Source organism: Humulus lupulus, chromosome 2 (assembly GCF_963169125.1).
Source record: "Humulus lupulus chromosome 2, drHumLupu1.1, whole genome shotgun sequence".
Lineage (NCBI taxonomy): Eukaryota > Viridiplantae > Streptophyta > Magnoliopsida > Rosales > Cannabaceae > Humulus > Humulus lupulus.
Window position 1 is genome coordinate 65,649,721 of NC_084794.1, and position 144,179 is coordinate 65,793,899.

The following is a 144,179-nucleotide window of genomic DNA, read 5'->3' on the forward strand; positions in this document are numbered from 1 at the left end:
AAAACAAGTTAACCTCGGTACTTGCAAGACGCTTTGTTGTGCCCTTTACCACCACACTTGCTACAACATCGTTGTATCACAACCTTGTCTCCATTAGAAGGATATCGATTTTTCCTAATTCGTCCGACCTTTTGCTTCTTCGGTCGGCCTACAGGTTTCTTCTCAATCGGTACTCCAACTTGGATGTTCTTAATGTCTTCAGGCAATTCCCAATCATCCTCATCACCAACTGGCATAATTGTCCCCTCATATGTGCTCTTCCAACTCTCTCTTGTGTAATATTGAGAGCACAATGCGTACATGCTAATATTTCGTTCTTGAGCAGCAGCACATGCATGTGGACAAGGAATCTTCATGATTTGGAATAGGCCGCAACTGCATTGTCGTGCCTCCAAATCAACTATACCACCGCTCTGAACTGTTCCTCCGGGGTGGACATTAAATGTATAAGGTCCAGCTCTGTCGACGCTTAAGAACCGAGATTTCTCAAATTGACATGACAAGTCCCCCTCCATAACTGGTGATAGAGTCGTGCTACACTTTTCAGCGTTTTCCTTTCGAGTAGCAAACCATGTTTGAATAGTAAACCTGATGAATTCAACAAAAGCAGTGATCGGGAAGGCTCTTGCGTCCTTAGTTTTGCTGTTGAAACTTTCAGCCCAATTACTTGTCATTACATTGTAACGGTCCCCTGGAAAGTACGCACGAACCCATCTTTCAAATCCAATGCCCTCAAGATATAGTGCAACTCGAACATCCATTGCTTTTATCTTTTCAAATTCTCTTTCAAAATCTGTCTTCTTATACGAGTATGCACAACTGTAAATATGATCCGTGAAGCAATCAGTCTTGAACTTGCTAGCCACGTTCATAATAATGTGGTGGTAGCATGCGCCATGGGGTGCATCAGGGAAGACAAGTTCCAAAGCATGAACAATGCTTTGATGCCTATCCGATACGAATGCTAAGTTCTCAACATCACCAATCGCTTGTTTCAACTTCCTCATGAAATAGGTCCAAGAGTCGTGGTTCTCACTGTCAACCATTGCGAAAGCAATCGGAAATATGTGGCTGTCTGAATCCAATGCCACGGCACACAACATTTGGCCACCATACCTAGTTTTCAAGAAGGACCCATCAATACATATAACAGGTCGACAAAACTTGAATCCCCGCCTACAAGCACCCAGAGAAAAAAAGCAATACTTGAAGCGACCCTCGTCTACCTTGAAATCAGTATTGGAATCGGGATTGTTCAACCGCAGCATGTGCAAGTACCCAGGTAACTTCGAATATGAAGCTTCAGGCGTACCCCTAACTATGTGGAGTGCTTTCTCTCTGCATCTCCAAGCCTTCTCATAACTCATTTCGATCCCGAAAGAATTCTTCATATCTTCTCTTATTTTGGAGGCTAAATAATCTGAACCGTTAACTGAGAATTTATCCTTGATCAGTTCGGCAACTACCAAAGGTGATGCTTGACGGTTATCTTTTTTTCGAACATCGAGGGAACATGTGTGTACATTTTCAAATGCTGTCACCTCGAACATGTTAGAAAGTTGCTTCTTCTTCCCTCTTAACCTCCACCCACAATCAGGATCCTTGCATGTAATATACCAAACATCAGTACCAGACTTCTTAACTATAAAGTCGAATCCCTTCTTCATTGCAAACAAGCCAGCAACCTTTTTTAAATGTTCCTTGTCTCTGAAAAACTTTCCTAAATGAATCTCCCCGCCCGATGTGCCACCCATAGATATATAGTGACTATTATCCTCAATGTCTTCTCTTGTAAACATCTGAGCTTTGAATTTACTATAATATGTCGAAGAAGAGAGTGGATCACTAAATTCTCTAGCATCATTTGTTCCGTCTGGACGACTACTACTAGTACCAGGTGTTTGGCGATCTTCTCTACGGGGTCTACTTCTACATGTTGTTTGCCTCGGTATTTGGTACGACAGTGGACTCAGGCTCAAAGCTTGAGAACGGACCTCTGTTTCTTGGTCGTCATTGCCCTCAAAATCATTTTCAGGGTCAGGACAATCAGGAAAATCATCATGAAATGGCATCTGTGCTACATGGTCAACTGTTGGTATGAAAGGGTTTGATTCAGGTACAGCAGTGGCTACCAGCACCTCCGGATTTGTTTCTGGAACATAAGTCCCAACCTCACTACGAGTATCCTTAACAGTACTTGGTGGAGGATTACGATAAACAATGATATTCTTCTCCACCAAAGTCACAAAAAGGGGAACAAATTCATCTGGCTTCTTCAAAAGCATTGACAAATATAAGCTTACACCCTTGTCATTCCTTATAAGTTCAGGCCGATACATTAACCCTTTCATGTACTTATAATTCACTTCTAATTTCAGGTCATACTGCACTTTGTCAACCTCCAGCTCTGAGTACAGAAGTTCAACAAGTTGTGAGTAAGTTATGTCCTTCTCCAACTCGAACGTTAAATTTTCGGCTCCATTAAAAACCCAATCTCTACCTTCACGCTCCCAAACACCATTATACATTAAGTACGCGAACAAAGTTGACCCTATCATGTACAAAGAAAAAAAATCAGTAAATGGCAACAAAATGTCGAAATTTAGTTCAAATGTTTGGGAATCGTACCAGTATCGGGCCATATCGGGCGGTATCGGGCAAAGTTTTATTTATGTTTTTTGATCACTTAAAACACTAATATCGGGCAAGTATCGGGTAACATCGAGTACCATCGTACTATTAGGTCAGCAGTAACTTAATAATAACTATCGGGCATATATCGGACTACTATCGATCTATTATCGTACTTAAAAGGATGTGTAGATTTAAAATAATAATCGGGGCAACCATCGGGTAGCCATCGTACCCTTATAACCATCGGGTAACCAAACTATCGGGCAACCATCGGGTTGCCATCGGACCTTCATCCCTAACCTTGAAACTCAACAAATATCGTGCCTGTATCGGGTCTCTATCGGACACTATCGGGCATTTAGAAAAAAACTCAGGGAACCCAAGAAAACGCAGATTTTCATATGACACGATTTTCACCCAAAAAAACAGCAAAAAATACCAACAAACTATAGATCCAACATATAAACAGCATTATGAATCATAAAAGCAACCAACAACAACAAGAATCAAAGAAAATCACTTACCCATTTAATATCTTCACTATGAGCAAAAATAACACAAAGCTTGGTGTTTCTCCTCAAACAATCCACAATGTCCGAATGTGTATCTTTCTTGCAAGATTTTAGTATAAAAATTTTGTGTGTAAAACGTATGGTGAAGAGAGAGTGAGAGAGAATGTATGGTGAAGAGAGGTATGGTGAAGAGAGGTAGAGAGGAAGAGGGAGAATAGAGAGGAAAGGTGTTATGAGAGGGGTATTTTTGGTATTAAATGAAAGATAAGCATTTGTATCATAGGGTGGTTAACTTTGGTTCAAATTTTAATTATTAAGCTAATGTAAGCATGATTTATCAAATTTCCCTATATTATCATCCTAAGAGACAAATGGTTAAGAAACTTTAAAACAATAAATATTTATATATATATAATATACATATATTGTTCATGACTATCAAAATCTTTTAAGAAGAAGATTGAAAATGTTAATTTAAATATGATTTGTGTGTTTATAGTTTAAAGGTAACATATTTGTTATATTATTAATTAGAAGATTTAAATTTTCAAATCTAAAATGTGCTTCTCTCGATTCAGGTGTAAGGGTGTTTTGATGGTCCACAAAACAATCCTAAATTATCATAATAATTTACTAATTATATATTATAGTATATGCTTCATTAATAATTTCTCTTTCTTTTCTTTTCCATGTCAATTAATTGTTAATTAATTTAGTAGAACGACACTTACAAGAGCCTATTTGTTAATTGTTAATTAGTTCATGGCATGCTAAAGAGGTATAATGTTTGATCTCAAAAGAGGGTGTTTTAATATTTAAACTCGCAAGTGCACGAATCGTTTCGGAATATAATGTTCATGTAAGTACGAGGTCGAACTCATGGGAGTTGACTAACATCAAAAGAAACTATTTCAAACAAAGCAATAATATTCTAACCTAGTTCCAAATATTTGATGAGATTTTATTTTAGAAAAATAAAAGACAAGTAATAAAAATATTTAAGATTAAATAGAAAAATGGTTTTCAAATGAGATATGTAAAATAAGATTATTAAGATATTAGAATCCACAAAATGCAAGTTCAATAGTATTTATAAGTATATTGATTCCCAAGTTTAGATATAGTTGAAATAAATCACACTATATTTTTTTCCAAAATACATTTTCTATTCAAGCACAAGTTACTTTAAAAAGGGTAGGATTTTTCTTCACTTATATAAGATATAATTTCTAAGCATTAGTTGTGTTACAACCTAATGAAACTACAAAAAATCAAAGATATTATGTTTAGGCAAAATATGATACTTATGCTCTAAGAATTAGATGTGAACAATTTAATGAAAAACATTTAATCAAATAATATCATATTTTTGCATAATGAAGAACTAAGTGTAATATGCTTTAACAATCAATAATAGATGAAAAATGCATATCTTTGATAGAAAAATCCATAAACAATGTTGTACAAATGAGAAATCAACATAGAAAAAAAAATACTATCTAGTTACATTTTACTTCATCATCATCTTAATAACCTTTGAAAAAGATTAGAAGCTCATAACTAGATTGAAATAAAAATTACAAAATAACATACTTGACATGCTCTTCAAAAGATGAAAATGGTAGAGAAAATAGTGAAAAGAAGAGAGAAAAATATGAAGTGTGGAAGAGGTTGAAAAGATGAAGAAGAGCTTCCCAAATGGTCTTACAAGACTCTATTTATAGGCAAAATATGAAGATTAAATTAATCAAATTAAAATAAATAAATTGATTAATTTAATTGTGTTGGGAAGTGGTAGGATAAATAGAGTAAGTGTAAGAGTATTGGAAAGATGAAATGTTTGGTTAGGTAAAAGATTAGTGAAAAGCTAGGGTAAAAAAATGGATTAGGAATGTTTATTTAGGTAAGAAAAATGGGGAAGAGTGAATTGATATTTGAGTGAAAAGAAAAAAAAAACATTGGGAAGAAAAATGTGGTTTTTTTGGATCTTTTTGTGGCTGTGTTGGCAGCTTGCTCTAGGCAAGGGTTTTGGGCCGAATTGGGCTATGGGGCTGGGTTGAATGCTGGCGGGCCCAGGAAGTGATGAGAGGCAGGTTGTAGGCTGGCCCGTGGAGACCTGGGTGAGCCGTGGGGCTGGATTGGGCCTGGGCTCGTGTGGAGCGTTGGGCAGGAGAATTGAGCAGCATGCATTTGGCGTGAGGTGGCAGCTGAGAGATTTATGTTGATGCAGCTAGGAGACAAGGAGGCACGGCTGGGTGAATTGCTGCTGGAGAGTTGGGACAGGTGGCGGCTGGAGATAGCTGGAGCTGAGGAAGGCAGACTGGTTTTGGGCCTGGCCTGGTGTGGTTTCGTGGGCTTCGGTTGGGCAGGCCTCCTTAGGCCTAAGAAAAATGCCATTTTTTCTTGTTATTTTCTTTCAAAACTACTACTTTTTTTTTCTTTTCTATTCTTTTCAAGAGCAAAAATGCCATAAATTCTCTACAAAATAAATATAAAATAAATCATAATACAATATTTTCAACTATAAAATAAATCAATTTAATTATTTGAAAATATTAATTATAACTTAATTTATATTTTACATTTAAGTTCAATAATACAACATTTTTTTACCACTAACTTAACAATAATAATTCAAATAATTAACTACAACATTTTACAACAAAATAACTATAAAAACACACAAAAATCTATAAAATTAAAATAAAGCTAATAAATTCAAAAAGTAATTAAAACTTAATAATTTAATTAAAAACTTAAGAACTAAATCATTTTTAGCTTAAAAAATGTGGTAAAATAACTCTAATTTCTAGAGTTATCATATAAATAAAAAAAAACAAACCTAAATAAAATAGTTTTATTAAAAAATATTCCATCATCAATAAAATATAATTTGCATTAATCATGTAAAATTATTCAATTTTATTTGTGTGGAAACATCACCAATATATTTAAATTGTTGCAAAGAAATTATCAACAAAAAAAATAGACAATTAAGTTGTATGCAGATCGAGAAAAAATTAAGCAAGTCACTATTCTCTCTAGTGAGACAACTCAGGATGAGAAGCAGGCAACGTCTTCATTCTAAATTACAAACAAAAATTAAGAAATTTCTTCTAAAATTATAAACAATGTTCTAGTTTAAATTTATTTTTAATTTCATTTTTTTCCTTATCTGTTAATGGCATACATTATATAACAAATATTCTTTAATAATTTATAACATTTTTATGATAATTAAAAAACATAATAAAAATATTACAAAAAATAACTAAGTAAACGTTCATTGCACGTTCTTTTCGCCTAGTATATATATATATGTGTGTATGTCTTTCAAACTTTCTCTCTGTTTCGTCAATCGAATAAGTACGATGTCGTCGAGGTATCATTTTCATCTTAGTTGCAAGCCATAACAACAAAGTACCTGCACGTGATGAAGCTTTGTGAATTTTGTTGTCCCACCATGTCTACACCACATATCCAGCCACATTTGACGTACATCACAATAGGAATTGCAGTGGCAGTAGGGAAAGTGTTTGATGAAGACGGTACTCAGCAAAACATGAAACTTAAGGTCATTGCTAGCTTAATTAATTAAATTATATGTTTACATTGGGGGAGATAATGTGCATGTCCTTTGTCAATAGTATGATGTTAATTTTGAAAAATGAACCAATATTTGAATTTATAACTTTTGGGTGCTCTAATCTTTGTTTAGTTCAACAAGTGACAGATATGCATCCAAATACAATTATTCTTCAATGTACCCTGCATGTGATCCAAGTGACACATATCCATGCCAAATAAATTTTTATGAGTTGAGTCATTAAATTATGTGTTTTTTTTTGTGTGTGTATTAATTTTTAGTGTATTTTTTGTAGCTGTGTTTATTTAAGTGTATTTTGGTAAATATAAATTTTTTATTTTTTTATTGTTGGTGTGTGAGTTGATTTTGGGTATGCATTTAGTTTTCCTTAAGTATATTTTAGGTTGATGTCTAATTGATTTTTAATTGAGTAAATTTTTAGTTTTTCTTGACACATTTTACAATGCAATAATAGGTTTTTACATGTTGTTTTTTAGTTTATTTTGGGTATATGTTTACTTGTTTTGAGATATATTTTGAGTTTATTTTTGTCACATTTAAAAATACAAGGAAAAATATTTTGAGGTTGCTTTTTTGTTGTGTTTTAGTTTATTTTGAGTTAATGCAATGAGTGGACTGTAAAGTTGTCGTCTAAGTGATTTTAAGTTGCTTTTTCAACATTGCATTGCTGTGGGGTTGATGTCTAGTTGAGATCGTATTTTTGTAATTTTGAAATTTTAAAATCGTATTTTTGAAAACCTGAGTTAGCAAAATTAAAAAAAAATTAGGGGTCGTAAAAATGTAAAAAAAAAAAAACCATTTTGGCCCCTGTGTTTTTTTTCGAATACGCGATTTGGCTTTGTGTTTTGTTAAATGACAATTCAGATCATGTGTTTTACAAAACGGATCAAAATAGTACCCTAGACCCCATTTTGGTCAAAATATTTTCAATTTTAAGATCAATTCTCGGGTCGTTAGTGATGCATTGGGTTCAGAGAAGTGAAGAAAGTGGTCGATGAGCTAATAATGAAAGATTATATTTGGATTTTTTTAGCGAAATTAGGTATAATGTACTATTTTGATGCATTTTGTAAAACACAGGGTCCAAATTTTCATTTAACAAAACACAATGATCGATCGCACATTTGGAAAAAACACAGGCCAAACTTATATTTTCCTTAAAAAATGTGTATTTATGAAAAAACCCATTTTTTAAAATATCTTATAAATAATTTCTCAATAGTATAGGGAAATTTCATGTGTTTATGCATGATGACTTAGTGAAAATTTTTAATATGCCAACATATGTTATTATTCCAAATATATGACAATTTTAATTTTTTGGACAAAAATACCCCTAACATTCAAATACCCTGTTTCTCTCTCAGTCCGAACTCTCCCTCTCTCTAACGTCTCTCATTCTCTCTCTCTCTCTCTCTCATCCTAATCATGTGGAGCTTGAAAAAATACATAAATTAAAAAAAAAAAATCATCTGAAACAGACATTTGAGTGAAAAATATGAACCTTCAAAGTTTTTATCAAATTTTAATGCAGAGCATCGAAATTGCATTAAAAAAATATCGTTTTGGTCAAAAATCAAGTTTTCATGATTGCATCACAAAAACATCGATTTTGCATCGAAAAAGCACTGATTTGGACAAAAATAGGTTTTCATGATTGCATCGCAAAAGCATCGAAACACTATCGATTTTACATTGAAACACCATCCATTTTGCATCGAAAATATAATCGTTTTGGCCAAAAAAATCAAGTTTTCATGATTCCATCGCAAGAGCATTGAAACACCATCAATTTTGCATCAATGGTGATGCAATCATAAAACTTGACTTTTGGCCAAAACGATGATTTTTCGATGCAAAATCGATGGTGTTTCGATGTTTTTGCGATGTAATTATGAGAACTTATTTTTTGGGCAAAAACGATGATTTTTCGATGCAAAATCGATGCTTTTCGATGATGTTTCGATACTTTTGCGATGCAATCAAGAAAACTTGATTTTTGACCAAAATGATGATTTTTCGATGCTCTGTAGTGAAATTTGACAAAAATTTTGGAGGTTGATATTTTTTCACTTAAATGTTCATTTCAGATGATTTTTTTTTTTAATTTTTTGTATTTTTTCGAGATCTACAAGATTAGAATGAGAGAGAGCGAGTGATAGAGTGAAAGAATAAGAGACGTTAGAGAAAGAAAATTCGGACTGAGAGAGAAAATAAGTGTTTAAATGTTAGTGGTATTTTTATAAAAAAAAATTGAAATTGTCATATATTTAGAATTGTGAAAATATTTGGGATAATTTAATATGGTGTCATATTAATTTTTTTTACCAAAAATATAACATATTTCCCTTCGTATATACACTAACCAACTTAAAATCTTTGCCTTTTGCTTTGTCACTTTATAAAACAAACTCGGCCTTAGTAAGTAGCCTCTCCCGCGTCCATGAGATGGCCAATCAACTCTGCTTTCTCTTCACTATCTGTTCATCGCCTACGTCTTCTTATTCGAACATGCGCTCGCCACTCCTCTCTCGACGTCGGCAAGAAACTCCACGCCGTTCTCATCACCACCGGCGTGCTCACCTTGCCGGACTCTTTTCTCGGCAATGCCCTCCTTCACCTTTACGCTGCGCGTGGCAGTATCTCGTATGCGCGCCAAGTGTTCGGTGAAATTCCCAATTCACACAAAGATACTGCGGATTGGACTACCCTGATGGGTTGCTTTGCTCGTTATGGGATTCCCGAAAATGGGCTTCGTCTATTTGCTGAGATGAGAAGAGAAGGCGTGAGAGTGGATGGTGTGGCCTTGGTTTGCGTTTTCAATACTTGTGCTCGGTTGGGCAATGCTGAGGTTGGTCGTGGAACCCATGGGTTTTTAGAGAAGACGGGTTTGAGTTCTAGTGTTAAAGTTTGTAATGCAGTTATGGATGTGTATGTTAAGTGCAGGCTGTTGAGCGAGGCGAGACGGGTGTTTGAAAATATGGATGAACGGAGTGTTGTATCCTGGACTGTAATTTTGGATGGTGAGGTTAACTTGGCAAGTGTTGGAAGTGGGAGAATGGTGTTTGATGAGATGCCAGAAAAGAATGAGGTTGCTTGGACTATCATGGTCGTTGGCTACATTGCTAATGGATTTACCTGTGATGGGTTTTCGCTTCTTGGCAAAATGGTTTTTGGTTGTGGTTTGAAACTGAATTATGTTACGCTTAGTTCAACATTGTCTGCATGTGCATTATCAGGTGATCTAATGGTGGGCAGGTGGGTTCATGTTTATGCACTCAAAACAATGGAGAAGATAGATATAATGGTGGAGACGGCGTTGCTTGATATGTATGCAAAATGTGGTAGAGTAGACACTGCAAGGAGAGTTTTTGAGCACATGCCAATAAGGAATGTTGTGGCTTGGAATGCTATGCTTAGTGGGTTAGCCATGCATGGAAGGGGTAAATCTGTCTTGGACTTGTTTCTCCAGATGGTTAAAGAAGCCAAGCCAGATGATTTAACCTTCACTTCCTTGTTGAGTGCTTGCAGCCACTCAGGCCTTGTTAAAGAGGGTCACCATTACTTCCATAATCTTGAATCACTATATGGCATAACGCCTAAGATAGAACATTATGCTTGTATGGTGGATCTCTTGGGCAGGGCAGGTCATTTAGTAGAGGCTGAGGTTTTAATTCGAAAAATGCCAATGCCTCCAAATGAAGTTGTACTGGGTTCTCTTCTTGGATCCTGCAGTATCTATGGAAAGCTACAGCTAGGTGAACGTGTCCTAAAAGATCTGGTTCAATTGGATCCGCAGAACACAGAGTATCATATCTTGCTTTCCAACATGTATGCTTTAGATGGAAAGCGAGACCAGGCAAATTCCCTTCGGCATGTTCTCAAGTATAGGGGCATCAGAAAGGCTCCAGGAATAAGTTCAATTTATGTTAATGGCCAAGTTCATCAGTTCTGTGCTGGAGATAAGTTTCATCCACAAATCACAGAGGTTTATACTATGTTGGATGAGATGATTCGAAGATTGAGATTGGCTGGTTATGTTCCCAATACCGCTTCCCAAGTTTTTCATGGTTGTGATACTACTAGGAAGAATGACACTGATGAGGTAGAGGAGATAGAGCAGGCTTTGTTCTCTCACAGTGAGAAGCTGGCTGTGTGTTTTGGGCTCTTGACCACAAGAAGTAATTCACCACTTTACATCTTCAAGAATCTACGCATATGCTTAGACTGTCATTCAGCAATGAAGATGGTTTCCACTGTATACAATAGAGAAATTGTTGTCAGAGATCGAAACCGTTTCCATTGTTTCAAGCAAGGTTCCTGTTCTTGTTCTGATCATTGGTAACTTTATATACTAGTGTAAAGTATGGCTGTGTTGATTAATCCATGGTAACTACATTATTTCCACTTTTTAGTTCGAGTTTGGCGAATTCACACTTCCATTTGTAATTCAAATTAATGATGTTGAATGAAGAACATTCATCAACCAATGAATCAAAAAGTCAAAGAAATTGTATAATTGAAGAGAGGCAATTTAGAGTGGGCTAATGTGTTTATCATGTGGGACTTTTTATCTCTAATAGACCTCTCATTATTTGGGGGAAGAAAATACTAAAATAATTAGAAATAAAAACCAGAAATCTTGCTTGTAATTTATACAGGGCATAAGTGCATAACATATTCTATTACTATTATATGAAATGATCGGCGGACTTGATCAGCAGATCAAAGAAATCAAGGAGGTATTTCATGTGCATTCTTAATTTTTTAATTCCCTATTTTTTCCACATTAAGGTATGTCTTGACTACTGTATTGGTTTATTTGATTGATTATTAATCCTTGAATTGTAATTTCGATCTCAGGTCATTGAGGTTCCAATCAAACATCCTGAATTGTTTGACAGCCTTGGAATAGCTTAACCAAAGGTAATTCTGGATTTCATTTATAAAATTTGATTAGTAATAACCTTGAGTGGCATTGACGGTTATTTTTATTCTTTTATGATAGGATGCCCTTCTGTATGGGCCATCTGGTACGGGGAAAACACTTTTGGCTTGGGCTGTGGCTCATCATACTGATTGTACCTTCATCTGGGTATCCGGTTCTGAATTAGTTCAGAAATACATTGGAGAAGGCTTTAGAATGGTTGGAGAACTTTTTGTCATGGCGAGGTTTGTTTTGATCTTGTTCTTTGACCCTTATGTAAATGTATATTTTTATCTTTTGTGTTAATGAACTATGTTAGCCATTTTATTTGTGTCAATTTGTTATGCCGTTGTTGGAAGGCTCATGTATTATCAGGTTCTTTTGGAAATATTTGATTGCGGCTAGAAAATTATTGACAGTATAATTTAAGCAATGGTATGAAATGAGTCTTGCAAATCAATGTTTGCTCTTATATTATGAGGTTTTTTTTTTGGAACATATTTGAACTTCTGATGTTTGCTCTTTTGCTGGTTAATTGCGGGCTTTGCTATTATGATTCCATTACCATCAAATACATGTTTTGTTTGTTTCAGGGAGCATGCTCCTTCTATTGTTTTTATGGATTGATAGTATTGGTCTGCTCGAATGGAATCTGGAAGTAGCAATGAGACAGTGAGGTGCAGCAGACTATGTTGGAGCTTCTCAACCAGCTGGATGGATTTGAAGCATCAAACAAGATCAAGTATTATATGGATTCAGGCTATATATCCACTCAAAAGACGTGTGATTAACACAATTAGTGACAAAAACATTTCTCTAATATGCACCTCTGACTGGTTTTGATGGCAACAAGTCGTATTGATATACCGGATCAAGCACTCCTTAGGCCCGGGAGAATTGACAGAAAGACTGAGTTTCCCAATCCTAATGGGGAGGTGAGTCCTGTACTTCTAGTGGGATAGGCGCTGAATGCTTTTAATCTGGCTTTAGCATCCTTAAAAGAATTCAATTTATCAATCAGTAGACTTCCTGCATTGCATTAATAAAGAGTGTTACTGGTTATTTCCATCATGCTTGTTCTAAAAAATAAAATAAACTCTTCTCATGTTTTTTCAAAATTCAAATGCATACATATGTGCTGGCTTATGTTTTGGGTGTCTAATTGAAACTAAATCCATTACTCATTTGTGATTAAAAAACTGCAGTCTCCTTTTGCCTGATAATTATGCAAAGATTAACAATCCATACAACTCGAAAAGAGATAGCAAAAAATGGAGAGAGAAAAAGGACTAGGGTATATTGCAAAAATGAGAGTCAAATGTTCCATTACAACAAAAGAAACAAAAGAAAAGTTGCAGCATGAATACTTATGTAGTTTATTTTATTACACTTAAATGCATGTGTAAAAAATTTAGCGGCAAAAATACCTACGGTCATTCTTTTGGTGCGTACGTTGATCCTTGGGCCGTTAAGTGTGTCAAGCGGTAAATGTGGCAATAGTGGCAACGCCCATTGGTGGTAACATTCGCTTTTGGCATAAATATATGTAGATCGTTTTGTTACACTTTAATACCTAAGTAAAAAAATTATTGGCAAAAATTAAATAAAAATTTATTTACATAAAAAAATTACAAAAATTTAATCAATAAATTATTGAAATATTAATTAAAACAAAACAATTAAAAATTCATCTTAAAAAAACTAAGAATTTGATTAGAGTATGCATGTAGCTCCAATGAAGAGGTGGAGGGAAACAAAAGGTTTTAAAAGATAGTACCTCGAAGATACCTCAAAATGCGAAGAATAGCTACCCAGTGAATAGTAGTAGGAGAGGCAACAAATTAACTAACAATGTGAACAACATATGCAATGTCGGGGCGAGAGATAGTGATATAAACCAAACTCCCAACAATAGTGCGATGCAAAATAGGATTTTGCAAAGAAGTGCCATCAAAAGGAGAATATTGAACATTGAGTAGGAGTGACAACTATTTTTGTATCCGTAAGATGAGCACACTCAATGATGTCAGTAGTGTATTTTTGACTGAGAAAGAAGATAACTTGTAGGAGAAAAGGCAACTTCAATACCTAGAAAACTTCGAAGAGGACTCAAATCCTTCATCTCAAACTGAGAAGCTTATTCAAACTTTAACACTACAATTCCATCGAAATCATCACCAGTAAGGATCACATCATCAACATATAAATAAAGGAGAATACGACATGTATCTGCACACTTAACAAATGGTGTTGAATCATGATCACTAGAAAGAAACCAAAGAGAAGCAATAACATTGAAGAACTTCTTAAACCATGCTCGAGGAGCTTGTTTGAGACCATAAAGTGCTTTCTTAAGCTTGCAAAATTCTTTGTGATTGTGAAGGACACCAGAGGAGGAACATGTAGACCTTTTCATGTAAAGCAATATTCAAGAAAGCATTCTTAACATCCATTTGTTGGTTTTTAATCATGTGATTGACAGTGCAGCAGAAGCACGAGATAACATTTAAATGCGATAATAACAATTATTAAAGCATAAGAACAAATCACTCTAGGAACCATAACTAGAACGAGATATTTCTCATGCGCATGAATCTGAATAAAATAGAAACTTACAAATACTTTTTCTAGATATAGAACACGTGTAGATCAAATAACATCTTAGCATCCTAACCCACCATTTTCCATACTATGACTCACACAAAGAGAAAGAGACACGTGGCTGTCTATGTTATTTGGTAAGATACACAATAACACACTTTTGAATCTCAACACATGAAAGAGTGTTCTTTTCACAATTCAAAGATAACAAAGTTATTTATTTTTCTCTCATGGAAAATTACGTTAACTGCATTTGATGTCTCTCCTTAATTTTTCTTGATGTTATACTCTATTAATATAACAATAGAAATATGACCTAGCCCTAATCTCATTGGGCCTCTACGTGGGCCACAGTCCATTTGGATTGTGGTTGGCGCCAAGTACAGGGCTTTGAGCGCTGTGATATTTTATCTCTATAAAATTCTATTTGTTGGGCCTTTATCATTTTATTTTATGTAGTATACAATTATACCGCGAAATTTAATATGATTATAAAAATTAATTTGTTGTGAGATTAAAAGTAATACTTTATTTAATTATTTCTTTTTAATACCAAAATCCTACCTTTGTGTTATCGAGCTAGTACGGGGACAGTATGGACCCATAGTTCTAAGCTCCAATAATTTAATTAATTTCACTAACTCTTAGTTCCATTAATTAATTTATTAACTATGAATTATTCCACTAGAAATTCATAGTTGAACTCTCAAAAATATAGTCTTATATTATTAAAAGATATAACTATAAATCGTCCATTGATTTAGTCATTGCATGAGTTATGACCCTCTGCTAGTTCATAATTAAAGCTAGGTCTTAATATCTGTTAACCTCTCTAATTATATTTTTATCAATTAGTTCCATTGATACTCTAATGAACATTATTCAATAAATTTAATTATAGAATGAAAATTTTGTTCTCTAACAGAAATTGAGCGCTCTATGTTCAAGCCCCGAATCAACACTAAAAGGAACAACTAAACTGCTTTCATTTAAGTAAGAAGCAGATTCCATATCTGTGAATTATGTTCCCAGCCACTTGTAGTTCTATGACTCCAAGATATTAGGAATTCGGTCGTAGGAATATTGAACCTTACCTAATAAGTCAAAAGTCATAAAAGCACAAATAGGAGTTCATTACTCACTTCAAGATTGATGTCAAGTCTCAAATGACCATCGATTGATGAATGTTTAACTTCTATATTTTCAGGGAGATTATTAGAAGTTCTTTCTTTCATCATGTCCCAGTCCAATACAATCTATATTGTATACGGCACCTCTATCTTTTTGTGTCACTGCACTTAACAGTCTGAATAAATTGTTCTGTCTTAAATAGAAGATAGACCATACTCATAATCTTTATTAAATAAAGCTCCCACTTTATTTAGCGACTACGGACAATTTTTATATTATTATATTGAATTAAATCAACTTGTATACATATCATTATACATATACTTAATTCAAGAACACATCAATAATATTGGATCTTCATGATAAATGGCATGTATTATTAAATACAAATATGAATGCAAAAATATTAACTTTATTTAATTAACAGTAATTGTTCATACAGAAATACGCTTTAATGGCACAAATCCGAACAATCTCCCACTTGCCCTAAAGCAGATGAGACATGTCGCGTAATTCTAAATCTAAGAAATGACTATCGAAACTCGAAGCAGGCATCCTCTTCGTAAATGGATCAACATGATTGTTTGTTGATTCAATCTTATGAACGATTACATCCCCTCTTTGTGCTATCTCTCTTATGAGGTGGTACTTACACTCTATATGCTTGGCTCTCTTGTGGCTTCTCTGTTCTCTTGAGTTGGCAATCGCTCCACTGTTATCACAGTAGAGTACAATTGGTTTATCCATGTCTGGAACAATTTCCAAGTCACCCGAAAACTTCCTAAGCCATGAGGGCACTGAGGATAAACAAAGTATGGTAGTTTACTTATGAGGGCACTGAGGATAACGAGGATGATTCACAATATTAGGAGGATCTTGAACAACTATAGGCAGAGGTGTATCAGAAATGTCAGGCTGCGAAGTACCAGTATCAATAGCTCAAGACATGCGAGAGTTATGAAGAGGAAAAAGGATTATATGAGTAGTAGAAGATTCAAATTCTACAATTGGAGGAACTTGAGGAGTATAGGTACTTGTATGCTCAGAAAAAGGATCAGTCTTATCTGGTCAAGTTGTGAGTAGTGCCAAGAGTAGAAAAGAAAGGTATATGCTCAAGAAAAACAAACATGATGAGATAAGTTGGATCAAAACAACGATATCCTTTTTTACTGTCACCATATCCAAGAAACACACAAAGTGTATAGCATGACAATAGTTTTGTATACTCTACACTAGGACGAAGGACAAAACACGTGATACCAAAGACTCTCAAAGAAGATTAGTAAGGAATATGTCCATATAGTTTTTCAAAATGAGACAAACTTGAAGTGATAGAAGAAGAAATATTATTAATTAGGTTGGTTGCAGTAAGAAATTGCGTCCCCCCAAAACTGACTAGGAACAGAAGATGACAATTAAAAATAATGAGCATTTTCAATAATGTGTCTATGCTTTCTTTCAACAACACCGTTTTTTTTCAGGGGTATTTGTTGTTGTGTCCCAAAAACTCCTAATGAGGTTTAGTACCTTAATTAGCGTCGGGAGGGCACGAGGGGAATTTTATGTGAATTATATTATTATACAATTGGGTATGCATGATTATGTGTATTAAATGTGCTTAAAGACCTACTTTTGTTAAAAGGGGGGCGTTTTCGTGAATTTGACCCGTTGATTGTATATTTGTGATTATATGCTATGTGCAATGTGATCACATTATTATGTTGGAATATGTGATTTGCGGCAATAGTAGATTCATTCAAGCGGTAATAGCGGAATGTCACAATAAGAGATATACGACTTCGGTCGACTTTTGTGGTATTATTGGGACTCTTGATGTTTAATGAGTATTGTGGAAATAGTTGGGGATTTATGGTATAATTGCAAATGATGGTAGAATTACTAGGTTACCCTCGATGATAGATGTAACGTCCAAATTAAATAAGGCTTAGTGCCTTGATTAGGGGGCCAGGAGGGTAATAATTGAATTATTATGTGATTATATGCATGATTATATGAATCATGTGAATTATATTATAATGTGACTATGTTTGGATGTTTAGGTGTATTAAGCATACATGGGGACCCATTTCTTATTAGAATGACATTTTAGTAATTTTGGCTTGTTGATAGCATATTTGTATATATATATATATGTGCATATTGATTGAGACCACATTATTATGTGGATATATTTGGGTTGTTCGGCATGAGGCGATCCTAGTGAGCAAAGTAGTGGTTTAGTCGCAACAGGGCAAAATACCTGGCTCGGGGTAAGCCTATGGGTTTTTTGGTAAATTAGTACATTACCAGAATTTATCGGGTAATGAGAATTTATTTGGTGATTATTTTGGGATATTAGAATTTATTGGGAAATTATGAGGTAATTGAAGATTAGTGGGAAATGGTGGCAGAAGAGCAAAATGCCCTTGGTTTGGTTGAAGGGGCATTGGCTTGGGTAAGGGAAAAATGGTCTTTGGGCTATTAGATTGAGTTAAGAGAGGCAGGAGCTGAACACTCTAGGACATTACACATTTTTCTCCTTTCTCTCTGTTTTGGAATTTCCTTGAACCTTAGAAGCAAGCCAAGGCTTGGAAGTTTGGAAGCTAAGATCAAGCTCTTATACTCAGATTTGGAGACTTGGAAGGGAGAGCAAAAGGTTGGGGAAGTGGAGATTGCAGCTGGTTTTGCCATTTTCTTCCTTGGATTTTCGAATTTGGGTAGTTGAGGTAAGAATTTCTCAACCTCCTCTTGAGTTCTTGTGTGTTCTTGGTGTTCTTAAGAGTAAATGGAATTTTGATTTTCCGAATTCGTACTGGTGCTTTTGGTGCTGTTTAGAGATTTATTTGAGGTTATGAATTGGTTTATAAACTAATTTAAAGGCTCGGGGTAGTTTGAATCATGAATTGGAGCTCTTGATTACTGGTTTTGGTTAGAGAATGAGTTTTAGAACTCTAAGTGTGATTCTTGGCATTTCTGGTTTTTTGAGAGCTTTGAGGTTGTTTGTGAGCTCATGGGCACGTGGATAACCATCTTGGGGGTCAACGTTTTGTTAGAATTGAGTTAGGAGCTTGGTTTGATGACTCTTGGGGGTCTTGGGTCAGAGTTTTTTAAGCTTAGGTCGGAGGAACTGCAGAAAACGGAACCCAGAATTCTGGGTTCGCGTTGTAGCGCCCCTGCTCTGGGTTTGGGCGCCCCTGCACTAAGCAAGGGAGGGCTTGGGAGATCTTTGTTTGGCTTGGGTACCCCTGCCCTTGTGTTGGGCGCCCCTACGCTATGCAGGGGGAGTTCTGGGGGGCACTCTGTTTTGCTTGGGCCCCCCACCCTATCTTTGGGCACTCCTTCCCTATGCCAACTTTAGCAAGCCCTAATTTTAGAGCTTGGGAAGAACTTGGGGGCTTGAGGGATGGTTCCACCACCCCGTTGGGTGGGATTGGAAGTCCCAAGAGCACGGGATTGGTCCCAGAGTTTGTTTTTGGGATTGAATCTTAATGAGGATATTATTTATGATTATGACTAAGTTAGCGCTAGGGCTACGGGCAGGAACGTGCTCGAGGGTCATTTTATCTATCCTGTGCTTGGACCAGAGGTAAGAAAACTGCACTCAATACGTGATATATGTGATTAGGGCTTGTCCCAGTTGTTAAATATAGATATGATTAGGGCTCGGACCCCTATGAATGAGCATGATTATGATTATGCCTGTGATTGATTGATTAAGCATGCTTGAATGTTCTGTATCTGGATAATTATTAAATGATGTATGCTTATTTGCATTATCTGATTGAAAAACATTGACTTATAAGTCAAGAGCGACAGTAGCGCGCTGAGTGCTGGTCGAAAGCATTGACTTATAAGTCAAGGGTGGCAATAACGCGTTGACTGCTGGTTGATATGATTAGGCCTAATCAAGAGTGTGGTATATGCTTGACCGACCCTATGGTCGTTTGGAAAATAAAGCGTCAGGTACGTTGGGCTGACTCTAGGGTTGGTTATACAGAGGATAGGGCCCCGGGGTGACTCTATAGTCCCATATCCTAGGGCAATGGGCCTTGGTGTGACTCTATGGTCATGTATCTATGGAAACGGACCCCGGTGTGACATTGTAGTCACTTACCAGAATAGAATGCATGCATGAGCAGGGTTATTACTGCTAGGCATGCTATTTATGATTCTGTAATATATTGTTAACTACTTATGAGTATGTTTAAGTTTTCTTTCTGAGCCATTGGCTCACGGGTGCTATGTGGTGCAGGTAAGGGGAAAGGAGAGCAGCACTAGCCATAAGTTGGAGAGCTTCGGTGGCAGCATGTGCATATGCGATGGCTCGACCATCACGACCGAAGTTCTTAGAGGAACTAGGTTTGAACCCTATTTTGCCGCTTAGGCCGGCTTATGTTGTAATTGCCCTTTTGAAACTGTAATGACTTTGTAAATTTTTATTTTGGGATCCCATGTACGAACTTAATGTTTTAATGCAATGACTATTCCTTTCATCCAAATTTTTTAACCCTAAGCAATTAATTAATTGGTAAAATATGCACGCAAGTGTACGTGGTCGTGTCAAGTAATAAATTTCGTAAGAACGAATATCGTCCCACAGAGACTATCCACGAATTACAAATAATCGCTTTTCATTGTCTGTTTGATGATTAAAATTAAAATGAATAATTATGAACTACGAACACAATTTAAATAAATGTAAACAGAGCAGTAAATCAAAAGATAAAATCAATAACAAAAAGCCTAGGGAATTAATTTCATCAACTTTTCATTCTATTAATTTTAGTGATCAATTCTAAATCTCTTCTTCCTATTCTAATAGCAGGTTAACAAAAATTGATTTATATTCTTTTTCAAGATATAAGATCTCAACCTATATGTAAGTTTTCTACATCTCTGTGATAAACTTAAACACATAGCAGGTATTAAGAATGGTAACCTAATTGCTACACAAGTCATACAAGTACTTTCGTCCAATATGTAACCTATGTCTATATAATGATATCATATTCCATTCACATCTTTCGAGTTTTGAATCAAAATCATAACTCAAGCAAATATTGATCAAGTATTTACTAGTATTAGGCAAACATCATATGGATTAGAATAAAGAAGAAGTATCAATAGAACATCATAATAAAATTAAATTGAAATTCAAGCGACTACATTAACCCTTATAACTATGTGTTTAGTTCATATCAGTCATGAATAAAACAAAAGAATAATTATTCACACTCATAAAATTTAAAAGCTTGAAGAAGAAATAAAATATGAAACTGCAGAAAAAAACTAATGTCTAAGACTTAAAACTGTTCTCCAATTCGTAATTAAAAAGTCTAACCTAAAATCCGTTAAAACCTCATGTCCGAACTTATATAAAAAAAACTAATTCCTCTTTGTTGGCAAGGCGGGCCATGACTTGGCCTTTCTTAAGTCGCGACCCGTGTCTTTTCTAAGGCCTTTCAGCATTTGTTTGGGTCTTCAGGCGTCGTGATCCTCTTTACCCAGGTCGTGGTCTGCGTCGTGTCAAGTTGTAGGAGGCCTTAGAAGACGCGAGCCTTTCAGGATCTGGAATTGTCACTGTTTCCTCTAGCGTTGCGACCCTCTTCACCAAGTCACGACCCTAAAACTCTCAGCATACTAGGCTGCCTCTGACTTTGCTGAGTCGCGACCCTAATTCTGTGTATGCTCAATTTTCACTTTTCAGCTCTTTTCTCCACCTCAAATCGTCTCGACTTCTCTCGGACGATAAGAACTAATGTCAAATGACTACAAATATCATAAAGTTTCCCATTTTTGTCGGCCAAATCCGCTTCTTTCCATTCCATCCCGTGATTCATAGCAAAATCTAAAAACAAAACAAAACAAAAGCGTAATTTTGCACAAAACACACAAATAGACTCAAAACCACTATAAAAACTTACTCTAAAATGACCCTAAAATGAACTTATCAAACTCCCCCAAACTTAATCTTTGCTCACCCTCGAGCAAATGATACAAACTCACAAAACATAACTAAACACAACACACATTTTTAACGTGAACCCAATGAACGAAAAAAAAAATTATATGCCTCCAAGTCATGAATGTAGATCACATAACTCTCAGAAAATTACTAAACATGAATTACAACCCAAAATTCCAGTCGAACTACTCCTCTAAAACACTTTAACCTATCAACATCCATGACAACCTACTCGTACTCAATAAATAATACACTCAACTCGTTCATGCACATCGAATTTCCATCCAACAAACCAACTTTCCAATTGTTCCATAAGCTCACTTACTTGCCATTCTCCACTAATATAAATCAAAACATGCTCAAAAATCAATTAAGATTGTAAGCTTATAATGTTAGGGTTAGGTATAGGTGGATAAGAAGATAATTTTTAAGCTAAAAAATACCATAAGCACATGATCAATCTAATTACAACCAAACCCCAAATATGTGTTCCCAGCGATTCCCTTTATTTTTTTCTTGAATTTCCAGAGAGATATTATACTAAACTCCCCCAAAGTTATTTTTTTCGTTATTTAAGGAAGGAGCGTAGTTTTAATAAGTTTTTTTTTTCATATCTCCCTCTTTTACTTTTCGAAATTCCACAACTACAACAAAATTAAACCCCCATTACAACTCATCCCCTCATTCACAATTCACATGCTCATGATATAGTAACGGGATGGACAAATAATCAAGGTTTTACTTTTGGGCTCAAATAGTGGCAAAAGAACAAAAAGTAACAATATTAAGCTCAACAAGGGTAATCAAATGATAACTAAATTCAAGGTTGGCTAGAAAGGCTCAAACGATTTAATTGATGGCCTAAATCATTTTTCTGTTCAAGCATGATATATTATTTTGCCTCAAACAACAAGCAAGCAAGTTCTAGAATTTATAATTTTCTACCAAAACAATCTGCAAGCCCATTCAATATGCATAAACAACTCAAGTGTGTTGGGATTTTATGCCCTAATTGAAACCAAATTTCTTTGTAATCTCATTTTATCATCAATAAAAGAATAGAAATCAATTTTTGACTTGGTTAATCACTTTGCTCACATGTTTTATTTTCATGATTATTTATTTAATATAAACTTCTATTAAATCCCGAGCATATAACTAATCATATTTATAGTGACGTAATCACAGTGGAATATAAATATGATTATATGTTCAAAATAAGATAGTCCCAAGATTAGTCAGTGCACATGATTTACACTGACTTGCCAATCTACGATATGATCTACTTACACATCGCAGTGTTATGTTCTTTCCAGAACATTAGCAAAGTAGATAAGATCGGATGTATTTGTTACATCGAACTGGACCGATATTGACAGTAGATAGGTTAAGTAAACATACCGTTATGATCTATTCTAGTCATATCATATAGTTTACCATAGGTCAATTCAATCTCAATTCTGAGTGGTTAGTATTCTACCTGATTGTATTATTTGAGTTCTTTGACTTGTTCATTACCAGCTTACCCAACGGATTAGCCCATACTTACATCTTGGGAACTTGGTAGTATAATTGAGTGTGAGTGTTAATCATAGATATGAACATCTATAGCTTCTAATGAAGAAGTGAAACGATGGTTTCCTTTTAGTTTGGTTCAAGGTGCTAAATGATAGAGATCTCATTTCAGTAATTAATATTAGTTTACTAAAATATCATTTATAAGAAACTAAGTGTTTTAAGGATAAAATACAATGAGGGATAAAACGGTATTTTAGTCTCATCTCATTGTAGACCGTCTATAGAGGATTGAGTGAGAATTATAGTTGTAACAATGGATAATTAATAACGTATCTATATTTGTTATAAAACATTCTATAAATTCAAGAGTGTAATTCTAAGTCTTTAGAGGAGTCACAAGGAATTAATAAGTTAGTAAATTTATTTGTTAAATTTATGATAACTTATTGGAGCTTGATTTCATAGACCCATGGTCCCCACTGTACCTTATATAAAATCATTTAAATAGTTTCAATTAATTGATTTAATTATCAATTAGAATTATCAAAGTTGACCATGTCAATTTTGGATAGTTTCACAGAGTTATACAATTTAGAGAAGAAAATATATATTTATGGTAGATTTATTAATTAAGACAAATTGATGTCTATATTAATAAATAAGTTTAAATCAAGGTTCAAATTATAAATAATTAATTTGATAAAGGATTTAAATAATTATTTAATCAATTAATCAATAGAAAATAATACATGTCTTGATTTTAAGTCTAATGAGCTTATAATTAAATGAAAAAATTTATGGGCCTAAAGCCAATGAGAATTTTGACCTAGGGCTGATAATTGACTATTATTTTATTGATTTTTTAATTAAAATAAATGACCTTATTGAGCCTATAAAGGGAATGCTAAGTGGGAGTTGAAATCATATTTTTGAATCACTGGTTTTTGAGAAGATTAGAAGATCTAGTCTTGATGCTCTAGGTTTTAGATTCTCTCTACAGCATAAGTCCTTTTCTAAGCCTTAATTTTTCTCTTCTATTCTTCTTCTTATTGTATCTATCTCATGTATTGAGAATTTCCCACTTTAGTCTAGGTGATTCTAAAGATACTTTGGAAGGTTGTGAAGAAAATTGAAGAACGGTTCAGTTTCTTGGTGATACCCTGAGACAGAAATGATACAAGGGTTAGAGAAACTGAAGGAATGACTCAGTCATTCCGCTGCACAATAATGTAAGTGTTCTTATCATTATCTACATATTAATTCAATTTTAGAAACATGTTCTAGATTATCTCATATTAATTTGTTTAGTATAAGATTTCCATGAAAATAAACAAGATCTTGTATAAGTTTTCCCAACAACTGGCTTCAGAGCCTTTGGTAATCTTTCTTTTCACGCATGAACATGGTAAAATTGAATCATTTGATGTGTTGAGTAATTGGATGGATTTCATGAATTTTATGATGCATATTGAATTTTATGTGATTATTAGCATATTTGGGTTGTTTTGTTGTGTTTTCTTTGCACATAATTTTTATATAAATGTTTTATTTGATGTAAAATATGGTAAAAATTATTTAGAAAATGTTTTTGGGTTGAAAAATTACACAAATTTTATTAATTTTTTTTTTCTTTTGGGCAATGGCCGTAGGCACCAGTTTTCATTAGCCGTGGCCTGGGTAACAGGGGCAAGTGGCCGCGACCACTATTAACCCTTGGTCGCGGCTAGGGCATGAAAAATGCCCAGAATCGTCCCGTGGCTGCGACCTGCGATAATTTTTTTTAAAAAAATTTGATTTTTGAATGTATTTTTTAATAGGTTAATACAAAAATATAAAAAAAATTCTATTATTTAAAAATATATATTTTTTGAAATATAATATTTTTGTTGTTTGATCTTTTAAAAAATAGATATTTTCTACAAAGATTCAAATTCAAATTTAAAAATAAATTAACTTATTAATTTTAAATATTTAATATATTAATATTAGAATTAGGTTATCAGATATTACATATATTTTTTGAAATCTTTTATTTGAAAATAATAATATCTGATTATTCTATAGATTTTAATATTTAAATAATTTGAAATTTGAAAATTTGTTGCCTAGATATTTTTATAGATATTTGAATTTTTTAAATATTTAAGATATTTTTTCAAAAATAGCTGATGATATTTTTTAAAAAAAATTTATAACTGGTTAAATTTTTAAAAAATATCACGTTTTTCAAACCAATTAATAAAATATTTTTAATAAATGAGATTTAAATTAACTTTGGTTAATTGTTGATAAATCCTATTTAAATTAAATTAATATTTTCAAAATTATCTAAACTAAGTTGATTGTTGATAAATGAAATTTAAATAAACTTTTATTAATTGTTGATAAATTTCATTTAAATTGACTTGTTTATTTTTGCAAAAATTTAATTAATTGGAATTTTTGGATAAATTCTAGAAAATTAATTGTGGTATTTTTACAAATGAAATAAATTGTGGTATTTTTACATAAATTCATAGACTTGCTCATATGGTAACATGATTAGGCCCATCCAATTATAATATGTCTGTTTGCACTATATGTGATATTTTTGCAATTGGGCTTAGATGCATATAATGACCTATATGTTTGCTTAATATATGGATTTTTTGCCAAATAAAATATTCATAAAATGATAGGTTTTATTTGGGCCCATTAGAAAATGTAAAGTTCAAATTTCTCTATTGTGGATGATTCCACTTGTGAATGCCCATTTGCTTTACATGACTATAGTGAGTCTAATCAATTAATAACAATTAGTAACATCGAATGTTTAAATTCCTGTCATTTGGACCTTGTGTGGAAGTTTGGGGCCCTTAGTAGTGGAAACGATATACTGGACCCAGCCCTCCTCCATACAAGCCTAATTGTTAAGGCACATTTGCTTGAGTTGGACTTAATTGTATATGTTCATTATATTAGTTAAACCTAAATATTGATTAGCAACAAATCAATTCTAATTTAATTGAATTTGTTTTAATGTGACACTTTAGAATTAATAGAAGATTATAGGACTTTGGTTTTAAAAATTTAATCTTATAATTTTTTGGAGAACCATAGTCATTAATTTTTCGAAAATTAATAATAAAAATACTATTTTTATAATGAGCTTATTTTAAGAATTATATTCGATCTCTACCGTTGGTTTAACAAGGTCAATAACTTAATGGGGCCTCGAGACGCTTTGATTTGTACCCCTACGGAAGGTGTTCATTAGTTATTCTGACAAGGTTAAATTTTGAAAGATGGATAATTATAGGTCAAATTCTACTAGATTCACCCCTACGGTGACTGCTAGAACTAAATCCATTGATTATCGAAATCGTGGGTCTAGCTCATAAAATATGAGATTTTGTTTTCTTATTATGATCGAATAGTAGGTTGTTAATGGTGGTGTCCATTATTAAATGAGTTTTCAACTCTATTTAACTAATGGTATTTTTTGACTCTCACCACCGGGACAACGATATCATAGAATAGTTAAAAACCTAAAGAAATAGAGATATGATTGTTTTTGATATTTTTTTCCCAGATCTTACATATTTTTGGTATATGTTGTGCTATTTCTTGAAATTAGAGTGAATTGAAATTTTATTGAGCAAATGTGATTGATTTCTATTTTATTGATAATTGTTAGTTTTAAGTATGGCTGTGTCTACTCCCATGATTTCTCAACTTTTGATGGAGAAACTCACTGGAGAAAACTTCCTTAAATGGAAGCAAAACATCAACATTGTGTTGATTGGTGACAACTCCAAGTTCGTCATGACTGAGGAATCCCCGGAAGTTCCGACTGAAGGAGCTACCAAGTTTGTGAGGGATAAGTATGAGCATTGGCAGGCGGCTAACAACTAGGCGCGGTACTACATGCTGACTAGTATGGTCGACCCTCTCAAGACAAAGATGGAGAATGTCGAGATGACCTACAAAATCATGGACCAGCTCTAAGATATGTTTGGTGCCAAGTTAGCGCAGACTTGTTTTGAGGCCACCAAGAAATATGCCAATGCTCGAATGGCACCATCTCAACATGTTCGCGATCATCTGATAAAAATGATAAATTACTTTCAGGAAGTTGAACTGCATGGAGCAACAATAGATGAGGAAACTCAAGTTGGCTTAATCCTCAACAGTCTCTCTCCAGCTTTCCTGTCGTTCACCACCAATTATGTGTTGAATAAACTCAACTATGGTCTGATGCAGCTCATGAACGAGCTTTAGAATTTTGAGTCTATCATGGGTGTACTGAGTAAGGGAGGAGAAAATATGACTACTGCTACTGCTGCTGATCCAGCTAAGGCTGAAGCAAACCAAGCTTCATCTTTGAAAGCTGGAAACAGGATGAAAGATGGATAAAACAACAACCCCAAGCTTGCAAAGGCTACAAAGATGAGTGCATAACCAAATGCACAGAAGCCTAAGGGGAAGAACAAGAAAAACAAGAAAGGTAAAGGTAAGTGCTTTCACTGCAAAGAGAAGGGGCATTGGAAACAAGATTGCCCCAAGTTTCTAGTAGCAAAAAACAAAGGTAATGATTATAGTTCATTTATCTTAGAAACATGTGTTTTAGAGAATGATAAATTCGTTTGGATTATTGATTCTGGATCTACCAACCATGTTTGCAACTCTTTACAACTTCTTGAATCGTGGGAGGAAGAGGACGAAGGTGACTTAAAGCTTAGAGTTGGGAATGGAGCGTTCGTTGCGGTTCAAGATAGAGGAAGAGCTCACCTGAAGTTCAGAAATAAATATTTAATCTTGAAATATGTATTTTTTTATTCCAGATTTTAGTAGAAATTTAATTTCAGTTTCCATGTTGCAATCTGAACAATTTGTTATGACTTTCACAAGTTCTAATATACTATTTCTTGCATGTTTGCCAAATAAAATATTCATAAATGATAGGTTTTATTTGGGCCCATTAGAAAATGTAAAGTTTAAATTCTTTTCTTGTGGGTGATTCCACTTGTGAAGACCTATTTGCTTTAGATGACTATAGTGGGCCTCATCAATTAATAACAATTAATAAAACGAGAGGAATTCTAAAGAAAAAAAATTGGGTTTGATAAGGAAAATATTCGGAATGGGGTTTGTGTTTTAAGAGAAAGTGGATTTATACATGTTTTTCTCCCCCTGATGGAGGCACGCCGCGACTAAGCGATAGCAAGTCACGGCTCACCTCTTTTTTTCTTTATTTTTTTTATGTTCAGGCGTCGCAACTCAGTTGTAGCAAGTCGCGACCCGCCTCTTCCATCCAAAATGTATGCTCTCTGACTTCCTAGCGTGCCGCGACTTATAAGAGCAAGTCGCGGCCCGCCTCTAGACCTTTATTTTCCGTGCTCTCTGACTTTGCCTAGGGCCGCGACTTATAAGGGCAAGTCACGGCCCTAATTACCCCAGAAACCAAAAAAAAAAAATTCTTAAGTTTCTACACTTTCAGAAGCCGCGACTTAGCTAAAGAAAGTCGCAACTTGACCTCCAAACAAATTTTAAAGCCATCTTTTCATGAATTGCATAGTTCCTAAATACAACCTACTCTAAAACTAAAATAAAAATGAATCTTTACAACTCCAAAATGAAATTAAATAAAATTGTTCAACTAATTAAGAATTAAAAAAAACAAAAATAAATTATAGGAATGCCTCCTACAGCGTTGTCGTTAACGTCATTTAGCCGGACTTTGAACACCCAATTCAGAGGGGTTCCAAGATCACCACAGACTGATAACTCTAGAAATTAGAGTTATTTTACCATATTTTTTAAGCTAAAAATGATTTAGTTCTTAAGTTTTTAATTAAATTATTAAGTTTTAATTACTTTTTGAATTTATTAGCTTCATTTTAATTTTTATAGATTTTTATGTATTTTTATAATTATTTTGTTGTAAAATTTTATATATATATATTTTTTATATAAATGAATAAATAGGTATTGTTGAACTTAAATGTTAAATTAAGTTATAATTAATATTTTCAAAGAATTTATATGAATTATTTATCATTGAAAATATTTTATCATGACTTAATTTATATTTATTTTGTAGGAAATGATTTTATTTTTGGTTCTTGAAGAGCCAAGAAAGAGTGAAGAAAAGAAAAAAAATGGCAATTTTGAGACCAAAGCACTTCCAGCCACACGGGCCCAGGCCCGATCCAGCTTCATTCCCAGCAAGCTGCCAATTTCCTCCTGGCTTGACTCCACGCCAGCTCTTCTCTCGGCCAGCAGCCAACTTCAGCATATAGCATCATCAGCCAGCACCTTGTCGCACGCTCCTGCCTCCTGAAGACGTCCCAGCCGTACGGGCCTGTTCCACTCCTTTGGCCCAAGCCAGCAAATCACCCAACTTCACCCACGGCCCAGCAGCTCCAGCACCCAACCGTGCCTCATTCCAACGCCTAGGCCTCTTCAGGCTGCTCCCACCGAAGCCCAGCCCAGGCCAATTTTCCGCCTACACCAACTGCCCCATTTCAGCCCGCCTGGCCCAATTCGGCATGATGTCCCCAAGTCAACCCTGCCACAGCCGCAAAAATAAAACCAAAAAAATCATGTTTTTATTCCCAATATTTTTCACTCAAATATCAATTCACTCTTCCCTATTTTTCTTACCTAAATAAACATTCCTAATTTATTTTTTTACCCTAGCTTTTCACTAATCTTTTACCCAACCAAACATTTCATCTTTCCAATACTCTTACACTTACTCTATTTATCCTACCACTTCCCAACACAATTAAATTAATCAATTTATTTATTTTAATTTGATTAATTTAATCTCCATATTTTGCCTATAAATAGAGTCTTGTAAGACCATTTGGGGAGCTCTTCTTCATCTTTTTAACCTCTTCTACACTTCATATTGTTCTCTCTTCTTTTCACTATTTTCTCTACCATTTTCATCTTTTGAAGAGCATGTCAAGTATGTTATTTTGTAATTTTTATTTCAATCTAGTTATGAGCTTCTAATCTTTTTCAAAGATTATTAAGATGATGATGAAGCAAAATGTAACTAGATAGTATTTTTTGTTGTATGTTGATTTCCCATTTGTACAACATTGTTTATGGATTTTTCTATCAAAGATATGCATTTTTCATCTAGTGTTGATTGTTAAAGCATATTACACTTAGTTCTTCATTATGCAAAAATATGATATTCTTTGATTAAATGTTTTTCATTAAATTGTTCACATATAATTCTTAGAGCATAAGTATCATATTTTGCCTAAACATAATCTCTTTGATTTTTTGTAGTTTCATTAGGTTGTAACACAACTAATTCTTAGAAATTATATCTTATATAAGTGAAGAAAAATCCTACCTTTTTTAAAGTAACTTGTGCTTGAATAGAAAATGTATTTTGAAAAAAATATAGTGTGATTTATTTCAACTATATCTAAACTTGGGAATCAATATACTTATAAATACTATTGAACTTGCATTTTGTGGATTCTAATATCTTAATAATCTTATTTTACATATCTCATTTGAAAACCATTTTTCTATTTAATCTTAAATATTTTCATTACTTGTCTTTTATTTTTCTAAAACAAAATCTCATCAAATATTTGGAACTAGGTTAGAATATTCTTGCTTTGTTTGAAATAGTTTCTTTTGATGTTAGTCAACTCCCATGGGTTCGATCTCGTACTTACATGAACATTATATTCCGAAATGATTCGTGCACTTGCAAGTTTAAATATTAAAACACCCTCTTTTGGGATCAACACAGACTTACATTTTTCCACCGGGCCTTCCAAATAGTGCTTCAATCTCTGACCATGCACCGCTCCATAAGGCAATGAGACAACAACTGTGTATGGTCTCGACCATCTCGACTTCAATTGAATTAAATAACAACACTTTGTCTCTCGGTTGGAAATCCTTCCTAAGTATCCTCTTATCATGAAAGGCCTTGGACTTTTCTTTATAAATCCTTGCATTCTCATAGGCTTCATTTCGAAATTCATCGAGCTCATTCAAATCCATAAGCCTATTCTGTCCCGCCATAAAGAGATCAACGTTCAGCTTTTTCACAGCCCAGTAAGCTCTATGCTCCAGTTTCACCGGTAAATGACAGGTCTTACCAAACACCAATCAATACGATGACATACCGATCAGAGTCTTGAAGGCTATGAGATATGCCCAAAGTGAATCATCAAACATTTTCAACTAGTCCTTCCTTGACGTATTTACAGTCTTTTACAAGATACTTTTAATCTCTCGATTTGAAACTTCTGCTTGACCATTTGCAAGTGGATGGTAAAACAAAGTCTTTCAATGATGAACTTTGTAACAAGCACATAAAGCAATGAATGACTTGTTGCAGAAGTGACTTCCTCTGTCACTAATAATTTCTCTTGGAGTACCGAACCGGGTAAAATTATATTTGTGAAGGAATGTAAGTACCTATTTACCATCACAAGTAGGAGTTGCTGCAGCTTCCAACCATTTAGAGAAATAGTCCACCACAATCAGAATGTACTTGTTATTATAAGATGACGGGAAAGGTCCCATAAAGTCTATTCCCCACTCATCGAACAACTCAGCTTCTAGAATTCCAGTCATCGACATTTGATCTCTTCTCGATATGTTACCGGTCCTTTGGCAATGATCGCAACTCTTGACAAAGGAACTATCATCTTTCAATAACGTAGGCCAATAAAACCCATATTGTAGAACTTTTGTTGCTGTCCTTGTTCCTCCAAAGTGACCGCCACAATGAAGTTTATGACAATGAGTAAGAATGGAAATCATCTCCTCTTCCGGGACACATATTCTAATTATTTGATTAGCACAATGACAAAAGAGAATGGGCTCATCCTAATAATAATGTTTGACTTTTGAATAAAACTTTTTAAGTTGCTGCCTTGACATGTTCGGAGGCACAACTTTAGCTACCAAATAATTGACATAATCAGCGAACCATAGTAGCTTTTCTTCACTTTCAATAGAAAATAACTGTTCATCCAGGAAGTTTTCATCAATTTGTACCTCTTTCTCATTAGGTTCTTCTTCTTTTTCCAATGTAGATAAATGATCTGCAACTAGATTTTCTGTCTCCTTTTTGTCATGAATTTCCATATCAAACTCTTGTAATAATAGGACCCATCGAATCAAGTGGGGTTTGGAATCCTTCTTGGTCGTAAGGTACTTAATAGCAGAATGGTCTGTGTAGACAATCACCTTATTACCAATTAAATATGGCATGAACTTATCGAACGCAAAGACAATTGCAAGTAATTCCTTCTCAGTAGTTGCATAATTTAATTGAGCATCATTCAAGGTCCGACTAGCATAATAAATTGTTCGGAATACCTTGGCAATTCGCTGCCCTAGAACCGCTCCCACTGCATAATCACTCGCATCGCACATCAATTCAAATGGGAGTTCCCAATTCGGTGGTACCACGATCGGTACTGTGATCAATTTCTCTTTCAAAGTATTGAAGGCATGTTGAAAATCATCATCAAAATTAAATTGTACTCCATTCATAAATAGTGCAGATATGGGTTTAGAAGTCTTGGAGAAATCTTTAATAAATCTCCTATAAAATCCAGCATTTCCAAGAAAACATGGAACACCCTTTACTGAAATTGGAGGAGGCAAGTTCTCAATAGTTGATATCTTTGCACGATCTACCTCTATGCCTTTGCTTGAAATCTTATGGCCCAAAACAATTCCTTCACTCACCATGAAGTGACATCTTTCCCAATTCAGGACCCAATTAGATTCTTCGCATCATTTTAACACATTCTCCAAATTCTTTAAACACATATCAAATGAGGAGCTAAAGAACGAGAAATCATCCATAAATATTTCAATGCTCTTTTCCACCATATTAGAAAATAGTGACATCATGCATTGTTGAAAAGTAGCAGGAGCATTGCATAATCTAAATGACATTCTACGAAAAGCAAATGTACCACAAGGACAAGTGAAAGTCGTTTTCTCTTAGTCTTCAGGAGCAATAGGTATTTGATGATAACCGGAGTACCCATCTAGGAAGCAATCGAAATGATGGCCCGACGGTCTATAGAACATTTGATCAACAAAAGGCAATGGGAAGTGGTATTTCCTTGTTGCCTTGTTTAATTTTTGGTAATCAATACAAATTCTCCACCCTGTCACTGTGCGAGTTGGAATTAACTCATTGTTTTCATTTTTGATTCGGAACCACTTGTACTGGGCTTACCCAGGAACTATCCGAGATTGGATAAATAACACCAGCATCTAACCACTTCAAAATTTCTTTCCGAACCACCTCTTTCATAGTGGGATTTAACCTCCTTTGAGCGTCAATGCTAGGCTTGTTGTCCTCTTCCATTAGAATATGGTGCATAACAGTAGAGGGACTAATACCTTTTATATCAGCTAATGTCCAACCAATGGCCAATTTATGAGCTCGAAGCACTCTTAATAACTTTTCCTCTTCAATAGTAGATAATGAAGTTGAAATAATAACCAGGTTAGTGTCATTCTTACCCAAATAAACATACTTAAGATGTTCCAGTAAAGTCTTCAACTCAACTACCGGTGACTTCTCAATAGATGGTAGTGGTCTCTTGGGCCCTTGTCCAAGTTCCTCATATTTCTTCTTATAAATAGGTCCAACAGAATTTAACCAATTTACATATTCAATGACCTAAGTGCCATCACAGTCTTCCATACTTGGCGAAATAAGACTCATCTCAAGTGGATCTTCGATGAGTTGTCCCTTTGACAAACTTTCCTCAATTACATTCACACTAAAGCAACTATCGCTTGCTCTAGGATACTTCAAAGCCTTGAACACATTAAATACCACCTCATTGCCTTGCACTGTTAGCCTCAACTCTCCGTTTTGAACATTAATCAAGGCTTGACTGGTGGCTAAAAATGGTCTCCCCAAAATAATTGGAACATCTTCATCTTCCTCCATATCAAGCACAATAAAATCTGCAGGAAAAATGAATTTGTCCACTTTGACAAGAACATCTTCAATAATACCTAGGGGATGTGTCAATGAACGGTCGACCAATTGAAGAGTAACAGTAGTGGGTCTAACTTCCCCCAAACCAAGTCTTCTAAATACGGACAACGACATTGATTAATGCTTGCACCCAAATCACATAAAGCCCTCTTATAATGAAAATTCCCAATGGTGCAAGGTATAGTGAAACAACCCGAATCTCTTAACATTTGAGGAAGCTTCTTTTGAATAATTTCACTACACTCTTTTGTCAAAGCCACGGTTTCCTAATCTTCCATTTTTCTCTTATTATACAATATCTCTTTCATAAACTTCACATAACTAGGCATTTGTTCAAGAGCCTCTGCAAAGGGAATGTTAATGTGAAGTTTCTTAAATACCTCGAGAAATTTGGAGAATTGTTTGTCAAGATTGGCCTTTCGAAACTGCTGAGGATAAGGAATCTTCGGTGTAGGATCGATGTATATCGATTTCTCTTTCTTTGGAAGGTCTTTAGTTGTAACGCTCTACTACCCAGGGACTGTTACAGTGTGCATTTTAAACAGTGCTATTGATGGACCCAAAATGAGTATGTTTTAAATATTAATATCGCAAGCGCACGAATCGTTCATATAGAATAGTGATCGTGTAAGCAAGGATGTCAAACCCAAATGAGTTGTCTAAAATCGAAAAGAAAACTATTATAAATCAAAATTAATAAATTCTAACCTAGCTCCAAAGATTGATGAGAATTTGTAACAAGAAAATAAAATAAGAGACAATAGAAAAAAAATTAAAGACAATATATAAACATAAATTAAAAGTAGAAATCAAGATAGTAAAAGAAATGTTATTAAGATAATAGAATCCACAAAATATAAGTTCAATAATATTTAAAAGTACATTGATTCCCACGTTTTAGTGATAGTTAAAATAAGTCACACTACCATTTTCCAAATAGATTTATAATTTTAAGCACAAATTACTTCTAAAAATATAGGATTTTTCTTCACTTTTCAAAAAGTATAATTTCAAAGTATTTAATGTGAATCAACCTAATGAAACAACAAAAAATCAAATAACATTATTTATAAGGCAAAACATAATATTTTTGTTCTAAGCATGGATGCGTACAATTTAATGACACATCTTACACATAATATTATGTTTGTGCACTAATGAAGAACAAAGTGTAAATATGTGCTAACAATCCAAAATACATGATATTTAAGATGAAAGAAGATATTTGAAAAAGAAAAATCCATAAACTTTGTTGCACAAAATGAGAAATCAACATACAAAATAAATACTATCTTGTTACATGTTGTTTCATCATCACCTTAATAATCTTAAAAAGATTAGAAACTCATAACTAGAATAGAAAATACAAACAAAAAAATTACAAACATAACTTAGGAAAATTTGGAGGAAAACCCCCAAATTGTTCCTCTAAAAATACATAGAAAATTAACCAAAAAGAAGAAGAAGATGAAGAGAATAGAGTGGTTTGAAAGTGCAGAAACTTTGTGGTAACCCCTCCTAAAACAAGCACCCCCAAAATGATCTTGAAAATTCCCTATTTATAGCCAAAATGAGAGTATTAAAATAATCAATTTAAATTAATTAAATTAATAATATTATGGCAAATAGGGGTAAATTATAGGGTGTAACGATGATATTTTTGGGTAAAATGTGTAGAAAAGTTTGGGTAAAAAATGGTATTTTTGGCAAAAGGGACAAGGGTACAAAAGTGAGCTTTTGTTGGGCTCAAGAGGAAAATGGCAGCTGGGAGGAGGCAGGCTGGATTGGGCCTAGGAGCTGCAGGGGCCGAAGGGAGGCAGTTGCTGACCGTGGGCCTGGGGAGCACGGGCTGAAGGCTTGCTTGGCTGTGATGGCGTGGGTGAGTGCAGGAGTTTGGTGGAGTAGCTGAAGGCTGGAGGTTTCGGTTAGAGGCAGGCATTGGGTTGACTTCGGCTGGAGAGAAGTGCTGGCGTGTTGGGTGCATCAGGGAAGCTGGCGGGCCAAAGGAGGCAGCTGGGCAGGGGCCTGTTGGGCCACATAGTGGGCCTGGGAGGCTTCGGCCTGGCTGCTTCTTTCCAATCTCAAAAAGGGCATTCTTTTTTTTTTTCCTTTCTTTCTATGAAAATGCCACATTTCCTTCATTTTTCTTTCTTTTCAAGAGCAAAAATGCCATAAATTCCCTACAAAATAAATATAAAATAAATCATAATAAAATATTTTCAACTATAAAATAAATCAATTTAATTCTTTGAAAAAATTAATTATAACTTAATTTATATTTAATATTTAATTTCAATAATACAACATTTTTTTACCTCAAACAAAACAACAATAATTCAAATAATTAACTACAATATTTTACAACAAAATAACTATAAAAACACACATAAATATATAAATCATGATAAGACTAATTGTTATCCAAAAAATTGGCATTGATGATGTGGCAAGTGATCCCTGGACACGTGGCTGACACTTGGAAGAGCTCTACTAGTGTATCGACCAGAAGGCACATTATAAGCAGGAGGCGGCCCAATCTTACCTACGACCAGTCTGGTCGATGGTTCCACATGCAATGTAATATTACTATAAAGATCTTTGTAAATCCCGAATTTAACTCACATAATCTCCTGGATATCTGGTTATTTAGGAGAGAATATCGGCAACAAAATCATGTAATCCCCCTTTAGCCTATAAATAGAGAAAGATAGCTCAAGGGGGGACTTTTGGCTTTCGAATTACTTGATACTAGTGTAATTCTATCTGAAATATTGTATTGTTCTTCACAGGTTGGTGAAACTCATTGAACCCTTGTTCTTTGATCACTCCTTTGATTCTCATATCAATAACAATCTAAGTGGACGTAGGTCATTACCAGATCCTGGGGCCGAACCACTATAAAATATCGTGTTCTTATTACTTTTTGTCATTTGGTTCTTTTCAACGCATTCATTCACATTAAGCATATTCTGACTCAGTGTCAGTTGACCAAAATCTGGGTCAACATTCTGGTGCTTTCGTTGAGAGCTTGATTTATCATTGTTGAGAAAATCAATGGCGAAAACTGCAAGGAAAACTGGACAGGCAGCCGCCGCTGCACCGTTAAACCCGCCACCTCCTCCTCCTCCTGCAAGTGTGGCTGAGGATGAGCCACATTTAGATTTTGAGGAGGAAGAAATGGATGATGTGACGCTGAAGAGTACTCTGGGAGCGCTGCAAGAAGAGCTGGCTAATCTGAGAGCTAGTCAAGAGACAGCTGCCGAGGTTATGGCACGGCAACAGCAGGAGATTGAACGGCAGCGCGCGGAGTTAAGCGAAAGGCAGGCGGAGATGGACCGCCGCCAGAGCGAAGCCATGGCAGCCCTCGAGGCAGCCTTGCAACTGGCTAGGAATCAGGCCGCACCTGTCTTGCAGCCTGACCAACCTGTCAATGGGCCACCCCAGAGGGGTCCTAATCCTAGCCCACCAATCCAGCCCTCGAGTCCGCAAAGGCCCGAGCAGCCTCAGGTACCTCATGACGATGTCCCGCTGGACCCTGAGGCACAGCCTCCATCCCAAGCTGGTCGCGGAAATCCCCTGCAACAGAGGCAGAATAGGGCCGAGCATCAGCCTCGTAGTCCTAGACACCGTAGGGGCGATGAGCCAAACCTACCGAACAGAGGTCAGTATCCTCCTGGTAACAGGAGGAACTCAGAGTTAGGCTCTGCGGTCCGGGGTCCCCCACGGCATGATAATGCCCGAGGAAATAACGACCAGCGCAGGCCACCCTCTAACGCTCGGGACGTTTCAGCCAAGGATGGAAATCGAGGGAACAGTCGGTCCCACCACAGCCAATCGAGGTTCAGAGATGGCCATGGGTATAATGAGGCCGACTCAGGCAAAGGAAATGCTGGTAGGAGGAATGAAGAAAGGGGTAGAGGCGGCAGCCAGATACCCCAAGATGACCAACCCAATGGACATGATGCTGGGGGGCAGCCCAGGCAGAATAATGTCTTCAACCAGCTCGGGGGTAGCGAGCAACGGAGAAGAGACGAGGATTTGCGAGATGTACTCAACAATCGTCGCGAGCGGCATGGCAAGAACGTCCCCCCAGCAACAGAGGCCACATCGATTCCTGTCGCTGTACATGCCTAGATAGATGCCCTCAACCAGGCAGTGCAACAGCTGGTTGGGGGAAGGACATCTTATATCGACCACGATAGGAGGAAAGGTACTCCTTTCGTCCAGAGGATAGCTATGGCAGAAACTCCAAGCAAGTTCAAAATGCCTACGCTTCCAAACTTTGACGGGTACGGAGACCCAGTATCTCATGTCAATAAATTTGAGATACAAATGGACATTCAGAAAGTGTCCGAAGACACTCGGTGCAGGATCTTCCCTGCAACACTTTCTGAGGCCACGCATGAGTGGTTTTTTAAGTTCCCTCTCGCAAGCATAGTTTCCTGGGAAATGTTCGTAAGGGAGTTCTACGGACAGTTCTATGCAGGTCGTGTGCATCCGACCGAAGCAAACCAACTGGTTGAAATTCGCCAGTAGAATGGAGAGTCGCTGAAGGATTACATCCAGCGTTTTATGCGAGCAGCGGCTGGAGCAAAAATAGTGGGGGACGAAGGCAAAATGATGGCCATAACCACAGGAGTTAAGCGTCGCTCCCCCCTCTGGAAGAGCCTCCGCAAGGAAGGAGTTAGAACTACCCAGGAATTCCTGGACCGGGCTGATCGTTACATCAAGCTCGAAGAAGCCATTGCCGATGATGGAAAGCCCCCAGACAAGGGTAAGAAGGCTGTCGAGCCCGCCAAAGTCGCCAATGGGTCTAAACCTAATGGCAACGGCAAAGGCAACGGGAACGACAACGACAATGGCAAGAATGGTGGAAAACGGCCGCACAATGAGCCTTCCACCTCCGACAATAAACGAGCCAAGGGTAACCGTTATGAACCTCGGTTCACTAACTACACTGCCCTCGTTGAGTCTCGGGGAGAGGTTTATCAGGCCACAAGTTCTAGTGTGCCTTATAAAATACCTGGCCCCATTCGAAAGGATATTTCGAAAAGAGACACTACAAAGTTCTGTCGTTATCATAACGACTACGGACATGACACCAACGAATGCAACCAGCTGAAAGATGAAATCGAGTTCCTTATTAGACAAGGACACTTGAGAAGATACGTACGGGCCTCGAGAAATTCCCAACGAGAAGCTTCGCGTAGCAACGAGCAGGCGCCCACGCGCCAACGCTCGCCACCCTTATAGCCTGCCCTCGTGATTGACACCTTATTGACCATTTGTGGAGGCCTGCACCTCGCGGGAAATAGCGGAAAGGCCAGGGAACGATACGCTCGGAATCTGCACCACCACCAGGACATCGAGATGATGACTGTGGAAGATCGTGCACCAGAAAAGGCTCGGTCAGATGAAGGCGAAATAACCTTCTCTGATGGCGATGCCCAACATGTCCGTTTCCCACATTCCGATCCGATGGTCGTGGATATCCAGATGGCTAACATGATGGTAAAAAGAGTGCTGGTCGATACAGGAAGCTCGGTGAATATCCTGTATAAGTCTTCGCTGGAACGCATGAAGCTGTCTGTTAAGGACCTGGAGCCCTGCAACCAAACGATATATGGCTTCTCTGGAGAAGGACTCGCCCCCGCTGGATTGATCAAACTCCTGGTGACGATAGGTACAGCGCCTGCTACCAGGACATTACTCGCTACTTTTGTAGTAGTCGATTGTCCTTCGGCGTACAATGCCATCATTGGAAGGCCTATACTGGTTGATCTACAGACCCTCATCTCTATGTGACACTTAGCCATGAAGTTCCCGACAGACGCAGGGGTAGGACACGTGTTGGGGAACTAGAGGGAAGCCAGAGAGTGCTACAATGCCTCAATCACAAAGGCGAAAAATGGAACACCGAAGGGAACTACCTCGGATAGGTTGTAGATGGCAGTTGATGCACAAGCCCAATCCGGTGATGAAGTCACCAAATAGGGTGTTGCCCAAAGTGAGGATAGAGACTTAGATCCTTGCTTTGGGGATTTTGAAGAAAACGTGGGACCCGTCGAGGACCTGGAAGAGGTCCAACTCGACGAAAAAGACCCGACCAGAGTTGTAAAGGTCGGGAAAAACCTAGAGCCCACCACGAAGCACGCACTGGTGGAATTTTTACGGAAGAACCAGGAGGTTTTTGCCTGGTCACACAAATACATGGCTGGGATAGACCCTGCAGTTATCAGCCATGTCCTGAATATAGACAAGACTTTTCCACCCGTACAACAAAAGAGAAGGCTGCTCGATAAGGATAGATCGAGAGCCTTAAAAGAAGAAGTTGAAAAATTAAAGGAGAATGGGTTCATCAGGGTGGCATTTTATCCAACGTGGGTCTCCAATCCAGTGCTGGTTCCCAAGCCTAACGGAAAATGGCGAACCTGCGTGGATTTTACAGACCTCAATAAAGCCTGCCCAAAGGACTGCTTCCCACTCCCAAGAATCGACCAGCTGGTCGATGCAACTGCAGGGCACGAGATCCTCTCGTTCATGGATGCATATTCGAGCTACAACCAGATTAGCATGCATCCCCTCGACGAGGATCACACCAGCTTTCGGACCGATACGGGCTTATACTGTTACAAAGTAATGCCCTTCGAACTGAAAAACACAGGTGCGACTTACCAACGGCTAGTCAACCACATGTTTAAAGAGCTGATCGGAGTAAACATGGAGGTATACGTGGACGACATGCTGGTTAAGTCTAAAAAGGCAGAAGGACACGTAAAGGATTTACAAGAGTGCTTTGATGTTTTGAACAAATACCAGATGAAGTTAAATCCCCTCAAATGTTCCTTCGGAGTCGGATCGGGGAAATTCTTGGGGTTCATTGTAAATTCAAGAGGAATCGAGGCCAACCCCGACAAGATAAAAGCCCTGATCAACATGAAGTTGCCAGAAAGGATCAAAGATGTACAAAGTTTAACCGGGAGAATCGCAGCCCTAAGTAGATTTATTTCGAAATCAATAGACAAGTGCGTCCCTTTTTTCAATCTACTTAGGGGAAATAAGAAGTTTGAATGGACAGGAGACTGGGAGCAAGCATTCCAGGCCTTGAAAGCTCATATGGCACAGCCTCCCATCTTATCAAAGCCAATAGAAGGAGAAACTTTGTTTATTTATCTGGCGATTACAGAAGTTGCTGCGAGTGCGGTGCTAGTATGAGAAGAAGAAGGCGTACAGAAAGCGGTCCACTATGTAAGCAAAAGGTTGATCGAAGCAGAACTGAGATATCCACCAATTGAGAGGTTAGCATATTGCTTAATCCTGGCCTCTAGGAAGTTGCGCCCTTACTTCCAAGCCCATCCCATCACAGTTTTAATTGACCAGCCCCTGCGGCAAGTCCTCCAAAAACCAGAGGCGGCTGGGCGATTATTAAAATGGTTAGTCGAACTAGGGCAGTTCGATATAACTTATTCACCGCAAGCAGTAGTAAAGGGACAAGTCTTAGCCGATCTTATTGCAGAATTCACCGAACTCCCAGACAACGAACAGTGTGAACAGCCTAAAGCGCCTGAGCCTCAAGACAAAACTCCTTCGTGGAAGTTATTCACGGATGGGTCATCCAATGAATCCCACGCTGGAGCGGGAGTGATATTGATAATGCCGGAAGGGCATCGATTTCACTGCGCCATCAGGTTCGACTTCACCGCGTCAAATAATGAAGCCGAATATGAAGCGCTCCTCGCTGGATTGAGAATGGCAAAAGATATGAGCATAAGGACGCTTGATATTTACAGTGGCTCACAGCTGGTCGTGAATCAAGTTCTAGGGGAATATCAAGCGCGAGACTTAAAAATGGTGGCCTACTTAAATAAAACAAAGGACCTGCTAGCCCAGTTCACAGAGTATACCCTCCAGCAAATACCGCTGGATCAGAATTCAAACGTAGATGCCTTAGCAAAACTTGCGAGCGCAAAAGATGCTGACACTTTGAACATTGTGCCAGTGGAAAGACTGAGTAAGCCAAGCATACAAGCAGTTAAGACCAATATGGAGATTCGAATGGAGGATACATGGATGGCACCTTACTTGGAATATCTGACGAACGGTGTGCTACCGGCAGATAGAAACAAGGCCAGAACTCTACAAAGGTGTGCCGCTAGGTACATACTGGTCGATGGTGTTATGTACCGAAGATGATACTCAATGTCACTACTCAGATGCGTTACACCAGAAAAAGCTAAGGAACTCATGAAAGAGGTGCATGAAGGCTTCTGCGGGGATCACGCTGGGGGGCAGAGTTTGGCAAAGAATATTCTAAGGCAAGGCTACTTCTGGCCAACTATGAACGAGGATTCGATGGAGTTTGTACAAAGATGTGATAAATGTCAAAGGTTTTCCAAGATTCCACGAGCAGCTCCAAACGAATTGAAACAGATGCAAAGCCCGTGGCCTTTTGCGGTCTGGGGGATAGATTTGATTGGATCCCTACCTACAGGGAAAGGAGGAGTAAAGTACGCAGTCGTGGCAGTTGATTACTTCACCAAATGGGCCGAAGCTGAACCGCTCGCTACCATCATGACCAAGAAAGTCCTTGACTTTGTCATCAAGAACATTATTTGCTGGCATGGTTTGCCCCGAAAGATCGTTTCAAACAACGGAACCCAATTTGACAGTGACTTATTCACCGACTTCTGTGAAAGGCATGGAATTATTAAAAGCTTTTCTTCAGTTGCGCATCCCCAAGCAAACGGGTAAGTCGAAGCCGTGTATAAAACTCTTAAAGATACCCTGAAGAAGAGGCTTGAAGATGCTAAAGGAGCATGGCCAGAATAGCTGCCTGAAGTCCTTTGGTCATATAGAACGTCTCACCGAACAGCGACAGGTCATACCCCGTTCTCCTTAGCCTACGGATATGAGGCGATGTTGCCTGTTGAATTAGATCCCCCCTCACATCGACGCCTAACATACGACTAGGACCAGAACAACCACTTGATGATGGAGTCCCTAGACTCAATTGATGAGATACGGGAGAAAGCCCAACTCCGAGTTGCTGCGTACCAGCAAAAAGTTGCCCGGTACTTTAACTCCAAAGTTAAAGAAAGAAAATTCAACGTCGGTGACTTGGTGCTACGACGAGTTTTCTTGAATACCCGCGACCCCACTGCTGGAGTACTCGGACCTAATTGGGAAGGACCTTACCAGATTGAAGAAGTTCTTCATCCGGGCACCTACAAACTTGCACGCCTAAACGGAGATCTTGTTCCACGTTATTGGAATGGAGAACACCTGCGCAAGTACTATCAGTGAACAATCCTTTTTAAAGGACTGGCTTGTATTAAATTTTTCTTTTTACAAGTTTAGCAAAGAGGGTTAGCCACGCTGAATGGTTAATCGCTCGTATATGTAAGATTCTATTTTAGAATCACTCGTAAAGACATGTTTAGTACATTTTTAATACGAGATTATAAGGGACTGTGCGCAGCCAGTCATTCTTGCCAACCTTTGTAAATTTATATTTACAAGTATTTGTTCATTACGTGTATTGTTTTGCTGTATTACAAGTATTACTTTTTCACCCGAGCAGAGATGTTCGAACAGGTCATGGTCAAGGCAAGTGACCAAGGACCGAAAGCTCCTCGATCACTTGGGGGGCATATAAGGCACATCGATAGCAAAGCGTACCATGAGGTATGTAAACACATGAACAAAATGAGTGAAAGCATGCTAAGGTACTTAGAGTATTTTTCAAAATTTATATTTTGTTAAATCAAGCCAAAGTACTATGCTAAGTTCGGTCATGCGGACAGATGTTATAGTAGATGAAAATATTATAACATTATAAAGCAATCTTTTACACTGCAAGCATCACTGCTTGGATGTAACTGTTCAAATATAAGGAAAAGTTTGCTGCCCTTGCAGCAAATTCAAAAAAACAAAAAATATATATTGTCTTTACATCACGACCCATGGGTCGTGTAATCAAAAGAAAGAAAAAAAATAATAAAAAAGCTCAAGAGGCATTGGGAGCAGGAGGGTCTTTATCAGCATTCTGGTTGGCAGCATCCTCGGCAACTCCTTCTTCCTCTGCACCAGCAATGCTTGGGGAAGCAAGGATCCTTGCTCTTGCCTCCTCTTAAGCCAGTTGAGCAGTACAGTGGGCCAGTTCAGCATTTCTGACATCTTCTGAAAGATAACTGAAGTTGGCGCCCTGATTGTTTTTCTAGAAGTTGTAAAAACACCGGAGCGTCGCGTTCTTATACCTTTCCAGATTTTTGGAGTTGTCAAGCTTCAGTTGCTCTACTTGGCTCTCAAGAGTAGCGATGGCCTCGTCCTTGGACTTGAGCTCCTCGCCCAGTCTCTTGCATTCGCGATACTGGACTCGGCTGGCCTCCTGATACTCCTCTCTCTGCTTTATTATAGCTGCCTTCGAAGCTTCAACCTCCGATAGCTTTGTCACTGCAGCATCCCTCTGCTGAGCGATCGCCTCCAACTCCTTCGCATGCCTGGCCTCTGCAGCCAAGAGCTCCTCGGCTGCTTTCACTTGGTACCTCTCGATGGCCTTTGCCCGAGCCTGGTCGATAGAGGCTTGGGCACGGGTACGAGTAGCAGTTGCAGACAGCAAACCCTGTGAATAAAGGAAAAAGTTAGAGCCTGTTGCAAGGAAGGAAAGACAAAGGCTAGAGAGATGAAAAATGCTTACGCTGGAAATTTCGTTCAGGGTCCTGTTCAGAATTTGGTCGACCCTCATACTCTCTGCCTCAACCATTGCATCCTTGATGCGGTCGTTCTTCACGATGTGTGCAAGGCGGTCTTTGGCTGCTCGTAAGGCGCGGCTCGAGAGTTTGGCCCCAAGAGTTTCTTCCCGCTTGTTTTGTTCCCTGGTGGGCGCAGCCGGAGGGTTTTTCGGAGCAGGAGGAGTCTCCTTCTCAGCAGGAGCCGAAGGATGAGCAGAAGTTTGCCCAGTTGGCACGTCCTTGGAAGGATCTTCTATTTGACTCTTTTTGGCAGGTCCCTGGCTTGTTTCGCCGTTGTGTCTCCTTGACGACTTTCGCCGGAGCTGAGGAACTTCCTCTTCCTCCTCAGCCTGGTATAGGTCGAAGACATTGGGAGTGGCCATATCTGCATACAAGTAAACACATGCAAAGGGTAAGATAAAGGCAGATGAAAACTCTTTATCAAACGGAAAAGAAGGTCACAAAGTTAATACCCGAGCTACAACTACTGGTCGCTATACTATTGACTCTATTAGTCACACACTCACTATCTGGCACGAAGAAGTCTGGCCCTAGATTTGGAGTATATGTAAAGTTGCCCTCCCCGTCAAACAAGTGACAGGGAATTGGCAAGCTATTTAAAAGCGAAATTACTGTATCGTTTTCATCGGAGGATTCCCCCAAGTCCACAACCAGCTCTTTTGCCTTTTGTTTCCCCTTGCCTTGGGGAGCAAAAGGCCTTTCTGCGGAAGGATTGCCCGTGGGCTCCCTGATTGTAACCCCCGTCGGCCTCCTTCGGGGAGGGGACGCAGGAGGTTGCTGCTCGGGAACCCCCTCGGTAGTGGCATCGGCTACCACGGGTCCTCTTGTTTCATGGCGAGGAGCCAGGAGGCCAAATAGCCTCAGGTTTTTATCAGTAACCAGGGACTTGACGCTTTTTTCTGCGTCTGTCATCCTGGCCAATGCATTGGACCTCAACACCATGTCTGGTGTTGGGGTCGGACGTAACCATGGGCCTGAAAGACAAAGTATACTTTAAGAAAGATGAAGGAAATTTCGATGATTAAAAAGTATCGACCAGTAAAACAGCACTTACCTCCTCGATCGAAGGCCAGGTTGTTGTTGGTCAGGTCCGGCGTAAGGAAGTACTCCTTGCTGTACTGCCCCACGTTGTATATGTGCGTGGTGTCAGTCAGGAAGGTCTGGTTAGTTTCTTGGCGACAAAGATGGAAGAAGCCCGTCCCATAATATTGAGGGTTGGACTTGAGGTCGAAGAGATAATTAACCTTGTGGGGGGTAGGTTCTGGCCACTTTTTAAGTTTGTACAAGATATAGAGTGCGACCAGCATTCTATATCCATTTGGAGTAATTTGGAAGGGGGCGACATCGAAATAATCGGCCACCCCCTGATAAAAAGGATGTAGAGGGAGGATAGCCCCCGCCTCTATGTGATACCTAGACCAAGCACTGTATACACCTCCGGGGAGGTTAGCCCTTTGGTCTGCAGAAGGAATTTTGAGGTTGACCCCTGTGAGAGGATACTTCCTGAGATAGTTGGCAAGCATCCTGGGAGTCACAAGGCTGGTCGGGGAGAAATACCACTCGACATCAGGCAGATTATGATGGCGAGGGCGGGCTCTAGTTTGGATGTTAGGGTCAGGAGCAGGATTGTTTCGGCCACTGGTCGAAGGAACCCTAGCCTGTGAATCAGGCTGGGCAGGAGGGTTTGGACTATCGTCGGATTCAAGTCTTTTCTTGCCTAAAGATTTGGAACGAGCCATTTGAGGAGGAGAAGGACGAGGTCTGGAGGAAGATCGTGAAAAGGGAATCTCGTGAATTCGGTCGGTCGGTCGTTCTTCGCCTTCGAGCAGCTGGGCGAGAAGATCGTCGTCGATGGGCCGTTCACCTCCCCACAAATCTGGCATCAAAGTCTGCAAACAGAAGAATGGGGAGGTGAGGATAGAGAATTTTTAAAGGCTTTTTAGAATAGCGCTGGTCGAGTATAAAAGTCAAGCTTTAATACAACAACATTCTAACAAAAAGCTAAATCTTTCCACACGAATAGTTTGAGAAACGGATCAAAGGGTGAAAGTAAAATTTTTTTCAAAAAAGCTTTTTCAACTCCCCTTAGGGCGGGAAAAACCTATTTTCCAACTAGCCTAAAGATCGAATTTTTACTTCGATTTTACGTCCTAAAAGTATGATCCCAACTATTAAATTAACTCGTAACCTTTTTCGCCTACAAGACATTCTACTCACAAGCATCTCAAACCAGAAGCAGATGAACTCAAACAGTGAACATACAGAAGCATGCATTATGAAAATTTGAAGCATAAGGATTCAAAAACTTACCAAAAAGATGGTCGTGGAGATTGGTAAAGAGTCTTCGGAAATCAAGGAACTCTCAGGTTGAGTCTTGAAAATGCAGAAGAACGGTCTCCGGGAGAAGATTGAAGCTCTGGTTTTTAGGGTTTCTTGAAAAGGCAATGGCGTGCGTAAAAAGAAAAAGGGAAGTTTGGAGATGTTATATAAGTTTGTCTGTGGCATAAAAAAGGTGTAATCATCAGTTTCCCTTTTTCGAAGTATGGGGAAGCGGAATAGCCGTCGAATTATTACTGGGGAACTGAAAAGTCATGATTAGACAGGAGTAGGTTGCTTTTTCCAAGAACACATGAAGGGTTCTGACACGTATGGTGGGGTTACCGAAGGGTCGTTCGCTCAAAAGTTTATTTATTGATCGTAATAAATAAACTTGGGGGGCAAATGTTATCCAAAAAATTGGCATTGATGATGTGGCAAGTGATCCCTGGACACGTGGCTGACACCTGGAAGAGCTCTACTAGTGTATCGACCAGAAGGCACATTATAAGCAGGAGGCGGCCCAATCTTACCTACGACCAGTCTGGTTGATGGTTTCACATGCAATGTAATATTACTATAAAGATCTTTGTAAATCCCGAATTTAACTCACACAATCTCCTGGATATCCGGTTATTTAGGAGAGAATATCGGCAACAAAATCATGTAATCCCCCTTGAGCCTATAAATAGAGAAAGATAGCTCAAGGGGGGGACTTTTGGCTTTCGAATTACTTGATACTAGTGTAATTCTATCTGAAATATTGTATTCTTCTTCAGAGGTTGGTGAAACTCATTGAACCCTTGTTCTTTGATCACTCCTTTGATTCTCATATCAACAACAATCTAAGTGGACGTAGGTTATTACCAGATCCTGGGGCCGAACCACTATAAAATATCGTGTTCTTATTACTTTTTGTCATTCGGTTCTTTTCAACGCATTCATTCACATTAAGCATATTCTGACTCAGTGTCAGTTGACCAAAATCTGGGTCAACACTAATAAATTCAAAATTATTTAAAAAATTAATAAATTAATCAAAAACTCTAGAATTAAGCAACAATTAGCACATAAAAAGTGGTAAAATAACTCTATTTTGTAGAGTTATCAGCTATACTCGCTAATTGAGTCATTTGGCCATAATCGTGTAACTAAGTATGATTAATAGTTTAGGGTTAAAATTTTTGGTTAAGATACAATGTTTCACTAAAACGTTTACTATATACATTGGGATCCCAAAATATAATTTAAATGTTAATTACAATAAAGTTTTTACAACCAGCCAACCTAAGCGGCAAAATAAGGTTTAACCCTAGTTCCTCTTTAAACCCTCGACCGTGGTGGTCGAGCAGCCACCTATGTACACATCGTCACCTAAGCTTTTCAACTCAAGGATGGTCCAGCTTTCTTTTGCCTTTACTTGCACCACATTGGACCCGTGAGCTGAAGCTCAGCAAGAAAACTTAATATGTTTATGAATAGGAAATAACATGTTACTAAATCATAATAAGCATGCCTAGCAGTAATAACCCTACTCATGCATGCAAGCAAGTCCAAATAAATGATTATGGGGTCCTGCGTCTGAATAGATGACTAATGAGTCAATCTCTATGTGGGTGACTAATGAGTCACACCTTGTATAGGTGACTAATGAGTCACACTCTGTAGATGACTAATGAGTATGTCTCTGTTAGTCGACTGATAAGTCTATATCTGAGGTAGATGACTAATAAGTCTCTCTGTATGGATGACTAATAAGTCACTCTCTGAGATAGGTGACTAATGAGTCACACTTTGGATAGGTGACTAATGAGTCACACTCTGTATAGGTGACTAATGAGTCACTCTCAAAATAGATGACTGATAAGTCTATCTCTGTGTAGATGACTGATAAGTCTATCTCTGAGGTCCCATACCCTCCTAGCCATGTGATGTGTAGGTCACTTTAGCCTTTTGGCTCTGGCTCTAAATAACTAGCCTTTAGACTAGACAATCGCTTTTGTTTTTCATCGAACTTAAGGTCGGTCAAACATTTCATGCTTCTGATGATAATGCTTATGTCGATTAGATCTAATCTTTTCGGCTTGCGTTAAACACGTTAATACCGTTCTTGACTCATAAGCCAATACAATACGACCCGTGCTCAGTACTATTGCTGATCTTGACTGATAAGTCACAGCTTAATAATCAATACTAACACCAATGCCGATCCCTGACTAATAAGTCAGTGCTTCCTCAATGAGGTAATGCAAATAGACATATATCATATGTCAAATATTCAAATATAAGGAATTTAGCATGCTTAATCAATAATCAGAAGAATAATTATAATCATTCACAAATACAGAGACTCAAGCTCTGATCAATCTCATATTCAACATTCATGCCATGCCCTAATCTCATGTATCTTATGCATCACATGCATCACATACTGGGTGCAGTTTTCTTACCTTTGGTCCAAGCACAGGTTACCAATAAACGAGCCACAAGCAAGATCTTGATTCCAAGCCCCTAGCAATAACCTAGTCACAACCATAAACGGTGTTTCAATGAGTTAAAGTTTCAAAAACCCAATTCTCAGGACCAATCCCGCGCTCCCGGTACCTCCAATCCCACCAAGCAGGGTGGTGGAATCATCCCCCGATCCCTCGGGTCAAAACCTAAAAAAAAAAAACCAAAATTTGAAGGCTGTGAAGCGCTACAACACTACCTTTTGGCACTATAGCGCTACAAACAAACCCAACTCCCCCAAATCAGAGCACCTAGCGCTACAGCGCCCAACCCAGAAATTATGGGTTTCAGCTTCGTGTTCTTCATGTTCTTCGAGCTTCAAAGCTCCAAACCTGACCCCAACCTATCCAAATCTCAAAATTAAAGTTCCCAAACATCCTAATCTCCCAAAACCAATAAAACCCAAGCTTCAATTCATCCAAAAACTCATCAAAACACAAAATCCAATCCAAGCTTAAAAACTTTAAAAATTAAGAACATAAAACTTGAATTACCTCCGATTAAGATTTTTCCCAGCTAAATACTCTAACTAATAAGCTTCTAATTTTCCCTAGAATCGCTATGCCTCAATCCTCGTTTGAATCCGAGTCCTAGAACTCAAGTTTCCTTCGAAAATGTGATCGGGTGTCGAAAAGGGAACGGGAGGAAGAGAGAACATTCTGAACGTTCTTTTATGATTCTAACAGGTTACTTCAAGCTTAAGTAACCTCAAGCAAATCCTAATGCTCGGGGTCCCAAAAATGCCCCCGGGGGTAAAATAGCCAAAATTCCCAGAATTTCTCCCTGATCTCACTAACTCCCAATTTATCATCAAATATTTATTCCCATTACCCAATATCCCGGTAATGTACTAAATACCCAAAATGCCCATTGACTCACTCCGAGTCAAGTATGAATCATGTTGTGACTTTTCACTAGCTTACCTCCTAGGATCTTCTCATGCTGAGTAACCCTAGCATAACCAAATAATAATGAAGCACCACACACATGCCACATATATGCTAAATATACCCGAAATGGACAAAATATGAAAATCACCCAATTGATCATAAATGGGTTCACATGAATATTTCATACACCTAAACATGCATATCAAGTCATATTATGATATAACTCACATAATGATACACATAAATATCACATAATTCCAAGATTTGCCATCTTGGCCCCCTAATCAAGGCCTTAAGCCTTATTAGGAAATTTGGGTCATTACATCAGTAACCTCCTCTTGTGCTGGACTAGTGACCTGTTGACCCTCTATGTTCTTTCCCTTGTCTTCCACTGTAGGCCCATCATACTTAGTCCCGCTCCTCAAAGTGACAGCTTGACATTGCTCTTTGGGGTTCACCACAATTGAACTAGGTAGAGCCCCTTGATTACGGTTCGCCATTGACTTTGCAAGTTGGCCAACTTGTGTTTCTAAGCTCCGAATGGAGGATCTAGTTTCTGTCATAAATTAGCTCAATAAATTAGCGGGTACCTCTGGTTTAGTCACTTGAGGCGATTGCTGTTGATGTTATGGCATTTGTGGCCTTTGAGTATCGTAAAAGGGTCTTTGATTTAGCTCGTAGGATGGTCTATGTGGAGGATATTGAGGCAAATTTTAATGATGCTGTGGTTGGTGCCCTTGATTATTACTCCATGACAGATTTGGATGGTTCTTGTACGCTGTAGTATAAGTGTTGGAGTATGGGTTGTTATTCAGTTGCCTCAGGTAATTACCAATGGCTTGCACCTTTTCAAGTGGAATATCATCTACTGAATAAGAACTTGTTGCTGGACATTGCTCAAAGTGATGAGGGCCTCCACATGTCTCACAAATAATAGGAGTGGGTTGTAGTTGCATCGCTTGAGCTGAAATGTTATTTTGTTGTTGCATTTGCTTGGTCAACGAAGCAATTTGAGTTGTGAGCATAGCAATAGGATCAACTTCTAGAACTCCCACCACCTTCTTATTTTCTCGCTCTGTTGGCCATTGATAGTTATTGATATCTCTACAAAAGAAAGTTATTTTACAACTATTTTTAAGCTAATTAGTGTTAAGTTCTTAAGTTTTTGATTAATTTATTAAGTTTTTAAGTAGTTTTGAATTTATTAGTCTTATCATGATTTTATAGATTTTTGTGTGTTTTTATAGTTATTGTGTTGTAATATGTTGTAGTTTAATAATTTGAATTATTGTTGTGTGTTTAGTGGTAAAAATAAATGCATATTTATTCAACTTAAGTGTCAAAACAAATTAAGTTTAAATTAATATTTTCTTTAAATTAATGAGATATATTTTTATATTGAAAATATTTTATTTGAAGTTAATTTATATTATTTTATAGAAATTAATTTGCATTTTTTGTTTAAAGGAAATCAAAAGAAAGAAGTTGGCATTTTTGAAGAAAGAAAAGAGAAAATTGAAGCTCCAAAGCCCACATTTCAGAGGCCCAAGCCTCTCCTTCCTCCTGCAGCCCAGTCCAACCTACATCGCGCTACAGTACCGCGGGTACTATTCCTGCTACAGTACCAGGCCCAGCCGCTGCTAGAAGCCCAATTCGGCCCAGAAGCCACTTGTTTTGGCTCTCTTGAGCCTAACAAATGTTTCATTGTCCCCTTGTCCCCTTATGTCCAAAGATGCCACTTTTTTTACCCAACTTTTCTACACATTTTACTACAAAATTCATCATTACACCTAAAATTTACCCCTACATGCCATATTATTCTTCATTTAAAATTTAGTTTAATCAATTTAAATTGATTATTTTAAACTCTTTTTTTGCTATAAATAAGGGATTTGAAGACCATTTTTTAAAGAGAAATTGGCGAAAATAGCCTATTTTTTTTAAGTGGTTTTGCACTCTGACCTACTTTTGATAATTTTTTGCAAAATGACCTCTGTTTAAAATTCGACCAGTTGTCTAAATTTTTCGACCATCTGTCTAAATTTTCGACCACTTGTCTAAATTTTCGACTAGCTGTCTAAATTATGAGATGTCATTTTGCAAAGAATTATTAAAACTAGGCTAGAATGCAAAATGACTTGAAAAAAATAGGCCATTTTGCCAAGAAGCCCTTTTTTAAAAGATGAGGTTACACTACACAATTGCTACACTTTCAAGAGCACTCCATTTCTTCATCTTTTTCTTCTTTTTTGTCATTTTTCTATGAGTTTTTAGAGGAAAAAATTGGGGGTTCCTTCTCCAAATTTTCCTATTTATGTTTGTAATTTTTGGTTTGTAATTTCTATTCTAGTTATGAGTTTTTAATCTTTTTAAGATTATTAAGGTGATGATGAAATAATATGTAACTAGATAGTATTTATTTTGTATGCTGATTTCCCATTTGTGCAACAAAGTTTATGGATTTTTCTTCTTCAAATATCTTCTTTCATCTTAAATATCATGTATTTTTAATTGTTAGTACATATTTACACTTTGTTCTTCATTAGTGCAAAATCATAATATTCTTTGATTAAGGTGTGCCATTAAATTATGCACATCAAATGCTTAGAACAAAAATATTATGTTTTGCCTTATAAATAATATTCATTGATTTATTTGTTGTTTCTTTAGATTGATTCACACTAAATACTTTGAAATTATATCTTAAAAAGTGAAGATAAATCCTATATTTCTAAAATAACTTGTGCTTAAATAGAATATCTAATTTGAATAAGTGATAGTTTGATTGATTTCTACAATTACTAAAACTTGGAAATCAATGTACTTATAAATATTATTGAACTTATGTTTTGTGGATTCTATTATCTTAATAATCTTTCTTCTACCATCTTGTTTACAATTATTAATTTAGTAATATATATTGTCTTTAATATCTTTATTGTTATCTTTTATTTTATTTTCATGATACAAAAGTCTCATCAATCTTTGGAACTAGGTTAGAATTTATTAATTTTGGTTTAAAATAATTTTCTTTTTTATTTTAGACAACTCCTTTGGGTTCGACATCCTTGCTTACACGATCACTATTCTATATAAAAGATTCGTGCGCTTGCGATATAAATATTTAAAACATACTCATTTTGGGTCCATCATTTATTCATGGCCATCTCCTCCAAGAGCTCATACGCTTCGTTAGCACATTTGCTCATAAATACTCCCCCTGCTGTTGCATCTATTATAGTCCTTGTGTTTCCCCTCAACCCATAATAAAAAGTGTGCACCAACATCCATTTCACTATACTATGATGTTGGCATTTTTGAAGTAGCTATTTAAACCTTTCCCAAGCATCATATAATGATTCCCCCTCAAGTTGACAGAAATTATTTATTTCACCTCTAATCCGGGTTGATTTAGCAGGAGGAAAATACTTAGCGAGAAATTTTTGGGCAAGGTCCTCCCATATCGCAATGGAGTTGGCTTGCATCGAAATCAACCAACTTTTAGCTCTGTCTCTCAAAGAAAATAGGAATAGCCTCAAACAGATTGCATCATTACTTACTCCATTCATTTTGAAAGTATCACATAACTCCAAAAAGTTAGTAATATGGAGGTTCAGATTCTCATTAGGTAGCCCCCTAAACTGAACGCAGTTTTGAACCATTTGGATAATTGAAGGCTTGATCTCAAATTATTTTTCTCGACAGTAGGTGGGCAAATGCTAGAGTGTATCCCTGTAACAGTAGGGAGTACATAGTCCCTCAGTGGTGGGTCTGCATTAGCTACAAGGTTACCCTCATTACCCTGATTCAGATTGTTGTTGGCAACATTATTAACGTTCTGTGCCATTCTTTCTAGTCTTTTCTGTTTTCTTTTTCTTTTGCAGGTCTTCTCAATCTCAGGATCAACAGGCACTAATATATTTGAACCCTGACGTCGCATACACTAGGTCACCTGAAATTGAGAAATTTAAAAGCAACTCAAATTAGAAAATGTTAGAATAAAACCAAAGTAGAACGAAAACAATTAATTTTGATATTGGATATTAGTCCACGACAACGGTGCCAAAAACTTGATCGGTAAAATATGCACGCAAGTGTACGGGTCATGTCAAGTAATAAATTCCGTAAGAACGGATATCGTCCCATAAAGACTATTAACCAATTACCAATAACCGCTTTTCACTTTCTATTTGGTGATTAAAATTGAAAATGAATAATTATAAAACTATGAAAACCATTTAAATAAATGTAAATAGAATAGTAAATCAAAAGATAAAATCAATAACAAAAAGCCTATGGAATTAATTTCATCAACTTTTCATTCTATTAATTTTACTAATCAATTCTAAATCTCTTCTTCCTATTCTAATAGCAGGTTAACAAAAATCGATTCCTATTATTTTTCAAGATTTAATATCTCAACCTATGTGCAAGTTTTCTACATCTCTATGATAAACTTAAACACGTAGCAAGCATTACGAATGGTAACCTAATTGCTACACAAGTCATACAGGTACTCTCGTCCAAAATGTAACCTATGTCTATATAATGATAGGATATTCCATTTGCATCTTTTGAGTTTTGAATCAAAATCATAAATCAAGCAAATAGTGATCAAGTATTTACTAGCATTAGGAAAACATCATATAGATTAGAATAAAGAAGAAGTATCAATAGAACATTATAATAAAATTAAATTGAAATTCAAGCGACTACATTAACCCCTAGAACTATGTGTTTAGTTCATATCTGTCATGACTAAAACAAAAAAATAATTATTCATACTCATAAAATTTAAAAGCTTGAAGAAGAAATAAAATAAGAAAATGCAGAAAAAAAAAATGTCTAAGACTTAAAACTGTTCTCCAATTCGTAATTAAAAAGTCTAACCTAAAATTGTTAGGAACGGTTCCTAGTGCGCAGCGGAAGGTACGTTAATGATATACAACAAAATTTTTCATACAAACAACTTTATATGAGGATATTTTAATATGCAATATGTTAATCAGTATATATATATATATGAATATGAAAAATAATACGAAATGATTTATCTCTTCTAGCCTATCAAGAATCCTTGAATCTTTTCGTATATGTTTCGATCTTCCTATCCTTACTTGAGTACTCACACCTTGATCTTCCAAGACGTTCTCTACACCTCAAGATGTGGGTGGACACATAGAGAACAATGATCAATTTTGTGAATCAAAAGTATTCTCAACTCATGAGGCTTTTGATTATAGGCTAGAGAGAAAATGCTTTTTGCTTTGTGAAAAAAATGATAGTTTTTCTTCTCTGTAAAAACTTGTATTGGACTTGTTGTTTATATTTTCTATCATATAGAATATATAGACATTATTACCATAATAATAATAAAGAAAAAACAATCATCATTTTATATTAATAATAATGATAAAAGACAAAGTCTAACATTCCATTTTAAAATCCTTTTTAAAATGTATTATTAATTAATTAAAATAAAATTAAAAAAATCAATATCTGATAACATCAGATGTGCCTAACACATAGAGCAGTCCAAGCCCTATGTGTGGCATATCCCTGAAAAATTGGATTTTGATATTTTCTTGTGTTTTTATTTTAATTAATTAATAATTAGATATCCATATAAGACATCATCTTTTTAAGGGAAAGATAACAACTTAAATTGTAAAATTCAAAATTTGAATTTTCATTATCATCTTATTATTAATTAAAAAAATATAATAATCAAAATTAATTTTGTCTATCCATATTTATTTATTCACACTTAAATAAAATAATTTATTAAAATCAATTTATTCTATTTCTACACAATTTCGAAAATTGCACAAATGCAATAATAACTTATGCAACTTCAATGATCACATAATTACACATTTATTCCGAAGAATAAATATTATCTCAAATAGTCCATTCACAGTTCAACCCTTGTATTAACTCTTACCTTGATTAGTGTTGATAGAGCCACCCTGGGGACCTATGGACCAATAATTCAAAGCTCCAATAAATAAAAGATTATTAACCAAAAATCTTTGATTCAATAATCATATTTATTAATCTCATGATTATTCCATTATAAATATGAGACTGAACTCTTGAGAATTAAAGACACATATTTACTGAGTACTTTATTGTAACCATAAAGTGTCCATTGATATAATCATTACATACAAAATAATCCTCTATTGATGATTCATAATTAAGTGGGAATAAAATTACCGTTTTACTCTTTTAATTATATCTTGGATTCCTAATGTACCATTGACTTTACCAGTGAAGGTTAATTCATAATCTAACTATGAATTTGACGTTAATAACCTTTTCAGTTCCAAAAGCCAACCCAATAGAGAATCATCAGTCAATCTGTAAGAAGGTATAGATTCCATATTTGTTAAGCTATGTCCCTAGCCATATACATCATTGAGTCCCCAAAACAATAGTTCTTAGGCTGATCATTCTGACAAACCATAACACATGAATCAAAGAATCAAGTGACATATATAGGAGTTCATAGTAACTTCAGGCTTAAGATCAGCTTGTATATGATCATCAATTGATGTGTTTTTTAATACTACGAAACAATATTTAAATAAGTATTATTAAATCACATCTGGTCCAGTTATACATACTCTCAACATGCAAAGTACCTCCACTAAAGTGTCCTACACTAGTAACTCGGATCTAGGTCACATGTATTCATAATACTAGTGGACCGTACTAGCAGTAATTAATCTAAAGATTCCATAATTTTTTTTACTGCGAACTATTTAAGTTCATTATCTCAATCTCGATCCTCTCATACCAATATGAGATTGAGACCACATAGATGAACTTGGAAATTTTCTGATATTTACATAAGCTACATATGTACAATAATTCAATTCATTCATTTATTTCATTAAAACCATTGTCTACTACAATTGCTTTAAGGGCACAATTCCCAAAAATCTCCCACTTGCCCTAAAGAAAATGAGGCATTTCCCTTAACCCATACTTCTTACATGACCCTGAAAAGATTTAATAGATTAAGTATTTGTGAACGAATCTGCAAGATTATCTTCGGAGGCAATTTTCAAGACAACAACATATCCTCGGTTGACTATCTCTCGGATCAAGTGATATTTCCTCTTGATGTGCTTTCCCCTCTTGTGACTTCTGGGTTCCTTTGAATCAGCTACTGTCCCACTGTTATCACAATACAGAACAAGTGGCTGATCCATACTTGGAACAACTTCCAGATCAATATAGAACTTCTTGAGCCACACAACCTCTTTGGCTGCTTCACAAGCTGCTATGTATTCGGATTCCATGGTGGAGTCTGCAATACTAGATCGTTTAATACTTCTCCAAACTACAGCACCTCCTCCAAGTGTGAAAACTGATCCAGATGTCGACTTTTGACTATCTTTGTCTGATTGAAAATTAGAATCAGTATATCCAGTGGGGTTCAGGTCTCCACCTGGATACACAAGCATGTAATCTCTAGTATGTCTAAGATACTTGAGAATATTCTTTACTGTTGTCCAATGACTCAATCTAGGATTGGATTGGATTGATAACGGTTGACTATCCCTACTGCATAACATATGTCAGGTATGGTGCATAACATTGCATACATTAGACTGCCTACTACAGAGGCATAAGGATATTGTATCATGTCCTCCTCTACTTGAGGTGTTTGTGGACATTGTTCTTTAGAAAATTTAACTCTTGACCGGGTAGGCATAGTGCCCTTATTGGAGTTTTGCATGCCAAAGCGTTCTAGCACTTTAACAATATAAGTTGCTTGAGACAGTGCCAAAATTTTGTTCTTTCGATCTCTACAGATCTGAATTCCCAAAACATATTTGACTTCTCCCAAATCTTTCATTTGGAATTGCTCAGCGAACCATTTCTTTACTTTTGATAATGTTTCTATGTCATTCCCAATGAGTAGAATATCATCAACGTAAAGAACGAGGAATACCACAATCTTATCTTTGATTTGTTTGTAAACACAAGGTTCATCAACGTTTTGTTCAAAACCAAACATTTTAATTGTTTCATAAAATCTAAGATTCCTAGATCTCGAAGCTTGTTTAAGTCCATAAATAGACTTAAGAAGCTTGCGAACTTTTTGCTCTTGACCTTTAACTTCGAACCATTCTGGTTGAAACATGTAAATTGTTTCATCAAGATAACCATTCAGAAAAGCTATTTTAACATCCATTTGCCAAATCTCATAATCCATGCATGCAGCTATGGATAAGAGTATGCAGATAGATTTGAGCAGGCTACATGTGAAAAAGTTTCTTCATAATCACCTCCTTCTCTCTGTGTGTATCCCTTTGCTACCAGCCTTGCTTTGAAAGTCCTTACTTTCCCATCTGCTCCTCTCTTCTTCTTGAATATCCATTTGCAACCAATAGGTTTAACATCCTCAAGTGGATCTTCAAAAGTCCAGACAGAATTGGAATACATCGATTCAGTATCAAGGCCATGGTGTTTAGCCATTTTCTTTGTCAGAATCTTCCATTGCATCTCTATTAGTCAATGGATCATCTTTTTTTATGCCAGACACAAGCATTTGAACTTCATGTTCATAGCGTATTGGTTGTTTACCAACCCCCCCCCCCCCCCCCCACTACGATGAAGCTCTCTATTGTTCTGACTAGAACTAGTGATATCCTCTAGCCGTTTTTCTCTTGCCATTGCTGGTGATTGGTCTTGTTTACTTGAGATCATTTCCTCAAGTACGAATTTACTTTGAGGTTTGTGGTTATTTATATAATCATGCTCCAAAATGTGTCTGCAACGACCTCATGCACTTTTTCATTTTTCTTCAATTCCTTGGTCGCTGCCTAAATTTCTTCCGCTCCAGCCTTGAGTCTCGAGTTTAGGGACTTCCAAAACACTTCAAACTTTTTCTAAACTTCATTTTCTTGAATCTTCTTGTCTCCCATCAATTATCTAACCACAAATTGCACAAAAATTTGTAAATTTACTCTCATAAAATGTATTGTGGCCTAAAAATCAAAGACTCATAAAACAAAGTTAAAAACACACGAAACACTAAGAATCAACATTATCTAAGTGAGAAAGAACAAAAAATATATAGTCCAAAATTCCCTTATAACCCTATGATAAATATAAGGTAAAAAATCTCATAGCTCTGCAATTCGATAAGAGCCAATTGATCCAAAATATATGCCATAGCTGAATAACACTCTTAAATACTCATATCTTTCTGTTCAAGAGCTCTAATATTCTAATTGATATTGCTTTGCAAAGTTAGACTGAGTATACAATTTTGCAAGATGGTCTCAAAGTTCCTTCATTGTTTCATACTTGGCTAATTGGGTACGTATTGAGTATTCTACAGAGTTGTTTATCCAAGTAATAATTTCTTAATTATCCACTTCACAATTTTCTAGTAAAGTTTCATAATTTGATTTGTCATTTGTAGGTTAATCACAATTCTAGAGACATAACCCCACATTTTTTCCCTTTCAAAATTTGTTTCATCACATAGTTCCAATAATAATAACTCTTTCCATCTATCATCACACTAATGGATTGAAGGGAATCATCTCTAGTATTAGCCACTACAAAAACAAACAAACTTCCAAATGTTAAATGAGACAAAAAATCCCGAATTTCTAATTTTGATGAAACCCTAAAATTGCAGATTGAACACAAATATCATATAATACTAGATAAACAAATTAGAGGAACAAAATACTAATTTGTTGCGATACGAAGAAGACCTAACCTATGGTTACACTTAAGAAAATCAACTTCATAAACCATTCTCTGATACCATGATAACTATGCAAATATTAACAATCCATAGACCACAAAAGCAATAGCAAAAAATGAAGAGAGAAAAAGAGGGGCTAGAGTATATTGCAAAAAGGAGAGTCAAATGTTCTATTACAACAAATAATCAACCAAGCCTTTATAAAAGCCAAAATATAATAAAATAACATTAAATAGGAAAAGACTAAAATACCCTTAATATACTAACTCTAACATTGACATCTTGAAAATTCATTCAAGGATAATGAATTTAATGCGTGGGATTGATCCGAAGAAGATTGCAGAGAAGATGAACAACGCATATGGTGCAGAGCTGAAGGTAGGTTCTTTCTTTCTCGACATAGTGTCCCAAATTATCTTTTATGGGACAAGTTCATTAAAAAAAAGTGTTGAGATTGGTTAAATACATGGTGAAATTTTTTAGGCACGAAGAGGTGCTAAAACAATAACGATTTTACAAAAATCAACAAGTGAAAGTTGATTTTCGGTATAGGTATTTATAAATCAAACTTTTGGGTCCAAAATGTTTATTTTGAGTATATAAGAGTACCCAAGAAGTTTGGGAGCATTTGAAGGTGTTTTAAGACAAGTCTTGGAGTGCCAAAACAGAGGCGTAGGCGATGCGTCGCCTAAGCCTTGAAAAAGGCCTGAGACAGACCAGGCGATGAGTCGCTTGGACAGTTATAGAAAGTCCGTACAGTTACGTAAATTAGCTCCAAAACTTAAATTCAAACGATCTAATCTCATTGGTTGAGTCTAATAGGGGCCCTATACTATTTAAGGGGTTCAAATGAGTTAATTGGTGAATTGATCACTCACCTCTCTCTCTCTCTAAAAGAAGAATTCTCTCTCTCTCTGTCTCTCTCTCTATCTATCTAGCTCCAAGATTACTAGTTTTCTCCAAGATGTTCATCAAGAAAGCTTGATTTATATGAAAGATCAAGACTTGTGTATCCCAATCTCATTCCATTGTAGTAGCTTCAAGCATTTCCATAGAGAATGTTAGGAATATACATTTTTGGACAACAAATCTACATTTGTGTCAAATCTTGTAACATTTGTGTTTCACATAAAATCATAGCTTTGTAATTTTATGTTCTAAGAGTTGTTCATCAAGAAAAGTCCACTCTACACTTTTATCTTATTTGTGTTGCTTTCATTCTAAATTCATGTTATATTTATTTAATCTTTAATTAACAAGATTTGTATTCATATTATGATTATGGTTCTTGATTAATATTTAGGGTTTGAAATATTATACTATTCACATTATTAATTGTTAATTTAATAAAGGCTTAAAAAGATGGGGTTTAATTTATACACATTTGTTTCATCTGTAAATGTGTCTTTTTTTGTTACATGTGTGCACAGAATCAAGAATGTTTGAATTGAGGGAGAGACGGGCTCATGTAAAACAGGAAAACTTTGAAAAAAACATGTAATTATTTTGGGATGTGAATTATGCAATCTTACATATATTTTTAATTTAGTTAGATTTACGGTGTATTTCTCCATCATTGCACACCAAAAAGAAAAAAGAAAACACATGATAAAAATTAAGATTGTAGTAACGTACATCTTTATGTTTATATAACGAGAACAATAGGCAGTTGGTTTGAGACACTTTTATAAGCTAACAAGAGATTATGTTAAATTGTTAGTTGATCCTTAATAATTTTATTAAGAAAAAAGCTACTATTACCAGAAAAGTTAAAAAGTTCGTATTATGTACAAACATAAATGACATTCTCTTTTACTCCCTATTTTATTCCTTTGCTAATCTTCACCACAGAATTATTCAATTGTAGTTTCTTTCAATAATTGGATGTGGAAAGCAAAAGCACATTATATTTGCACCCAAAATTATGATTAAGACACCTTATTTTTAAAAAAATATATATATAATGTGGAGATCTTTCCTACAAATCCTAACTAACCTAACGGTATTAGCTGTAAACTAACTTGGCAGCTAATACTTATATATATATATTGTTGTCTTTCATTTTTTTTAAAAGGAGAGAGAAAAGAAGATAAGTTGTATTGAGAGAAAGAGAGAATACAGAGAAAAAGAATTTGAGCGTGCGTGTTGTGAGGACTGAGTGGAAAAACACAGTTGTTAGAAAGTGTTTGAGATTAGAATCTTAGAGAGAGGAAGGTTCTTGGGAGTCCTGGAAGTGCTTATTCTCAATTGTAATTGTATTCAAAGATTGCATCAATTGATGATGATGATAGTGGATCAAACAGGATGTAGGCCATATTGATCTGGTTTGAACCTGTATAAAATTTCTGGGTGTTCTTCTTGTATAATTTTCTGCATTTAACTTTTGATTACTAACCTTTCCTTATAACTAATTTGATATATTAGTTATTGCAATTGTTTTATGTCATTGTTGATTAAATGCTAAGAATCTTGACCACAAAAAACATAAGATTTTTCCTACAAAATCAGAGCCAGGTTCAACGATTAAGAGGAGAGATCAAGATTCAAAGTTTCCGCATAAAGAATTGTTCAAGAACACAATCAAGAAAGTATGTCAACGATGGCAAAGTTTGAACTGGAAAAATTCGATGGCACCAATGATTTTACCTTATGGAGAGAGAGTTTAAAAGGTATCTTGGTGCATCAAAAGGTGGCTAAAGTTCTTGGAGATCAAAAACTTTTGGCAGAAGAGATGGCTTACTACACGATCATCATGTAACTTTCCAATGGAGTAAGAAGGATATTAACCTCAGAAAAGACGGCAAAGGGTCTTTGGGACAAGCTGGAACAATTGTACCTAAAGCCATCCATTTTGAACAAAATAAATCTTCTTGAAAGATTATATGGTTTTAGAATGAATTCCTTTATTTCTTTAGATGAAGATATTGATAAATTTAATGAGATTATTGTTGGTTTAGCTAATATTGAACATAAGGTAGATGCAGAGAGTCAAGCAATTATCTTGCTCAGATCATTACCAATTGCCTATCAAGAAGTCAAAGCAGCAATAAAATATGGCAGAGATGTGATTGCTTTGGAGGATATTCTTGGAGCTTTAAAGTCGAAGGAGTTTGAGTTACAACTCGAGAAAGAAACTAGGAGAGATGAGGCTTACTTTGTTCGAGGAAGAAATCTAAAGAGAGGCTCATCCAGAGGAAATCAATCACACCATTCAAGGTCGAAGTCAAGGGGGAAAGACTCAAGACAGTGTTATCATTGTGGGAAAACTGGACATATCAGAAGATTTTGCAATCTGTTAAGAAATCAACAAGGGTCCAGATCAAACCAGGACCAGAGAAGACCCATCTACAATCAATTTCATAATGACAACAGACACCCATAAGGAATGAAGTCTCAGAACGATTCTATAGCTATAGTAGAAACCAAAGATGACTGCTCATCAGAAGGAGAACTTTTCTCAATATCTGAGAAATCAGATATCAAAGAGTGGATCCTTGATTCAGGATGCACTTACCATATGTGTCATAACTTAGATTCATTTTTTTATTATAAAGAAACTGATGGTGGTTAAGTACTAATGGGGAATGATGTTTCTTGTAGGGTAATTGGTCTAGGAAATGTGGCAATTCGACAGTTCAATGGAGAGGTGAAAGTGCTCAACAATGTGAGACACATACTCGAATTGAGAAGGAATTTAATATCCTTGGGAGCTCTTGAAGAAGAAGGATATGGCTACAAATCTTTGAATGGGAACCTAAAGATCACAAAAGGATCTTTACTGATCATGAAAGGAAAAAGATTCAATGGACTGTATGTACTATATGGAGAAACTGTAGCCATTGCTGAAACATCTGTTGTTAAGACTCAGGAAAGTGAGATGCATCTGTGGCACCAACGGATGGGACATATCAGTGAGCAGGGGCTGAGAGAGCTTCACAAACAAGGGAGCATAGACAAGTTGAAGACTTGTGCATTACCTTTCTGTGAAGCATGTGTTTTTGGAAAGCAACACAAGATTAAATTCACAACTGCTACACACAATACAAAGAAGATTTTGGAGTATGTTCATGCAGATTTATGGGGGCCAAGTAGAGTTCTGACTCATTCTGGTAAGTTTTATTTCTTATCCATTATAGATGATTTTAGTAGATGTGTTTGGACATATTTGTTAAAGACTAAAGATGAGTGTCTAGAGAAGTTTAAAATTTGGAAAAACCAGGTAGAAAATCAAACAAATCTTAAACTTAAGACACTTAAAACTGACAATGGATTAGAATTCATAAATAATGAGTTTGATGATCTATGTAATGAGTATGGAATCACAAGGCACAAAACTGTAGTTAGAACCCCACAACAAAAATGGAGTAGCTGAACGCATGAATAGGACCTTATTGAATAAGGTGAGATGTTTGCTTATTAGTTCCGGTCTAGGGAAGTCCTATTGGGGAGAGGCTTTAGCAACTGCTAGTTATCTTATAAATAGAAGCCCAAATCGTGTTATAGAGCTTAAGAACCCATATGACATGTGGCATGGCAAACCTCCTAGTCTTAAACACTTGAGAGTTTTTGGTTGTGCAACATATGCACACCAAACAGAGGAAAAACTAGATGCTAGATCCATTAAGGGAATTTTTCTTGGATACCCTTTAGGCACAAAAGGATATAGGGTATGTTTGAATCAAAATGGTAGACCTAGGGTCATAATTTCAAGAAATGTAGTGTTTAATGAATATGAGATTCCTCACTTGAAAGTCGAGAAAGGTTGTGATGTTTATGGTGCAGGTGCATTGAAAAAGAATGATGACTTGACAAAGTTTGAGATAAAACTGAAAGGATATGAACCAAAAATGAGAAAGGCAACACGCCAGATGAAGATTATGCTCAAGATCAATCAGACTAGTCCACAACTTTAATAGGATATCAACTAGCAAGGGATCGTGTGAGAAGAGAAATTCACCCACCCAACTTTAATAGGCCGTCTTGGGAAAGCCTTAGAAAAAATTCTTCTTATTTGTTCCCAATCAGGGTTCTGTGGATCTTTGGTGATCCCGGATCTGTTTCAGAGGGGACTCTTCGAACCAGCTCGTAGGAGAGCCCCCATACCTTGACCAACCTTTTTGGGTATTGGTTCTAACTGCTTGGTTGTTTGCTTTGTTCCCTTTTATTCACAGATCATCATCCATGAGTCACGGCATCACCCTCCATCCGGAAGAGTACGTCCAAGTGGCCCCTTTCGTCCTGGAAGGACATAAACCCCCCAGTGGCAACACGTGGGAGATGGATGGGGAAAAGAACCTATTTCGGAATTACCGGATGTTAGATATCTTGGAGAAGCATTTGGGCGTGGAGTCGACTCTTGGACTATTTTATAACCGCCTAGTCAGGAAGGAGGAAAAGGCCCACACCAGCGTGGGAAAATTTGGGGCCTGGAGCATGGGCCACATCAGCGGGGGGGCCACTCTCCCGTTCCACGACTATTTCACGCAATTCCTTAAGTTCCTAGGGATCGCACCGTTTTAGCTCTTGCCCCAAGCTTACTGACTCCTCGCGGGATGGTGCATCTTCTGTGTGGCGAAGGAAATATCGAAGCCGACCCCGACTAAGGTGTTGTACTTTTATAAGCTGGAGCCGCATCTTAACGCCAAGGATAAGACCCGGGACGACTTCTACAGACTGAAGCCTCGTGGCAATTATCCTGCCCCCACCAGTTCCTGGAAACATCCTCCGGATGTCAGACACTATTGGTTTATGACATCCGGGTTCCTCTTGGATAAGAACCCCACGTTGATGCTGGACTTCCAGCGAGTGGGTAAGTAGTCTCTTTCTTCCTAGTTTAATTCGTTCTTTTTATTCTTTTTGTTATTCTCTTTCAACTTACAGTCCTTGATGACAGGACCCTATGCCCAGACCCCTCTTACCCAATCGATCCTTGACCGGAAGAAGTTCTATGCCACGTTAAGCACAGAGGACTTGGACGTAGGGGCTATGTAAACATTGCCAACCTGCAAGTAGTTGGGATGTTGGCGGCCAACCAGAAGATTGTGGCCCCTAGCCTCCCAGGGCTACAACGGGAGAAAGATCCGGCTTTGAGGGAGGAACCAACCCTCGAACATATCAAGGTTGTGGAAGACGCGGCCCGAGCGGATGCGGCGAAAAAGAAGAGGGAACAGGCTCAACAAATGGAGAGGGCCGCCTCCGAGGAGCTAGAAGCTCTCTTTGACGAGGCTCAGCCGAACACGGGGACTCCCGGGGCTAGTGTATCGGGGCAAGGTAATTCGCCTTTGCTTTTGACTTATGCTCCCCATTTTGGGGACTTAGTTAGGGATAGACTAGTTTGTCGAGGCCCCCTGTTCGGGGCCGTTAGAGAAATGAGACCTTCATCCCCCATCGTTGTAGACCTAGAGACTCTCATGTACTCGTCCGGGTTCCTTCAATATGGAAACTTCCTGGACCTGGACGACATGGGAGACCGAATTCATTCTTTCGCTCTAGGAGAATTAAGTCGAGCCCGAGTTTTAGATAAGGGTTCGTCCCGGAGGACCTTAGCCTAGTTTTTCTTTTGAATCACTTCTTATCCTTATTCGTATACTTTGCTGACTTTCTTTGTGTTTGTCTATTTCAGAAGGATCCGATATGTCTATCCTTGTGGTCAAGATGAAGCAGGCCCTTGAGGCCCGAGCGACCAAGGCCAGGGCATCGACCAAGAAAGCTACCAGAGGTGCGTCCAAGAACAAGGTGTTAGACGTGATTCTTGGGGGCTTAGTGCCGAAGCCGAGTACGGTAGAGGAGGCCTCAGCCATGATCCATACTATGACGGTTCATACCGAAGCTGTCCCGCCCCAACCTGCTCGACCTTCGGTCATTGACCTGGAGTAGGAACCTGTGGCGAGTCGGGGGTCCGAAAATAGGGTTGCGAACTCGGCTGCTAGTGAGTCCGTGAACCAGGCGAAGAGGGCCAAGAATAAAGACCTCTCCTTGGCTGAGAATTCATCTGGGGAAAGTTAGTTCGCCACTTGGGAACTTCCAGAGGCTCCCATGCTCCCCGTCAATCCGGCTCTTCCTGAAGAGGGGGAGATGATCCTGCGGGAGGAGCGGTGAAAGATGGTGTTTCATACATGGGAAGACGACCGGGGAAAGAAGGAGGAGGTTTACCGAGCTCTGACGATCCGTCGTAAGGTTGAGTTCTCCGAGCGTCCACTGCCTTCAGTGCTTCTCAACCGATCATGGATCGGCTCGTTGCCGAGACTGGGTTTCGCTTCAAATTGGGGCAGGACACAACCTCATTCGCTGTGGACCTATTGGAGCAGGTTGGGACTACCATGTCCAATCTTCAGTTGAAGCAGTACACCACCTTGGCTAACCAGGATGCTCTGTTCATCTCCCAGGCTATTGGTCACCAGGGCACTGCTGTAAGTCATCTGCCCGTATCTCCTTTTTCTTTTCGTATTTTTAATCCGTATTTTGTTTTAACTTTGATTTGTTCTAGGATGCTTTACTGGCTCACCGGAATGTCGACTTGGTGGCTGAGATGGCGATGAAATTGGAGACGGGCCAGCTGGAATTGGAGGCGGCTGTGAACTAGCGGGAAGCCGCTAAGGAAGCCCTGGCCAAGGAGGTGGCCCAAGACAAAGCAGACTGCGAAGAGGACGCTCGGGCCCGGTTCTAGCTTGAAGAAACTTCATCCCGGAGAGAAGCTGAGTATAAAAAGCTGGTGGCTAGTATGGAGGCGGAGCTTCTCCGTGTTCGGGGCTCTGAGGAATCGTCTAAGGCTCTCCTGGCGGCAACCAAAGCCCAGTCTCGCCAGGATCAGGAGAAGATCACCGCTCTTGAGTCTCGGCTCCAAGCCTTGGACGATCTGCTTCAGCTGGAGGTGAAAATGCACGGGGAGGCCCATCAAGGGAAAGAGCAGGCGGATGCCTTGTTGGAGGCCACCTTCGACGAGGCTATCTACATGGCTTGGCTCCAGGATAAGAACATGAACCTCCTGCTTTACCCCGATCTTGCTGCAAAAGGAGCCGAGTTCGAGGCTAAGGAGAAAGCTGACGCGGAGCCCTTGGACTAGGAGGAGACAGACGGGGCCAACCCGGAGGCATCAAGACATGGAGAAGCCTAAGCCCGGGTCTTTTACTTTATGTTTTTCTTTCTCTTTTTTTTTGCAACACTTTTATGGACGCGGGTGTGTCCACAACAATTTTTATGTGTATCTAATTTTTCCTTTTGCACAACTTTTTCCCGTTCAATTCGTTAGAATCTCACTAAGTGTTTTACCACCTTGCATGAAAGAGTCGAATATTCGGTCCTGGTTCCAATGTTCGGGACCATTTGGGAAAAATAGAAAATGTTTATTACGCCTGGGGAACCGTGTTCGTCCCGATTTCATAATACGGGCTCCAATAGCCTGGACCATCGGAGATCTCTTTAGATTTTAACTTTTTAACTCGCTTTAATCCTGCTGTTCAGGTTCCAACGGCCTAGGCCATTAGAGAGTTAACAATTGTCACCAAGTTTGTTTGTCCTAATTTTGGTGTTCATATTCCAACGGCCTGGGCCATCAGAGACCAGTTGATCAACTTATTTTGGACCTATGGGTAAGGTTCCCATGTTCTGGGCCATTTATAAGACTGATTTTAGATAATTCTTACCTAGGACTCACGTTCTAACAGTTTTGGGCCGTTATGGCGAAGACATGGACATGTATCTGGTTATCCGGGACCACGTTCGGTCAACCAATTTTCACGTTTTGTATACTCCTGGACCACGCATGACCGAGCAGGGACTAGGCTTGACCCTTGCGTTCTATCGAGTTAGTACCCCCGGACCATGTATTTCTAGGTTGGGACTAGGCCTTAGCCTTGCGTCCTTTTGGGTTTGTACCCCCCAGACCATGTGTCTCTAGGTTGGGACTAGGCCTTAGACTTGCATCCTTTCGGGTTTGTACCCCCCGGACCATGTCAGTCCGGGTTAGGACTAGGCCTTAGCCTTGTGTCCTTTCAGAATTGTACCTCCCGGACCATGTCAGTTCGAGTTGGGACTAGGCCTTAGCCTTGCGTCCTTTCAAGTTTGTACCTCCCGGACCATGTTAGTCCAGGTTGGGACTAGGCCTTAGCCTTGCATCCTTTTGTTAGGAGTTGGGTTTCTGCTACCCCCAGTTTGTACGGTTCGAACTAGGACTAAATTTTGTGTTTTGCATCCCGTTTGTTCTTGTTCCTGGACTTGTTCGTACGAATGGATATACCCCCCCAAGTGAGCGAAAATTGTAGTCTTGGGTCACTTGTTTATGGATACGGATGCGAATTTCCATTTCTTTACAATATTTCTTTATGATGTTTTGCACACATCATTTTTATTAACTAAGAAACCGCCCTGGGGCGTACATTGCTTACAAGAAAAATTAAAAGTAGGAACATGCCCTCCTGACTATTGATAGTACTTACGGAGATGTTCCGTGTTCCAGGCCCTTGGGACCTCTGTTCCATCAAGTCGCCTTAAGCGATATGTTCCCAGACACACTTCATGTTGGATTTCGTATGGTCCTTCCCAGTTTAGGCCCAGAACCCCCACTCCCGGATCTTGGGTTGCAGGGAAGACTCTTCTCAGGACTAGATCACCGGTTTCAAACCTTCGGCTTTTAACTTTAGAGTTAAAATGCCGAGCAATCTTGCCTTGGTACATCTTCAACTGAACCTGGGATTCTTCCCGGATCTCCTCGATGAGGTCTAAAGATTCCTGGAGTAGGGCGTGGTTCTGAGTGGGATCATATGTGTCCCTTTTGTGGGATGGGACAACTGTTTCCACTGGGATGACTCCTTCGCATCCGTATACCATGGAGTAAGGAGTGTGTCTGGTAGACGTTCTTTCGGTGGTCCGGTATGCCCATAATACGCGGGGCAGCTCCTCTGGCCACTTGCTTTTGCAATCTTGAAGCTTTTTCTTCAATGTTCCCTTCAAGATCTTGTTCACGACCTCTGTTTGCCCGTTTTCTTGAGGTCTAGAGACTGCGAAGAAGCTTTTGATGATGCCATGCCTTTCACAGAAGTCAGTGAAATGGACGTTGTCAAATTGCTTCCCGTTGTCGGACACGATCTTGTAGTGGAGGCCATATCGGCACACAATGTTGTTGATGACGAAGTCCAGGACCTTTTTTGAGGTGATGGTGTTCGTGGGTTCCGCTTCGACCCACTTGGTGTAATAGTTGACGTCCACGATAGCGTATTTCACACCACCCTTTCCGGTTGGGAGCGACCCTACTAGGTCGATGCCCCACACCGCGAAGGGCCAAGGACTCATCATTAGAGTTATTTCTGTTGGAGGGGCTCGCGGGATCTTCGTGTACCTTTGGCATTGTTCGCACTTGCGGACGTAATCAACACAGTCTTTCTTCATGGTTGGCCAGAAATATCCTTGCCTTAGGATTTTCTTAGACAAGCTGAGTCCGGCTGTATGATCTCCGCAAAAACCTTCGTGCACCTTGTGCATGATTGCACTCATTTCGGTCCCAGATATGCATCGAAGGTATGGCATGGATAGCCCTTAGCGATAGAGTTTTCCTTCCATCATGATGTATTTGGGGGCCTGGTACTGAAGCTTCCTGGATGCTGCCCTGTCCGTGGGCAACCCCCCGGTTGTTAGGTATTGGATGATGGGTCCCATCTAGGACGTGGAGTAGTCTATAGCATTGATCGTGGGGGCTTGAATACTTGGTGCAGGGAGATGGTTGATCGGGACAAGCCCGAAGAGTTCTACCTCAGCATCCGTGGCCAGTTTTTCCAACGTGTTTGCAAACACGTTTTGTTCCCTGGGGATCTAGCGGATGAAGTGTTTCTTAAAAGATTGAAGTAGCTCTCACGTTCGTGTCACATAAGTCTTTTCCCTTTTTGTTTGGTATTCCCACGAGATTTGTCTGACAACTAATTGGGAGTCGCTATAGACCTACAGACTTGCGGCCCCTACTTCCTGGGCTAAGCGTAATCCGGCCAGTATGGCCTCGTGCTCGGCCTCGTTGTTCGATGCCTTGAATTGGGATCGCAGGGCACTTTGTAACTGGTGTCCTTGTGGTGACACTAGGATGATCCCGGCTCCTGCTCCATTTTCGTTCGAGGCTTTGTCTACGAAAACTTTCCACAAGGGTACCGTGGGATCGATGTGATTGTCATCTTTAGTGATCCCGGTGCATTCCACGATAAAGTCAGCCAGGGCCTGCCCCTTGATTGATATTCTGGGGACATACGTAATGTCGAACTGACTCAATTCCATGGACCACTTCAGGAGCCTCCCCAATGGTACGTGTTTTTGTAACACTTGACGTAAAAGATGGTTGGTCAGCACTCTTATGGCATGGGCTTGAAAGTATGGCCTAAGCTTCCGGGATGCAATTAGTAGGCAAAACGTCAATTTTTTGATTAGTGGATATCATGACTCTGCACCTAATAACCTCTTGCTTACGTAATAGACCAGGAGCTGGGCCTTCTCTTCTTCCTGTACTAGTGCGACACTGATGGCGTGTTCGGTCACGGCCAAATAGAGGTACAATAGCTCTCCATCCACCGGCTTTACTAAGATTGGCGCTCGGGCTAGATGCTCTTTAAGTCTTTGGAAAGCCTCTCTGCATTCGGCTAACCATTCAAACCTTTGGCTTCCTCGAAGGAAGTTAAAGAACGGGATGCATTTGTCCGTGGCTTTCGAGACAAAACAGCTCAGGGCGGCTATTTGCCCTGTCAAGCTTTGAACGCTTTGTGCTTCCGTGGCGAGGGCATATCAATCAATGCTTTGATCTTGTCCAGGTTGGCCTCTATTCCTCGGTAGCTTACTATGAAGCCCAGGAACTTTCCGGATGCCACACCAAAGGTGCACTTCTTGGGGTTCAACTTCATCCCATTCTTGCAAATGATTGCGAATGCTTCTGCCAGATCATCGGCATGTCCTCCGGAGGTCTTGGACTTGACCAACATGTTGTCAATATAGACCTCCATATTCCTTCCCAGTTGGGCTTGGAACATTCTGTTGACGAGCCTTTGATACATGGCTCCGACATTTTTGAGTCCAAAAGTCATGACGATGTAGCAGTACACCCCCTTGTCAGTTTGAAAGTTGGTGTGTTCCTGGTCCGCTACATGCATTGAGATCTGGTTGTAGCTTGAATAGGCATCCATGCAGCCCAAGATCTCGTAGCCGGATGTTGCATCTACCATTTGGTCGATCCAGGGTAGAGGGAAACAATCTTTGGGGCAAGCCTTGTTGAGGTCTGTGAAGTCGATGCAAGTTCTCCACGTCCCGTTTGGCTTGGGCACCACCACCGGATTAGCTAGCCATATGGGATACAAAGCTTCTCGGATGAAGTTGATTGAGTATAACTTCTAGTTTGAGGGCCTCTGCCCTCTCCGCCCCCAGAGGTCTCCGTTTCAGTTGGACCGGAGTCGCGCCCTTGTCGATGTTCAAGGCGTGGCAGATGATGTTGCGATCGATCCCAGTCATATCCAAATGAGACCAGGCCAGGACATCATGGTTCTCTTTCACTCGGGCAATGATGGCGGCCCGGACCTCTGCATTCAGGTTATTCCCGACTTGGATTACCTTGGTCGGGTCGATGTCGCTGATGCACACCTCTTCAATTTCTTCCATGGGCAGTGCGCGGTCCGCAGATCTAGTTCGTCCTCTTCCCAGACCATCCTTCGCGCCGGGGGAGGAGGCGGGACTGGATTGATGTTTTCCTCAAGAGGTTCTTCGCGGACCATATAAATAGGTTTGGCAGATATGTGGTAACACTTTCAGGTGCTCTTTTGGTCTCCCTGGGCCGTTCCTACCCCTCCGTTGTCGCATGGGAACTTCATGCAGAGGTAGCGGATGGAAGTGATAGCACCGAAATCGACTAGTGCGGGCTGACCGAAGATGATGTTGTACGCAATGGGGAAGTCCACCACTATGAACGTACAAAATTTGAACGAGCCTTGGATCTCGTTCCCCAGCGTTACGAGTAGTTGGATCTTCCCCATTGGGAGTATTGAATCTCCATTGAACCCGTAGATCTGAGATGGGTATGAGGCAGATCTGCCTTAGTCAAGCCAATCGCGACGAAGACTGGCTTGAACAAAATGTTGACGGAGCTTCCGTCGTCCACCAATATTCAGGACACCATCTTGTTAGCTATTTGGGCATCGATGACCAGAGGATCATGATGTGGGAAGTGGACGTTTCGGGTGTCTTCTTCCGTGAAGATGATGGGGAGGTTCAACAACTTTGGTCGTTGGGCCGGCGCTTGGACCAAGGCATATACCTCTTGGTTATGGTCAAGCTCGCTGAGGTAGCACTTTTGATCATTCCGGGATGGTCCCCCCAGGTGTGACCCACTCGAGATGGTGGCTACATGACTATCTACTCGCGGGGGCGTGGTTCCGGAGGGGTAGGGCATCCCGGGTCTGAGTGCCTGCACAATTGGGGCCCCTTGAGGGGCCTGTGCTCCCGGGCCTGTCGTGTATCCTCCCTTGGGGGAGGGGCTGGTACGCTCCAGGTGCACCCGGGATCACGGGTTGTTCGGGAACTTCTGGCACTCCCGGAACACCCACGGGCATCTTGACCCACTGGTAGAGATGTCCTAGCTTGATCAAATTCTCTATTTCGTCCTTCAGCTGACGACACTCTTCGGTCAAGTGACCCACATCTTTGTGGTACGCACACCTCTTGTTGGTGTCCCCCTTTGAACATGGGGGTGGGTTTCCGGTAGTGAACCGTTGTAACGACCCAAATTCACTAATAAGGCTTAAGGGCCTTGATTAGTGTGCCTGGAGGGCATATGGGGATTTATGTGTGACTTTAATGAGTAAAATGCATGGTTATGATTTAAAGCATGTTATATGACTATTTGACTATTTGAGATGCATGACTATGTGTATTAGTATGCATGTAGGCTCTGATTGTGTTAGAAGGGCATAATTGTAATTTTGGCCACTTTGGGCATAACTGTATTGATACGTGCTGATTGTTGAGACCACATTGTGATGTGGATGTATCTGTGATTTGTGACTCGAGACGATCCCAGAGAGAGCAGATTAGCGGAAAAGTCCAGGCGAGAATTTATATCCGGCTCGGGGCGGGCCTGGGGGTATAAACAGGAATTTAGAGAATATATTGAGATTAATTTTGATGATGAGGAATACATATTTGGTGATTTATCAGGTATTGGGAAGCAACGGGAAAATATTAGAGACACTTGAGGAATTAGCGGGAATTGGGTAAAATGACTAAAATGGCCCTACATGGACAAAAGGGTTTAGAATTAATAGGGAGGGCATTTTGGTCAATTGGCTTCTTAGAGATAAGTTTATTGAGGCTTTATATACTTAGTGGGATTGATAGAGAGAGTGATATGGCTGTGGAAAAGAAAGAAAAAGGAAGAAAAAGAAAAAGAGAGAAAACAGAGGGGTTTTTCCAAATGGGGCGGTTTGTGGATTCTAGCACCATTTCTCTTCAAATTTCTTGGAGCAAAGCTCAGTGGAGAGCTAGGATAGGCTGAGCATCAAGGATCCTAAGTTAGACTTGAAGATTTGTCAAGGGATTAGCAAGAACACATCAACTTTTGAGGTAAGTTTTTAGAGTTTTCAGTTTTGGGTTTGGCTGGTTTAAGTTGTTTAATTAAGCTGAATGATGGGAACTTTAGGGGAATTTCTGGGCAAGCTTTGAGGAGAGCAAGCTAAGGAGGTCTAGGAATTGAATCAAGGTCGAAATTGCATCAACGGTATGAATTCTAAGCCTTTAACTTTGATGTTTGACTGAATTTCTGGGTTTAGGGTTAATCATGGTAAATTTTGTGATTTGGGATGAATGTGCTTGGGTTTTGAGGATTTGGGACGCTTGGGATGAGTGGAGAGTGTTTTATAAGCTTGATTTTGAGTTTGGTAAGGATTTGGGGAAGTTTGGGTTGAGATTAGCTCAAAGAAATCGCAGAAAAAGAAAATGAGGGTTTCCTGCTTGCAACTAGCGCTACAGCGCTAGTCTTTGGGCACTGTAGCGCTAGGCCCTATTTCTGGGGTGGTGCAGTTCTGCTTGTAGCGCTATAGCGCCCTCTTTTGAGCGCTGTAGCGCTACCCTGTTCCCAGAAAGGGGTTTTTGGGTTATTTTGAAGGGATTTTGACCTAGGGTTCGGGGTTCGATTCCACCATCTTGTTTTGTGGATCTAGAACTTCCCGGGGGGCTCGGGATTGGTCCCGAGGCTAGGTTTTCGGACTTGAGGTTCGGTGATGACTTTGACCTATGGCTGTGTTTAGGTGTGCGCTAAGGCTCGAGTGGGATCGTGCTCAAGGAGTCAAGTGATGAAAGTTATCAAATTGACAGGTAAGAAAACTATAGCACCCGTAGGATAGGGCATGGGCCCATAGTGTGATTGTAGGGCACGACCCTATATTGCATTACATGTTAGGGTGTAGACTTAATTGAATTGATATCAGGGCACGGTCCTATATTGCATTACATGTTAGGGTGCAGACTTAATTGAATTGATATCAGGGCACGACCCTATATTGCATTACATGTTAGGGTGCAGACTTAATTGAATTGATATATGTTTGAATGTTATTTAAGTTATGCTATTTGTGATTATAGTAAGAATGAATGGCAAAGGAGCCGGGCACGACAACGGAGCCGGGAACGGCAAAAGAGCCGAAACGGCAAGGAGCCGAGAACGGCGAAAGGCCGAGAACGGCAGTGGGGTCGGAAGTAACACTTAGCACGTGAAGTGCTTGTAGACAGGGTGGGACCCCAATGGATACAGGGGATATCCTTATGGTGAGGACCGAGACCCCAGGCTTAGGTAATGCCTCTGGGATGGCATGGCCGTGTTTGTTTAGTTTGATGGAATACTCATTTATCTGTGGATAATCTGATATGTTAACTATATAATCCGCATATGTTATATACTGTATGAGTTTTCTTGCTGGGCTTCGGCTCACGGGTGCTCTGTGTCACAGGTAAGGGCAAAGATTGAGTCAACCAGCCATGAGTACGGAGAGCGTGAAGCGACGCGTACATGTTTGGCCTGCCTGACTGCTTTGGTTGGGGGCACAAATCGAGAAATGGCTGTAATAATCTATGATTTTAATAATTAATCAACTGTAAACTTATTTTAAGTTGTAAATAGTTTTCAAACCATATTTTGGGATCCCAAATGTTAAATACTAGAAGTTTTCAATGAAACAACGCATTTTTAAAGATTACAACCTTAACTTTTGCTTAGTCACACTTTTGTTTTAAAAACCTCGGTTAGCGAGTTCATTGCACAAAGTTTCTTTTAAAACCCACTTAGTAACGACTCTAAGGTAGTAGGGCGTTACAATCGTCCTTTCCGTGGCCAGGTATATGTTTTCCTTGGTATCCACTAAATTAGTGTACTCTGAATACTGGGGCTCGTAGCCCTTCTTAGAAGGCTCAGATCGGTTTTGTCCTTTCCCCGATCTCTTCCCCCGTGAGGGGTTTGCGCTTGCCTCTGTCCCCCTCATCTGGGACAGCTGGGCCTCGCCGGGAGCAGCACTGTACTCGACTGGTGCCATCTCGTACCCGGTCAATGTGGTGGACTAGGTCGGCGCGTACCCGGAAGACCTAGGACCATAGATTGTTGGGGCCCAACAGTCATTCTAGGAGTACCCGTCGATCCTGGTGCTATCGGGGGTGCTAGATACTGAGGGTTAGATATTGTATCCCGTACCTCAGAAAGGTTTGGGCACTTGGCTGGGGAGCCGGCTGCCATCCGAAGGCCTGGATTCGGGCCTCTTCCCAGTTGATAAAGCCTTGTGCCCTCCTTATGAATTCTTCGAAGGTGGCTTCCTTACTACACTGCATGTCGTCCCAGAGGGGGGACCCAACTCGGATCCCAGACTGTAGGGCCACCAAGCATTGTTCATCATCCACCTTGGTTTTCGAGGTTTCCTCCGTGAAGCGCTGGATGTAGGCCCTCAGAGTCTCCGTGGGGGAGTTGCTTAATGTTAGCGAGGGCACTGATCTGCATATCCATCCTCATGGCGGCCACAAACTGTTTGCGTTTTTGAACGCCGACTGTAGTCCGGACCAGGACTGGATGGATCCTGGCTTGAGCCTCTTCCACCATTCCTCTGCAGGTCCATCTAAAGTAATTGAAAAGCAGAGGCATTTTCCGTTGTCGCAGACGTGGGCTACAATCATTAACCGATTGTAGCCCGATAGATGGTCTCTAGGATCTGTGTTCTTGGTATAAGCGGGCAAATTCGAAATTTTGAACCCTTTGGGGAGCACCACATTCAGGATGTGTTTGGCGCAGGGTTCCTTTTCCTTTTCCTCAGAATCGGAACCTCCTCCCTTCTGCTTACGGACCAGGCGATCCGTGACCTTCTTTAATGTGGCCAGTCATTCCATGAACTGCCTGGCCATACCATCGTCCAGGGGGACCCTCTCGTTCCTCCTATCGTTGAGGTTGTTTCTCAGATCTCCCCCTCGGGGGGCAGATCTTTTCTTTGCAGGCCCGCTCCTTTCGAGCGTTCAGCCCGTCGCACATGTCTACTCAGGACGTGTTGTCCCCTGAACTAAGGGCGTCTAGCTCGTCAGCATGCTAGCGCCCTCGATGCTTTTTATTCACGGAGGTGCTGGGGTGGAAATGTTGTTCCCGTCCAGTCTGTCTAGGGACAGCTCGGGGCCGCGAATTGATTGGGTGATCCCGTCCTGGGATGGGACGCACCTTTTCTCTCCTAGAGAGTGGCCCTGGGTTGGCCCCTGTTTTCTGAATGGGAGGAGTTTTCCTCTGGGGGTTCGCTTTTCTCTCGAGGTCGGTCGCTTTGGCCTTCCCTTTTTCTTGAGCCGGGTTAGGTGGGTCGTGTTCGGGATCTTGTCTCGGAGGAGGGATCGACCTCGCATTTTCGGGCACATTGGCCCTAACCTGCAGGGCAGACGGTCGTGTCCCTGGAGGTGGAACAACTGGAGGGTCGGCCGCCAACCCTTGGGCATCAATGAAAGCTTGCAGGGCCAGGAGGGATTCTTGCATCTGGTGAGTGGCTTCTTTCTGTTTAGCTATCCTGGCCTCTTGGTCCAGGACTTGTCGCCTTAGTTTTGCACCTCTGGGTCCTCCTGGTCGAGGTCTACTTCTTCTGGGATCACCGGATCCTCAGCTTCATGATTATGGTATTCCCCTTCATTTCCCTCCTCTTCCTCATAGTAATCTTCCTCATAATCCATCCCGTCTTCATAGTTCTGTGATTTGTCAAGCTGGGGCATTTGATAAGGTGTATCCTCAGGTTGATTTTGAGGGAGAGGCTGATTGGGCAGTGGTTTTCCATTGCCTCGTTCTTGTTGAGCAGGGTCGAACGTTATATGTCTTGTGTTCACCATTGTTATAGATATCCGATATCTTTTTTCAAAAAGCTTTCCTCGGCTCTCAATGAAAGCACCAAAATGTTTACCGAGTTTTTCAGAAACTAGAATTATAAGAGATAAGAGAGCTTAGAAAGAGAAGAACGTAGATTATCACACAAGGAATTCTACATGGTTGAGGCGTTAAAGAGCCTTAGTCCACGAGTCGATTGTATTAGAGATTTTAGGAGCTTAAGTAATAAGATCTCTCTGAACTTGAGCAGAATGTATGCTTAAAAGAGAAGAATCGGATCCCCTTCCAAGTGCACTACTGTTCATATTTATAGGCAGTTGAGTGCGCTGGGTTTGGGCCAGACTAATCCGGGCCCAATAAGGGTATAAAAACTATTTGCTCACTGATGGAGGCTTAATACAAAGGATTTTAACAAATAAAACGCACTAATCAGGGCCCACTGGGCCGCCCTGAGCTTAATCACGCTATAAGACTGACAATAGTACACAGCTTTAGTCTGGTTCGCTTGGGCTTCAAAGGAGATCCAGGGGAGAGGATCTGTCAGAGTAGTGGCAGTACAATTCTGAACTAACGGCGTACACTCCGTATGTAACCTCTTCTGCAGGTTAGTTATGGGGACAAAACTCCGTGTTTCTCGGGGTGATGTCAGTATCGGGGACAACTTATCACACCCAACCTGGTCGCTTGGTCCGGGTCCATTTACTAACATCCCTCTTCATTTACCAGGATCCTAGTTCGTTTACCAGGATCCTGGTTCGTTTACCAGGATCCGGGTTCATCCATTGTTGTCTCGATCTATTTTTAGACTTGGAGGAAACGATATCTTCATCACATCTCGGGCGACACCGGACAAAGGGTTCGGGAACATGCAACATGCCAACTTCATGGTCTCGAATTCTATTCTGGGACACCATTTGGGCTTTACTGATATTTGGGCCGCCAAAGCTCACTCCTTCCTCGTCTATGGGGCCTGATCTGGGCCTTAATTCCCTTCAGGGTGGCCCATGGACTCAATATGCGGAGCCATGAATGTTGGGATGAAAATAGGGATAACAGATCTAATCATTTCGGCTTGTGCTGAACACATCAGTGCTGTTCTTGACTCTTAAGCCAATACCATACGACTCGTGCCAATTTCTAACTTATGGGTTAGAGCCATACACAAGTAAGCAAGATTTGCTAAGCATTTGATATGCAATCAATGTCCACATATACATCACTCAACATGCTTCATGAATAACCATGCATGTCACATATGGGGTGCAGTTTTCTTACCTCTGGATCGAGCGAGAAACAGTAAAAGAATGACCCTTGAGAATGATCGATTCCTTTGATTCCTTAGCGGTCACCTAGTCATAACCAAATATAACATCCATCAATGAAAATGAGCAATGAAAGGTTCATGATCTAAACCTCACTCCCGGGACCTTGAATAGTACCCAAACTATGAGTAGATTCGATCCCAAGCCTTAGGATTTGAAATCCCAAGCCAAAAACCCTAAAAAGTGCTCAAAATAGAAATTTGGAAAAGCAGGGTAGCGCTACAGCGCTGCCCCCCTAGCGCCCCAACGCTTCAAGCAGGGGAGTTTTGCCCTGGCTAGCGTTGTAGCGCTAGGACCAGGCAGAACTGCCCTGGTTTTTCCCTCCTTCGACTCTTCCATTTCCAACCTGAAAATCATACTCCCAAACCTCGTTCAAACTCCCAATTGAACCCAAATAACCACTCTACAAGTCCTAGGCATCATAACCCAATCAATCATAGCCAAAAACTCCCATCAATCCTCAATTATCCAACTCAAAAACCAATCTGAAAACCAAATGAAAACAGAGTATAAAACCTGAGTTTTAATGGATAGAAACTTACCTCAAGCTCAGTATAGAACCCTCTTCAATGGTGGAGCACAACCCTAGACTCTCAAGGTTCACTTCCCTAGCTTGGTTCCTTAAATTAAGCTCAAAAATCCAAAGAGAAAAGGAAGAGAAAAGACTATCGGGAGAAGGAGAAAAAGAAGCTCTGTTTTGCAAGGTTTCTAAAGACCTCAATGGTTAATATAATCCTTAAAGGTGAAAAGACAATATTGCCCCTAGGTCATTTAAAGTCCTTTAAAGGCTTCTAAGGGTAAAACCGTCATTTTCTGCCTATCTCGTTAATCTTAATTAACACTCTCCAATTCCTGTTATTCCCAATATTCTCAAATACTAATAAATCATATCCCATTACCCTTTTAATTCCCGGTAATATTCTAATCACCAAATTACCCCAAGACTCACCCCGAGCCCCGAAATCAACCCCGTTATGACCAAACCGCTAACTTGCATTAAAAGATTGTCTCAAGTCGAAAAGCTTGAACAAATTCACATTATAATGTGGCCTCATCAATAATCACCAACATGCATGCAAATATACAATTATGCCCTCAACGGGCCAAATTACCAAAATGCCCCTATCATGAAATGTAGACCAGCATGCATGTATTTAACATATAATAATATAATTCACATAAACATGCATATAATCATTTAATGGCATAATAAATCAATTATGACCCTCCCGGCTTACTAATCCAACCATTAAACCTCATTAGAGATTTTGGAGCATTACATATAATTATTTTTTTAACTTATACTCACATTATTCTAATATTTTTCCTTTTTCAAATTCTAAAAAATACATATAAATAATATACATTTTAAATATTTAAATAAAAAATTAAAACAAAAAAAATAGAAATTTATTTTTAAAATAAATTATGAAAACAAGATAAAATAAAATGATTGAAATTAACAACAACAAAAAAAAAAAGAAATACAAGAATGTCAAAACCAATATTGAGAAAAAGTGTTAATTTTTTTTTTAATAATAGGATGCCTATATATATTTTTGGGTATAAATATAATGATGTATATTTCATAACCCAAATAATTAATATGTTAAAATAAAGATAACCAAAAAGGGGATGTAGCTCAAATGGTAGAGCGCTCGCTTTGCATGCGAGAGGTACGGGGTTCGATCCCCCGCATCTCCATTCCACCTCTATGTTTCTCCAGGATTTTGATGCAGACTTAAACCCCATTTTCTTCATTCAGTACCTAGGTATTCTCTCTTATTAATTTACCTTTTTTTTTCCCTATAAATGAATTCTGCGATTTAATAACGACAGATGTAATAAACAAGCAACAATTATCAAGTAGTAAGACACCATTATTTCAAACATTAGCAGCATATCTATGTTCCAAGTGCTAAATATAAGTTCAAAGGGAGCTTTCATGTATAAAAGGGGCGCCAAAGTTAGAGAACATATTATCCACACTCTATAAAGGCAAGCTTTCAATAACCCCGGTTCTCTGATCATCTATCAGCTAGTGAAGTATCCAACGTGTCATCATTGGTTGAATCGTTTAAGCCGAAAATGGTATCCTCAATGCCATTCTTTGGGCAAGCCAAGGCCTTTCTGCGTTTGGATCAATGAAAGCGTGCATAAGGAACTGTCCCGCTTCCTCGTCCATCAGCTCTCTACACCATGTCACCCGCTTTGGGGGGCAACTACCAGGTCCAAAACACCTGCAGTTAACCGATTCAAGCTTATTTTTTTAATTGCAATTCAGCAAAGGCTCCTCTGTATATTAACTCTAATGAACAAGCAAAATGAGAAGGTTTTCAAGGCTGCAATTTGTTGACGGTCAATTTAGACAAATAGACCATCTAAAGTGACCAACAAAATCAATACAATTTCATAATGTACAAGTCATTTCAGATAAAGTTTGTCGAATAGAAAAACTGATTAATATGATGCAAATAGAATTGTCTTTTGTTCTCTTTTTTTGGCACCAACTCTTAGATCTCATAAAAAATTTCATCAGAACTTAGCAGATGCATGTTAAGAGAGTATACCTGTACTCATAAAAGCAAGCACTTCTTTCATTCTCTACTTTATTCCAGTTATGCCAGCCAACATGATTGATGCATCCATCCATATACGTGTAAGCAAAAACGACTCTTCCGAAAGGTCCCCATGGTCGTCCTAGATATGCATATGGAGTTCCTCCATTGCCAGTGATCACACATCTACATCAATCCCACACAGTTTGATCAGTAGAGAACACAAAAACCAGATAGCTGTTGCAGCAAAAGACTAAAAGAGAGAAAAAGAAGAAGAACATTTAAGAGTAAATCTGTCTGGAAGAGGTATGATACTGGTAATAAAGACGACATTAATTCAGAAAATCAGATGCACGAACTAATTTCAGAGAAAATATTGACTACCATAGTGCAACATGTGTTGTACAACATGTAGTTGAAATTTCAACGAAATGCTTGCTATGGCAACTAGTGTTGTGTTACATACCATAAGTTGGCCAAAAAAAAAAAAAACAGATATTACATAGAAGCTAACCAAGAGAAATGTATTTATAGAATGATTCCATAATTCCCAATTTATAAGTGGTCTGGACAGAGCCCAGAATAATAAATTGAACTCGGAATTCGTCAGAATATTTGAAGTTGGTTTGAATAAGGACAGTTGTTGGTAACTAAAATGATAGTTTTGATTCATAGTTTGAGTTCATGACTTATATCGTTTCACATACTAAGACCACTCCCACTATAATATTTCCAGTGGTTTGGCTTACTGTAGTCACTTGTTCTTTTCTTGAACTACCTTAACATTCATTTTCCACACGGTGAAAATCTAGATACACAAATCAAATTGTAATTACCCAAATAGCTTATAAGATTGAAATACTTGTTCCAATACCAAAGAACTTGATAAAATAAAGCAAAAAACATAAATGTCCAATAACACACCTCAAGAACACATAACCAGTTGCCTCTTGAGAGGACTTCCTACTCTGGGCAGTTATGAAGCCAGCTGCCTTGCAATGTATATGACAATGCTCCAAAAGGGCAGTGCTATTGCCAAATATGAAATCCACGCTTCCTTCAATATAACAATCTTTGAGATACTGCTTTCCATAATGCAAGTATAGAGTATCCTGCATTAAGTTATATACACATAAATCCTCTGGTTGCGTAAATTTTGATAACTTCTTACAAATCATCTCTCAAAGGGTTTTGTTATAGTTGTGCATAAAAGCAATTAATCAATGGATCCATGACTCGATGAGTATAATAAGATCAACCTAGCAAAACTCTTACTCCCAATGACAGTGGACATACCTGCCATCCAAGGAATCTGCAATTGTAGAAGGCACATCGGTCAGCTGTCACTCTGATCGCCACAGCTTGGCCTGAACCCTTTGAAACATAAAAAAAGGAAAAAAATGAACTTAGAAAGAAGAATATGGCATCCCTTTAAAAAAAACAAAATAAAGTATATCAGCCAAAAGAAACCAAAAGGTACAATTTTTTGTTTCTTCATTTTAGTACTCAAAACCTCAACTACCAGCAACGAGTTCTATATGGAAATGGGATCAAAGTACACAGATTCTAAATCAAAATTAAGAGAAGTGACAAAAACTTTACCTCAGGAGAAGAGTTCTCAAAAGTGACATTTTCGGCAATGAAGTCCTCCCCTTCAACAATAGTGCTCCCACACCCAAAAGTCCCAGTACCAATCACACGGGGCGCCTGCCAAAAGAAAAAAGATTAAAGCCCAAAACAACATAAACGTAACTAGAACCCAAGTGGGTAGAAGCCAAAATCAGATTTACTTGGTGGTGTTCGATTTTGGTGGCGGTATTATTCCAGGTGAGAACAGTGTCCTCCGGGCACAGACCGGCGAGGGTGATGAAGTTCTTGGTCTTGGGTACGTACACGGGCTGTCGATAAATTCCGGGTGACAGACGAATCACAGTTCGACGGGTGTTGCAGAGAGGAACAGAGTCAATTGCTTCCTGAACTGTACGGAAGTCACCGGAGCCGTCTTGTGCCACTCTTAAGATAACAGGGCCCGCCGCCATTAAAAATGAAGATGGGTCGGCGTGGAAGTGTGCTGGGTCTTTGTTTTTTCGATCTGCAAATGCAATGGCTGACGATGAGGTCGATTCGATTGCTGAGGGAAAACGCAGAGCTAAACCGCTAAAGCCCAAAGTAGTAGAATCTCTTTAATTTATTTTTTTTATTTTTTAGATTTAATATAAATTTTGTATGTTAATCCAAAAGTAGAATCTTGTTATTTGTTTCGCTGTCTTAAATTTACGCGGTACGAGGGAGATAATGTTACTGAGTCTGTGCATCTTCTATTCTTCTGCCATTCTTACCCCTTTTTTTTTTTTCGTTATTTATTTTAATTTCATCAATGATAAGTTTAACGTAACGACTTTTTTTCCTCTCAAATTATTAAAAAAATCATTTACTTTTTTTTTTTATTGCAAACACCTCTAGAAAAAGAGTTATGATTGTAACCCATTTTTTTACACAAATTGTGCATGCATTAATACATCAAAATTTACATAATTCAACGTAAAATATTATATATTTGAAAAAGTTCATATAAGAATCACTCTTACAAATATGAAAATGAAGTAAGGGATAGCAATGACATACATGACTAGTAAGAAAGAAAAATAACTACCTTTTTTAGTTTTTGGGTAGATAATTATGAAAATTTGGAATTCCAAAGTTTTTTTTTTTAAACAAAAGTTCTTAATATTTAAGAAAAAAAACTAAGAGTTTTAAGGTTCTAGGTTTTTTTCTTTAAAAAATAATAATTAGGAAATTTTTAAAAAATATAGCTTTTATACTATTAATGTACAAAATTATAGGAATTATATTTTTCTTAATTTGTATGAGAAAATTTATTAAACACAAAATTAATGTATGAGAAACATAATTAGTAGCTAACTAAAATATGAAAATACCACAATTTTTATCATAGTTATATTTTTTTTTTATTTTGAAGGTTATTTTATTTTTTCCTTCATTTTTTCAGTTATTTTTTCTTTCTTTTTTTCCTTACTTATTTTTTCTTCAATATTTTCCTTTTTCTTTTTTGTTTTCACCAATTTTTTCCTTTATCTTTTTTTCTTTCCATTTTTTCATTCTTCTTCCTTAATTTATATCTATTTTTTTATTTCATTTGTATTGTTTTGTTTTTTTTTTCATATTTTTTCAGTTTTCTTTATTTTTATTTTATTTTTTTCCTTATATTTTTTCTTCATTTTTTTATTTATTATTTTCTCCTCCCATTTTTTTTCTTTTTTCACATATATGAGCTTTTATTCTTTCTTTTTTTCTTCTTCCATTTTTTTTTTTCATTTTTTTCATTCATTTTTTTCTTTTCAGTTCTCAATTATTTTTCTTCTTCTTCTTTTCATTTTTATTCATTCATTTTTTTCCTTCATCATTTATTTTGTTTTGTTTTTTTCATATTTTTTTTACTTTTCTTTCGTAAGTTCTTTTTCCTTCCTTTTTCTTCTTTTTTTGTACTTATTCTTTTCTCATTCCATTTCTTTATTTTTTTCTTTTTTTTCACACATACTTTAACATTACATAATTATTTTACTATTTTTTTTATTTATTATCTTTTATTATTGTAATTTTTTTTTCAGCATTTTCCTTTTACTATAACCTTTATAGGAATACCAAATTTGGAAAGAAAACTAATAAAAATATGAAAACGTGAATGGGTAACAAGTTACCTTGATGAGAATATTCAAATCTAGAAAAAAAAAAATTAAATGAAGAAGATGGGAGAGAAGAGAAAGGGGATGGATTTGATTTTTTTTTTCTATCTTCAAATTTGTGGAAACTTGTTACCTTCCCATTATTTGTGTGTATATTTCAGGGGGTAACTAGTTACATTCACGTTTTTTGTGTATATATTTCTGGGGTAATTGGTTACCTTCACGTTATGATGTGTGTGTATAATTCTGGGTTATTTATGGTAACTGGTTACCTATGTTACTAAAGTCATAGTTACTTCTTTATTTTTTTAATGAAGTGTTCTTCCTCTTTTTCATTCAGATTTGATGTTTATTTTCATATTTAATATGAGTAACCCGTCACCCCTCTTACGGTAACTGGTTACCCCTCTTGTTGCAGAAGGTTACTCCTTTCAAAGTAGCTGATTTCTCCTTCTGGTACATGTTATTTAACCTAGCTCTAGGATTTTTTTTTACATAATTGTTAAAGATCAATTAAGTAACTAGTTACCTTACCCATGATTTGAAAAAAGAAACGTAAAATATAAAAATAAGGAAAAAATATTTATAACAAATAAAAAAAATAATAAACACAATTCATATAAAAAAAAAATTGCAAAACAACCAAAGAAAAATTTAATATAAAATTAGTTCTATAAAAATAATATAAAAAACAAATAAGCTGAAAAAATGATCAAATTACAAACATACCCTACCAAATTAATACTTGATTAAGAGTAAAACTATGACATAAACTAACTTTTATACATTATATATTTTAGTAAAATAAACCTATAAAAGTAAAAAATCTTAAAAAAAGGCATAGATTAATTTTTTTTTTTAAAAAAAAAGCCATAAATTAACTTTTAAAAAAAACATATTTTTGTACACTCTATTAAAAATCTCATATAAAATGTAATTTCTTCTAATAATTATGTAAGTGAATATAAGTTTATTAAATATTTCTTCATTTGATTTTTAACAGTATAATATATAATAGTAAAAAAATTAGAATAACCTTTTGTCAACACAAAAAAAAAAAGAGAAGAAAAACATGAAATAGGAGATGTTTTAGAATTCTCATAATTTTTAATTTTTTTTCCAAATTATTATTATATGCAACATGATTGAATACAAATTTAAGACTGCTGGACAAACTCTTCTACCTTCAAATTATACGTGTAGGCGTGTAATTTCTTAACAATATCAAAAGTTATAGAATAAAATAAAAAATGATTTTACTATTTATGTGAAATTTTGAAGAGATATTACCATTAAGAGTAAATATGAAACAAGAACAAAAGTGTAAAGTTAAAAATGAAAGAAAATAATTGGTTATTTCTCATTTCCAACAACATCCACACAATTATCTCCAACTTTTATGTCACTATATATTTTAAAATTCCCTAATAAGTCACCCAATTCAATTATATTTACTACTTAAAAAAGAAAAAGAAAAAGAAAAATCCTTCAAAAAAAAAAACATATGCCGACAATCACATCATGAGGTCGGTCCTGTGTAAGATTTTTATGATCAATTCATTCATAAATAAACCCGACCCGGAAATCCACAACCCGCTTTCGTTTTCATAATATCCAACCACATGTCTTCCGTAAACGACGTCGTTCGACATAGTCAAGCACCTGTTATAAGTACGTGTCCCTGCCTGATCCGACTTTATCTGTCTAATATTTTCCTCCAGACTTTTTTTATCGTTGGGATCGGAACAATGCCTTACTACAGAGACGAAGACGCCGTTGATGACTTCGACGAGTACGATCCGACGCCGTATGGTGGCGGATACGACATTCACCTCACCTATGGTCGTCCCATCCCTCCTTGCGAAGAGACATGTTACCCTCCTTTGACTGATGATTTTGACTACGATCGCCCCCAGTTCTCCTCCCGCAGTGAGCCCTCTGCTTACGCCGACGAGGCTCTTGACGTCGAGTACAGCAGCTACGCCCGCCACAAGCCCCGTCCTGGACCAGCCTATGGCTTCAACCCTGGTGGGGGCCACCCTCAGGGAGAGAGACCTGAGCCGGCTTATGGGTTTCAGCCTGAGGCACACTACGGATCGGAGAGGCCTGGATCTGAATACGGGTCTGGGCATGGCGGGAAGAGTGAGTATGACCAGCCGGAATACGGATCTGGGTACGGTCGAAAGCCCGAACCTGAATCGGAATATGGATCTGGGTATGGCAGAAAGCCGGAACCTGAATCTGAATATGGGTCTGGGTATGGAAGACAGCCGGAACCTGTATCGGAATACGGGTCTGGGTATGGCAGGCAGCCGGAACCCGTATCGGAATACGGGTCTGGGTATGGCAGACAGCCTGAACCCGTATCGGAATACGGGTCTGGGTATGTCAGACAGCCGGAACCCGTATCGGAATACGGATCTGGGTATGGCCGGAGACCTGAATCGGAGGAACCCAGTTCTGAATATGGATCAGGGTATGGTCGCAAGACGGAAAATGAGAGTTCCGGCTATGGAGCGTCTGAGTATGTGAAGCCCTCTTATGGGGATGAGTCACCAAAGAGGCCAAGCTATGGGAAGCCAAGTTACGAGAGCCAAGAAGGAGAAGGAGAATACGGGAGACCAAGTTATGGGCGGTCTGAGGAAGAGGGTTATCGTAAGCCTAGTTATGAGAGGCGTGATGATGATGAGGATCGTCCCAAGTACGGCTACGGCGAGGAGAGTCATGGTCGCAAGAAATATGTGAGATTAATCTTCTAACTTTTATGGTCATATATTCACATTCACTCTGATATCATATCTATGTCTAAGCTCACATTCCCAAGCCTTTGACCTTTTATGTATATGGTTACTGTGGAAGAGTTCAATTTTGCCTTTGTATATATTTGAAGGTCGTGTTATAGCTCTTTGTGGATTAAGAAGTGTTTTTTCTTACATATTCATTAGTCGAAATACCTGTTTATTAGTCAATGTAGAATTTTTGTTACACTCTTTTGGGCTAGAATCACTGTTTTGGATTCCTCTCTTTTTAACTTGTTAAGATGCCTTCTCTTTGCTTCAGTTACACTTAAACTCGACACTCCTTTGTTGTCAATTACTGATGTGGATATAAAAACATAGAATTTCAATTGGAATAAGCATTTTCGATGAATATATCGGTTTACATTTGACTGATCACGTATAAACTTTTGCAGGGGGGTGATGGCTCTGATGATGATGAAGAGAAGAGGCAGTCTCGCTATAAGCATGGTTCTGATGATGATGAAGAGAAGAAGCAGTCTCGCTATAAGCAAGGCTCTGATGATGAAGAAGAGAATAAGCACCCTCGCTATAAGCACCACCACCACCACCACAAGAGCTACGACGACGAGTGATCTGGATGCTTGTCGTTCATTGAACTGGAGTCACGCCATATATAGCTACTAAATAAAGGGTTGTGGCGTGTCTTTCGTGTTTTTGAGTATCCTAAAACTCTTGAAAACTATGCTCATAGAATGTTCTGCGTGTTTGTGTTTATGCTTTTAATAATACACCAGTGTTGGCTTGTCTTATTACATGCATTTCTCGTGGTTGTTATGGCCATTTAGCTTGTCTCACCATTTGGCCATCATCAAGAACTCTGGCATTGGTTTGCTATTTTAGAATGAATGCCTTTATATGTCTTATTTTTCTCTCCGAAAGGTGACAAGACTAGAAACGATGTTACAAGAGAATTCAGGTTTATTGTAGTCAAAATATCATTCTCGGGTGTTCCCTACACTTCTCGCATAACAAGATGGATAGACTATGGTTTGCAAGTCCCACATATATAACCAGTAAAATTATTTGATTAACTCGACTGAAAAGATTAAAAATCCTAAAGGCCCTGTAGTAGCTCCACTGTATAAATACCAAAAGTATATATATAATTGATAGTAATCCTTACCCTCTCGTGAAACTGTGAAACTGTGGTTAGGACTTTGGAGTATACACTATTAACCATCATATTTTGCTACATCTCTTTGCTTACAGCAGCAGCATAAATATCGTGTAGAAGAATTTGATATTCTCTCCATCTGGTAGGAACCCTCGAAGTCGCTTCACAAATCTTTACCCCACATCCACATTTCCATAAACTTTACAAGCAGCAAGCAATGCTTCCCAATTGCTTGCATTGTCATAATGTTGTTACTATTTGTCTATACGCTTCATCCAATCTGATTTGCCTAACATATCCACCACAATAATGCCCAATGCGTGGTGCAATTCCATGGTTCTTTTGCATGCTCTCGAATAGCTTATACCCTTCATCTACCAATCCCTTTTGCGCATAAGCAACTAAAAGGGATAAGAACGTGAACCAATCAGGCGAAATGCCAGAATTAAGCATGTGTCCAAATAGATGAAATGCTTCATCTACATTGTTGTGATTGACACAGGCTGAGATCATTGAGTTTCAAGTAACCAAGCTTTTACACTTCATGTCATGGAAAACTTGCCATGCTCGGTTTACCATCCACACTTGGAATATAAATCGATCAATGCATTACGAAGCGAAACCATACATCCGAACCCTGTCTCGTCTATGTATTGATGGATTACTATCCCAGTTTTCAAGTCTCTCAAGTTTGTACAGGCCACAACTACACTCAGCATGGTGACCTCGTCGGGCATCATGCTTAAATCCATCATCTCCGAAAACAAATCAAGAGCTTCCCTCGAACGCTTTGCTCGGGAATACCCTGAAATCATAGCTGCCCAAGAAACTACATCTCTACCAGGTATTTGATCAAACACATGTCGTGAAGAGTCTAATTCCCATGTTCTCACATGAGCAACTACCAAACCCGACCACGAAATAACATCAACCATCGACATCTCTCCAAATACTTGTCTGGCTGCACTGGATTCCCCTCTAGCCGCGTACAAATGAATCAACGCATTATACATAAACAACTGCGAGCAAAATCCCAAATTCAACACAACCCCGTGAATGTCATCAGACGCCATTAGTGAAAGGCAAATTCATTTTCATCTTTGACTGGGCTTTCAGGAAGAATGTGAGAGTATACTCATCTGGGTTGAGGCAATTCAGTCTCATCTGGTTGAACAAATATACAGAATGGAAGAATGGGAAGGCCATAAGCTTTTGGAGTAACCCCGAATAAGAGTGTTGTAGAAGAAAGTGTTTGGTTTGGGCATTTGGGAAAATAGACGTTAAGCATAAAGCAAGTCGTCGGAGGGTGATACCACGCCGCGAAACGAAATATCTTACCGAGTAGAGCTGTAAATGTGGGCTGGCCCGGCCCACATTTTCGTGCCTCCAATAAATTCGGGTCGGACCCGGCCCATATTCAATTCGTGCCAGGCCGGGCCAGCCCATTTTTGAAAGAGTAGGCCCAGCACGGCCTATGGGCCCGGCCCATGTCGTGCCGTGTCGGGCCGGCCCACTTTCTTTATTCGGGCCCACTTTTTTTTTGCTAAAAAATGTGTGGATGGAGAATTGAACCCTCCACCTCCTCTTTAACCATCAATGGACTTACCACCAAACCAAATACATTTCTTTGTTTAAATTATAATTTTAGATATTTTTATATACTTTTTAACAATATTTTACACAAAATTATATCAAAGATAATTATTAGAATTTTAATACCTACTAATAAATGCTAAAAATTTAACTAACAAATCTTAAAATAAATTAATATAATTATAAAAATATAAACATTGAGAAAAATAAGACATATATTATCATTTTAATTTATTAATTATTGACAAATAAAAATTTATTATGATTATTAATATCAAAATATCGAGTTTTTTATCGTGTCGTGCTTTCGGGCTAGTTTGTTCGTGCTTTCGTGTCGTGCCTTCGGGCTTGTCGTGCCGTGCCTGGCCCAAGCCCATATTTTTTCGTGCCGTGTCGTGCTCGGGCCTCCCGGGCTAGTGCCAGTTTCGTGCCGTGCTCAAAAGCCCGGCCCGTATTTACAGCTCTATTACCGAGCACAATGGGTTGCCGGTTGAGATTAGCTAGGATTGCACACGCATATTTGCTTAAGGTCTCTCATGGAGACACTGGACTCGGCCATGGAACCAAAGCAGCCAATAAACTATGTCGTGGGTTTGGCGGGAGCGCCATGTCAACAGTGTGGTCAGAGGTTACCATTCAACCTTTTTAACTGTTTTTCATACTTCAAAATTTTGGGCTCATTTAACATGCCCATGTATTGAATGGCTGATGAGTAATTTCACCTGCTTATTTTTGTATGGAATTTTTACCCAACTCATTACAATATTATTTTATATTACTATATTAATACTTATAATACTAATTTTATTTTTATATACAATTCTTAACCATTTTTAGATTTTAATTAATAAAATTATTTTTTATTTCTGATTTTTATTTTATATTTTTTAAATATAATTTATTGTAAAGCGTGAAATATGGGATTTGTAATCAAAACTTCTCATTTTAATAACCTTTTCACATTCTACTTTATTTCTAAAAACTAAAACATATATGCCAAAAAAAAATTTTGTAGTCTATGCAAGCCTCTCTCTATTCCATCTATTCCAAACAAAAATCTCAAACTCCCAGTGGTTTCAACTAGGAGCGCCAGTGATACACTCTCCACAGAGTCGCTGGAGGAGGAGGATGATATGGAGGTTGTGTCAGAATCTGAGGAGAGCGATGAGACGTTATTTTGTCTAGGCTGCCCCCCCCCCCCCCCCCCCAGCATTATGACCTGCTTGTTGGTCTTCTCTAGGTGGGGGGCTTCTGCCTCCACCTCTCTCCCCGTTCCTCCGACCAGCATTCCCTCTGCCTGAGTCAGCCTCATTGTAGCTGTGGCCGTCTCTGAACCTTGACTGGCTATGGTGGGACCGACTGTTTCCTTTGTTGCCTCCTTGGGCTGGAACTTCCCGAGCGTTAGGGGGAGGCCTACGTTGGTCGGTGGGTCCCCGTGCATTGTCATGCTGTGGAGGGCCCCTGACTGCAGAGCCTGTCTCTGAGTTCCTTTTGTTGGTAGAAGGACGCTGCCCCCTGCTCGGTGGGTGCAGCTCTTCACCCCCTGGGCGTCTAGGGCTGCGGGGCTGTTACCTGGCCCTATTTTGCCTTGGGCGCGGGGGATTGCCTCGACCAGCCTGGGACGGAGGTTGCATCTCAGGGTGTAGAGTCCAAAGAACTCTACTTAGCAAGTTAGATAGTAGTATAATAGTAATAGTAGTATTATTGTTATGACTGTGGATTTTTGGTTCATACCGGGATTTATTTGGATACTCATAGTAACACTTGTAGATTTTCTAAGTTTAACCTATAGTTTAAGAATATTAATTTTAACCTAAGGTTTGATTAATATGACTGATATTAAGGGTAATATTTATTATATTATAAGGTTTAGATAAGACCCAATAAGATAATAGCACATGTCATGTGTATGTTTAATGACAATTAAGTATTTTTGAGGAATAAGTTTATTAAGAGTAAAATTTGAATATCCTAGGGTCAGTCAACAGCTTTGAAAACGTTAGAGGGCTTAGTCAAGGCTGTTTACTCAATTCAAATTAAGCTAAAAATGTGTAATTTCTTGTTTAAATATTCAGCGTATGCCGATATATCGCAGCTATAGGGGGTGATATATCGCAGCACGGGGATACGAAAAACACGAAACGTCGCACGATTGCCTCGGGCATACTGGCCCAGGTGATATATCGCCTCCTTCAGGGCATTTTGAAACTTTTTGAAAATGTTCTGCGTTCAAACCTTTAACCTCTTGATAAGTCCAACATCTTTCTGAACGAGTCTTCAGCCTCTACTGAACGATAATTCAAATATTTTTCATTTAAAAAGCCATTATTTTTATTCAAGTTAAATGAAGATCTTTTCATCCTTAAACTCTATAAATAGGACCTAGTACCCAGCCATTTATTCATTCATCAAACTAAGTTCAGAGGCTGCAAGTTGCTAGGTTATTGTGAGAGTGTAAACACTTGGGTTGGGGATTTTAAGCTTGATCATTATAAGCTTACCAAACACTTGGGAAGTAAGGTTTATAGCTCATTTTGGTTCAAGGTATAGATCGGTCATATAAGTCTTCAAGGTATTCCAAAACTCTAGTCCATTTCTGTATTGTTTTCCTTAAAATTCTTATAGTCTTCTACTCAGCCCCTAACTTTATTCTTTATTCTTGGTTAGGAAATCTAAAATCTTGCACATAAGGTTTTTGGTATGTATATTCTTAATGGTATAGTTCTTCCATTCTTTTCATCTCATTCTCTTTAGTATACTCACCCTGTTATAAATGGTTTTTAGGAGTGTTCCAAGGTCCCAAACCTGTTCTCATATCCCGGTAATTTTGGTAAGGAAAATAGGATAGGAATTATGTGTTATATGATTTATGTTATCTTATGATTATGTGTTATGTAATATGCTACAATATGTGGAATTGTAGACTTGGGCATATGACCCGTACAACTAACAAGCCCCAAATAAATTATGGGCATATGACTTGCTTAGCTAGCAAGCCCCACTAATTTAATGGGCATATGACATGTTTAGTTTATGGGATCCCAAGTAATAATGGCCATTATAGTTTGTATGTGACATATGTGTTATGATATGTTTTATGTTACATTATGAAATTTATGTATATGGGTTATGTGTTAGGTTTTCCTTGCTAGGCATTAGGCTCACTCCTTTATGTTTATTTGTGCAGGAAAATAGCTTTGGTGGTGGGAAAGGTTCTTGGAGGCTTTGGGGATGTGTATTGGGGCAGAATGGATTCAAAGAGTTGAGAGTTTCGATTCGAGGATGAAGTCTTTACTTACGGTTTTATGTGTATTTTTCCGCACTTTGTTATGTAATCCTTTTTTAAGTACAATTATGTTATGTTTTGATTTTAAAACAATGGGATCCCATATCCTACTTTAAATTTTATGTAAGTTTAACATTTACTTTTTTTAAGTTTTTAATAAAGTTATGATCTTTTCACTTGTAAGTTCTATTAAGGATTAGGGTCTATGTATAGTTTTCATTAATGGTCCAAAGTCTAGAGTAGTTGGGTCATTACAGTTGGTATCAGAGAAACGGTTCCTTCGCATGAAGTTCTCCTCAATACCCACACTCAAAGCTCCGAATCTAACCGCCAAGTAAGTATTTAAGTTATAGTTACTTTGCTTATGTGCATAGCTAACGATTTTTAATATTTATGTTTTCAGTTAAGTATGAACGGAGCATTAACTTATGAGGATATCCGAGCCATTAAGACTTTAAAGAGAATAAGAGAACCAAGAAACACCATAGGAACACTAGAGAGAATCACTCGGAGATTGCTTTTGTTCCACCGAGAGATAGGTCACCTTCAAGAATCTAAGCAAATCATGATGAGAGCAACGGAGCAATATGTTTTAATAATTAGACTATTTAGAGATTTCCATCCCGTAATTGAAGCCTTAGAGGAAATATGGGAAACAATGGATGATGAGGATGAACTACCAGCAGCAATGCGATATTACTTCCTCCTAATTAGGTTCACTTCAAAATCCGAATTTCTGTTTACCAATGAGCAAAAACATAGGATTTTCACAAACCTTCCTAGAGGACATTTTGATGCACATGACAATGAGGATTATGAAGAGCTATATGATGATATGTTAGATGAAGGGTCGGATGTAGAAGATCCTGATTTTTAGAATAGTAGTTTTCATTGTTTGTTTTATTTATTTCTTTATTTTATGGTTGTAATAAGTGAAAAACTATTTTTTCCAAATGAATATCATGTTATTTTATTATCATGTATGAGTTTGATTTTATCTTCGCAATCATAATAAATAATAAATAAAATGAATAATGACTAAGTTCGGTGAGGGTGGATACAAATCAATGAACCAAGTTTCCTTATTGAGAGTTAGGGGGCCATAGTAGTGGGAACGATTTTACTGATCCCAGCCCTCCCTCAATATGGTTAACTTTGGAACAAAGATGAGTTTCGAGCTTGAGAATTAAGTCATATAGGATGATTAGAAACAGACTTAGAAAATAAAGATGACTTGTTTTTCTAAGTATAGAAACCCACTCTAAATAATAAAGAAGACTTATAAAATTTTCATAAGAAGTCATAATCAATAGGTCTGAGATATGTTTGTTTTAGAATAAGTTTTTGCCTTAGAGCCTATTAGGTAAAGTTCCAACATGTTTCTTTCAACTGTTAGAAATCTGCTACGATGTCGCTCTGAAGATCTGCACGCACCAACGGAAATGCCTCCAACGCTGTTCCAGTGAGCAATGAAGTCCCTCCAGTACGCAGAAGGAGAGTGCGTGCTACTACCAGCCGCAATGCGCCGACACCGCCAGCTGACAACACTGCAGAAATCGCCAGACTGTGACAACAAGTCGAGGAACTTTTGCAGCAGCAGCGACAACAGGCTCAGCCCCAGACTTAGCCTCCGCCTCCACCGCAGCTGCAGCAACAGCAAATGGCCTCAACACCCCAACAAGTTGGTCCATATGGGGGATGGTCAGTGGCGAACTACGCGCCGTATCTGGTACAGCACATGGAGCCAGTGTATGAGAGGTTTCGCAAACAGCACGCTCCAAACTTCGAAGGGAATACATACCCCTTTGAGGTAGAAGAGTGGCTAAGGAATGTGGAGCCAATTCTTACGCACATGAATCTCAGTAATGCGGACCGCATATCCTGCGTCTCGTCATTGCTCAAGAAGGATGCCAGGATATGGTGGGACTTGGTCCAGCAATCGTAAGATGTTGCCACCATGACATGGACTCGATTTGTGGAACTCTTCCACAAGAAGTACAAAATTCGGCTGTACTCGCTACGAGAGTTGAGGAGTTCGCCAACTTGAAGCAGGGTACTTTATCAGTGGCAGAGTATGCTCATCAATTCGACCGCTTAGCTAAATTCGCATCTGAGATGGTTCCAACCGATTTTCTGAGGGTGAACAAATTTTTTAGAGGACTTCGACCGAAGATCGAGATGGGGGTTAAGATGGCAAACCTGGGGAATACTACATATGCCGACATTCTTGAGACGGCAATAGAAGTAGAGAGGTTGCAGGCTAATGTAAGTAAAGAGGAAGCCAGTAAGCCTGAACCTAGACAACAGAGTCAACTTCAGACCAGTCGGAACAACAACCATAATGGCAACAATTAGTCAGGCAACAATAGTAACGGTCAGAAGAGAAGGCATCCTGACAACAAGCAATCTGACAGCGATAAGAGGGCACAGACAAATAATGGGGGAAATAGGCCGGGTTACGTGGAATACCCGCCATGTGCTAAGTGTTAGAAGAAGCATCCTGGAGAATGTCGCGCAAACACCAAGGAATGCTTTAACTGTGGTCAGGAAGGGCATCGGAAAAGAGATTGTCCTCAGCGAAAGCCATATGGGAAGAAAGAAGACAAGATGGTTCCTGCTAGGGTTTTTACCTTAACCCAAGGAGAGACTGATGCTAGCAATAAGGTGGTCACAGGTCACGTTTCTATCCTCAATAACATATGCTATGTATTATTTGATTCGGGAGCCACTCATTCGTATATCTCGTTAGGAATGATAGAAAAACTAGACAAACCTTGTGAAAGATTTAGAACTAGGTTTGTAACTGAGTTGCCTTCGGGCAAAGTAGTTCTATCATCACAGATAGTACGAGGCGTACCGATCAAGATTGAGGACATAGAACTAGAAGGAGACCTGATAGAACTAGTAATCAAGTACTTCGACGTAATACTAGGCATGGACTGGCTAGCACGGCATGGCGCAACCATCGACTGTAAACGCAAGAAGGTGATGTTTGAGACCCCTGACGGCCAAAGACTATGCTTCATGGGACAAGCTTCAGGATTACGCACCCCGCTAGTATCATCTCTCAAAGATCAGAGAATGATGGAGAAAGGATGTCAAGCGTTCTTAGCCAGCATCACCAATGTGGAAAGGGAGACACCACTTAAGGTTGGAGATGTCCGTGTTATACGAGAATTTCCAGAGGTATTTCCTGATGACTTGCCAGGATTGCCGCCAACTCGGGAAATAGACTTCACGATAGAATTAGTACCGGGCACCGAGCCTATCTCTAAAGCACCATACCGGATGGCACCTACGGAACTCAAGGAGTTAAATACGCAGCTACAAGAACTCCTAGACTTGGGTTTTATTAGGCCAAGCCATTCGCCATGGGGAGCTCCGGTACTATTCGTGAAGAAGAAGGACGGAAGTATGCGGATGTGTATAGACTATCGCGAGCTGAACAAGGTAACGATTAAGAACAAGTACCCGCTACCTTGGATCGACGATTTGTTTGATCAACTTCGAGGCGTGACTGTATTTTCAAAGATTGATTTACGGTCTGGGTATCATCAGCTCAAGGTAAAGGGAGAAGATATTCCTTAGACAGCCTTTAGGACTCGTTATGGACATTACGAGTTCTTGGTTATGTCCTTTGGTCTTACCAACGCACCAGCCACATTTATGGACTTGATGAATAGGGTCTTCAAAGACTACTTAGATAAATTCGTCGTTGTTTTCATCGACGACATTTTAGTATACTCCAAGGATGAAGTAGAGCACGAGAAACATTTGAAGTTGATCTTGACGCGATTGAAGGAGCATCAACTCTACGCCATGTTCAAGAAATGCGAATTTTGGCTTTCGCAAGTGGCGTTCCTCGGGCACATTATATCGAAAGACGGAGTTGCAGTAGACCCATCAAAGGTAGAGGCCGTGAAGGAATGGCCTAGACCAAAGAACGCATCTAAAGTAAGAAGCTTCCTAGGGTTAGCAGGTTATTATAGGAAGTTTGTAGAGGGCTTTTCAAAGATAGCCACTCCACTCGCCAACCTGACCCAGAAACAACAAAGATTTAACTGGAATGATAAGTGTGAAGAAAGCTTCCAGTTACTTAAGGATAAGATTTGCGCAGCACCAATACTCTGTGTACCGACACCCAACGATAAGTTCGTAGTCTACTGCGATGCATCAAAGCAAGGATTGGGTTGCGTGCTGATGCAAAATGACAAGGTGATAGCCTATGCCTCACGACAATTGAAGGAGTACGAGCAACGCTATCCAACTCACGATATGGAGTTGGCAGCGGTGGTCTTTGCATTAAAAATCTGGCGCCATTATCTTTACGGAGAACAGTGCGAGATTTATACGGACCACAAGAGTTTAAAGTACTTCTTTACTCAAAAGGAGCTCAACATGAGGCAGCGCAAGTGGTTGGAGTTAGTAAAGGATTACGACTGCGAAATCCTATACCACCCGGGGAAGGTGAACGTAGTTGCCGATGCACTTAGTAGGAAAAGTTATGGAAATTTAGCAGCTTTAGCCGGAATAGAAAAGCCACTACATCAGGAGCTGATCAGTGCCGGAATAAAAGTAGTTGTAGGCAAGCTGGCTAACTTGTCTATCCAGTCAAATCTACTAGAAGACATACGGATTGGTAAGAGACATGATGACACACTAGCAGCACATATGGATGCAGTCAGAGAAGGCAAGGCCACATATTTCTCAATATCTAGTCAAGGATTATTGAGATATAAGGATCGGGTATGCGTGCCGAATGATCAAAGTATTAAGAAAACGATTCTAGAAGAAGCACACAGTACCCCGTACTCAGTTCATCCAGGGTCTACCAAGATGACTCAGGACATCAAGGCAATCTATTGGTGGCCATGGATGAAGAAGGACATAGCAGAGTTTGTGTCCAAGTGTCTTATATGCCAGCAAGTGAAAGCAGAGCATCAACGGCCTGCGGGCTTATTGCAACCGCTTAGCGTACCAGAATGGAAGTGGGACGATATAGCCATGGACTTCGTGACGGGTCTGCCAAAGACGAATAAGCAGCATGATTCCGCTTGGATAGTAATAGATATACTAACCAAGTCGGCTCATTTCCTGCCTGTTAAGACTTCATACACGGCAGACCAATATGCAGACATCTATATCCAAGAGATAGTACGGTTGCATGGAATCCCCAAGACGATAGTGTCGGATAGAGGATCGGTGTTTACATCGAGATTTTGGCGAAGTTTACAGCAAGCTATGGGTACTACGTTAAGTCTTAGTATAGCTTTTCATCCTCAGACAGACGGGCAGTCTGAGCGTACGATTCTGATTTTAGAAGTTATGCTACGCGCATGTGTACTTGATTTCGGAGGATCATGGAATAAGTACTTGCCTCTAATAGAGTTCTCCTACAACAATAGCTACCAATCAACGATTGGGATGGCACCTTATGAGTTGCTATATGGAAGAAGGTGCTGATCACCGTTGTACTGGGACGAGGTAGGAGAAAGGCAGCTTCTAGGTCTCGAAGCTGTTAGACAAGCTCAAGAAGCAGTAGCGCTTATTAGACAGCGTATGCTTGCTGCTCAAAGCTGTCAGAAAAGCTATGCGAATGCCAGGCGACGCGATGTGGAATTCAAAGTCGGAGATCAAGTCTTCTTGAAATATCTCCTATGAAAGGTGTAAAGCGGTTTGGGAAAAAGGGCAAGCTTAGTCCCTGGTTTATAGGTCCTTTTGAGATATTGGACAAAGTGGGTGCAGTTGCGTATAGACTAGCCCTACCGCTAGGACTAGTAGATAGTCACAACAAGTTCCACATCTCGATGCTACGTAAATATGTGTCAGACCCATCTCACGTCCTCAAGTACGATACGATAGCACTCCAGAAAGACTTGAGTTACGAGGAACGACCGATTAGCATCCTAGATAGGGGGATGAAGTAGTTACGGTCCAAGAGATTTCCTATAGTCAAAGTCCTATGGAGTAATAGTTTTGAGCGACAGGCAACGTGGGAGTTGGAAGAGGACATGCAAGGCCGGTATCTGGAGTTATTTGGTAAGTAAATTTCGAGGACGAAATTCTTTTGAGTAGGGGAGAATTGTAGAGTCCAAAGAACTTTACTTAGCAAGTTAGATATTAGTATAATAATAATAGTAGTATTATTGTTATGACTGTGGATTTTTGGTTCAGACCGGGAATTATTTGGACACTCATAGTAACACTTGTAGATTTTCTAAGTTTAACCTATAGTTTAAGAATATTAATTTTAACCTAAGGTTTGATTAATATGACTGATATTGAGGGTAATATTTATTATATTATAAGGTTTAGATAAGACCCAATAAGATAATAGCGCATGTCATGTGTATGTTTAATGACAATTAAGTATTTTTGAGGAATAAGTTTATTAAGAGTAAAATTTGAATATCCTAGGGTCAGTCAACAGCTTTGAAAACGTTAGAGGGCTTAGTCAAGGCTGTTTACTCAATTCAAATTAAGCTAAAAATGTGTAATTTCGTGTTTAAATATTCAGCATATGCCGATATATCGCAGCTATAGGGGGCGATATATCACAGCACGGGGATACGAAAAACACGAAACGTCGCACGATTGCCTCGGGCATACTGGCCCAGGCGATATATCGCCTACAGGGGGCGATATATCGCCTCCTTCAGGGCATTTTGAAACTTTTTGAAAATGTTCTCCATTCAAACCTTTAACCTCTTAATAAGTCCAGCATCTTTCTGAACGAGTCTTCAGCCTCTACTGAACGATAATTCAAATATTTTTCATTTAAAAAGCCATTATTTTTATTTAAGTTAAATGAAGTTCTTTTCATCCTTAAACTCTATAAATAGGACCTAGTACCCAGCCATTTATTCATTCATCAAACTAAGTTCAGAGGTTGCAAGTTGCTAGGTTATTGTGAGAGTGTAAACACTTGGGTTGGGGATTTTAAGCCTGAACATTATAAGCTTACCAAACACTTGGGAAGTAAGGTTTATAGCTCATTTCGGTTCAAGGTATAGATCGACCATATAAGTCTTCAAGGTATTCCAAAACTCTAGTCCATTTCTGTATTGTTTTCCTTAAAATTCTTATAGTCTTCTACTCAGCCCCTAACTTTATTCTTTATTCTTGGTTAGGAAATCTAAAATCTTGCACATAAGGTTTTTGGTAAGTATATTCTTAATGGTATAGTTCTTCCATTCTTTTCATCTCATTCTCTTTAGTATACTCACCCTGTTATAAATGGTTTTGAGGAATGTTCCAAGGTCCCAAACTTGTTCTCATATCCCGGTAATTTTGGTAAGGAAAATAGGATAGGAATTATGTGTTATATGATTTATGTTATCTTATGATTATGTGTTATGTAATATGCTACAATATGTGTAATTGTAGACTTGGGCATATGACCCGTACAACTAACAAGCCCCAAATAAATTATGGGCATATGACTTGCTTAGCTAGCAAGCCCCACTAATTTAATGGGCATATGACTTGTTTAGTTTATGGGACCCCAAGTAATAATGGCCATTATAGTATGTATGTGACATATGTGTTATGATATGTTTTATGTTACATTATGAAATTTATGTATATGGGTTATGTGTTAGGTTTTCCTTGATGGGCATTAGGCTCACTCTTTTATGTTTATATGTGCAGGAAAATAGCTTTGGTGGCGGGAAAGGTTCTTAGAGGCTTTGGGGATGTGTATTGGGGCAGAATGGATTCAAAGAGCCGAGAGTTTCGATTCGAGGATGAAGTCTTTACTTACGGTTTTATGTGTATTTTTCCGCACTTTGTTATGTAATCCTTTTTTAAGTACAATTATGTTATGTTTTGATTTTAAAACAATGGGATCCCATATCCTACTTTAAATTTTATGTAAGTTCAACATTTACTTTTTTTTTTAAGTTTTTAATAAAGTTATGATCTTTTCACTTGTAAGTTCTATTAAGGATTAGTGTCTATGTATAGTTTTCATTAATGGTCCAAAGTCTAGAGTAGTTGGGTCATTACACAGGGTCCCTAGGTGGGATATCATCCTGAGGCATCAGTGACTGCTCCGGCCTTTGAGGGCTTGTTGGCTGGAGCGAAGGGCTAGGATTGGGACCTCTTTGAGGTGGCCCACTTGGGGGTTGATCAGGCTGTGAGGCAGGTGCAACCTGATTCCTAGCCAACTGGAGGGCTGCTTCAAGGGCTGCCATGGCATCCCTCTGACGATGGTCCATCTCCGCCTGTCTCTCGCTCAGCTCTTGGTGTTGGCGCTCTATCTCCCTCTACAGTGGCACCATTATCTCGGCGGCACTCTCCTGATTGGCCCTCAGAGTGGCCAACTCATCTTGCAACACCCCCAGTGTTGTCTTCAGGGCCTCAGAGTCCACTTCCTCCTCATCGAAGTCCAAATGAGGTTCGTCTTCAACCATATTTGGGGGAGGAGGCTGGGATGGTGCAGCAGCAGCCTGTCCAGTTTTCTTGGTAGTCTTTGCCATTAGATTTTCTTGGATTCAAGTCTCTCAATGAAAGCACCAGAATGTTGACCCTGATTTTGGTCAACGACACGGAGTCTAGAAAACGACAAGAAAATAATAAAGAGCTTGAGAAAATGATCTAATGGAAAGATAAAGAACACAGAGATTTATAGTGGTTCGGCCCCAGTGATTGGTAATGACCTACGTCCACTTGATACTATTATTAATATTGAGCTCCCAAGGTGTGATCAAAGAACTAGGGTTCCTGAGTTTCACAGACCTTAGAAGAAGCAAACAATACAATGATGGATAATAGTAATATAATTCTGAAAGAAAAAGATCGATCTCCTTCCTTGAGCTATTTCTTATGTATTTATAGGCTCAGGAAGAGTTACATGAATTAGGAAATAATATCTATCCTTAATGATCGGATCTGCAGGTCATAATGAAGAGATATTCTCGGATATCATCACAATTGTACAGGTCTTTACATAAATGAACGCAATATATGACCAAGCTGGTCGTATATAAAACTTGATCTTTTCGTGTGGAAATAATGTTGGTCGATAGGCGAGCCGTATCTCTGCTACGTGTCTGCCTCATGTCGAAAATCCTTGCCACATAATCAACAACTGATTTATGGATAAACATTGGGGTTAATAATCAGTTTGATAGTCGAGGTTATAGATTTAGTTAGAAAACTGGGTTTTTCCCGCCTTTTCAGAGTCGAAAAGTTTTTCCTGAAAAACTTTTCACTTATGCTTTTTAATCTATTTTCCAAACTGTTCGCTTGAAATACAGTGTTTTTTTATCAGAATGCTGCTATTCGTATAAGAGCTTAACTTTTATACACGAGCAGCGTTATTCCAACTTTTAAACACAAGGTTTTAGGCCTTAGATTCTCATCTCCCCCTTTTCTGTTCGCAGATTTTCATGCAAGATCCGTAGGGAGGTGAGAGGCCTATCGATGACGATTTGCTGTCCCAATTGCTCGAGGACAAGGAGCAGAGATCCCCTTCTCTCGTGTCATCCCAAACACTCCATCGACCCCACTTCAAAACATGGGTCGAGTAAAGTCCAAAGCCCAGAAAAAGAAACCATCCACTTCTCCTTCAAATCAGCCTGCTCCTCGGGCTGAAATTCCTTCGACCAGTGGTTGAGAAGAAAATACCCCCAACTCAGAAATCCAAACTCAAGCCCAACTCTGAAACGCCATTCGACCAGATGTCGAATGGTACGTTGCCCCTCCTAGTCGAGTAATGATTAGGATGATTTCTAATTACATCAAGAAGTACGGGCTTCCTGGGGTGACCCTAGTCCAACCCACTAGAGACCAACGGGCGAATCTACCTGGAGGCGCCTGGTCGAGGTATCACATCGAGGCAGGAGCGATCCTGCCTCTCCATCCTTTCTTCCGAGGAGTGGCTAACTATTTTGGGGTCGCTCCTTTCCAAATAACCCCAAATGGGTATATAATGTTCTCTGCACTCTATATCCTTTATAGTCATAAGAAGTGGCCGGTCCCCACGCCACACAAGGTCAACTACCTGTTCGACCTAAAATCCAACCTCAACCAAGAAAACACGGGGTTCTTCCATTTCTGCCACCAGGAAACGACCCGCACTTTCCTGAGTGATACCACTTTTATATCCAATGTGGGGAAGTACCATCTAGAGTACTTTCTAACTACCGACATGGTCATCAACAACCTGGCCTTCACCCAAGGAGGTAATATCTTTGCTCCCCTGGTCGTTTATTTTCCTTTAATTCTTCTTGCAATCCCCTTAGAGATTTAGTACATTTCAGGTCCGTGGCAACGACCGACTCCCACTCCAGACATGGAAGTCCGATTAGCACTCTTGGCCAGCATGACTGATGTAGAGAAGAGCATCAAACAGCTGGTCACAGAAGCAAACCTAAGGCTGGTCGGGCTTTCGGGAAAAAAAGAAGCCACCGAACCTTCTGCTCCTATCGACGAGTCCTTGTATGAGAATGGTACTGTTTTCTAAATCTTAGATAGTTTGCCAATTCCTTGTCACTTATTTGACGGGGACAGAAACTTTAAGTATACTCCAAACTTAGGTTCAGATTTCTTCTAGGCAGTAAGTGAGGGTAGCAGTAGTTCAGTAAGTAATGTAGCGACCAGTAGTTGTAGCACGAGTACTTTGCTTATAATTTCCTTGTTTTTTTTAGCTCTATCTATATATATTGTCTCACTGCTTGTAATATTTCCTTACATGCAGATATGTCGACTGACGACGTGTTCGATCACTACACTGCTGCTGTTACTCCTTCGAGCAGGAAGAAAGATAGCAAGAGGGTTCGCAGAGAAAGCAGCAAAACTGCTTCAAAGAAGGCCCGAACTGAGGGTCCTTCTGCAGCTGCTCTGTAACGCCCTGGCTACCCCAGAACAGTTACGGAGAACGGTGAACCGGAAATTTGACCCGCTACCCGAGTCCTTTGGTTAAAAACGTGATCTAAGTGTTATTATCAGGTTATGGTGGAAAACCAGTAAAAAGGAAAGGGTGCATTTCATTAAGTAAGTAAACTGCTCATGAGCCTTTTAAAATGTTTACAAGTAGTTCGTATTACAAAAGAGTCGCTACAGTTCCAAATTTACAAACTCTGCCGGCCTAAGCGGCAAAAATAGGGTAAACCCCTAGTCCCTCTGAGAACTCCTTGACCGTGGCGGTCAAGTGGCCCTGTATGTACATCACACCGCCCAAGCTCCCCACTCAAGGCTGGCTAAGCTTTTCCTTTCCTTTACCTGCACCACATAGCACCCATGAGCCAAGGCCCAGCAAGAAAACATAATAGAACATGATATAATATCAACAACGATCATAGTAACCATTCAGGACTATCAGTCCAACAAATAGGTGACAATAACCAACAGTCACAATAACGAGCGTCGCTCCCTCTAGCCATGTGACGATAGGGTCACCAGGGCTTAACGGTTAAGTGATTCTTTCATATGTTCGATCAGGACAGGTGCATGGTGATTAGTCACCAACATAACCTTCCTCACGACTCTAGAGTCGAAGCTATGGACAACGTCCCTTAGCCACGTGACAAACGGTCACCGGGGTCATATACCTTCGCTATAGTCTTCTGGTCGTAGACCAGGCAAGCGCTTATAAGTTCTTCGACCTTAGGGTCGGTCCCGCATTAATGCCATGGAGTCATTCAATGCGTAATCGTCGACTTTAGAGTCGGTCCCTGGCTAGTCAGTGTCTTAAACAGGTAATCGGCATTCATTAGCATTTAATATGCAATCCACGTTCACATATATCAACCAACATGCTTCAATATCAAACCATGCATGTCATATACCTGTACAGGGTGCAACTGTATCCATACACTGTTTTCTTACCTCAAGTTCGAGTGAGAAGTATGATAAAGACGACCCCTGAGAACGATCGATCTTTTAGTTCCTTAGCGGTTACCTAATCACAACCAATTATAACCTCCATTAATGAGAATCCACAATAATAGGGTCTTAACCTAAGCACCACCCTCGGGACCCCGAAACATGCCCACACGGTGAGTAGATTCGATCCCGGGCCTTAAGGATTGAAACCCCAAGTCAAAAACCCTTAAAAACACTCAAAACGGGGTTTGGAAAGAACAAGGTAGCGCTACAGCGCTCAACCCCTAGCGCCACAGCGCTCTACTCAGAGCCTCCCAAAAGCCAAAAAGCCTCCTGAGGAGCGCTATAGCGCCCTAGGGTGGGCGCTGTAGCGCTACCTCCAGCCCAAAACATCCCTGAACCGACCTTCTTCATCTCCTTCGTTTCCAACTCAATTTCCAATCTTCCAAAGCCTATTCTTGATGCCAAATGAACCCAAAAACCATCCCAACATACCCCAAACATCACAAGCATGGGAACCCTAGCCAAAACTCCCAACAAAAACCATGAATTCACCCTAAACATTTCAGCTGCAAAACAAAACCAAAACAGAGCAAACCAGAGAAACTATGGTTAGAAACTTACCCAAAGCTTGGCTTATGATGGCCTTCAATAGTGGAACACACTCCCAAACTTCCAAGGCTTGCTTCCCAAGCTAGAATCCTCAAAGTTGGCTCAAAAACCACAAAGAACAGTGAGAAGAAGGAGGTACGGGAGAACTCTAAAACATACTCTGTTTTCCTTCACTATTTTCTTCAGCCAAGAGTGTTATATCTATCCTAGGGGTGAAATGTCCATTTTACCCCTAGGTCAATTAATACTTTCTAAAGGCTCCCAAGGGAATTTTTGGTACTTCCCTCCTATCTCGTTAATCATAATTAACGCTTTCCAATTCCCGCTATTCTCAAAAATCATAAACACCAATAATTCACCTCCCGTTACCCTTTATCTCCCGGTAACGCTCTAATCATCAAAATCACCCCGAGACTCAAACCAAGTCCCGACACTTAAACCCGCTGTGATTAAACCGCTAATCAATAATCTACGATCGTCTCATGTCGAACAGCTCGAACAAACCCACATCATAATGTGGTCTCAGCATATATCATCGACATGCATACAATTAACATTATATTATAATATAATTCTCATAAACATACATAAACACGTTTAATGGCATAATTAAACAATTATGGCCCTCCCGGCCTACAAATCCAGCCGTTAAACCACATTAGGGAATCCGGGGCATTACATGCTCCTTCGAGGGAAATAACGCCGCCTCCCTCGCCACTCGACCAGCCATCCCCAACTGCACCGGTCGGTTAGCACTCTACTCCTCCAGCGCCTTTCGACCAGCCATGCCATACCCCACCCGAAGATACTCTGGATAACACTGTGGTTAGTTCAGCTAGGGATAGAATATACAAGCTATCCAAGCCCAAATGCAGTCAAGAGGCTCTCGCCGGCACCAGCTCCATGGAAACCGACCAAATAATAAATCGAGGGCTGAACGAGATAGTAAGTGTAAGTCGCTTTTTGTTGTTGAGTCATTTTACTCTTAATTTCTACCATCATCTTATTCCTTTTATCTGATCGCAGGGATTGTTGACTATCACTGCTGGCTGGCGCTGCGCGGGCACTTTGGTCACCCAAACCAAAGACTTTGACATCAGGCTTGCTGAGGCGGTGAAGGCGCTCGAGGGGAAGATTGCTGACCTGCTCGGGCAAAACACAGAGCTGACCAAACAGAACGAAGAACTGCGTGAGCAGAAAGCCCAGCTGACCGAAGAGCTGCTAGAGAGTCGTGCTGCCTTGAACAAATCTAATGAAGATAAAGAAAAATTAAGGGAGAGTGCCAAATTCAACCACCAAGAGGCCAAACAGCTCGAGCTTGACCTAATTGCAAGCAGAAAGGAGATGGAGGATCTGGAAAGGCGTGTGAAGGAGCTTGAAGAGGCTAATGCCAAAAACATGGAGATGTATAGGGAAGCCACCCATCTCTGCTTCTACGAGTTTTGGAAGCACAATCAAAAGGCCGACTTCAGTTATTTGTCTGAGCGTCTGAGACGAACTTTAATGACCCGATGCACCATTCACCTGGAGGAGAAGGAAATAGCCAAAACTCCTGCTTCCCCAGAAATTTCCTTAGCAACGGGGATTGATGGTGCAGACAATAAAGCTGATGCTACTGCCGACCAGAATGCTCCTCAAGATTCTTCAGCCTCGTAGTCTTTTCCTTAATTATTTATCTTTTGAATTTACGACCTACGGGTCGTGATGTAAAGACAATTGCTTTTTTAATTTTTATTGCTGCATGGGTAGCTTTTACTTTTTACAAACAATTACATCCGAGCAGTTACTGCTCGCTGTGTAAAGGAATTCCTTTTGATATTATAATATTTGCATTTTATTATAACATATGTATCGTATGACCGAACTTAGCATAGTACTTTGGTTTGATTTAACAAAATACAAAATTTATTTTGAAAAATACTCTAAGTACCCTAGCATGCTTTCACTTATTTTGCTCATGTGTTTACATACCTTTCGATATGCTTTGCTTACTAGATGCCTTATATGCCCCCCAAGTGATTGAGGAGCATTAGGTCCTTGGTCACTTGCCTTGACCAAAACCTGTACAAAAATTATTGCTCGGAGCAATGAATTTAAAACGATAATACAACAAAACAACACACGTAATGAGAAAATACTTGTAATAAATAAAATAATTGGCAAGAATGACTGGCTGCACACATCCCCTTATATTTCTCGTAATAAATGAAAAAATCATGTCTGTACGAGTGATCACCGAAATGATCTTACCCTCATAAGCGATCAGTCACATAAAATGACCAACCCTTTTTCATAACTTGTAAAAAGTAAAATTAATACAAGCCAATTCTTGAAGAAGAATTGTTTATTAATAGTACTTGCGCAGGTGTTCTCCATTCCAATAGCAAGGAATGAGATCTCCATTTAAGTGTGCAAGTTTATAGGTGCCTGGATGGAGGACTTCGTCCAAGTACTCCAGCAGCTTGGTCGCGGGTGTTAAGGAAAACCCTTCGAAGTACTAGATCTCCGACATTGAATTTCCTCTCGCGTACTTTAGAATTGAAATACCGGGTGACTTTTTGCTGGTAAGCTGCTATTCAGAGTTGGGCTCGCTCGCGTTTTTCATCGATCAAATCCAGTGACTCCATCAATAGTTGGCTATTAGAGCCTTGATCGTATGTCATTCTCCGGTGATGAGGGATCTAACTCAACAGGCAACATAACCTCATATCCATAAGCTAGGGAGAATGGAGTATGGCCTGTTGCTGTTTGATGGGAAGTTCTATACGACCAAAGGACTTCAGGCAATTGCTCTAGCAATGCCCCCTTTGCTTCCTCAAGCCTTTTTTTTAGAGTATCCTTTAGTGTTTTATTGACTGCTTTGACTTGTCCATTTGCTTCAGGATGGGCGTATGAAGAAAAGCTCTTGATAATTCCATGTCGTTCGCAAAAATCTGTGAACATATCACTATCAAACTGCGTGCCGTTGTCTGATACAATTTTTCTTGGCAATCCATAGCGACACACGATGTTTTTAACCACAAAATCCAGCACTTTCTTGGTCGTTATGGTTGCGAGTGGCTCAGCTTCGGCCCATTTTGTGAAGTAATCAACGGCGACCACAGCGTACTTGACACTGCCTTTTCCTGTGGGCAAGGATCTGATTAAGTCTATTCCCCAGACTGCGAACGGCCACAGACTTTGCATCTGTTTTAGCTCATTAGGGGCTGCTCGTGGAATTTTGGAGAACCTCTGCCACTTGTTGCACCTCCGCACGAATTCCATTGAGTCTTCATTCATTGATGGCCAAAAGTATCCTTGCCTTAGGATCTTTTTCGATAAGCTTTGCCCCCCAGCATGGTCTCCACAAAAGCCTTTGTGGACCTCTTTCATCAATTCCTTGGCCTTCTCTTTAGAAATACATTTGAGGAGTGGCATTGAGTATCCCCTTCGGTACAAAATTCCATCGACTAGGATATACCTAGCAGCCTGTTACTGAAGGGTTCTGGATTTGTTTCTGTCCGTCGGTAACACGCCTTGCGTCAGGTACTCCATGTAAGGTGCCATCCATGTATCCGCCGCACAGATCACTAAAGAGGTCTCCTCTATTTGGATGCTTGGTGCGGAGAGTCGCTCAATTGGCACGATGTTCAGAGTGTCGGCGTCCTTCGCACTTGATAATTTGGCCAAAGCATCAGCGTTTGAATTCTGGTCGCGAGGTACTTGCTGAAGGGTGTATTTATCAAACTGCGCCAATAGATCATTCGCTTTGTTTAAGTAAGCAACCATTTTTAAGCCCCAGGCCTGGTACTCTCCCATGACTTGATTGACCACTAGTTGGGAATCACTGTAGATATCAAGCGATTTTATATGCATGTATCTAGCTAGCCGTAATCCTGCGAGTAGGGCTTCATACTCGACTTCGTTGTTAGAAGCAGTGAAGTCAAACCTGATCGCGCAGTGAAATCGATGCCCTTCAGGCGTTATAAAAATCACTCCTGCTCCTGCGTGGTGCTCATTAGAGGAACCGTCTGTAAACAACTTCTTAGAAGGAGTTTGGCTTTGAGACTCGGGCTCTTCAGACCCTTCACGCTGCTCGCTGTCTGGGAGCCCAGTGAGTTCTGCGAAAAAATCTGCCAGGGTTTGCCCTTTTATCGCTGCTCGTGGTAAGTAGGAGATTTCAAACTGCCCAAGTTCGACTGCCCATTTCAACAATCTGCTTGCGGATTCTGGCTTCTGTAGAACTTACCGTAGAGGTTGGTCGGTCAAAACTGTAATTGGGTGAGCTTGGAAGTTGGGCCGCAGCTTCCTGGAGGCTAAAATTAAGCAATAAGCTAATTTTTCAATAGGTGGATATTGCAGCTTCGCTCTCATTAACCTCTTGCTTATGTAATAAACTGCCTTCTGCACACCTTCTTCTTCTCTTACTAGAACAGCACTGACAGCGTATTCTGTGACTGCCAAGTAGATGAATAAAGTTTCTTTATCAACTGGTTTTGATAGAATTGGTGGTTGGACATGTGCGTTTTCAAAGCTTGAAAAGTCTGTTCGCACTCTTCTGTCCATTCGAATCTCTTGTTGCCTCTGAGTAGATTAAAAAATGGGACGCATTTGTCCGTAGACTTGGAAATGAATCTACTGAGAGCAGCAATTCTTCCGGTTAAACTTTGAACATCCTTGATCTTTGTTGGCGATTTCATATCGATCAGGGCTTTGATCTTCTCGGGATTAGCCTCAATTCCTCGCGAGTTTACTATAAATAAACTTCCCCGATCCTACTCCGAAGGAGCACTTGAGGGGATTCAGCTTCATCTGATATTTGTTCAAGACGTTGAAGCATTCTTGCAAGTCCCTTATATGCCCTTCTTCCTTCCTCAACTTAACCAGCATGTCATCGACATATACTTCCATGTTTGTACCGATCGGCTCCTTAAACATGTGGTTGACCAGTCCCTGGTAAGTCGCACCAGCGTTTTTCAAACCGAAGGGCATTACTTTATAACAGTAAAGCCCTATATCAGTCCGAAAGCTAGTGTGATCCTCATCAGGTGGATGTATACTGATCTGATTATATCCAGAGTATGCATCCATGAATGAGAGAATCTCGTGCCCTGCAGTGGCATCGACCAATTGGTCGATCCTAGGGAGTGGGAAACAATCTTTAGGGCAAGCTTTATTAAGGTCTGTGAAATCCACGCATGTTTGCCATTTTCCATTCGGTTTGGGAACTAGCACGAGATTAGAGACCCATGATGAATAAAACGCTACCCTAATGAATCCATTCTCCTTTAGCTTCTCGACTTCTTCTTTTAGAGCCTTTGATCTATCTTTGTCGAGCAGCCTCCTTTTCTGTTGTACTGGTGGAATTTTTTTGTCTATGTTCAGGACATGGCTAATGATTGCAGGGTCTATTCCCACCATGTCTTTGTGCGACCAGGCAAAGACTTCCTGGTTTTCCTTCAAAAATTCCACCAGTGCTTGTTTTATTGTTGTCTCTAAGTTTTTACCGACTTTCACAACCCTGGTCAGATTTTTTCCCTTGAGTTGGACCTCTTCAAGGTCCTCAATGGTTCCTATCTCTTCATCAAAATCCCCAAAGCGAAGATCTAAATCTTTGCCCTCACTTTGGGCAACGCCCTATTTGGGGACATCATCACCTGATTGGGCTTGTACATCAGTCGCCATTTGCAACTCTTTTCCGGCAACTTCCCTCGATAAACCTTTCTTTGCTTTAGTTATCGAGGCATTGTAGCACTCCCTCGCTTCTTGCTGATTTCCCAACACGCATCCTATCCTTGCGTCGGTTGGGAATTTCATGGCTAGGTGCCATATTGAGGTAACGTCTCGTAGGTCGACCAAAATTGGCCTCCCAATTACAGCATTATATGCTAAAGGACAATCAACTACTATGAAAGTAGTGAGTAATGTCCTGTTTGTAGGTGCAATACCTGCTGTAACTGGGAGCCTGATCGACCCAGTTGGGGCGAGCCCTTCGCCAGAAAAACCATAAATGGTTTGGTTGCATGGCTCCAAATCCTTGATGGACAGTTTCATTCTCTCCAGTGAAGACTTGTATAGGATGTTGACTGAGCTTCCTATGTCAACCAACACCCTCTTAACCATCATGTTGGCAATCTAAATGTCAATGACAAGCAGATCAGAGTGTGGGAATCGTACGTGCTGGGCATCGTCTTCCGAGAAGGTTATCAATTCCTCCTCTGTTCGAGCCTTCTTTAGTGCTCGATCCTCCACACTCATCATCTCGATGTCCTAGTCGTGGCGTAGGGTTCGAGCGTATCGTTCCCTTGCCTTCCCACTGTCCCCTGCAATGTGTGGGCCGCCACAGATGGTGAGTAACATGTCTGCCACAGGACCTGGTTGTAAAGGTGGCGAGCGTTGGCGTGCAGGTGCCTGCTTGTTGCCACCTTGAGCCTCTCACTGAGACCCTTCTGTAGCTCGCACATATCTCCTTAGATGTCCCTGCCTGATCAGGAACTCAATCTCATCATTCAACAGGTTGCACTCATTGGTATCGTGTCCGTAGTCATTGTGAAAACGACAGAATTTTGTGGTATCTCTCTTGGAGATATCCTTCCTTATAGGTGCGGGTCGCTTATAAGGAACACTAGAGTTGGTCACCTGATAGACCTCTGCTCGAATTTTGACAAGGGTCGTGTAGTTGGTGAATCTCGGCTCGTATCTATTGTCTTTGGGGTGTTTATTCTCAGAGGCTGATGGCTCATTGCTTGTCCGTTTTCCACCATTTCTGCCATTTCCGTTCCTGTTGCCCTTGCCATTGCCATTGGGTTTCTCCGACCTGTTGGCGACCTTGACGAGTTCTTCCTTTGGCCCCTTGTCCTTCGTGGGCGATTTCCCCCCATCGGCAATTGCGTCTTCGAGTTTGATATATCGATCAGCTCGATCCAAAAGCTCCTGGGTACTTTTTACCCCATTCTTTCTTAGGCTACTCTAGAGGGGAGAATGACGTCTAACCCCAGTAGTTAGGGCCATCATTTTTCCCTTGTCCCCCACTGTCTTGGCTCCAGCTGCTGCTCGCATGAAGCACTGGACATACTCCTTCAAGGGCTCTCCCTCCTTGAGGCGTATCTCGACCAGCTGGTTGGCCTCAGTAGGGTGTATGCGACCTGCATAGAATTGTCCGTAAAATTCCTTGACGAACATCTCCCAGGATACTATGCTAGCAGGAGGGAACTTAAAGAACCACTCTTGGGCGGTATCAGATAGTGCAGCAGGGAAGATCCTACAACAGGCATCATTCGACACTTTCTGAATGTCCATTTGTATCTCAAATTTGTTGACATGAGATACTGGGTCTCCGTACCTATCAAAGTTTGGCAATATAGGCATTTTGAATTTATTGGGGGTTTCTGCCACAACAATCCTTTGCACAAACGGAGTGCCCCTCCTCCGATCGCACTCTATGTGGGATTTTCAACTCCCAACCATCTATTGTACTACTTGGTTCAGGGCATCAATTTGTGCCTGAACCGTGTTTGGGATCGCTAGGGTGACTGGCGCCGGGTGAGCGTACTCATCATGTCTATCGCGACGGTCATTGAGCACATCCCTCAAATCTTCATCCCTGCGCCTCTGCTCGCTAACTCCTAGCCGATCAAAGACGTTGTTTTGTCTGGGTTTCCCCCCAGCGTTATGGCTTGCTGGCCTATCTTCTCTAGGTGGGTGGCTCCTGCCTCCACCTCTTTCCTCATTCCTTAGATCGGCATTCCCTCTGCCAGAATCAGCTTCATTATAGTTGTGCCCGTCTCTAAACTATGGTCGACTACGGCGTGACTGGCTGTTCACGCTATTTCCACCTCGGGCTGGTATTTCCCAAGCGTTAGGGGGAGGCCTGCACTGGTCGTTGAGCCCCCGTGCATTATTATGTCATGGGGGGCCCCTGACCGCAGAGCCTGACTCGTTGTTCCTTCTGTTGGCAGAAGGACACTGCCCCCTGCTCGGTGGATTTAGCTCTTCATCCACTGGGTGTCTAGGGCTGCGGGACGGCTGCCCGACCCTATTCTGCCTCTAGCGTTGGGGATTTCCTCGACTAGCTTGAGATGGAGGCTGCTGCTCAGGATCCCGAATTGGGACATCATCCTGAGCCACAGGTGGCTGCTCCGGCCTTTGGGGGCTTTCTAGCTGGAGCGGAGGACTTGGATTGGGAGCCCGCTGTGGTGGCGCACTCAGTGTCTGATCTGGTTGAGAGGCCGACACAGCCTGTCCACGAGTCAACTGAATGGTTGCCTCAAGAGTGGCCATGGCATCCCTTTGTTGACGGTCCATGTCCGCCTGCCGCTCATTCAGCTCCTAGCACTGACGCTCAATCTCTTTTTGCTGCAGCGCCATTGTCTCCGCTGCGTTCTCCTGATTGGCCCTCAGATTGGCCAACTTATTTTGCAACACCCCCAGTGTTGCCCTCAGTGTTTCCGTATCCAACTCATCCTCTTCAAACTCTAAATGTGGTTCATTCTCCGCCAAATTTGGAGGAGGAGGTTGAGATGATGCAGTGCTAGCGGCCTGTCTAGCTCTCTTAGCTGTCTTTGCCATTTGAATTTCTTACAGCTTCTTGGTCAAACTCTCAATGAAAGCACCAGAATGTTGACCCTCGATTTGGCCAACGACACAGAGTCAGAAATACAACAAGAAATGAGATGATAGTAAAGAATGGAATCAAATCGTAAAGAGATGACAAAGACGATTTATAGTGGTTCGGCCCCAATGAATGGTAATGACCTACGTCCACTTAGTGTTATTATTGATATTGAATGTCAATACCGTGATCAAAGAACTAGGGTTCTTAAGTTTCACAAGCCTTAGGAGAATTACAATTGTTTGGAGGATAATCGCACTATACGCTCTTTCTCTCAGTATTCAGAAAAAAGGTTCAAAAGTCCCTTCCTTGAGCCCTCTCATGAATATTTATAGGCTCAAGGGGGGGGGGGGGGGGTTACATGGGCCAATGGGCCTTAATTATCCCTAATCTCAGCGTATCAAGACAATAAAGAGGAAATAAATCTTGTAATTATTACAAGATTACATATCTTTTAAGGAAATAAATCAAAGCGTGCGACCAGTCTAGTCGTATCTAATCGTGAGGTTTGGTGAAACAGCAGGGAGCTGGTCGATAGTCGAACAATACCTCTTCATAATTACACTGCCACGTGTCAACCATGTGTGAGAAACTCTTGCCCCATCATCAGCCGCCATTTTTGGGTAAACAAAGAGTTCCCTGTACTTGTATGTGATGTTATATGATGGTATTATGCCATGTGAGTATGAAATAAACAGCCTAAGAGTGCCAGAATCAATATTGGCGCACAAGGGCGTGGCTCGACCACTGGTAGCTTAGGTTAATTAAATAATCAATGAGCTTGGCCGAAGCAAGCCAGAGTCAGTGCGTTAAACACTGGGCTTGACCTAAGTGAGTCGAAGACAGTGACTTAAACAGAGGTTGCGGCCTAAGGGTGTCGACCTTAGTTATTGAATGATATGTTTACTGTGTTAATCTGATGATTATGGAATGTTAAATACTTGGTTAAGAGACTGTTGATTTGTCAATTACTATCCCCGATTATGTGAATGCTGTGGACTGCTGAATATCTGGTTATGCTTTGTGAATTATTTGGTTATCGATATTGATTGTGCTATGATGTCATAGTTTTCTTGTTGGGCCTCGACTCATGGGTGCTACGTGGTGCAGGTAAAGGCAAGGGTAAGATGGATTGACCATGGGTTGGAGAGCTCTGGGGGCGAGGTGTACGTTGCCAGCTGCTCGGCCGCCATGGTCGGGGGAATTGTACAGGGACGGAAACCTAAAATGTGTATTTTTCCATTAGAGTGGCCTTGATTATTTATAACTTTTGGAAATTTTGTAAATATGTCTTTTAAACCCTGATTCGGGATCCCGTGTACTAAACATTCATCTTAATGAAAATGACCTGTTTATGGCCTAAATCTTTTAATCCTAACCTGTTTATGACTTTAGTATCACGTTTTTATTTAAATGACTTGGTTAACAAGTCTTGCAATATTTTAAACACACAATGTAACGTTCTTGGTTATCCAGGGCATTACAACTTGGTATCAGAGCGGTCTAGGTTTAAGGGTTCTTGAAGACTAAACATGTACACTCGCTGCTAAAGACTAGGGGTGTTCGTGGTGCGGGTGGTGCGATTTTTCTCTAGTTTTTTGGACCGCACCGCATATGCGGTTTGAAAAATTTTCCAAACCGCATCCCGCACCGCATAGACCTCAAATCGCATAAATCGCACTGCAAAAATGCGGAGTGGTGCGGTGCGGTGTGGGCGGTTTATACCTATCGCCAAATAATTTAACAATTAAATATTATAATTAAGAAAGATTCGTAATAAACCTCATAACCATAGAGTGTTTACCAAAATAATTAAATGTACAACAAGCTAATAAACTTTAAGCAAAACAATAAAAATGTAACAAACTAATAACAAAGAAAAAATGTAATATAAAAGTAAATATTATTTTAATTAAGGAGGAATATATTTAGATTGAAGTAGAATATGTGTTAGCATCCTATGAAACATTATATTTTTTTAGATAATGTGTATATTATATTATACTATATAAATATTTATGCATTAACTTTAAATGTAGTAAAATTGAAAAAAAAATATATAAAAAAGTTAATATATATAATGATGCGGTGCGGTGTGGTTTGAACCACATTTATAAAATTTAAAACCGCAAATCGCACTGCACTGCGAAGGGTTCTAAACCGCAAATTGTGGTGCGGTGTGGTGCGGTGTAGGCGGTTTGTGTGGTGTGGGCGGTTTTTGAACACCCCTACTAAAGAAAAGCTTAACTCAAGGTTTTGTAATTAAATACATGAGAATATATGGTTAAATGCTTGAATGAAAATAATAATGTATTAAGTGGTATGATTAATAGGGAGCATGAGATATTGATAATGCCTGGCCCTTGACTACTGTGTGATGATATTGAGGTGTGCTGATTAGCATTTCTATTGTATGTGGATGAATACTTGGATAATGGTTGGTATATTGATTGCATGTGGTGAATTGTTTAAATTAAAAGTATATGCGCTTTATCTGCATGTTGGATGATGGAAGCATGGTAAGTATGAATGTACTTGGTAGCAATGAAACTTGATAACTAAATGCATAGTATTGTAGATATGTGTTTATTGTGCTTTATGTGTGCATGATTATGGTGGATGTTTGGACCTGGCCATGAGATGGTTCTGGGAATGAACATCAAGGCTGAGGGGTTTAGTTGGGGATGGTGGATGAATTCATATTGTTTGTGCTCCGAATGGTTAAGTGGACCTAGTATTGTTATAGTAAGGGTTATAGATGATAGCTAGGGTTGGAATCCTCCATCTGCCTCTGAATTTGCAGCAGACATTCGCTGGTATGTGGGTAAAGTTGTGAGGTCTGATAGAGAAGATTAGATGGGTGAAATAGTGGGTTTTGTTGGGGAAAGAGCTACATTGTGTATGTTGACAATAGAGGCACCAATGTTGATTTAACTTGAAGATATAGACAGATAAGAGTACTATACGGAAGGCTGAGAAGGCATTATCCTCTGGTTTTGAGGAAGGTTTGGGTTTGCTTGAGAATTGACTAGTGAGTGGACATAGCTAATCCTATCTTTGATAATATGAAGGTGATAGGTCGTGACAGAGTGGTTGTGCTAGGTAGTTGTGGCAGAAGGATGCCCGGAGATGGTAAGAAGTGGTACTCCGACCCAAAAATGTTGGCAAGATGGGTTGGGAGGAATTTAGGCAGTGATATAATAAAGAGGTTATGAAGACATAGTCTGAGGTGTGGAGACTAATGAGTTTATGAACTTGGTTTAGAATGGTAAGACAATGACAGAGTATGTCAACAAGTTTGGAGAGTTAGTCAATCCGCTTTGGAAGTTGATACAAGCAGATGTAGCCGGAAATGATGACTCATTTAAGGATTAAACCCTGGGATGGCCCAGAGCATCAGGGTCGCTCCAATGCACGAGATGTTTATTTGTGCTTGGGAAGTAGGGAGGGCCATGTTACTTAAGGTATAAGGAATGAGATATGGGGCATGAATGTCGTAGGGAAAGTAATGAAAATGACGGTACTCCCATTTGTGGGGGTTAGTAAGGGCAGACGCTCAGTAATTGGAACAGAAGGACCCTTGACAATCCTGTGGCTCCTGGTTTTGGTAGGAAGGGGGTCTAGTTTACAAGATAGCCATCAGGACAATGTTGAGACCTAGTAAAGTTACTTAGCATGCATCAAGAGCAGGAGACGTTATCTGGGAAGGCGTCATGTAAGGGTACGTTTTCTACATGGAATAATTCAGTATGCCAGGTCGAACTAGGGATTGTTCATGATTAGAGAATGGAAAAATTGGAATGCCTTGTTACATTCAAAGCCCGAGGCTAGCTCTTCGGAGGTGACCAGTTGACCTGATAGTTCACATTCTGGGTATATAATGAGTTGAAAGGGGTCAGTGTTGTGCATCTCTCAAGGGAGGTTCAGGTATGAAGTTTATGTCACGAGGGGGCTGGAGATGGTGGTTCTTATTGAGGATGAATTAGAAATTTCTAAAAAAGAATTGAAACACAAGTAGTAAAGAGGGTTCATAGTGAAGGTAATTGAACTCGTCTTATGAGCGCCTTGTTATGGACCTGAGTGAGAACTAATTTGTTAAATAAGAGAAAACCATGGATAGTAAGGGACATCAGTTGAAGTATGTTAGTTGGACTAAATGGAAATTGATTGGTCAGTAGGGATTCAGATGGGTATGTAAGGAATGGTTGGATACGCTTTAGAATTGGGCTATGGACAGACTCGATATCAGGGACACTATGAAAAATGGTATTAGTTTGGCAGAAAGAATTACTAGTTCAGTTGAAGAAGTTTTTGACTTAGGGATAGATTATTTGGAACATCGTATCGTGGGATTTGTTGTCATCGCCTGTTAAGGATAAAGAGTTCAAATGCCCGGTTACAAGACATTAGAATGTCTTCAGGAATTGGTCTTGATTTGGTTATTACCAGCTGAGGATCAAGGAAAGAGACATTTAAGGAGTTATTACTTGTATCCAGTGGGGTGTGATGGATTATTAGTAAAGGTTCTTAACTGACTTAAGCTTCAACAACACAGGTAAGTTGAACAAGCGGAGAGTACATGAACAATTTGGATGAGGCACCTTTAGGTTTGTTTGAGATGTGTTGATCTACTTCACGGTTAGAAGTAGAATATGGACGACTACTACACTGATGATACTAAGATTGAAGCAGCAAAGTCACATGTAAGGTTCTAGAAAGTATTAGCTTTGTTTCTTCATGGGTAATCAAGGTCACGCTACAAGAAGAGAAGGGATCGGGTATGAAGACATTCAATCTGAAGCCACAGAAAAGTTACTGAAGAACGTTTGAGGGATAAAAAGCACAATGGGACTAGTGGACATGTCATCTATTACCTGAAGTATCTTCGAAGACAGCTACACCGGAGATTGGAATAACAGAAGAACTTAAAGTTAGACTGAATGAACAATTTTGTACCAGATTTTTAGGAGACAGAATTGGGATTGGTTAACACTCTGTGATATATGAATCTACGTGTAATGGATGGATACAAAGGGGTAACATGAAGGACCTTGTCTCTGTTTAAGACATGAGATTGTAAGCGGTGCATCAAAGGCTAAGGCGCGCCTGGATATAGACTGAAAAGGATGATGGTTAAGCCTCACGGGATGTGAAGAATGGAAACATGGCCGGTATACGTGGAATATTAAGTTAATGGTGAATGTATAACGTAAGGGATTTGAGTGTTTGGTCATTTGCAAGAAAGATAACCCTGAGACTAAAATTTGGTGAGACTTAATGGGTGATTCATGTTAGAAACCCTTGACTATACAAGGAGGAAATTTAATTGGGAGTGGATCTTTTATTTGAGAAGATTTGTGTCAGTTGGTTAAGACACCATGGATTACGATAAGGTCAGACAAGGTAAGGATTGTGATTGTTGTCACATCTGTGATTGGTTATTGACAGATATATATTTCTTTGAACAATGAAATCCAGAGTGAGGATCTTGTGGAAATGGTGAAGAACCCTACCAGTATAATATGAGTTAAGATATGAAGATCGAATGATTGATCCGATGGAATTGGTGTGGAGATGAAAGTCTTAATGAACATCATAATATCTCCTAAGGCGAATGGTGACCAGGAAGTTTAAATGGATGATAAGGTTTACAATCTTCATATTGAAAGGTAAAGTGGTATAGTGATGGATTGTAAGATTTGACCGTGGTACACTACAAGTGAAATAATTGGACATGGAAGGTTGCAACTCAGCAGACTGAGTTGACACATTTTGGTTCGTGTGCACGGCTAACGTGGCATGATAGTTGATAGTGCCGGGTTGAGACCCTTTAATTTTCTAGGTTCTGGAAAGAAATTAGAGAATTAAGGGAATAATATTGGAACCTAGAATTGGCGGTTGTCTGCAGATAGAATGGCATTCTAAAGAATTAATGGTGGTTCTAAGGAATAATGCATTGAATGTGCAAATGATTGGGATATTAAGAAAAGTATAGTCCCTTGATGAAACAATCACACTAATGAATGCTGGATTACAGCTAAGGTGACACGGCATAAGACACGGTAAGATAGAAAGCGAAAGGTACTGGCTCTAGGTGAAGGAATGGAATGCAGTGGGTATTATGGTTCGGGGGAAAACCAATGAAGCTATTAGAATTATTAGGGCAGGAGTATCTGCCTATCTGAAAGGCCATAAGAATTTGTAAGTTGTACGCTTTGGAACATGAAGTTCCAGGATAAGAGACAGACAAGAAAGAGTATGATATTTTGGGGAAGAAAGGGGAGTTTTGGCTCCCGATTCGGTAAGAGTTCAGAGATTGTACCAAGGTTTAGGCCAAGGGCCTACAAGAGAACCTTACCCTAGTATAGGTGATGGCTTATGAGTATTACTGGCATCAATGAAAAGATGGAAAAATGATCGCTGATGAGATAAATAGACCATGGGGTTTCAGCAGAGTTGTTTTACAAGGAAGGGTTAATGGGATTATAGTTGTAAGAAGAGATCTTATGGAGCAAGATTGTTAACTCTGGTAAGAGTGTTATTAAAGGATAAAAGATAGAGAGCTAGACTTTGGAGTTATGGTCAGAGGTATGAGATTTATTACCTGATGTGTTCAAATAAATTTCGAGGATGAAATTGTTATAAAGAGGTGATAGTTGTAACAACCCAAAATTACTAATAAGGCTTGAGGGCCTTGATTAGTGTGCTGGGAGGGCATAATTGATATTTATGTGAATAAATGATTAAATGCATGATTATGTGATATGCACGATCCTATGGTTATATGGATATGTGAAATGCATGTTTATGAGTATTAAATATGCATGTGGGCTCTGTTTAGCTTGTAAAGGCATATTTTTAATTTTGGCCCGTTGAGGGCATAAATGTAATTATATGTGATAAACTATTGAGACTACATTATTATGTGGATATATTTGCAGCATATGGCTTGAGACGTTCCTAGTGAGCGGATTGGCGAAATAGTCACGGCGGGGATTTATACCCAGCTCGGGGGAGCCTGGGGGTATTCTTTGGAATTTAGAGAACATGTTGGGAGTTATTAGACATTTGGGTAAATAATTGGTGACTAATTGGATGACGAGATTTAATGGGAAAATAGTGGGATCACTTGATGAATTAGCGTGAAATGAGGGTAAAGGACTATTTTGACCCTTAGATTAAATATAGATTAACTAGTATATGGGGGGGGGGGGGGGCAATTTGGTCTTTTCCATTTGAGAGGATATACACTGATTTATTTAGGAAGGAATCAGAAGAAAGGAGAACTTCCCTACCTCTTCTCCCTCACGTACCCTTCTCTCTCATTCTTCTCTTGTTGAAGTTGGAAACTAGGAAGGAAGAAGGGCAAAAGCTATGCTTGGGCTGGGATTTTGTGAAGGAAAAATAGAAGGAAATTGGAGGGGATTCAAGCTAGGAGTTAAGACTAAACTAGTGTGGAATCAAGTCATAATTGAGGTAAGTTTTGGTCTGTTGATTTGTTAAGAATATAGCTTAAATTATGTTTAGAATTGGACTGAGTAGTTTAAAGCTTAAAACAATGGTTAGTATGGGGTTTGAGTAGAATTAGACTATATTTTGGAGTGATGGATTCTGGTTGAGTTGGGATATTTATTCTGATACAATTGTTTAGGGGATTAACATTTCATGTGATTTCGGTCTGAAATGGCAGCTAAAATTGGTATTGAATGGATGGGGTAAGTGGGGGAAAATTATGGGTTGATGGTTTAGAGTTCTTGCCTAGCAAGAAGATGAGAAACCCAGGTTTTCATTGGGACGAAGGGGCGCGCCACGACTTGGCCAGGGGGCGCTATGACGCGTGTGGCCTTTTGTCCTGGGATGCTCTCTGATTTGGGGGCGCGTCGCGACTTGCCTGGCCTGCCTCCCCTTTGGCAGGGGAGTTTGCTCTCTGACTTGGGGCAAGTCGTGACTTTATTGAGCCAAGTCGCGACCTGCCTAGGAGGTTTGGTCTTGGAAGAATTCTAAGTATTATTAAGGCTCGGGGGTTTGAACCTAGGGGCTCGGGACAATTTCTACTACTCGGTTTAGTAGAAATTGAGGTCCCGGAGGCTAGTTTTGTTCCCTAGGTATTTTTTTCTAATTGGATGTTGATAGATATCCATGGCCTTTGTGACTAGGTTTATCGTCGAGGCTTGAGGCTAAGGACCGTGCTCGGAATCAGTTCACCTTCTCTGCTCGAAATCAAATGTAAGAAAACTGCACTTTTTTATGTGGATAAGTTGGGACTAAGAGTTCCGTATACTTGTATGTGATGCTGTATGATGGTATTATGCCATGTGAGTATGAAATAAACAGCCTAAGAGTGCAGGAATCAATATTGGCGCACAATGACGCGACTCGGCCACTGGTAGTTGAGGTTAATTAAATAATCACTGAGCTTGTCCTAAGTGAGCCAGAGTCAGTGGGCCAAACATTCGGATCGGCCTAAGTGAGTCGAAGACAGTGACTTAAACAAAGGTTGCGTCCTAAGGGCATCGACCCTAGTTATTGAATGATATGTTTACTGTGTTAATCTGATGTTTATGGCATGTTAAATACTTGGTTAAGAGACTGTTGATTTGTCAATTACTATCACTGATTATGTGAATGTTGTGGACTGTTGAATATTTGGTTATGCTTTGTGAATTATTTGGATATCGATATTGATTGTGCTATGATGTCATAGATTTTTTGTTGGGCCTCGGCTCACGGGTGCTACGTGGTGCAGGTAAAGGCAAGGGTAAGATGGATTGACCATGGGGTTGGAGAGCTCTGAGGGCGAGGTGTACATTGCCAGTTGCTCGGCCGCCATGGTCGAAGGCATTGTACAGGGATGGAAACCTAAAATGTGTATTTTTCCATTGGAGTGACCTTGATTATTTATAAATTTTGGCAATTTTGTAAATATGTCTTTTAGACCCTGATTTGGGATCCCATGTACTAAACATTCATCTTAATGAAAACGACCTGTTTATGACCAAAATCTTTTAATTCTAACCTGTTTATGACTTTAGAATCACATTTTTATTTAAATGACTTGGTTAGCAAGTCTTGCACTATTTTAAACACATAGTGTAACGATCTTGGTTATCCAGGGTGTTACACGACCAGTCTTCAGGAACCCTTAAACCTTGGCAACTTTGATACCAAGTTATAACATCCTCCTAATCCAGGACTGTTACACTGTGTATTTTAAATAGTGTCATACTTGTTAATCAAGTCATTTGGTTATAAACATCAGACTCATCACTACGAGTAATTTCATATCGAAAATTTTGGTCAAGGGTGAGGGTTAACTAAGGTTAATGTCAAGGATGAAGGTTAAAAATTTTGGTCAAAGGAAATGTTTACTTTTCATTTAAAAGTTTCAAACATACATGAGATCCCAAAATATTACAAAAAAATGTTTAGAAGGGTATACATCAAAAGTTACAACTGGCCGACTTAAGAGGCAAAATAAAGGACACAACCTTATTTCCTCTGAGATACCCTCGGTCGTGGTGGACGAGCAGCTGCATATGTTCACGCCACCGCCGAAGCTCTCCAACTCATGGTTGGTCAAGCTTTCCTTTCCCCTTACTTCCACCACATAGCACCCGTGAGCCAAGGCTCAATAAGAAAACTTAAACATGTGCATGAACAGTAATAACCTACTTATGTATGCATACAGTTACAAATAAATGATCATTGGATCATTATGGGGCCACTGCCCTGAATAGTTGACATAGAGTCAACCCCAGGCCCAATGCCCTATCTATGTGACCATAGAGTCACCTAGGGCCTTAGCCCTTAGCTCTGAGTAACTAGCCATAGAACTAGTCCAACGTACCTAGCGCTTTAATTTTTCAACGACCATAGGGTCGGCCAACGTAATAGTATGTTCATGATTGGGCCTAAGCCTTTTGGCCAGCACACAGCGTGCTATTGTCACCCTTGACTAATAAGTCAAGCCCTAAGCCAAGTATTCAGATACAGATACAGATAAGCATACTCCAGACAATACAAGTATGCATACATATTAATCATATAATACCATCAATTAAATGCAAACATAGTAATAACCATGTCCCTTAACGGGGTCGACCACTAGCTACACAAACCATGCGAACAATCATATAACACTGAGCCAGAAACAAAATATTGAAGTATGTTTAATCAACAAGTGCAAACATAACTCAATCACATTCATTCACAGGGGCCCGAGCCCTATTCATAGTTATAATCAACAACCGGACCAAGCCCTAATCACATATACCACATATTGGGTACAATTTTATTACCTCAGGTCCGAATATATAGTGTAATAATAAGAACGACCCTCGAGCACGATCCCAGTTCTGAGCCCCTAGCAATAACCTAGTCACAACCATAATATAGGATCCCGTCAATAATGAGAAAATAAAGGCTTCCAGACCTAGTCCTAGCCTCCAAGACCTCGACTTCTAATAAACCGGATAGTAGAATCGATCCCAAGCCCTTATGGTTGAGTTTTCGCACTAAAAAAACCCTCTCGGGGATCAAAACCCTTAAGCGACGCGACCCCAAGCATTTGAGCCGCAGTCCGCCCAAGTCAGAGGCCCAAGCCTCCCTTCTTACTAAACACATGCCACAACGTGACCTCGCATCAGAAGCCTCCCCTGACCTTTGGGTTCAAGAGGGTCGCACACCCCAATAACAGGGTCACAGACCGACCCTACGAACCCTGAATTCTCTGGTTTTTCTTCAGCCAAACTCAACCACAAACCACCCCAAATTAATCTAGAACCACAATTCAATACCCAGAAAATATTCAACACATTACCAACATCAAAACCTAACTTAAACTTGATTAAAAACTCATCAAAACTCAAATTCATTACTTGAGCCATAAAGCTCAAGAACACCTCAAGAACAACCAAACTAAAACAGAGTTTCAATGGAAAATAAAGTCTAAAGCTTACCTCAACAGGAAGTTAATTTCCCCTAGAAGCAACAAATCCAATCCCCCAAGTTCAGGCCTTCAATTTCCAAGTTTTCAGCCAACGATTCTCCTTAGTTCTCAAGAAATCCTCTTAAAAAATGAAAGAGTATAAGGGAGAGAGAGAGAGAGAGAGAGAGAGTGTCTTGAGTGTTTTATTTTGTTTTCTTAAGGCTTAAGTAACTTAAGATAATCCCAAGGCTCGGGGTATCAAAAACGTCCCTGGGGGAAAAATGGTCAAAGTCCCCGGCATCCCCTCCTATTCTCACTAACTCCATTTATATATAATCAATTACCAATTCCCGTTACTCGATAACCCGGTAATGTATCAGTTACCCGAAATACCCCTTGACTTGCCCTGAGTCGGGTATTGGGTCCCGTTGTGACTTTCTCGCTAACTTGCTCCCTAGGATCATCTCGTGCCGAGTAACCCAAATAAACTCATATAATAATGTGGTCTCTCACATATATGCACATTGATATCCCTGTTTCCCCCCCGGACACGTGGCATGACACAATGGGTCCGTGGGCTCTCCCAAAGAGATCAAAGGCCCATCCTAAGCCCAATAAACGGGGACGAGGAAAGTCCTAGTGGCCCAATCATCAATAAGCCCATCATTGTTCGATGGGCGTGTAATGACCCAACTATTCTAAGACCTTGGACCATTAGAACTACTAGACATAGCTAGTACTTTGAAGAACATATACATAAGAAATAATAATAACTTTATTAAAACTTCAACATAAAATTGTGGAAATTACAAAGTCAAATAAAGTTTTGGTATGGGTACCCATTGTTTAAAACATAAAACATAATTTTAAACTAAAGAAAATTGTTTACAAAACTAAATGCGGAAAATACATAGAAACATAATTTAAAAAAAAACTAAAAATAATGTCATCCTCGATCGTCTCGCAGTCCATTCATCCTAAATACACAAGTCAAGCCACCAAGAATCCTCCTGCCTCCGTATCTAGTTTCCTGCATCACACTAAAAGAAAAAGGAGTGAGCCTAATGCCCATCAAGGAAAATCTACTAACACATATAACATATAACTTAAAACATAAACATAAGACTATGCAAAAATATTTACTATAAAACATATATCACAACTCTAACCCATGTAAACACTGGGGTTTACTAGCTAAGCAACTATAAGCCTCAAAATACAATGAGGTTTGCTAGCTAAGCAACTATAATCCCCAAGAAACATAAAAACATTGGGGTTTGCTATTTAAGCAACTATAAGCCCCAAAAACATATTCATATAAGTATATATATCATAACATATTATAGCATATAAGCATATAAAAAGTATCCTATTTTCCTTACCAAAACCGGGATATTTGAGAACAAATGCGGGACTTGGAACACTCCTAAAACCAACAATAAGAATGGTGAGTATTTCTAAAGAATAAAGAATGAATGTGGAAGCTAAACCTTCAAGAAGCAACTTACCAAGAAAGACCTTAAGTTTCAAGAACCTAGTCAAGAACCAATAACAAGAGTTAGGATATGAATAAAAGAAACTAAAGAAATTTAAAGAACTGAACTTAAAGAATAGGAATACCTTAGTTGACCTTATGGATTGGTCTAACTTCAATACCGAAATCACACTAAACCTCACTTCCCAAGTATTTTATAAAGCTTAAGAATGATAAAGCTTTTATCCCAACCCAAGTGTTTATCACTCTATGGTAACACTAGCACCTTGGAGGCTCTGATCACAGCTTGAAGAATGAGAGGAATGGCTGGGTACTAGGTCCTATTTATAGAGTTAAGGAGTGAAACTAACCCCTTTTGATTTGAATAAAAATAATGAATATTAATTGAAAATAATTTAATATTCGTCAATCTGAGGCTTAAGACTCGGTCAAAACGTTCAGAGGTATTTCTAAGTAGTTAAGGCTTATTTTTAAATTCAAAAACAAAGATTTCAAAATTTATCACACTAAGGGCGATATATCGCCCCCTCTATGGCAATATATTGGCTCTGCCTTAGTCCCGAGCCTCCGTTCGTACATTCGTGCAAGGTCGACGTGTTTTCCGTATCTTCCGTTAGGCGATATATCGGCTCCCATGCTGCGATATATCGGCACACGTGAATATTTTAAACACGTAATTGCACTTTTTCAGCATAATTTGAATGGGATAACTGCTTTGACTGAGTCATAATACGACCTTAATAGTTTCTGCTAGGTACTAAAGCTTTTATTTCTTTATTTTATCATCAAAATACTTAATTCCTTAATAATCATGCTTATGACAAGTGTCATGTTCTTATTGGCTCTATCTAAACTTTTGGTTATAATAAATAATATACCTAGGACCCACAATATTAATCAAACCTTATGTTACAATTAATATTCTTAAACTATAGGTTAAACTTATAAAATCCATAACTGTTGTTATGAGTTTCCAACTAAGTCCCGGTTTGAACAAAAATCCACGAAATCTAAAATACTACAACTACTACACCCTATCTAGCTAACTAAGTAAACATTCTGGGACTCTACAAGGCGCCCCCATAGCGAGGGAATCGGGACCAAGATGCGGACCCAAATCATCTTCTCGGTCCCAACCCATCCGTATCCTCCGGGATGCGAGTATAGGTGGCAGGTTCGACAGTCTGGGAGTACAACCTTATCAAGAATGAACTCAAGCCCTGGTAAACAAACCAGGGTCCTGGTGAATTGACGGGGACGTTAGTAAAGGAACCTTGACCAGGCGTCCGGATAGGGCAAGATTGACCTTCCTTGACCCTAACACGTTCCCAAGAAACACAAAAATTGGTCTCCCCAACTAACCTACAGAAGAGGTTACATACGGAATATACACTGCTACTAGGAAACAATACTGTCACTACTATGACAAATCCTATCCCCAAGATCCCCTTAGAAGCCCACGCAAACCAGTCTGAGGTTATGTACTATTGACATCAGTACGACTTGGCCATGCCCAAGCCGACCCAATGGGCTCTGATTAATATGTATTATTTAGCAATATCCTTTGTAATAAGCCTCCATTAGCGAGCAAACCATGATTACATCCCTATTGAGTCCAGATTAGTCCAGCCTAAGCCCATTGCACCTAAACTGCCTATAAATAGGACCAGTTGTGCACTGTAGCGGGGATCCCCAAATTTCCTCTTGTAAGCTATTACTCTGCTCAAACTTGCAGAAAAATCCATTGTCAAAAGCTCTCTTAGCTCTAATACAACTAACTCGTGGACTAAGGCTCATTAATTCCCCAACCACGTAAAATCCTTGCTTGCATATTTTAGATCCTTTCCTTTTAGCTCTCTTATCTTTCATAATTCTAGTTTCTAAAAAACTCGGTAAACATTTTGGTGCTTTCATTGAGAACCAAAGATTGCTTGAATCAATATTGACTGTCTACAACAATGGTGAACACCAGACATACCGTGTTTGATCTTGCTCACTAGCAACAACAAGGCAATGAAGGACCATTTTCCAAACAACCATTTCCTCAGGACCAACCTGAGGAAACTCCTTATCAAGTGCCTCTGCGTGATGACTCCCAAAACTTCGAGGATGGGGCTGACTACGATGAAGGTTACTACGAAGAAGATGAAGGGGGTTATCAGGATCATGAGGCCAAAAATCCTATTGTCCCTGAAGAAGAAAATATGAACCCCGAACAGGAGGATCCATAAGTGGTTCGCCTAAGACAGCAAGTCCTGGATCAAGAAGCCAGGATAGCCGAACAGAAAGAGGCTACCCGCCAGATGCAAGAGTCCTTACTGGTTCTCCAGGCCTTCATCGTTGCCCAAGGATTGGTAGCCAATCCTTCAACCGTTCCGCCTCTAGGAACACAGTCGCCAGTCCCGCCAATCAGGACCGGCGTACCTCAGAACACGAGCCCGATCCCTCCTTCGGGAGCACATCCCGGAGACGGCTCGTCGAATCCCACTCAAGAAAAAGGAAAAGCCAAGATGGCTGGCCCCGTGGGAAAATCAAACCCCTAAAAGAAGGCACATCCCATTCCAAAGACTGGGGATAACCCAGGGCAATCCCCTAGGAAAGAACGGATGCATCCTATCCCAGAATGGGATCATCCGATCGATCTGCAGGGGAAGCACCCGTAGGGTGTCTGGCCCAGGAATGTCCCTAGACAGACCGAACGGGAATGAAGTTTCCATCACAGTGCCTCCATGAATAAAGATAACATAGGACACAAGTGCGAGGAAGATCTGGAAGCCATCAGTTCGGGAGAATATACTTCCTGGGTAGACTTGCACGATGTCCCTAATGCCCGAAAGGAACGGGCCCGCAAGGAAAAGATTTTCCCCCGAGGGGGAGACTTGAGGAATAACCTCAATGACAGGAGAACGAGAGTGTTCCCTAGGATGATGGAATGGCCAAAAAGGTCATAGAATAGTTGGCCGCATTAAAGAAGGTCACGAATCGCTTGGTCTAGAAATAAGAAGGGGGAGGCTCCGATTCTGAAGAGGAGGAAAATGAGCCATTCGCTAAACACATCCTAGATGTGGTACTGCCAAGATGGTTCAAAATGCCAAACCTACCCACCTACACCGAGAACACAGACACTAGGGACCATTTGTCCCGCTACAACCGCCTAATGACTGTAGCTAACGTCTGTGACAACGGAAAATGTCTGTGTTTCTTGATCACTATGGCTGGACCCACTAAAGAATGGTGGAAGAAACTTAAACCAGGATCAATCCAATCCTGGTCCAGATTGCAATCGGCATTTCATAAACAATTTGTGGCCGCCATGAAGATGGACATGTAGATCAATGCACTGGCCAATGTCAAGCAACATCCCATAGAAACCCTCAGGACTTATATCTAATGCTTTACGGAGGAAGCCTCAAAAACCAAGGTGGATGATGGACAACGCCCGGTGGCTCTCCAATCCAGGATCAGATTTAGATCCCCTCTCTGGGACAATATGCAGGGCAGCAAGGCGACCATTCTGGAAGAATTCATCACGAGGGCACAAGGTTTTATCAACTGGGAGGAGGCCCAAATCCAGGCTTTTGGGTGGCAGTCGACAACCTAGTCGAGTACCCAGACCTTTCCCGGATACAGGGTGCAGTATCCTGCAAATAATTATCCAGCACCCCCAGAGATGCCCGGATCCGCTGGTACCCATGGGATGACATTCGTGACCCCGATGGTCTATGGTCCCACTTCAACGGGGTACGCACTGGCTCAATCTGCCTCATTCTCTAGGTACAACATGGTGCCAATCAGGTACAGCCCGCTCCCGACAGAGCCCAACTGTTCAAGTCGGGGGAGCAGAGGCGAGCGTAAACCCTTTTTGGGGAAAGAGATCGTGCAAAGGGCAGAACTGGTCTGAACCCTCCGAAAAGGGCAAAAGAGGTTGCGAACCCCAATACGTAGACTATACCAACCTGGTGGACACCAAGGAGAATATATACCTGTCGACGGATAGTACAGTCCATTACCGGAAGCCAACCCCCATGTTCAAAGGGGGAAAGAACTTAAGAGACACCAGCGAGAGGTGTGCCTATCACAAGGACGTGGGTCATATGACCGAAGAGTGTCGTCAACTGAAGGACAAGATTGAAAATCTGATCAAGTTAGGACATCTCCACCAATGGGTCAGAATGCCAGTGGATGTTCCGAGACTACTTGCAGCTCCTAGAAAACCTACGGCCCCAGGTGCACCTGGATCGTATCGACCTCCCCAGGGAGAGTACGCTATAGGTCTGGGAGCATAAGCCCCTCAAGGGGCCCCGATTGTACAGGCACCCAGACCCGGAATGCCATATCCTCCCGTAATTGCGCCTCCAGGGATAGATGATCACGTGGCCACCATATCAGGAGGGCCGCATCTGGGAGGACCATCCCAAAATGATCAGAAATGCTACCTTAGCGAACTCAATCACAACCACGAGGTATGCGCCTTGGTCCGGACTCCGGCCCAACACCCAAAGTTGATGAACTTGCCCATCACTTTCATGGAAGAGGACGCCTGAAACGTCCACTTCCCACATCATGATCTTTTGGGCATCGATGCCCAAATCGCCAACAAAATGGTATTCAGAGTGTTGGTGGATGAAGGAGCTCCGTCAATGTGCTGTTCAAGCCGGCCTTCACCGCAATTGGCTTGACCGAGGCAGATCTAGCCTCATGCCCAACGTAGATCTATGGATTTAACGGGGACTCATTGCTCCCAATGGGGAAGATTCAACTGCCCATAACGTTGGGTAACGAGATTTGGGGGTCGTTCAAGTTTTGCACGTTTGTAGTGGTGGTTTGCCCCACCGCTTACAACGTTATCTTTGGTCGTTCTGCACTGGTCGACTACGGCACTATCACCTCCATCCGCCACCTCTGCATGAAATTCCCATGCGATAATGAAGGGGTAGGAACTGTCCTGGGAGATCAGAAAAGCACTCGGAAGTGCTATTACATCTCTGCCTGACTAATCTACATGGTCCGTGAAGAGCCTTTCGAAGAGGAAAATGCTGATCTGATTCCACCCCCACCATCAGCATGGAGGGTGATCCAGGAAGAAGATGAATTGGATCCACAAGTAGGAGTGAATAGGGCACTAGAACCCTTGGAGGAGGTAGAATAGGTGTGCATTAGTGATAGCGACTCGACCAGAGTTATCCGGGTCGGAAGAAACCTGAATTCAGAGGTCAGGGCTGCCATTTTTGCTCGGGTTAGAGAGAACCACGATATCTTGCCCTGGTCTCACTCGGATATGACTGGGATCGATCGCAACGTCATATGTCACGCCCTAAACATTGACGTGAATACAACTCCAGTCTGGCAGAAGCAAAGACCTCTAGGGGTGAAAAGGGAAGACGCCCTCATATTAGAAGTTGAGAAGTTATCCTCAATAAACTTCATTTGGGAGGCTTTGAATCTCGTTTGGCAAGCTAATCCGGTGTTAGTACCAAAGCTAAAAGGGACGTGGAGAACTTGCATCGACTTCACCAACCTTAACAAGGTATGTCCGAAAGATTGTTTCCCTCTGCCCCGGATCGATCAGATGGTAGATGCAACGTCTGGGTACGAAATATTGAGTTTCATGGATGCCTAATCTAGTTACAACCAGATCTTATTGCACGTAGCGGACCAGGAACACACCAGCTTCTAAACAGACAAAGTTGTATACTGCTACATTGTCATGCCCTTCAGGCTCAAGAACGCCGGAGCCACTTATCAGAGGTTGGTCAATAGGATGTTCTGGACCCAATTGAAAAGGAACATGGATGTTTACATAGACAGCATGCTGGTCAAGTCCAGGGCCTCAGAGGGACACACGGATGATCTGGCAGAGGCGTTTTCCATCATTCGGAAGTATGGGATGAAGCTGAACCCCAAAAAATGCACCTTTGGTGTGGCATCTGGGAAATTCCTGGGCTTCATAGTAAGTTCGAGGGGAATAAAAGCCATCCTGGACAAGATCAAAGCGCTGATCGAAATTCCCTCTCCATGGAAGCACAAAGACGTTTAGAGCTTGGCGGGAAGAATAGCGGCCCTAAGCCTCTTCATCTTGAAGTCCACAGACAAGTTCATCTAGTTCTTCAATATTATTCGCGGAAGCTAGAGGTTCAAATGGACGATCGAGTTTGAAGAGGCCTTCTAGAAGTTGAAGGAACATCTGGCCCAAGCGCCAATCTTGTCGAAACCAGTGGACGGGGAATTGTTATACCTATATCTAGCCGTGTTGGAACATGCCATCAGTGATGTGTTAGTACGGGAAGAGGTAAAGGTCCAACTCCTGACCTATTATGTGAGCAAAAGGTTGCTGGGTGCAAAGTCCAGACACCTGTTAATAAAAAAACTGATATTTTTCTTACTGATCGCGTCTAGGAAGCTGAGACCTTACTTTTAGGCCCACACCATTAAGGTATTAATGAACCATCCCTTACGACAAGTATTACACAAGCCCGAATCATCAGGAAGACTCTGTAAGTGATCCATAGAGCTTAGTCAGTTCGACATAGCATATGTCCCCAGGATTTCCATCAAGGGACAAGCCTTGGCCGACTTCATTGTGGAATGCACTGGGATTACCGAAGATGAAGAACCTGTCGACCCCGTCACACCTCTATGGAAGGTCTTCGTAGATGGAGCCTTGAATGAAAATGGGGCCGGAGCTGGGATCATCTTAATATCCCCCCAAGGCCATCAATTACAGAACACCCTACGCTTCCAGTTCGAAGCATCGAACAATGAAGCCGGGCCCGAGGCCATGTTAGCCGGATTACGTTTGGCCCGGGAGGTAGGGGCAGCGAATACAAAAGTCTACAGCAACTCCCAATTGGTGGTCAGGTAGATTTTGGGGGAATACCAAACAAAGGGGAAAAGGATGGCCACCTACGTGACACAAACCTGAGAGTTACTCCAATCCTTCAAGAAATACTTCATCTGATAAATCCCCAGGGAACAGAATGTGTTTGCAGACACATTAGCAAAATTGGCCACGGATGTTGAAGTAGAAATTTCTGGGCTCGTCCCGATCGACCATCTTCTCGCACCAAGTATTCAGGCCCCCGCAATCAACGCCATAGATTAATCAACGTCTTGGATGGGCCCTCTCATCCACTACCTAACCACATGAGGGTTTCCCGCGAACAGGGCTGCCGCCAGGAAAATTCAGTACCATGCTGCCAGATACATCATGATGGATGGAAAACTCTATCGCAGGGGGTTGTCCATGCCATATCTCTGATGTGTATCTGGGACAGAAATGAGCACGATCATGCATGAGGTGCACGAAGGTTTTTGTGGAGATTACACGGCTAGACTTAGCTTGTCCAATAAAATCCTAAGACAAGGATATTTTTGGCCAACGATGAAGAAGGATTGTGTTGATTACGTTCGCAAATGTGAACAGTGCCAACGACACACGAAGATCCTACGAACCCCTCCAACGGAAATAACCCTGATGACCAGTCTCTGGCCTTTTGCAGTGTGGGACATCGATTTGGTAGGATTGCTCCCGACCGGGAAAGGTAGTGTAAAATACACCATCGTGGCCATCAACTATTACACCAAGTGGGTTGAGGCAGAACCAATGAGCACCATCACCTCCAAAAAGGCCCTATACTTTGTCATCAATAACATTGTGTGCCGATACGGCCTCCCTCACAAAATTGTGTCTGACAACGGGAAGCAATTTGAAAGCGTCCACTTCACTAACTTCTGTGATATACACGACATCATAAAAAGCTTCTCCGTGGTTGCAAGGCCTCAAGAAAATGGGCAAACATAGGCCTTGAATAAGATTTTAAATGGAGCATTAAATAAAAAGCTACAAGCCTACAAGAGCATGTGGCCAGAAGAATTGTCCTGTGTCCTATGGGCATAACGGACCACAAAAAGAACGTCAACCGGACATACTCCCTATTCAATAATGTACGGATGTGAAGCGGTCATCCCAGTAGAAACGGTAGTCCCGTCTCACAGATGGGACACATATGATCTCGTCTAGAACCACGCCTTACTCCAAGAATCCTTAGATCTCATTGAAGAGATCTGGGAAGAGTCTCAGGTTCAGCTGAAGATGTATCAGGGTAAGATCGCCAGGCACTTTAACTCTAAACTCAAAAGCCGAAAGTTCGAAACCGACGATCTAGTACTTATAAGAGTCTTCCCGGCTACCCAGGATCCAGGAGTGGGGGTTCTAGGACCAAACTAGGAAGGACCCTATGAAATCCAAAATGATGTATGTCTGGGAACGTATCGCTAAGGTGACTAGACGAAACAGAGGTCCCAAGGGCCTGGAACGTAGAACACCTCTTCTGATACTATCAGTAGTCGGGAGGGTCTGATTATGTTGTTCTTTCCTAATTTTTCTTCTTTTTAACAATGTACTCCCCAAGGCGATTTCTTAATAAAAATGGTGTGTACAAAACATCATAAAGAAATATTGTAAATAAATAAAATTTCGCATCCGTCTTCATTTTTTACACTAGCAAGTGACCTAAGATTACAGTCTTCGATCACTTGGGGGGGGGGGGGGTATGACTATCTATACGAGTAAGTCCAGGAATAAAAAAAATAGGATGCAAAGTGCAGAGCTTAACCCTGATCCAGATCGTATAGATTAGGTAGCATAACCCAACTCCCAACAAAACAGGACGTAAGGCTCATGCCTAGTCTTAACCCAGACATACGTGGTCCGGGGTGTAAAAAATCCAATAGGACGTAAGGCTCAGGCCTAGTCCTAACCTGAACATACATGGTCCGAGGGGTTCAAACCCAATAGGCCACAAGGCTTAAAGCCCAGCCCTATCCCGGACATGCACGGTCTGAAAGGTGCAAAATACCTAAAGATTAGTTGACCTAACGTGGTCTCAAATAACCAAATCCCTGGTCATGTTTCCTTTATAATGGTCCAGAGATATTGGAAAGTGAGTCTTACAGCTAAGTTGTTTAAAATTAGTCTTATAAATGGCCCAGGTCATTGGAACCTGACCCCTAGGTTCAGAATAAGCTAATCAACTAACCTCTGATGGTCTAGACAATTAGAACATGAACACCAGAGTCAGGACGAATAAATCAGACAATAGTTATTAACTCCCTAGCGGTCCAGGTCGTTGGAACCTGAACGTCAGGATTAAAGGGAGTTAACTAATTAAGTCATACCTAAAAGAAATCTCTAACTGTCCAGGCCATTGGAGCCCAAACTATAAAATCGAGGTAAAAAAGCGAAGTTATATTGATAAGCCCAAAATGGTCCAGGCAGTCAAGAATTGAACACGGGTCCCAAGACAGGCTAAATGCCTTCTACAACATTTCCCTAGTGGTCCCGGTCATTTGAACCAGGACCCAACATTCGACCAAGGTTCATGCAGAATGGTAAAACACTTAGTGAATTTTAAGGAAAAATAGACGAATGAAAAATGGAAATCATGGTGCATAAGGAGAAATCAATACATAATTACAAATGATAAAAATTATCTTGGACGCATCCGCGTCCAAAAAATTAATACTTGTTCAAACAAAAAGGAAAGAAGCTATGATTACAACACGAAGGCCCAAGCCTAGGCTTCGCCCTGATCCAGGACATCCGTAATAGTCTCATCTTGCTCGCCCTCGGCCAAAAGATCCACATTAGCTTTCTCCTTGGCCTCAAATTCGGCCTTCTTTGCAGCCAGATTTGGGTAGACGAGGAGGTTCATATTTCTATCCTGGAGCCAGTCCATGTAAATGGCCTTGTCAAAAGTGGCCTCCAGTAAGGCATCAGTCTGCTCCTTCGCTTGGCGAGCCTCCTTGCTCCACTTTATCTCCATCTGAAGCATGCCATCCAGAGGCTGGTTCTGGGACTCAAGGTTTTCCACCTTCTCCCGCTCCTGGCGAAGTTGGGCCTTAGCTGCCTCTAAAAGGGCCTTGGTCGATGCATCTAAGCCCCGAACACGAAGCAGCTCTGCCTCCAGGTTGTCCACCAAGTTCTTATGGTCAGCGTCCTTCCTAGAAAATGCTTCCTTGATCGGGCTTGAATCTGGGTAGCCTCCTCGCGGTCAGCCTGGATCGAGCAGCTTCCCTAACCAGGGCCTCCTTAACAGTTTCTCGCTGGTTCACGGCCCCCTCCAGCTCCATCAGGGTCGTCTCTAGCTTCATCGCCATTTCGGCCACCAGATTTGCGTTCCTATGAGCCAACAGGGCATCATGGGACAAACCAAAGTTAGAAAATATACAAGTAATAAGTTTGGTAAAGTAAAAGCTCCCACGGGGCTGTGACTTACCGCGGTGCCCTGGTGATGAATGGCCTGGGAGACGAACAGGACATCTTGGCTGGCCAAGGAAGCGTATTGCTTCAACTAGAGGGTAGACATGGTATTTCCCACCTGGGCCAACAAATCTGCAGCCAACGGAGGCGTGTCCTGGCCCAGCTTAGGCTGAAACCCGGTCTCGGCTACCAGTCGGTCCACGATGGGTTGGGGAGCATTGAAAGCCTCCGGATGGTTGGAAAATTCCACCTTCTGCCGGATGGTCAGGGCTCAGTACACCTCATCTCATTTTTCCCAGCCATCATCCCAAGCCCGGGACACCATCTTTTTCCTCTCCTCCTAGAGGACCAAATCCCCATCCTAAGGAAGAGCTGGGTTGAAAGGGAGCATGGGCGCATCTAGGAGTTGTTCCGTGATGATCAGGCTCTCCCCTGAGGAATGCTCCTTGGCCAAGGCAAGATCCTTGGTCCTGGCCCTCTTGACCCGCTTCTGGGACTCTACGGCGGCCGAGCCCACTTCCCTCTTCTTTGCCCTTCCACCTTCAGATGGCTCCTGATCCAAGTTAATATCTTGGAAAGGAGCAGCTTGGGGCAGGATTGTTTCGGTGGGCGCTTCCGGGGAGGAACTCACAGCTGGAGCCTTTCAGAAACATCTGGGACTGGCCTGGAAACCCCGAGTACTAGCTCCATGACCTTTTTCTTGGCCAGGCCCTTGGCGTTTTTCTTCGTTGTAATGACCCAACTAATTCTAAGACTTTGGACCATTAAAACTACTATACATAGACACTATTTTCGAGAAAACATACATAAGAAACATTCATAACTTTATTAAAAACTTTAAGGTAAATGTTGAAATACATAAATGTGGGGTATGGGATCCCATTGTTTTAAAAATAAAACATAACTTTATACTAAAGGAAATTGTTTACAAAACCAAATGCGGAAAATACATAAAAACATAATAAAAAGACTAAAAAACGTCATCCTCGAATCATTCAGGCAGTCCATCGAATCCATTCTTCCTCAATACACAGGCCAAGCTACCATGAATCCTTCTGTCGCCAAAGCTATTTTCCTGCATACATAAAAAAAAATAAAGAAATGAGCCTAATGCCCAACAAGGAAAATCTACTAACAACATAAAACATATACATAAACTATATCATAAACATATGTCCAATACTACAATGGTCATTATACTACTTGGGGCTAGTTAACTAAACAAGTCATATGCCCAATAGATTGGTGGGGCTTGCTAGCCAAGCAAGTCATATGCCCATAATTTACTGGGGCTTGTTAGCTATGCAGGTCATATGCCCAAGGTCTATAAACATATTATACATAATGTTAACATATCATAACATAACATAAGATAACATATCATATAACATAACATAAGCATAACATATCATATAAACATATAAGATCTATCCTATTTTCCTTACCAATACCAGGATATGAGAACAAGGATGGGATTTGGAACACTCCTAAAACCAACAATAAGAATGTGAGTATTCTAAAGAAAAGAGATGATAACAAAGAGAACTAAACCACCGAGAAGAAACTTACTGAAAAGAAATCTTAAGTTCAAAGAACTTAAATACCTAACCAAGAATGGAAAATAAAGAGTTAGGATTTGTGTAAGGAAAACTAAAGGAAACTGAAGAAACATACAGAAATGAACTTAAGATTAGGAATACCTTTGGACGAACTAGAACCGAACTATACCTCAATATTGAAAAACACACTATTTATCTTACTTCCTAAGTGTTTATAAAGCTTAAAATGATAAAGCTTATACCCCAACCCAAGTGTTTATCACTCTATAGTAACTCTAGCAACTTGAAGGCTCTGAACACAACTTGAAGAATGAGAGAAATGGCTGGGTACTAGGTCCTATTTATAGATTTCAAGGAGTGAACTACCTCCTTTTAGCTTCAATAAAAATAATGAGTTTTAATTGAAAAATATTTGAATATTCGTTCAACAGAGGCTTAAGACTCGGTCAAAACGTTCAGAGGCTAGTCAAGAGGTTAAGGAATGAAATGAGCTCGGTTTCAAAAATGTTTGAAAACATTGCCCTAGGGCCGATATGTCGCCCATTGTAGGCGATATATCGCCTGGGCTTATGCCCCGAGTGATCGTTTATTCGTTTCTGCGAAATTGACGTGTTTCTCGTATTCCCCGTGTTGCGATGTATCGCCCCTATAGCTGCGATATATCAGCATACACTGAAATATTATACACGTAATTTCACTTTTTCAGCTTAATTTGAATTGGTTAATCAGGTTTGACTGAGTCATAATACGGTTTTAAAGCTGCTGGCAGGTCCTAGGGTTTTTAAATATTTCTTTTATAAAACTGTTCATCAAAAATACTTAATTTCTCAACAAACATGCACACGACAAGTGTCATGATCTTATTAGTTCTATCTAAACCTTATAGTATAATAAATGACATCTATATAATCAGCTATATTAATCAAATCTTATTTTATAATTAATATTCTTAAACTATAGGTTAAACTTATAAAATCTATAAGTGTTGCTACGAGTGTTCACTAAGTCCCGGCTTGAACCAAAATCAACAGTAATAAACATACTATAACTACTACTAGCTATTACTACTACTACTACTACTACTACTATCTAACTAGCTAAGTAAAATTCTGGGACGCTACATTCATCGATGCCTTGGTTGCGGCCGCCCTAGTCTCGATCATTTCCTTCATCTTGGCCACGGGGTTAGACATCTCCGGATCACTTGAAATAGACAGACAGAAACTCATCAACAAAATATACGAATGGGGATAGAAGTAAAATAAAATGGGAAATATTAGTCTAAAGTCCTCCGGGACGAACCCTTATCTAAAGAACGAGCATGACTCAACTCCCCTAGGGCAAAAGAATGAATGTGATCCCCCATGTCGTCCAGGTTTAAAAAGTTACTGTATTATAAGAACTCGGACAAGTACATACGGGTTAACGTATCTAAGACAAAAGGGAAAGGAAGCCCCACTTCTCTGACGGCCCCGATCAGGTAATCTCGATACAGTTGCCTATCCCTAACTAAGTACTCAAAATGAGGAGCATAAGTTAAAAGTAGAGGTGAGTTACCTTGCCCTGAAATGCTAGCTCCGGGAGCCCCAGTATTCGGCTGAGCCCCCTCGATAAGGGCGTCCAGCTCTTCAGACGCGGCCCTCTCCACTTGGCGGGCTTGCTCCTTCTTCTTCTTCTCCGCATTCGCCCGGGCCGAGGCCTCTATAGCCTCGATGTGAATGAGGGCCAACTCCTCCCTCAAGATGGGATCCCTCTTGTATTGCAACCCCCGAAAGCTAAGGGCATCTATCCTCTGGTTGGTGACAAGCATCCCAACATGTCGAAGATTGTTCGTGTTAACAAAGTCCCCTACGTCCAGCTCCTCCATGCGCAGGGTAGCATAATACTTCTTAAGGTCCAGAGTTAATTTGGTGAGAAGAGTCTGGGCATACGGTCTTATTTTCCAGGAACGTGAGTGGGGAGCAGACAAAAAAAAACTAAGTGAGCCAGGAAGAAAAGTAACTTACCCACACGCTGAAAGTCCAGCCCCAGTGTGGGGTTCTTCTCCAAAGGGAACCCAGATGGCATAAACCAGTAATGCCTGACATCCGGGGGGTGCTTCCAAGTGCTAAATTGAGCCGGGTAATTACCGCGGGGCTTCAATCTGTAGAATATGTCCTTGGTCTTGTCCTTAGCATTAAGTTGCGGCTCCAGCTCGTAGAAGTAGAACACCTCTACGAGGGTGGGCGTCGGGATCTCCTTCAACGCGCAAAAGATGCGCCATCCCTCAAGCAGCTTGTACGCCTGGGGCAGGAGTTGGAATGGAGTGATCCCCATGGACTTTAGGAATCACGCAAAATAGTTGTGAAGCGGGAGCGTAGCTCATGCGCTGATATGGCCTACGCTTCAGGCCCCGAACTCGCCCATGCTGGTATGGGCCTTCTCTTCCTTCCGGGCCAGCCGATTGTAGAAGAGTCCGAGAGTCGATTCCACTCCCAAATGTTTCTCTAGGTTATCCAGCTTTCGGTAGTTCTAGAAATCGTTCCTCTCCCTGTCCATCTCCCATGTGTTGCCCGTGGGAAGCTTATCCCCTTCCAGGACGATGGGGCCCGAATGCACGAAGTCTTTCGGGTGAAGGGTGACACCGCGACTCATGATCACGGATCTGGGAGCAACAAAGGAAACAAAAACCAAGCAGTTAGCACCAAAACCCAAAAACATTGGTTAAGGGACGAGGGTTCTCCTAAAACTGCTTGGAGAAGTCCCCTCCGGACCCAAATCTGGGATCAATGAAGATCCCAAGAACCCTGGTCGGGAACTAGGAATAAGAGGTTTTTCTCTAACTTTCTCGAATCAACTTTGGAGCATCCGAAGCGACCCGGGACAACCATACCAGAGGTATTACCTAGACAATCTATATTTCAAACCTACACCATTCTACCAAGAACCACCCAACACGACGGTCATGGCCCTAATAGTCCTACGGTCGGGAGGTAACATTACAGAACAAAAAAAATAAGAGAAGGAATAAGTAGAGGAAAAAGATCAGAAAACTTGTTGTGAGGTACTGGGTTTGAAAGCTGTAAAGTCTCTAGCAATAGGGTTGGCAGGATCTCAACCTTGAATCGGAGAAGATGGTGCAGCAGGTCGTCTACTGGTTGGACTGAGACCAGACCATCTGATGGTTGAGCGGAAAGAGGTCGGTTTGGAAATAAACATGTGCGGAGATGAACTAATCGCCGAGAAAGTTCGTCGACAAGTTAGGACATAAAAGCTCTCGTTTTGGCTCTGATTGTTTAGAATGTGTAAAGTTGGAAATGAAACTGTGGGTGTATTTATAGGGCAAAACCCCAATGTTTGATCCAAAGATTCAGAATGGGGATCTCAAGACTATACCCATCCAATGGTCCCAGATGACGCAGAGGCCTTAATTAGCCCAATCAAGAACCAGATCGTGGATTCGCCAACCCACGATCCACGCCTATCTGATCCAACGGATCGCATTAAAATATTTTCAAGGATATCCCCATCCAACGGTCCCAGATGGTGCAGAGGAATTAACAGCCCACTCGAGTACCCTATCAACATCTCTCGTGAAGACGGGACGCCTCAAAAATCACGCTGACAACCATCAGTCACTGTGACAATCAAAATATTCTTTCCAGATCTGTAAAGCGCGAGTGGTACAGACGCACCAATTACTGGGGGACACGTGTGTAAAACATGGTGAATTCGAAAGGATGGGGATTACCCAAGTGGTCCCTACGTAAATGAACCTGTCTTCTAGGAAACAAACCGGGATATTTAGATTTGAACAGGGATAATGAGGAAAATCTATTCCATGCAAGATTACCCAAGTGGCCCCACGAAAAATGAACCCGTCTCCTAGGAAATAAACCAGGACATTTGGATTTGAACCAGGAGAATGAGGCAAGTCTCCACCATGCAAACACGGATGAAGACTTGGGGGGAAAATGTTATCCTTGTTTTCCCCCCAGACATGTGGCATTACACAATGGGTTCATGGGCTCTCCCAAAGAGAACAAAGGCCCATACTTATCCCAATGAACGGGGAAGAGAAAAGTCCTAGCAACCTAATCGTCAATAA

At 39.9% G+C, this 144,179-nt stretch overlaps 3 protein-coding genes, 1 non-coding gene and 2 pseudogenes across 5 annotated transcripts; 4 read left to right on the forward strand and 2 right to left on the reverse strand.

Moving 5' to 3' along the window:
- The first annotated feature begins 9,143 nt into the window (after window positions 1–9,143).
- LOC133817960 (pentatricopeptide repeat-containing protein At5g15340, mitochondrial) lies at window positions 9,144–12,748 on the forward strand. 2 transcript variants are annotated; one of them, XM_062250619.1, is made up of 4 exons: window positions 9,144–11,495; window positions 11,617–11,679; window positions 11,762–11,925; window positions 12,274–12,748. In XM_062250619.1, the coding sequence occupies exon 1, from the start codon at window positions 9,197–9,199 to the stop codon at window positions 11,096–11,098; it is 1,902 nt and encodes a 633-aa protein (XP_062106603.1). In that variant the 5' UTR covers window positions 9,144–9,196; the 3' UTR covers window positions 11,099–11,495; window positions 11,617–11,679; window positions 11,762–11,925; window positions 12,274–12,748. The 2 variants fall into 2 exon arrangements, with proteins under 2 accessions (XP_062106603.1, XP_062106601.1); XM_062250617.1 differs by having other exon boundaries at window positions 9,144–11,679.
- Window positions 11,448–61,608, forward strand: LOC133814357 (26S proteasome regulatory subunit 8 homolog B-like; annotated as a pseudogene).
- A 19,786-nt stretch (window positions 61,609–81,394) lies between these two features.
- On the forward strand, window positions 81,395–81,467 carry TRNAA-UGC (transfer RNA alanine (anticodon UGC)). Its single transcript has one exon. It is a non-coding gene; the product is annotated as a tRNA-Ala (tRNA).
- Window positions 81,468–81,608: 141 nt separating this feature from the next.
- LOC133817961 (pectinesterase 31) lies at window positions 81,609–84,645 on the reverse strand. Its single transcript, XM_062250620.1, has 6 exons — window positions 84,112–84,645; window positions 83,924–84,028; window positions 83,618–83,695; window positions 83,246–83,433; window positions 82,334–82,507; window positions 81,609–82,003 (listed from the first exon to the last, which is right to left on the reverse strand). Exons 1-6 carry the CDS (start codon window positions 84,358–84,360, stop codon window positions 81,841–81,843), a joined length of 957 nt encoding a protein of 318 aa, XP_062106604.1. The 5' UTR covers window positions 84,361–84,645; the 3' UTR covers window positions 81,609–81,840.
- A 3,062-nt stretch (window positions 84,646–87,707) lies between these two features.
- LOC133817962 (uncharacterized protein At5g39570) lies at window positions 87,708–89,689 on the forward strand. The gene is made up of 2 exons (XM_062250621.1): window positions 87,708–88,766; window positions 89,219–89,689. Exons 1-2 carry the CDS (start codon window positions 87,774–87,776, stop codon window positions 89,396–89,398), a joined length of 1,173 nt encoding a protein of 390 aa, XP_062106605.1. The 5' UTR covers window positions 87,708–87,773; the 3' UTR covers window positions 89,399–89,689.
- Window positions 89,690–89,836: 147 nt separating this feature from the next.
- LOC133814358 (pentatricopeptide repeat-containing protein At5g15300-like) lies at window positions 89,837–96,510 on the reverse strand (annotated as a pseudogene).
- Between the last annotated feature and the right edge of the window lie 47,669 nt (window positions 96,511–144,179).

Bases quoted from the DNA above. Each gene is read 5' to 3' on its own strand.
- LOC133817960 (XM_062250617.1), top strand. From the start codon at position 9,197: ATGAGATGGCCAATCAACTCTGCTTTCTCTTCACTATCTGTTCATCGC.
- LOC133817961 (XM_062250620.1), bottom strand. From the start codon at position 84,360: ATGGCGGCGGGCCCTGTTATCTTAAGAGTGGCACAAGACGGCTCCGGT. The intron at 84,029-84,111 runs GTAAATCTGATT...TTCTTTTGGCAG, and splicing joins CCAAAATCGAACACCACCAA to GCGCCCCGTGTGATTGGTAC. The intron at 83,434-83,617 runs GTATGTCCACTG...AACTTAATGCAG, and splicing joins GCAGATTCCTTGGATGGCAG to GATACTCTATACTTGCATTA.
- LOC133817962 (XM_062250621.1), top strand. From the start codon at position 87,774: ATGCCTTACTACAGAGACGAAGACGCCGTTGATGACTTCGACGAGTAC. The intron at 88,767-89,218 runs GTGAGATTAATC...AAACTTTTGCAG, and splicing joins GTCATGGTCGCAAGAAATAT to GGGGGTGATGGCTCTGATGA.